Below are 144179 nucleotides of genomic sequence, written 5' to 3' on the forward strand. Positions count from 1 at the left end.
ATTTTAGGCTGGCCAGGAACCGTCAAACTCTTTCTCAGAGAGCCCACAGGCTTCCGATAGAAGGGAGATTTTAGAAAACATTCTATAAATGATTCTTTTTCCAATGTACTCTAATTACATTGAAAATTATAAACTAACATCGCTTAAGGTTTGAGACTCAAACAGGACTTAAATCCAAACAAGATGTCTTAGTTTCCTAACTTAAATGCCATTTTACAGAGCTTTGTAACAATGGTGAAGGAGAAATAGTGTGGAATGTACACAGGGTTCCTTGAACTGTTATTTAAAATAGTGAAAAAGCAGACACACCTAAGTATTCAGGAGCAATAATTGGTTAAGCAAGGTATATAGTAGATAGAAGTTTATGTAGTCATTAGAAAGAATCTTTTTAAAGGATATTTAATTAAATAAGTTTCTCAAGTTACATTATTGTAAAAGCAATATATAGAATTATACATCTAATGGATATACAAATACCTGGATATATAGTATATACATAGATTAAAAATGAGAAATTATGGAGTAACAATTACTAGGCAGTCAGATTACAAATGATTTTCTTTTCATATACTTTTGCTAATTTACATGTTTATTACAACAAATATGTACTACTTTATAGCCAGAAATATGAAAAATAGTATCTGAGAGAGTGCAAATACGGTTATAGTCCTTTGAGCCACTAAAATTTTTGTTATATTCACTTATTAATTATTAATATGTTTGTTAGACAAAAATTTATGTGTTTGGACTTCTGAGAAAGACCTAGAGAAAACATGTTTGGGTAACTCCTCTCCCAGAAACTCACAGAAGAGAATAAAAATGAATTAAAATTACAGAATGAAATTGTATGTATTATAAAACTAGGGAAATGACACACACCTATACAACAAACCCTAAAGAATATCTACAAACTATAATTAAATTTTCCTATTAGAGAAGTATATGAAGCATCTCCCTAAATAATTTCCCTTAAAGACTAATTGAGAGAATGATCTTTTGACATATCTGTAGCATTAGAAATAATAATTTAGATTGACACAAATTGACTTACAGGGATGTATTATTAAATAAGAAAAGAAGGGCACTGAAAACTATATTTTTATAGGTATAGCATAGGTAAAGATATACATGTACATTATAGATATAGAATAGGTAAAGACATACATGTACATATCTATTATTTGTAATTATATATTCCCATACATAAATATATATACACAAATAATTATATATTTTTTATTTTTATAAAACAATGCCTTGCAAACTCTTAATGATAGATAGTGTACAGGCATGAGAAAGAGAAAGAAAGAGATAGATTATAGGGGCATAGAAAAAACATGAAAGAATTGACACACACCAGTGCTAATCTTAACAGAAGTCAAATAAAATAATCAAAAGTTATGTTTTAAATCATATACATAAATCTCTCCTTCTTGCCATGACAGTAACTGGTAACTGAATTTGTTTTCCCAACAATTATAAAACTGGACAAAATGTATGAGTCAACTGTTTGTAGATGTTGAAAAACAGACAGCACAGGATGTAATTTTTTAGAGAAGGAAAACATGAGATGAGCCCAACAGTTTCTCCACAATTGCCCCGATTTTCTGCCTAATGGTATTTTTCTGCCACAGATCAGGAAGGGAAAGCCAAGCAGAGCAGCAGTCTTGCTGAGTTGAGAAGCCAGGTACTGGACTTCCAGACTGCTGAACCAGCTGGAATTTTTAGAGCAAAGCACATGAGAAAAGAGAGCTATACGGTAAAGGGACAATGAATCTCATCCACTAGAATGCTGGGCTGAGGAATGATTTGATCATGCAACAAGATGAGTGTCTACGAAATCAATCAGAGATTGCCTGCTGCAGGGATGATAGCTAAACAATAATATTTGAGGCTGTGCTGTGTTAGGAGACATTGGAGTTCTATCCCTACTGCATTCAAGGGACTACACTAACCACAGTGCACATTCAATGGATAATAATCATAGCTAGAGTAAAACACATGCCTTAGAATGTGGCCCAAAACTGAAATACACCATCCTTCACAAAAAATAAAGACAATATCTACAGGATCAAAATAGTTTGTCTGCAAAAACAGTAATTTAACATCTTTTATAGTAAGACAATATAACCCAAACTCCCCACAACATATCATCTAAAATGGCTGGCACATACTCAAAAATTAGTAGAAATGTGAAAAAAAAAAACAAGAAAATGTGATCCACAAGTAGGATAAAAATTAGTTAACAGTAACAGGACCAAAAATGACTTAGCTATTGGGAATAGCAGATAATATTTTTAAATAGCTATTATAAATATGTTTAAAATCTTAAAGAAAAATATGGTTGTAATGAATAAAAGAATGAGAAATTCAACAGAGGAATGTTATAAAAAAGAATCACATAGACATTTAATAAATGAAGTGAACAGTATCTGAAATAAAAACTTCACTAAATGGACTCCTTATCAGACTAGGAGCAGCAAAGGAAAGAATCAGTGAACTTCAAAACAGATCAATACAATTTTTCCAATGTTAATAACAGAGAAAGGATTAAAATAAAACGAACAGAATATCAATAACCTTTAAGAATATATTAAGAGAAGAAAGAGAGAAAATGGAACAGAGTAAATATCTGAAGAAGTAATAGCAGAGAATTGCCCAAGTTTAGTGAAAAACATCAATATATACCTCCAAAAAACTACCAAAATGTAAACAGAAAAAAATTCAAAGCGATTCAACCCTAGACACATCATAATCAAAGTGCTAAAAATCAAAGAACAAATTATAAAAGTAACCAGAGATTAACCACATATTATATACAAAAGAACTGTAGTATCAATAGTGGCTGATGTCTCATGAGAAATAATGAAATCCATTTAAAAAACTGAATAGCATCTTTACAATTATGAAGGAAAGCAAATGTCATTTCATAATACTATATTCAGAGAAAATATCTTCAAATAAAGGTAAAATAATGATATCTTCAGACAATAAAAACTGAGAGAATTTGTCATTAGCAAACCTTTACTGAGAAAATTCTAAAACAAGTTCTTCAGGCTGAAGGAAAAATTATACCATATACAATGAAAACCTACAGAAAGGAATAGAGAACACTGGAAATGTTAAATGTGAAAGTGTATGTAAAATACATTTTATTTTCCTCTTATTATCTTTAAAATAATTTAATCTTTTAAAGCAAAAACTGTAATAGTGATTAAAGGTTTAAAATGTCTAGAGACTTATAAAAACAAGATTATAAAGTTTCAGAAATAAATGGAACTATGCTGTTGCAAGGGTATACCTTCTGTAAAGGATAAAACATTTACTCTAAAAACAGTGATAAATTAAGGATGCATATTGTAATTTCTAGAAAAACAACTACAAATAAAATCTGTCTGAAAATCCAATAAAAGAATAAAAACTATTTGATTAACACAAAGAAGACTTATAATAATAGATGGGAACAAAAAACAGAAAAGACAAATAGGGAAAAAATAGCAAAATGGTAGACTTAAATCTATCCATGTCACTAATCATTTTATATGTTAATGGATAAAAGACTCCAAATAAAAAGCAACGGTTGTTGAGCTAGATAAGGGAGAAAATAAAGCTATTCTAAATTATGTGTTGTTAATAAAACATACTTTTTTGATAAAAAGAGACACATTGGTTGAAAGTTTTAAATGTAAAAGACATACCAACCAGCCTGGGCATGGTGGCTCACGCTTGTAATCCCAGCACTTTGGGAGGCCAAGGCAGGTGGATCACCTGAGGTCAGGAGTTTGAGACCAGTCTGACCAATATGCTGAAACCCTATTTCTACTAAAAAACATATAAATTAGCCGGGCGTAGCAGCGTGCGCATGTAGTCCCAGCTACTTGGGAGGCTGAGACAGGAAAATTGCTTGAACCTGGGAGGCAGAGGTTGCAACGAGCTGAGATCGCACCACTGCACTCCACCCTGGGCAACAGAGCAAGACTCCATCTCCAAACAAAACAAAACAAAACAAACAACAACACAAAAGAAAATACCAACCACACAATATGTAAAAGAAAACTGGAATGGGTATATTAATATCAGACATAGTGGACATCAAGACAAGGAAAATTGCTACAGATTTTTTTAAAGAATAGTTGTTAATAATATAAGGCTCAATTTTAAGGAATAAATAACAATGATGAGTGTGCATCACCCTAATAATGGAGCTTCAAGATACATGAAGAAAAACATGCAAGAACTAAAGGGAAAATGAACAAATTCACACTGACAGTTGTAGATTTTTAACACCATTTTTCTAAGAGAGAAGAACTAGGAAAAATTCAGTAGAGATGTAAAAGACATAGAATAATACTATAAACCAAATTGACTGAATCAATATGTCTAGAAAAATATATTCAACAATTGGAAAATACACATTCTTTTTAAGTGCATAGTGAACATACAGCAATGTCATAAGTTCTAACACATTTCAAAGATTGCAACATCATAAAATATACTCTCTGACCAAAATGGAATTGAATTTTAGGAATAAATGACTATATATTTACAAAGCCCCAATTATTTAAAAGTTAAACAATGTGCTTCTAAATAATTCAGGAGTCAAAAAACATTATGAGAGAAATTAGAAAATAGTTAAACTGAAATATAATGAAAATACATCATTTCAGCATTTGTGGGCTGTAACTAAGGCCATAATTAAAGAAAAATTACAACTTTGCATAGTTACACTTTAAAAGAAGAAAAGAAAAAATAGTTTCCTACTATAAGAAATGAGAAGAAAAATTAAAGCCAAAAAAATTAGAAGAAAGAAAATAATAAAAATAAGAGTATAAGTCAATGAAATAGAAGACAATAGAGGGATTTAACAAATCTAGAAATTGGTTCTTTGAACAAAAATTAATAAAGTTAATAAATTCCTATCAAAATGATCCAAAAAATAAGAGCAAAAATAATGAAATAGAAAGCAGATAATAGAAAAAATGAATTGTCAGAAGTTGGTTCTTTTGAAAAGATTAATAAGATAGATAACCCTAGCAAGACTGATGAAGAAAAAAAAGAGAAGATACAAATAATCAAAATTAGGATTAGAAATGGGGATATACCTCCATATCCTGTAGACATTTAAAAGCTAATAAGAAAATCTTGTGAACAACTTTATGTCAATAAATTTGACAACACAAATTAAATTTCTTGGCAAAACAACATACATAAATTAAAACAAGACAAAGTAGAAAATCTAATATAGGAATTTCAATTTGTTATAAAAATTTTCTCACAAAGGAAAGCCCAGGCCCAGTTTGTTTCAGCGGTGAATTAAAATATTAAGGAAGTAACAATGCCAACCTTAAACAAATCCCTTAAAAAGACACAGGAGGGAATGCATCTCAACTTATTTTATGAGGCCACAATAATCTGATTTTTTTTAAAACCTAGTGAAATTAAAAAATTAGAGAGATAGCAAGAAAAGTGAACTATATATCAATTATTCTCATGAATATGGACCCAAAGATCTCATAAAATATTAATTAGTTAATTCCACAACACATAAAAAGAATAATATACCATAACTAAGTGTGATTTTTCTCAGAAATGCAAGTTCATTTTCACATTCTAAATTCAATCAGAGAGCAAGATGGTAGAATAGAAGGCTCCTTGGTCCTTCCACCCACCGCCCTGATAAGGATGCCAGTTTAACAACTATCTACCCAAAAGCACCCTAACAAAACCAAAACTCAGGTGAGCACTCATAGTATCCGGTTGAAAGAGGCACTGAAGAGGTAGTAAAAACAGTCTTGGATCATCAGCACCACCTCTCCTCCAGCTGCCACCCCAACCCTGGCAGCAGTGATGTGGAATGCATTTCTGTGTGCTTGGGGAGGGAAAGTGCAGCAACTCTGAGGCATTGAACTCTGCGCTTTCCTGTTATAGCAGAAAGGAAAATTGAACCAAATTCAGGCGATGCCCACCCATGGAGGAAGCTTTTAAACTAACCCTAGCCAGAAGGGAATTGCTGATCCCATCGGTCTGAACTTGAGTTCCAGCAAGCCTCACCACCATGCGCTAAAGTGCTCTGGGGTTCTAAATAAATTTGAAGGGCAGTCTAAAACACAAAGGCTGCAACTTTTTTTTTTTTTTTTTTTTGAGACAGAGTCTCGCTCTGTCACCCAGGCTGGAGTACAGTGGCCCAATCTCAGCTCACTGCAAGCTCTGCCTCCCGGTTCATGCCATTCTCCTGCCTCAGCCTCCCAAGTAGCTGAGATTACAGGCGCCCGCCACCACGCCAGGCTAATTTTTTGTATTTTTAGTAGAGATGGGGTTTCACCATGTTAGCCAGGATGGTCTCCATCTCCGACCTCATGATCTGCCTGTCTCGGACTCCCAAAGTGCTGGGATTACAGGCGTGAGCCACCGCGCCCAGCCAAGACTGCAACTTTTATTGAGTCCTAGTGCTGAACTGGACCCAGAGTCACTAGACTGGGATTGGGGCACATGATCTACTGAGACACTAACCAGGGCAGCTAAGGGAGTGCTAGCATCACCTCTACCCTAACCCCCAGGCTGCACAGATCACAGCTCCAAAAGAGACCCCTTTCTTCTGCTGGAAGAGAGGAGAGAGAATGATGGGGTGGGGGGGCTTTGTTTTGCATCTTGGATACAGGCTCAGCCACAGTAGGATAGGGCACTGGTCAGAGTGATGAGACTCCCTTTCCAGGCCCTAGCTCCCAGAAGACATTTCTAGACACACCCTAAGTCAAAAGGGAACCTGCTGCCTTAAAGGAAAGGATCCAGTCCTGGCAGCATTCATCCCCTGCTACCTGAAGAGTCCTTGGGCTCTGAATGAACAGCAGCAATACCTAGGTACCACATCAAAAGCAGAGAGAGTGAGACACTGAGGCTTGCTGGCTTCAGGTGAGACTCATTGTATTCTCAGCTGTGGTGGCTATGGGGTGAAACTCCTTCTGCTTGAGAAAAGTAGAGGGAAAAGTAAAGGGGATTTTGTCTTGCACCTTAGGTACCACAAGAGGGTAGGACACCAAGTGGGCTCTTGGGCTCACAGATTCCAGGATTTGGCTCTTGGATGGCATTTCTGGACCTGTTTTGGGCCAGAGGGAGACCCACTGCCCTGAAGGATGAGTCCCAGGCCTGGCAGCATTCACCACAAGCTGAGTGAAGAGCCCACGGACCTAAAGGGAACATCGATGGTAGTCTGGCAGTACTCCCCGGGGCCTGTAGTGGGAGTGGCCATGGGGTGAGGCTCCTCTGTGTTTGGAAAAGGGAAGGAAGAGTGGAAAGGACTGTGAATTGCGGTTCGAGTGCCGGCTCAGCTGCAGTACAATAGAACACCAAATAGACTTCTAAGATTTTTGACTCTGTTCCCTGGCTCCCAGATGGCACCTCTGTACCCATCCAGGACCTGGAGGAATTCACCACCCAGAAGGCAAGGACACAGGTCTGGCTGACTTTTCCATCTGCTGATTGTAGAGCCCCAGGGCCTTGAGTCAACATATGCAGTAGCCAGGAGTGGTTACAGCAGGCCTTGAGCAAGGCCCAGTGCCATGCTGACTTCAAGTCAGACCAAGCACGGTTATAATGGTGGTGGCCATGGGGTACTTGTGTCACTCCACCCCCAGCTTCAGGTGGCTCAGAATAGAGAGAAACTCCACTTATTTGGGAGAATGTAAGGGAAGAGAACAAGAGTTCCTGCCTGGTAATCTAGAGCATTCTCCCAGATCTTGTCTAAGACCATCAAAGTAGTACCTCCATAAGTCTGCAAGAACCGTAGTGTTACTGGATGTGGGGTGCCCCCTAAAGCAGATACCCTTAGATCAAAACACCTAAGTCCTTTAGAATATCTGGAAAGCCTTCCCAAGGACAGATACAAATAAGGCCAGGCAGTGGAGACTCAATAAATATCTAATTCTTCAATACACAGACACCAAAGAATATCTACTAGTATCAACACCATCCAGGAAAACATGAACTCACCAAATGAACTAAATAAGGCACCAAGGACCAATCCCAGAGAGACAGAGATATGTGACCTATCAAACAGAGAATTCAAAATAGCTATATCGAAGAAACTCCGATAAATTCAAGATAACACAGAGAAGGAATTCAGAATTCAATCAGATAAATTTAACAAAAAGATGGAAATAATTTAAGAAGAATCAAGCAGAAATTTTGGAGTTGAAAAATGCAACTGACATACTGAATAATGTATTACCATCTCTTAACAGCAGAATTGATCAAGGAGAGGAAAGAATTACTAAGTTTGAAGATAGGCTATTTGAATACACAGTCAGAAAACACAAAAACAATTAAAGAATGAAGCATGCCTGCAGGATCCAGAAAATGGCCTCAAAGGGGCAAATATAAGAGTTATTAGCCTTAAAGAGGAAGTAGAGAAAGAGATAGGGGTAGAAAGTTTATTCAAAAGGACAATAACAGAGAACTTCCCAAAGCCTGGAGAAAGATATCAATATCCAAGTACAAGAAGGTTATATAACATGAAGCAGATTTAACCCAAAGACTACCTCAAGGCATTTAATAATCAAGCTCTGAAAGGTCAAGGATAAAGAAAGGATCCTAAAAGCAGCAAGAGCAAAGAAACAAATAACATAAAATGGAGTTCCAATATATCTGGCAACAGACTTTTTAGTGGAAACCTTACAGGCCAGGTGAGAGCATATTTAAAGTGCTGAAGGAAAAAACTATTACCCTATAATAGTATCTTCAGCAAAAATATCCTTCAAACATGAAGGAGAAATAAAGATTTTCCTAGACAAAAAAAAAAAAAAAAAGTTGAGTAATTTCATCAACACCAGAACTGTCCTAGAAAACAAATGTTAAAGGGAGGCTCCAATCTGAAAGAAAAGAATGTTATTGAACAATAAGTAATCACCTGAAGGTATAAAACTCACTGGAAATAGTAAGTATACAGAAACACAGACTATTATAACATTTTAACTGTGGTATTTATAATACTCTTATTCTAAATAGAAAGACTAAATGGTGAACCAATGAAAAGTGGTAACTACAACTTTTGAAGCCATAGACAGTTCAATAAGATATAAACAGAAACAACAGAAAGTTAAAAAGCAGGGGAATGAAGTTAAAGTGAAGAATTTTTATTAGCTTTCTTTCTGCTTGTTTGTTTATGCAAACACTGTTAATGGCTATAAGACAGTCTTTTCAAGCCTCATGGTAACCTCAAACCAAAAAACACACAAGCATCCAAAATTAAACAATGATAAATTAAATTATGTCACCAGAGAAAATCATATTCACTAACAGAAGGCAGGAAGGGAAGAAAAAAGGAAGAGCAACCACAAAACAACCAGAAAACAAATAACAAAATGGCATGAGTAACTCCTTATTTATTGATAATACTATTGAATGTAAATGGACTAAATTCTCCAATCAAAAGACAGAGTGGCTGAATGGATTTTTTTAAAAGCCACTGATCTGTTGCCTATAAGAAACACACTTCATGCATAAAAACATGCATAGACTGAAAATAAAGAAATGGAAAAAGATATTCCATGCCAATGGAAACCATAAAATAGCAGTAGCAGCTATACTTAGACAAAATACATTTTTAAGATAAAAACTATAAGACAAGACAAAGAAGGTCACTATATAATGATAAAGTGGTCAATATATTTAAACAATTTTAAATATATATGCACCCAATATTGGAGCACCCAAATAAAGCAAATATTATTAGAGCTAAAGAGACAGAGACAGGCCCCAATACAATAATAACTAGGGACTTCAACACCCCATTTCAGCATTCAACAGATCTTTCAGAGAGAAAATCAACAAAGAAACATAGGCTTTAATCTGCACTATAGACCAAATGGACTTAAGAGATATTTACAGAACATTTCATGCAATGGCTGTAGAATGCACATACTTTTCCTGAGCACATGGATCATTCTCAAGAGTAAACCATATTAGGTCACAAAACAAGTCTTAAAACATTCCAAAAAAAGTGAATAATATCAAGCATCTTTTCTGACTGTAATGGAATAAAACTGAAAATTCAATAATAAGATGAATTTTAGAAACTATACAAAAACATAGAAATTAAATAATATGCTCCTGAATGACAAATGGCTCAATAGGATCAATGAAGAAATTAAGAAGCAAATTTAAAATTTTCTTGAAACAAATGATGATAGAAACATAACATACCAAAACCTACAGGATACTGCAAAAGCAGTACTAAGAGGGAAGTTTATAGCTATAAGTACCTCCATCAAAAAAGAAGAAACATTTCTGCTAAACAATTTATGATCTATCTTAAAGAACTAGAAAAGCAAAAGCAAACCAAACCCAAACTTAGCAGAAGAAATAATAAAGATCAGAGGCAGAAACAAATAAAAGAGAAATGAAGAAAACAATACAAAAGATCAATGTAACAAAAAGTTATTTTTTTTGAAAAGTTAAACAAAATTGACAAATCTTTAGTCAGACTAACAAAAAAGGAGAGAAGGCACAAAATAAAATCAGAGATGGTGACACTATAACTGATACTTCAGAAATTCAAAGGATCAGTAGTGGCTACAATGGGCAACTATATGCCAATAAATTGGAATACCTAGAAGAAATGGATAAATTCCTAGACACATACAAGCTACCAGGATTGAATCATAAAAAATCCAAAACCTGAAAAGACCAATAATAAGTAAGAAGACTAAAGCAGTAATAAAAAGTTATCATGATATGATATGTCATATCAACAGAATGAAGGACAAAAAATGTATGATTATTTCATTGATGCCAAAAAAGCATTTGACAAAATTCAACGTCCTTCATGATAAAAATCCTCAAAACACTGAGGATAGAAGGAACATACCTCAACATAATAAAAGCCATATATGACAGACCCATGGCTAGTATTATGCTCAATGGGGAAAAACTGAAAACCTTTCCTGTAAGATCTGGAACATGACAAGGATGCCCACTTTCACCACTGTTATTCAACATAGTACTAGAAGTTCTATTTAGAGCAATCGGACAAGAGAATGATAAAAAGAGCATCCACACTGGAAAAGAAGAAGGCAAATTATCTTGTTTGAAGATGATATAATCTTAAAATTGGAAAAACCTAGACTTTGCGCGCACACACACACACAAACTTATTAGAACTGATAAACAATTAAGTAAAGTTGCAGGATAGAACATCAACATATAAAAATCAGTAGCATTTCCATATGCCAACAGTGAACAATCTGAAAAAGAAATATAAAAGTAATCCCATTTACAATAGCCATACTAGGAATTAACTTAACCAAACAAGTGAAACATCTCTATGATTAAAACTATAAAAAGTTGATGAAATACACTGAAGAGGAAACCAAAGAAGAAATATTCCATGTTCATGGATTGGAAGAATAAATCTTTTTAAAATATCCATACTACCTGAAGCAATCTACAGATTCAATGCCATCCCTATCTATATATCAATGATATTATTCACAGAAATAGAAAAAACAATCCTTAAATTTATATGAAACCACACACACACACACACACACACACACACACAAAAACAGAATAGACAAAGCTATCCTAAGCAAAAAGGACACTGGAGGAAGCACATTACCTGACTTCAAAATTTTCTACAGAGCCATAGTAACCAAAACAGCATGGTACTGGCATAAAAACAGATACAAAGACAAATGGAACAGAATAGAGAACCCAGAAACAAATACACACACCTACAGTAAACTCATTTTGACAAAGCTGCCAACGACATACACTGGGGAAAAGATAGTCTCTTCAATAAATGGTAGTGGGCAAACTAGATACCCATATGCCAAGAAATGAAACTAGACCACTATCCCTTGCCATATCCAAAAATCAAATCAAAATGGACTAAATACTTAAATATAAGACCTCAAACTATGAAACTACTACAAGAAAACATTTAGGAAAACCTCAAGGACATTGGTCTGGGCAAACATGTCTTCAGCAATACCTACAAGCACAGGTAACCAAAGCAGAAATGGACATATAGGATCACATCAAGTCAAAAAGCTTCTGCGCGACAAAGGAAACAATCAACAAAGTGAAGAGACAACCCACGGAATAGGTGGGAATATTTGCAAACTACCCATCTGACAAGGAATTAATAAACAGAATATACAAGGAGCTCAAAAACTCTATAGAAAAAAATTTAATAATCTGAACAAAAACATGGGCAAAAGATTTAAATGGGCATTTCTCAAAAGAAGACATGCAAATGGCAAACAGGCATACGAAAACGTGCTCAATTTCAGGGATCATCAAAGAACTGCAGGTCAAAACTACAATGAGATATCATCTCACTCCAGGTAAAATGGCTTACATCCAAAAGACAAGCAATAACAAACGCTGGTGAAAGGGAATCCTTGTATACTGTTGGAAGGAATGTAAGTTAGTACAGCCACCATGGAGAACAGTTTGAAGGTTCCTCAAGAAACTAAAAATAGAGCTACCATATGATCCAGTAATCCCATTGCTAGGTAAACACCCAAAAGAAAGAAAATTGAAGAAATATCTGCACTCCTAGTTTGCTGCAGCACTATTCACAATAGCCAAGATTTGGAAGCGATCTAAATATCCATCAACAACAGATGAATGGATAAAGAAAATGTGGTACATATACACAATGGAGTACTCTTCATCCATAAAAAAGAATGAGATCCTGTCACTTGCAACAACATGGATAGAACTGAAGGTCATTATGTTAAGTGAAATAAGCCAGGCACAGAAAGACAAATTTTGCATGTTCTCATTTATTTGTGGGTGCTAAAAATTAAAACAACTGAACTCATGGAGATAGGGAGTATAAAAATGGTTGCCAGAGGCTGGGAAGGATAGTGGGAGCTGGTGGGGAGGGGAAGTGGGGAAGGTTGATGGGTACAAAAAATAGAATGAATACCTAATATGCGGTAGCACAACAGGGTAACTATAGTAAATAATAATTCAAATATACATTTTTAAGTAACTGAAAGAATATAATTGGGTTGTTTGTGATACAAAGGATAAAGGCTTGAGGGGATGGATACCCCATTTACCCTAACGTGATTATTACACATCACATGCCTATATTAAACTATCTCATATACCCCATGTACTATGTACCCACGAAAATTTAAAAAGGTAAAACTTTTTTAAGTGGCCCTTGGGTGAAGACCTATGCAATATACCTCTCTGAGGTGTGATGGGAGCCGTGCTCATTCCTAAGGGAAGGCATGTTTTCCGGAGAGTGGTAATGTGTAATGTGGACTGAATTGCAAAGGAATTAGAAAAGAATTCAAATGAGATGAAGTAGGTGAAGATAATAAAAGACAGAATTTCCACTGGAATTAAAGGTGAAGATTTCAAAGCAGTACTTTCACTTTCCTTCCTTAACTGATCCTGACCATTGCCTGGTCAGGGCAGCAGGACGTACCTAGAACATTGCAGGACCAAGGCTTCCAGGTCCAGATCTTCTCACTTTACTGTTTGGATTTTGGATAATCCACATGTTTTAGTACTTTAGTACTCTAGAATTTTAAGCATATATAGTGTGTGTGTGTATGTATGTGTGTGTGTGTGTGTATATATATGTTTTATTTATTTATTTTTTTTTTTTTTTTTTTTTTTTTGAGACAGAGTCTCACTCTGTCGCCCAGGCTGGAGTGCAGGGGCGCAATCTCAGCTCACTGCAAGCTCCACCTCCCGTGTTCGCGCCATTCTCCTGCCTCAGCCTCCCAGGTAGCTGGAACTACAGGAGCCCTCCACCACACCTGGCTAATTTTTTTGTATTCTTTTTAGTAGAGACGGGTTTCACCGTGTTAGCCAGGATGGTCTCGATCTCCTGACCTCATGATCCACCTGCCTCGGCCTCCCAAAGTGCTGGGATTACAGGCTTGAGCCACCGCACCCAGTCAAGCCTATATTTTTTAAAGAATAAAGTATATTATATCTAATTACAATGTGCTCTTCCTTTATTTCCTGAAAGTAGAAATTTTTTAAAAATCTAAAAGTAACAAATAAGTCACTTATGATCACTGCTTAAAAGACAACCACTGACAAGTAGAATTCCTGGGCCACAGTATATGAATGGGAAACATATTTCTTAATTCTTTCACCCAAAGGATTATGCTAATAAATATTTCAATCAACCATGTACCTGCATTGAATTCAACCAATTAAAATGTGTTATCCTTCCCTTCAGTACCCAGTGAGCAAAGTGCCAGCCCTTATCCTCCACAACAATGCTTGGTCCCTATCTTTCACTGAGTTCATCTTCCCTGAAATTTCTGAGACTCCTGTGGATACCACATCCACAGATTCATCCAAGTATTTGGTGGTCCCTCCCATTACAGACTATGGCTCTGGCCTCTGCCCGTCATGGTTGCCATCTGGTCATTTCCTTTCCATAAAGCCAGGGTTCACCCAATCTATGCCATTCCAGGTGTTGATGCAGGTTAACCTTTAATTCCTGAAAGCACAGCTAAAATGAACATAGCATGTAACTAACTTTACTAAAACCTGGGGGTCAGAAAGAGGATAATAGAATATAGGTGAAAAAGTATTTTAACTGATTCACTAACTTGTTTCCTCCTCAAGTCTTTGGCCATGCCCCTTTTGGGGCTCCTTGCAGCCTTGTCTCTCCTTAGCCCCCTAAGGTTACCCCCTCTCACAGCGGACAGTTTACCTCCCCCAAATGGGAGGCGCCTCAGCCCTGCCCCTATGCCTTCAGTCCAGCCCCAACTGCTCCTTCCTGTGCTCAGCCAAAGAAAAATATGGTCACAAAAGTCTTTACAGAGATCCAATGTTTTCTGCAAATGAGACAAGTTTTATATTATGTGCATATAACTTAATATATCAATCTGAAACATCTTCATTCAGATTATGGTGCTATTCCTAAGAACTCTGGGTGCCCTACCTGTCTCAACACCTAAAACCAATCACTTCCAGATCTTCCAGAACACAGGGAGAGCCTGCTGGGACAACTTCAGCTGCCACACCACATGCAGAACCTCTTAAGACTTACCAAAGACCAATTATTTTCATTGCCAACAATCTTAAGATCCAGACTCCCACCCTGGCCACAGGAAACACTCCTCACAGTTTTCCAGCAGTTGCTTGTCCCATATAAAGAGATGAAGATCAGAGCTCATTTTTGTTTAAGTTCACACTCCTTTGATGACATTCAATTATTTGTTCAGATTTGTATTGTGCACCTACCCTCTGACTCTTATCTTTTTCATGTATGCCTACGTCTCCCAGATCTACACTCCACGTAGTTATTTCAGCTCCTTGCTACACACAATCAGACCATGAAACCAGAAAGCAGGAGCCACCAGACAAAGGGAGGGAAGACAGTCTGAAATTTAGAGAATGATTCCACTCATCTTCTAAGCAGGTTGTGTGAGGACCGGTGTATTCTGCTGAAGGTATTAGCATTGACCAGGTACCAGATACCATTTGTCTGATATCACAATGATCAGAGTCATGTGAACACCACAAGCAGGCTCAGCTCAGGAATCAGGGCCAACTTGGGCTGCATGGACCCTACCCTGGCCTTGTCTCAAGGTTTATCATCTAAGTTCTTGCTGCTTTCTCTGGAATCAAGCCATAACTTCTGAAATCCTAGAAACTATACCCCCCACACCAAATTTTACTTTCTTCCATTCATTAATTTAATAATATTTATTGGCATCAACCCCACCAGGAAACTGTGCTAAACACTAGGATCTTAGCAATGAACCTGACCAATATGTCCTTGCCTCCTACTAGTGAACGCAGACTTGAAACAAATAATTCTAAAGAGCTAACACAAGGTGCTGTGGGCATCCCATAATAATTCCTGCCTTGGTTTCCCACCCAATGCCTCACTTTCTCTGGAGCTGCAGTATTACCTTACTTCCCCAAAGACTCTTCTTGACCTCAAAGCTCTGCACCCAACTCCACACTTCTCCCATAGGACCCCTGCCTGCATAAATCTCCATTAGCAGATGTCATGATGTTAACACCTGCCAGAACATTCTCCGACCTGGACTCATCCTGAAACTCAGAGCTGCCTTGTTGCTGATGCTCACTTCTAATCATTTTCTTCCACCTGAATCTCTTCAGTCTCCAATCAGTAGTCAACCCAATTAGGAGAGAGAAAGTGATCAGATACAAGGAATCTAGGCATGAGAGTAACAGAAGCTAAAAAATATAGGAAAAAAATCATCCTATGAGGAGTAATCTATTAATAATATATCTGGGTTTCCAAAGAGTGATTACTTGTGTTATTTTGTTAATCGTCACTACTTCATTTGTAATTAAACTCATCTAAATAAATAGTTACATAACTTGGGAAGAAAATTAGTCAAGTTTTAATTGAACAACTGGTTTTTCTATCCCAACAGTTTGTCAAACAGAGAGCTTTGTTTTGCATATATGTGTGCAACATGTCAGGTGTCAGAGGCAGATGTGTTGGCATAAAGTTCTTTGGTATAAAATAGAGCATAAGATACCTGCATAGTTCATATGAACAATTTTTAATTAATGAGTCCACTTTCTGGAGAGCATCAGCTTGAGAGCGATGGAGGGTAGTACTTCTGATCTTATATTTTTGAAACAGCTTATAAAGGTCTGTGCCACTCATCAAAAGGCGAGACATACCAGCTTCCAGAGTATAGAAAGTATTGACTTCACTGATTTTTAAAACTTTGATTCATCCATAAGTACAATAAAGGGGAAATTAATTTGTGGTTGACAGAGCAAATTTGACAGAGCAAACTAAAGCCACAAATGATAACGCTGTTGGAGCAATAAAGCAGTGCAATATAAAATGGAGTGGTGGGCACAGAGGAGAGTCATGGGCACTCGTTTGCTAAGATCTGCTGCTTTTATCTCTTTATATACATAAGCAGCAGCAAACTATAATCAAATAAACATGCAGCAAGTCATTGGAATAATGTCATTGAAATTTTATCTGTTCATTGCTTCAGGAATATGTCTTTTCCTCGATTTGATCTGTATAGAGTATAATATATTATCTTACTCTCTGGGGAAACACTGATCAAAGTCTTACAAAAGAGGTATGTATCTTACTCAATAGAGAATTTTACTCTTCTCCATTCTGCTATTGTTAGCTACTCTATCACCAACGAGCAGCTTCTGCTTTCTTCTCATGCTTGCCTGAAAGCTCTCAGTCAGAAATTTGGTCTGCATAAAGGAAGAACAGCCTCAGAGTCTCATGAAAAGGACTCTGCCAGGTATTTTTAACAGCTGATATTTCAAGGACTAGACTTAAGAGCTGACATCTCTTAGATAATTGTCAGAGGGATTCAGGATTTCCAGGACGCTTTTGAATTCAGTAGTAGATAATTTCATGAAAGCTGTTTGATGACTCAAGATCCAATGGAACAAGAATAAATTAATACTGAATGAACTCAAGAGGAACATCCAATTGTGATTATTTTTTGTGAAATAAGGTTGGTAGAGTTTTTAGTGTTCCACTTTCTGATGACTATATAAGAGAGCCCTTTCTTTTTCTTGTTGATCTATTTTTTCTCTTTTTTTTTTTTTTTTTTTTTTTTGTTGTTGTTGTTGTTATTGTTGCTGTTTAAGATGGAGCCTTGCTCTGTCACCTAGGCTGGAGTGCCGCGGCACTATCTTGGCTCACTGCAACCTCCACCTCCCGACCTCAAGTGATTCTCTCACCTCAGCCTCCCAAGTAGCTGGGACTACAGGCATGCGCCACCATGTCCAGCTAATTTTTGTATTTTTTGTAGAGATTGGATTTCATTATTTTGGCCAGGCTGGTCTCAAATTCAGGTAATCCACCTGCCTTGGCCTTCCAAAGTGCTGGGATTATAAGCATGAGCCACTGTGCCCAGCCTCTTTCTGTTTTAATTGTGGTAAACTACATATAACATAAAATTTGCCATTTTAACCATTTTTAAATGAACTATTTTGCATCATTAATTATATTCACAATGCTATGCTAACATCATCAAATGTATTTCTAATTTTTTTCATGACTCCAAACAGACTATATCCATTAAGTTATAACTACCCATTCTCCCTGCCTCGCCTCCAGCCCCTGGTAAGCTCTCATCTGCTTTCTATCTCTATGAATTTGCCTATTCTAGATATTTCACATAAGTTGAATCATACAATATTTGATCATTTTTGTCTGGCTTATTTCACTTAGCATAATAACTCAAGGTTCATTCATGTCAGAATTTCCACTCCTTTGAAGGCTGAATAATCTTCCATTTATGTATATGCCACGTTTTGTTTATCCATTTATCTTTCTATGGACACATGGGTTGTTTCTACCCTTTAGCTATTGTGAATATTTCTGCAAAGAACATTTGCACACAAGTATCTTTTTTAGTCCATTTTGAATTCTTTGGGATATATACGTAGGATTAAAATTGTTAAATCATCTTCTTGATCTATGTCTAACCTTAGTTAATAACTGTGCTTCTCTATCTTGTTCTCTCTGACTCATCAAAATTCAGAAACAAATACTTTGAGTTTATCTGAATAGCAATATAGATATTTGCAATTGGTTCATAAAAAGTTAATCATATTTTCTGTTAGAATGTAATTGAACAGATTGAATGTGTAACCTAGACCATCTATGGAGTGTCATATTTGAGAACAAACCTCATTTAATCAGCTATGAGAAGCCCACCACTAAGGATCAAGGGCTGCAGTTTACAGCTGGAATCAATGTCTTCAGAATTTGCCCAGGAAATCACTTTCCTGTTTGTTCTATGGCTTATAGTGTCTCAGCTTTATAGGTAGTATTACACGTCACTTCCTGTCAGGCCAGGAAGTTTAGGAGATTTGGAGACACTGCAGAGAGGGGAATTCACACAAATTTGAAGGTGCTACAGGCAAAATCTGATGGAGATAAATTTCTTGGGTTTGGCATCTTAGCCTCATAATAGAATGAATACAGGCAATATTCTGTGTAATCTCTGGAGAATAGAGATTATTGAAAATTCAGGCCTAGGTGTCTTACAAAATTTTCAACAGATCTTTTTTCTGGACTTAATAGTTGCTTGACCCCATATGACTCTAGACTTGATGACCATACTAAAGCTTATGTATGTTCATTAATACTGAATGTTATACCCATGAAAGCAGCCAAAATAAAATGAAACCAGCCATTTTTGAACCAAAAATAATCCCTGAAGATAATTTATAAACACAAGGACGAAGTATTAAGAACACACTCCACGACCTGGATATGGACAAAAGGGTGACTCATGTCCTTCCAAAGTCACATCCAAAGCATTAACTAACAAGGCTACTCAAGAATTATCTGATTCTCTAGGACTATGTAACTTTAACAACGCATTCACTATTAATGAGGGAATTTTACAAATCTCTAAGGATAGACTTCAATCTGTGCAAAAGTAGTAACAATGCAAGTTATTTTTTGCTTTATGGCAATACAAATGAATTTTTCCCTGTGGATAAAGGTTTCTGTCAAATGGTTTCTATCTGGTAGAGAAGACTTTATCTCAAAGGTGAGAGTTGTATTGCCTGTAACTGTGACATTAACAAGTCTTCCGCAGTAACCAGTTTTGTATGTGATATAGCATTCTTTTTTTCAGTGAGTCTAAATACTTCTGCCTCTCCTACACTTCTTAGAGCTAACTCACCATCCCGTTGGTTTCCTTATTCATGAATTAAATCAATCTGTGGCATGCACTCACTTGAAAAAAAAAAAAAGAAAAAGAAAAAAGCTATAAGGGAATGGCAAATTAGACTAGCTGCATTCTTTCATAAAAAAAAAAAAATCAAGAAATTCCAGATTATGTTGGAATAATATCTTCAGAGTGCAGAGAAAATAGCTGTCAACTTAGCAGTTATACGTAGTTCATATATCATTTCTGACTGAGCTAAAATAAAGCTACTCTCAGACACACAAAGATAGAGAGTTAACTGCCTCTTTAAAACAACTATTAAAGGAATATTTCAATGAGAAGAAAAGTAAACTAAGTAAGAATACATGTTTCTTTTTCTAAAAGAAATGGTGAAACTAAAGATATAGGCAGCAATAACGAGAATTTGGGGGAATTAAAAGAGAGGGTAATACATATGAAAACCTTTTTTCTTTTGGAGAATGAAAAAAAAATGAATATGTTTAGATTTGTTTACAAAATCTGTAGTTACCTGTATTTTAAAATTTTAAAGTTATTAAAAATGTTAGAGATACAATATATGGCTTCCAAACCAGCATAGAGAAAAATAAAGAAATAAAGAAAACTCTACTAATTCAATAGAAAAGAGGAAGAAAGAGGAAAGAGGCAAAGAAAAATAATACTAATTCAGACAGGCTACATTAAATGTTGGAGATAAGTATAAATACATCAATAATCAGTAAAAATGTAAATAAATTAAGCTTGTCTATTAAGGAGGGATTATCAGATGGAATTTAATTCTGCTCCATGGTGGTTTCAAGAGATGCTTAAAAAAAAACTCACAGAGAGATTTAAAATAAAGTTACTGAAGAAATACTCTAGGCAAATATGAAAATCAATAAAAAGCCAGTATAGTAAATTATTACCAAACAAAATAGAATTGAAGGCAAAATGATAGAAATAAAGAGCTACACTGCATAAGAGCAAAGGGAAATTAGCAATAAAGTATGAAAATCATGAAATTGCATGCACCTCCGCACATAGCTTCAAAATGTGTAAAGGCAAAACTGACAGGATTATAATGCAAAATTGATACACTTCCATCAGACAGAAAGATCTAGTCAGGAAAATGTTATTGAGATTAAATATTTGAATGACAAAATAAACAAGCTTAAATCTGAAAGCAAACATGAAATATTTGTAAAAAATTGTGTTCTACCTACTAGATCACAAAGGATATTATGATAAATGTCAAAGAACCAATACTGTTGAAACTACTTTCTCTAATGACAATACAATTTAATTGGAAATCAAACAATAAAGAAATGACTAAAATTGCATATGTCTGGATCTATCTCAGTCTCTTTTCCCCCATGAATTATGGAATAATTCACAGTTAAAATATTCACAATAAAAATAACAACATATTTGGAACAAAGCCTCATTAAAACTACTATTATATCAAAACCAATGAAATGGAGCTAAGATGTGACCTAAGTAGAAAATATATGGCTTAGATATATTTTGAAGAGAAATATTAACAATAAATGAACTGAGATTAAGTTCTTGAATCTGAGGGAAAATCAGTAAATTCAAAGGTAAGAAGGAAGGAAATAATATGTAAGAGCCAAAATTAATAAGACGTTCAGACAATGTAAACACCATTTGTAAGACAAACACTTTTTAAAAACCAATTATGTAGCACAAAAGGTCTAGTAACACTGATGAAGGAATAAAAAGCAAATACCAAAACAATAGTTTTAGGAAAAAAGAAAGATATACATATAAATATATTTGAGATTTTTAAAGTCTAACAGAATATTGTCAATAATTTCATGCCAATAAATTTGAAAACTTGGTCAAAAGGTACAATTTTCTAGGAAAATGTAAATCACTAAAAGTTTTATATAATGGTTCATAAACCATTACATAGATTTACTTTTAGTATCTTCCCCCAAGCATAGCTATAAAACCCAGATCAGTTAACAAGTATTTAATGAATACATAATTTTATATAATAGGTAATAAAATTTCAAACAATAGAAAAAGGGAGACATTTTTCTAGATTTAAAGAAAATGACAAGAATAGTTCAAGAAAGGAAGATTATAGGCCAGTGCAGTGGTTCACACCTGTCATCTCAGTACTTTGGGAAGCTGAGGTCCACCATTGCTTGAGCCCAAGAGCTCGAGACCAGCCTGGGCAACATGGCAAAACCCTTTCTCTACCCAAAGGAATACAAAACTTAGCCAGGCATGGTGGCACATACCTGTAGCCCCAGCTACTCAGGAGGCTGAGGTGGGAGGATTGCTTGAGCCCAGGAGGTGGAGGTTGCAGTGAGCTGAGACTGTGTCACTGCACTTCAGCCTGGGTGACAGACCAAGAACATGTCTCCAAAAAAAAAAAAAGGAAGACTATAACTTCATATTATAGAAGTAGATGCAAAATCATAAATATTAGAAAACATAAATCCATTAATGAAACAATTATTTTAAGTCCATAAAATATAACAAAAAACCAGCATGACCAAGTACAATTTATCTTAGAAATGCAAGGATAATTTCATATTAGGAAAAAAATATAGATATATTAATAGAATCATATCATCTGCAAACAGGGATTATTTGACTTTCTCTCTTCCTACCTTAATGCCCTTTATTTTTTCCTCTTGCCTGATTGCTCTGGCCAGGACTTCCAATACTATGTTGAATAGGGGTGGTGAGAAAGGGCATTCTTGTCTTGTGCTGGTTTTCAAGGGGAATGCTTCCAGTTTTTGCCCATTCAGTATGATTTTGGCTGTGAGTTTGTTATATATGGCTCTTCTTATTTTGAGTTATGTTCCTTCAATAGTTTATTGAGAGCTTTTTAAATGAAAGAATATTGTATCTTATCGAAAGTCTTTTCTGCATCTATTGAAATAATCACGTAGTTTTTGTCTTCAGTTCTGTTTATGTGATGAATCATATTTGTTGATTTACATATATTGAACCAACCTTACATCCTGGGGATGAAACCTACTTGATCCTGGTGGATTAGCTTTTTCATGTGCTGCTGAATTTAGTTTGCCAGTACTTTGTTGAGAATTTTTGCTTCAATGTTCTTCAAGGATATTGGTTTTCTTTTTAAGTTTTCTCTTTTTGTTATGTCTCTGCCAGGTTTGGATATCAGTATGATGCTAGCCTCGTAGAATGAGTTGGGGAGGAGTCCCTCCTCGTCAAGTTTTTGGAATAATTTCAGTAGGAATGGTACCAGCTCTTCTTGGTATACCTGCTAGAATTTGGCTGTGAAGCCATCTGATCCTGGACTTAACACATGCACACAAATGTTCATTGCAGCACTGCTCACAATAACAAAAACATGGAATCAACCTGAATGCCCATCAATAGTATACTGATGAAGAAAATTTAGTACCTATACACTATGGAATACTGTGTAGTCATAAAGAAGAATGAAGTCATGTCCTTTGCAGGAACATGGATTGAGCTGGAGGCCATTATCCTTAGCAAACTAACACAGCAACAGAAAACTAAATACTGTATATTCTCACATATAAGTGGGAGCTAAATGATGAGAACACATGGACACAAGAGGGGAACAACAGACACTGGGGCCTACTTGAGGGTACAGAGTTGGGGGAGGGAGAGGAGCAGAAAAAATAACTAATGGGTACTAGGCTTAATACTTGGGTGATGAAACAATCTGTTCAACAAACACCCATGACATGACATGAGTTTACCTGTATAACAAACCTGCACCTGTACCCCTTAACTTAAAATGCAAGGTTTTGTAAAAGGAAGAAAGATAACTTATTACTAGGTTGAACAAGAAAAACTATCTGACCATCCCAATAAAGGAAAAATAAATTTTAACCAAATCCAATAGCTCGTTAATAATGACTACTCTTAATATACTAAAAATAGAAGGTAGCCTGTTTACATACTCCCCAAATTCATATGTTGAAGGCCTAATTCCCAGTACCTCAGAATATGACTGTATTTGGAGATAGAGTCTTTAAAGAAGGGATTCAATTAAAATGAGGCTGTTAGGCCGGATCCTAATGCAATAGAGGGTAGTCTAATTCAGCATCAAGAGGGAAATAAAGCTGAAATCTAAAAGACACATATGAAAAACCTACAGCAAATCTTACAGATAATGGTGACACTTTAAAAACATTCCCTGCTATCACTGTTTTTATTGTACGTGGTACTAGAAGCTTATTATTGCAAAACCAATAACAAACAAAAAATAAATACGTAAAAACTGAAAAGGAAAAACTACAGCTTTTATTACTTATAGATAATGCAATTGTCCACATCAACAACCCAAGAAAATTTGCAAACACATCATTAAAACCAATAGGAAAGTTCACGAAAATTTCTGGATTCAAGATCATCATGTAAAAGTTGTAGTTTTTCTCTGCAGTAGAATAAAATATTTTCTTAATGCAGTAAATAAAAACAGACACATAAAAATCTGCTCCATAACTAACTTATTATTTCTACCTGGAAGCCTACAGGCTTTTATTCTTTATTATCTATGTTTATGAATATTGCCAAGATGTGCTTGGATATCTTTTTTTCTCCTCAATTCTCTTTGGAACTGTGAGCCTTTTGAATCTTAAGATTAAGTCTTCCCTTAGCTTATGGATATTTTCTTTTAGTATTTGTTTACGAATATGGAATATCTAATATTCACACACTAAGTCCCCTCAATCTATGCCTGTCTCTTTTCCCTCGTGATTTCTGCCTCTTTATACCTTATTTTAAAGTCAGAATAATTAGGACAGCATGATACTAAATGTAGTGATAGAATTATAGATAATTGTAATAATAGAGAAGGGTAAGTAATAAACTCATCTATTTGGGACTTCAATATATGACAGCGGGATCAGTCCACCAGTGGATGAGATTAAACATTTTAAACTTCAATGTCAATTTTAGCTAAAACTGAAAGAGAAATTAATCTTGACCAATACTTAATATGCAAAGTGACACTGGCATCCTTACCAGGTCTTTATTTCAGTAGACAAGGTCATTTACAATGAAAGTATCACAACACAGAGGAATTGCCCTCACTACCACACACAGAACCCTAAAATATTAAGTTTACAGAGATGACCCCACATAGAAAGTACATTCACCATGTCATTTACAGGAAGATCATTGCAGCAAAGACACTGAGGCCAGATTTGCACAAAGTGCTACAGATTGTCCACAATGTGGTTAACGTTATTAAAACAGGACCTTTAAAAGACAGATGGAATTTTACAATATTTCATAACAAAATAGGTGAGAGACTAGGCAAATCTGTTGTTCTACAAAGAGATTCATTGTCTAGCTGTGGCAATTTACTTAAAATAATTGTCAAATTTACAGACGAGCTACAAATTTTCTTTTACTACATGACAAGTGTTTCCAGTTTGCTGACCTTTTCTACGATAAAAATCAGCTGTAAGTAGTTTGCTACCAAAATAAATGTTTCCAAAAGAAAAAAAAAAATCAAATTTAACATGCCCCTTAAGAAGCAAGATTACTTTTTGACAACGGTTGGAAACAAAGACTGCTTTTCAAAACTCAGGCTATGGATTAAACATTTTGCAAACACATATTTGGGTATGTTTCATCATTGTGCAATTTTATTGCAACAATGCAGGTATATAACTATAAAAGTTATCACATATTTATACTTAACACTGTAGAAACCTGATTTTCTAACTTAACAATTCTACAAATGAGACATTTTTATGGGTTTTATGATGGACAGAGTCCATACTATCAGAGTCTAGTGGGGAAGAGAGGTGAGTACTGCAAAATTTGGTAAGTGCCATGTGAGTAGGGAATTCAGTGTAATTCAGCATCAAGAGGGAAATAAAGCTGAAATCTAAAAGACACACGTGAAAAGGTGTAGTGGAGGAGGAAGAGTGAAGAAAGTGCAATGGGAAAATTTAAGGTTCACCCAAATGTACCAGGGCATAGCAGGTCTTCTGGTTTTAGAAGAAATTTTGCTCCTCCTATTTCTACATCATAGAACCCGGTGTTTTTTTCAACTGGAAACTGAGGTTGGCAATGTCACTGAGGGAGACATGGGAAAAGAAGGCAGCTGAGGTCAAAACCAGGTTCAGATGTAGGTCAGCCTCCTCTCCTCCATTTCCTTCCCATCATCTTACAACACTCTCTTTGCCTTTAATCTTCTATTCCTTAATACATTCCACACATGCATCAGGATCATCAACTTGACCCTAGAACAGCTGTATCTTCTCTTCACTCTATTTCTGTAGCACTTCCATACAAATGGTTGATAAGAAAAGTCATATCTTTTGGATTGACATTGGGACGGAGGAAGATACCTCTCTCCCCATGCTCCAGCCTAGAGTACCAGACAGCTCTCTTTGTGGGATTTGTTGCTGAATTCCTTTGTCATTGCTCCTTCTGTATACCGCCCCCAGAAACCTCTTGGGGATAAGGGGCCTTTGGGTCCCTGGCCCAGGAGTTTTCAAACCGTAGGGGGCGCACAGATCTATTTTGGGGCCTTGTTAAATACATATTCCAATTCAGTAGGTCCAAAGTGAGAAATCGATTGTGCCCTTCTTAACAACTTCCAAGTAACCTAGGCTCTCAGCGAATTTACAGCCTTCCAAACTCTCCCCAATTTCCTGAAATAAGAAAGTACCTGATCCCTTTGAATTAAATTATGACTTTAATCCAAGAAGACATTTACACCACCTGTTATGACTAAATTATATAATCCCCAAATTCATATGTTGAAGGCCTAACTCCCAGTACCTCCGAATATGACTGTATTTGGAGATAGGGTCTTTAAAGAGGGGATTCAATAAAATGAGGCTATTAGGCCAGATCCTAATACAATCTGATAATATTCTTATAAGAAGATTTGGACATACTAAGAGACACAGGGATATGCAAGCACAGAGGAAAAACCAAATAGGAACACAGCCAGAAGGCCAGGTGCGGTGGCTCATGCCTCTAATTCCAATCCTTTGGGGGGCCAAGGCAGGTGGATCACTTGAGGTCAAGAGTTCGAGACCAGCCTAGCCAACATGATGAAACCCCATCTCTACCAAAAATACAAAAATTGGCTGGGCATGGTGGCGGGCATGTGTAGTCCTAGCTACTCGACAGGCTGTGGCAGGAGAATCACTTGAACCCAGGAAGTGGAGGTTGTAGTGAGCCAAGATCACACTGCTTCAGCCTGGACAACAGAATGAGACTCTGTCTCAAAAGAAAAAAAAAAAAAAAAGAACTCAGCAAGAACACAGCCATCTGCAAGCCAAGGAGAGAGACCTCAGAAGAAACCAAAAATGCTAGCACCTTGATCTCAGACTTCTAGCTTCCAGAACTGTGGAAAATAAATTTCTGTTGTCTCTGCCACTCAGTCTGTGAAATTTTGTTACGGCAGCCTAAGGAAATTAATATAACCGTGGCATTAAAGAATTTGCATACCATGAGTCTTTGAGAAGGAATGAAAATAGTACAGGTACCTGCAAGTTGGAAATAGGCACTTTCAAAATAGTCCATTTGACTTTCAAAAATGGGAACAGCACGAATTCCAAAAATTACAGATGGGTACAGTTGAAATGAATTCCCTTGACAAAATTTTGGACAGGATTGTTAAACAGGTGGTTGGTGAGTTCTTAGACAACAGAGCCATAGTTACTAAAGAAAAGCTATGTTCACTCAGACTAAGTCAAGCTGAGCTAACTTCCCTTCTTGTATTGATAGGGTAGTAATGGAGACCCTGAGAAGGCCACAGCCATACTGAATCCAGATTGCAATAGGGTATTTGAGAGAAGGTTGGGATATGATCCTTCAGGGAAAGATAGAAAAATAGGGACCGAACATGATTTGGCATTGAGTGAATTTGTGGCTCACTGAAATCCACGACCCTGTGGTGTTAAGGAAGCATTGTAAATGAGAAGACCAGGACCCACAGTTAGCCCTTAACATAAAAGCTCTCACTAATTGCATGCATGCAAACACAGAAATCATGCGTGGCAAAGATTGCTCACTGTCTGCCAATAATGATTTTCCCTTCTTTCAGATAATAGAATTTTTAGCTGAGCAGATGAACATACAGGGAAAAAAAAAAAAAAAAAGACCACTTTTCTCAGCCTTCTTTGCAAGTTGGCCTAGCCATGTGACTAAGTTCTGTGCAAAGCTCTGTGGATAAGAACAAATGTGGTTGTTCTGGGGATCATGTCCTTAAAATGCAAGCCTACCACCTTTCACTTTTTGGCCCTTCTTATTCACTAGAACGTGAACATGTTGGTGAGCTGGGTTGGCCCTAGGGATGGCCGAGAATTAAGATAGAAGGCCCCTGGATTTCTGACCTCATGAAGCCTTCCTTCTAGTCTTACACTGTTAACACACAGGCAGTTAAGAAAGAGAAGTAAACTTCCATCTTGTTTAAGCCACTGTTAAGCCACTGTTACGCTGAGTCTTGGTCTGAGCACCTGAACCTACATCCTAAGTAATTGAGCATGTGTATCTGATTGGCAGAGGACATTAAGCTGGGAGGATAACCGATATGGTCTGCATCAATCAGAAAGCCAAGAAAATCTTAATAGGCTGGAATAAAGAGGCTAACCTCACATGGTGCATTTTAACAGCCTTGCATTTGTGTTAAAATAATCAATTGCATAATAAAGTGTAGGAAGAGCCACCATAAAAGAAGCTCATGTGTTTAAAAAAAGGGTGGTGGAGATTTTCACTGACTTCAAAGCTCAATATGGGTATAGCCTTAGACGGCAGTAAGCAAATGTGATGTCCCCATCAATGACATTAAGAGCCCTCGTTGTTCCATTCTGATCAGACCGCACAGGAAAGCAGCCAGAGGGTGAAGCAAAGCGAAATGAAAACTGCGTGATCCCTTTACTGAATGGGCTGATCTCCACGGGCACATACACAAAATCTATCTATCTTCTCCCACATAGACTTCAACACACTAGACTGAATCTCTGCCTTCACCACCACTTGACATCACAAACAAATTCCACAGTTTTAGCATGACTTTCACTTATAACCATAGTCTCATTTCGTTGTTCTTTTTCTTTTTGTTTTTGTTTTTTCGAGATGGACTCTTACTCTGTCACCCAGGCTGGAGTGCAGTGATGTGATCTCAGCTAACTGCAACCTCTGCCTCCCAGGTTCAAGCGATTCTCCCGCCTCAGCCTCCCGAGTAGCTGGGATTACAGGTACCCGCCACCATGACTGGCTAATATTTTAATTTGTATTTTTAGTAGAGACGGGGTTTCACCATGTTGGCGAGGCTGGTCTTGAACTACTGACCTCAGGTGATCTGCCCACCTTGGCCTCCCAGAGTGCGGGGATTACAGGCATGAGCCACCCCACCCAGCCCATAGCCTCATTTTGATCATTCAAAATAATTTTCAGGCTTGAAGAAGGACAGTTGTGAGGGAGATGTTTCACCATATATCTTTGATTTTTGAACCATATGAATGTATTATCTGGCAACAAAATTAACCAAATAAAATTTTACATTTCAATATAAATCAGAAATTCAATATCACATTCAATTCAAACCTGCTCCCCTCCCCCAGTTCAGTTCAGCTCATGGCTCGAGGCAGCAAGGAGGAGGGAATAATCTATTCTAGCACTGCTCTCCTGGCTCCTTCCATACTCTACTCCTACTCACTCTGCTTCTTCAGGCAGAGCAGGTCAGGACAGCCATGGAGAGAAAGAGAAATCAAAAGTTTTTTCGTTTAGCCGGAGCCGTGGGTGTTCTCTCTTGGTGAATGCCAGCTGGCTGTCCTGTCCTTTGTGGCAGGAGTACAAGTGCCCACCCACTCACAGAGCTGATGTGGGGCCTTCTTGGTGACCCTCAGAGGAATCTCTAAGCTGCACATCTCCATGGCCTGGTCACGGGCTCCCCCGAATGTTTGTTAGACTCCTCCGGTCTTAATACCTATGATACAGCCCACACACTATCACTGCCCACTTGAAAAAGAGCTATCAGGTTGGTGCACCCCATGCCCATCTGTGGTCCATGTCCAGGACACAGCTTTGGCCTTTCAGACATGAAGAGGACAGGCCACTGTCACTGCTGCCTCTCCTCCCACTCTTTGACCACAGGGAGACTCCACAGTCTCCGGGTCTCAGTCTCCTTCAGTCAGGAAGCAACCACCAGTCTCCATGTTCATACATCCTCCTGGGCTCCAGAGGACAAGTTCATGCTCCTTCAAGATCACCCTCACTGCCCCCTGCTTGGACGCTCCAGAGCAAGCCTAAGAGTTTCTGCCACTCCCTGTGCCAGGCTCACCTTCTTACAGACATCGCAATCTCTGTGAGCCAATCTTGGATTCCCTCAAAATTGTTTTGGGGACACCCTTTTGTTCCCTATGGAAAAGGAAGGAGAAAAGTCAAATATTTCACCTTAAGTCTGTGGACCCCTATGTGATTCCATTCAGTTGTCTCTTTGAACTCGCTGGAGGTGAAGACAGGGGATCCATGTCTTCACCCCTTATAAAGTCCTGCAAGCATATGTCTGGCAGCTCTTCCTTAGAATGTGAGGCGATTTGGGACTTGAAAGAGACTGCTAATTGTCCCTAAAATATGTTTCCCCTTCTTTCATGTAACAGACTTTTAGCACTTAGCTAAATGTACACAGTTGCTCAACAATTAACTTTTTTTCCCTCACTTCTTTGCAGTTAAGGTTCTGCAAATTTAGATCTAACAATGAGATGAGCTTGGAAGGTAGGAGGTAGGTACGGACATTCTTCTGGCTATTGCAGCTGGCTAGAAAATGATTTCTTGGCAGTTCCCCGGATTCATCTTTGCCTGGATGTCATTGCTTCATTTCAGCATTATTTCCCACCTGGAGAGGCAGGGAATTTTCAAAACCATCAAGTCTTCCTCCTTTAGGATTAACAGTCTTTCCTTTCACTTTTCTGTCTCCTCTTGCATTTTAGTGTGAGCAACAAAAAGAAGTCAGAAGGCACCTTCGAGGTCTGTTTGAAATCCTCTAAGCTATTGGCCACCCCCTTCATTAGGCACACTTTTTACAGTCTTGGTAACACAGGCGGCACCCTTGTTAAATGTCCTGCCACTACACAAGTGCAGTTTCCAGATGGGTCTACCTCACCTCCTTCAAGTCCTCACCACAGCCTCTAGGCCTTCATGGTTCTATGAACAACTTCTTCGAAGCTCTTCAAACTTTCACCAACTCTTTCCAGCCTCTGCCTACTGTCCAGTCTCAAACCCACATCCACATTTTAGGTGTTCGTTACAGAAGCAACCACTTCCAATCACCAAAATTTGACCTCAATATCTATCACTGTGTAATAAATTACCCCCAAATGGAGTGGCTTAAAACAACGAACACTTTATATGTCACAGATGCTATGGGTCAAGAGTTCAGGAGCCACTCAATGGAGTGGTTCTGGCTCAAAGCCTCTCATGACTTAGCAGTCAGGAGGTCAGCAGGAAAGGAAGCAGCCATCTCGGAGGCTGGCAGGCCTTCCCTCATAATTTCAAGATGGCTGCCCAGCATGGCTGCCTGGTAGGAGGCCTCAGATTTCACAAGTGGACTCCCCATGATTCTAAGGCGAGGGCAAGGAAAATACAGTGTGATCCTGGAATATGTTATAGTATCAGAAAGTAAGAAAGTACCCCCCAAGAATGTGTTTCTAAGATGAAGGCACGTCTAAGGGACCCAAGAATCAATCTTAAAAAGCTCCCAGTGGCCAGAGCTAATATAATTTGAGCATCGTAATAAATTTCACTTGTATCGAATTATCACCTAAAGAATAAAATAAATATCCATGAGCACATACTGATATAAATAAATAAATAAACAAAAGAAGAAAGACCAATCTTTCTTACATAATAAATCCAATTAATAAATGTAGAGGGAATCGGAGAAATAGAGAATTGCCATTGGAACACCACAGTTATCCTTGCTGTAGGCAAGACTCATTGATACTTCCTAAAATTAGTGGTTGAACTTTAAGAAGTAACAGAATGTTTGCATCATATTCGTATCCCTTTCTAAATTACTAATCACTATTATCGTTTTAAAACATGACTTTGATACTCTACCTCCCTCCAGGAGGTAGAGTTTAATGGCCCTTTCCTCAAATATAGGTTGGACTTACTGACCTGCTTTTATGAATAGATGACAGAAAGGGAAAAATTGTAACTTGACAGTGGGGAAGCCTAACAGACATCACATTAGCCAGGTGATCAAAGTTAGCATTACCTGCAGTCATGCTGATATTATACACCCACTGACATGATACAATGAGAAGGGCCTATCACCTCTGTGGTGTTCTTCTCCAAAATCCATAGCCTCACAATGTTTATGAGAAACCATCAGATTAACCCAAATTAAGGGCTTTCCACAAAACACCCGACCACTACTCTTCAAAACATCTAAAGTTACAAAAGACAAGAAAATACAGAGAAACTATCCCAGATTGGTGGAAACTAGGGAGACATGATGAATAAAGGTATCATGGTATCCCAAAAGGGGTCCTGGAACAGAAAAAGAACATTAATAGGAAAAGTTGTGAAGTCCAAATAAAATTGGTAGTTGGCTTACTAATATTGCACCACTGCCAATGTCTTGGTTTTAATAAACATACGATGTAAGATGTTAACATGAGGGGAAGTTGGGTGAAGGGTATATGGGAAGACTCTGTACTGTCTTAGAAACTCTTCACTGTAAAATTATTTCAAACTAAAAAGTTTTTTTTAGAATAGGTAGAGTTGCAAATAATTTGGAGAGAGGTGCAGAAGGAGATATCTCTTACCTGTGAGGTAATAAGCCAAGTAATTGCTGAGAAACATGTGGGTGGGAGAAAGTGGCTGCAGAGGGCCTTTGTTATGACTTGCCTGAAGGTCTATACTACGTTAGAAAAAAATTACCAAAAATGACCACACTGTGCTGTAATGGGGCCATGTCTCCACGTATCTGCCAACTCTGCATTCTCTGGGCTTGCTGTCGTGTTGGGAGGGACTCAAATCCTCCTATTCAGCAAAAGGAGAAGTTTCCTGATGGATGGTCTGAGACAGGAAGGATGTCCTTTCCACGGGCTGAACACGGATTCCAATACCCCACTATATGATGCCAACAAGCATCATCTCTGGCCACTGAAGCCCAGGATCTTAGGTTTAACCATAAAATGCTTCTGTCTCATGGGCTGCAAACCACCAACATAGAACTAAGATTGATAAGAAAAATTCACTGTTTACTCAAAACAAGTGTATACCAGCCTACATATTTATAATGTCCTATTATATGGTTGTACAGTTCGTATCCTCAGTAATTCAGTAGGTATCTCACTAACATCTATTTGAAATCCCCCCAAAAATAACATTTAGTGGTAGCTTCATGATCTCCCTAGAATGGTGTCTTTATTTTTCTTAAACATTTGATATGTTACACCACCCAGGCAGAAAATAGAACACAGAGTGTAGGATACACATGTACTCACCATAAAAACAACCATATTTTAACAGCAAAATATATTTATAAAATTGGTCAAGGAAATTGAATTTAACATATGCTGTTATCACACAAGCATTTTTAATGAAATAACATTTTGTATTTATATAGCACCTTTCTACTAAGGAGCAAAAATATGGCTCAGATATTATTACTCATTCTCACACCATCCTTGACAGGTGGATAAGTAGCAACATTTAAACCAAGTTTTAATCACTGGGAAACAAAGACATGCATAAAGACAGCAAATAAACCACAAATGGTAACCCAGAAAGTTGGCGTTTTCCACCCCCCAGTGCCCACTGTGGTCCACTCACTCTTTTTTTCTGAAATCTTAAAAGCTAGTTTGAATAGTGGTGAAAAAAAAAAAAATACAGGAACAGTAGAGAGATAAAACAGGTATATACCAGCCTACTCAGGAACCTGATGGTGGAACTTAGACTGGAAACTGTTCAAAGTTAAAACAATTCCCAAACCTTGAGCACCTACTTAGACAAATGTAATGTGTACCAGGGACAAATGAAAGTATCCTTCCAAACTATGTCCCAAATTATTGTCAAGCCTTTCTGTAATAAAGGCCCATTCCTCAAGCAGCTGTCACATAGTGCGCAGGTGATCAACAGCAAATCCATTAGCAACATAGGATAAATAAATTTGAGTGGCCCAGAAACTCTTGCATAAAACATAACTTCAACAAGATAGGAAATTCTGGATGATGCACTCCTGAGGAGCACTTTAAAAATTCATTCAAGGAAATAAAAAAATGTCTCTTTAAAGATAAATGCAAATTATACACATAGTTGAAACCTAAAAGTATGTCTTGAATAAGAAAATTACCAGAGGATGAATTTCCTAAAAGTATGACTGTCTTTTAAGAGTTTCTGATATATTTAATCTCCAGTAAACTCTAGGATATCCAAAGGTGTAGTACCTTTTTTCCCCCCCAGAATATGCAGTGTCTGAGAAACTTCCACCACATCTATCCATGTAGTCAACTAATGTCAGCAAAACCAGATGGGAAATCTTGTATAAAGGGAAGGATGAAAATATTTTATTGTAAACTTCTGAGTCACAGGGATAAGGAAAGGAAGTTACATTATATTCTAATAACAAATTTCAATAACACGAAAAAAGAAAAGTAACAGCCAACACTTATTAAGCACTTCTATGCACTAGTATGGGTAACAGCACCAGGCACAATACATGCCTTATCTCATTTCCTCTTCGCAAGCCTCCTTTGAGATATACCCATTTTATAGACTTAGATTAAGACATTGTCAGAAGTCAGGATACAAGCAGCTGTCTGACCCCAAACACCTTATAGATGCTGCCTGGCTTTTTCTCTAGCCCTTCACTTCTTAATTAGTACAGAGAACCAAGTCTTGCCTTTCATTTCTTCCCCTGCACTGAAGAAAAATCTAAAAGCCATCCTTTTGTAACGTTGAAAACTTGGAATCAAAAATCCATTAAAATATTATCTATAGAAACACTCCCAAAGCCTCATAGCAAGAAATTCAGATAAAAGCACATATTTTCACTACTTTGATGTGCATAAGTTTAAACTCCATGACTCTTATTTTGATCTTCATCATTCCCTATTTGACTGATTTTTAACCTATCCTCTTACATCATGGAGTGGCAAATACGATCAAGGAATCAAAAAAAAGCAACTCCTTCAACAATCTAATTTATATGAAATATAGTAAATTACAATGGTGCCTCTTTAATTAATCTAATTAATTGATTAATTGATTAATTTAATTAATTAGTTAATTAACTAATGTCCCTGGTGGGCAAAGCTTTCTTAACCAGAGAGCTTCCTGGCCCACAGAGGAAAGAAAAAAGTAATGATCCTTCAGCTGTTTCTGAACTTCAGGACAGTCGCAGGCCCAGCTTCAGGGATCATGTCTTCAGTGAGGTCACAAGGGAAATTACACCTTCAAGAATGCACTGTGCAAGCCATATCCTTGACTCCAGTGAATCAATTAGGAAAGGGTTATTGCTATAAATAAGCAAATAAGACAGGTCATCAAGAAATTGGTCCTCAAGGTTTGACTTTTCTTCTCCACCACTGAACAGAGTTTTTTTTTTTTTTTTTTTTTTTTTTTGAGACAGAGTCTCCCTCTGTTGCCCAGGCTGGGGTTCAATGGTGCTATCTCAGCTCACTGCAACCCCTGTTTCCTGGGTTTTTAAGCAATTCTCCTGCCTCAGCCTCCTGAGTAGCTGGAATTACAGGCACCCACCACCAGCCTAGCTAATTTTTGTATTTTTAGTACAGAGGGGGGTTTCACCATGTTGGCCTGGCTGGTCTCAAACTCCTGACCTCAAGTGATCCACCCGCCTTAACCTCCCAAAGTGCTGGGATTACAGGCATGAGCCACCGTGCCCAGCCGAGATTTACTTTTAATCTCATGAGATGCTGAGGACTAAGATCTCCTCCTTCCCAGGGCCCAAAGCAAGAAAATGAGGTGGAGGAGAGACACATCTCCAAAGATCTTACCCTTGGAATAAGGGTCTTTTTCCCACACCTTCTTTACATCTATTCCCCCTGGGCTGTTTTTATTTTCCTACCCCACGCTCCATCAGCTTTAAAGCACCAAAATCTTTTTGACCACCTCAGGACAAAAATTGGTTACAAAAGCCACCTCCCACATGGAATTAGCTCAGCCTAACTAAGTAAATCAGGCTTTGGACAGGCTCTGCTTCCTGTTGGTTGTTCATACATTTGTGTTGCTCAAGTCTTCATCTTAGAACTCAACCCCGCCTTGCTGGATTCATGATGGAATTTCTCTTTGCACCTGAACAACTCTCAGGAACCTTCTCCTTTTAATTTTGAAGAATGTGATACCTTTCTGTCAGAAAAGGTATCCAGGTCTTAGATTCACACTCAAGCCCTGAATAATACTCTTCTGAACATACATAAACACACAATTTTCGGGAATTCTCCTTCTCCTTGCACAGAGATCTTCCCTTCTTCCTCCTTCCTTCCCTTTCCCTAGCTTTCTTTCTAATTCTCACCTTTCCTGGCATTTGTTTACTTGCTCAACCTTCTAACAAATGTTTATTTAACAAACGTCTGCTATGATCCAGGCACTGAACTAAGTGACACAAAGGTGAGTAAGACACAGTCCTTGCCATAAGACATTCACGCTCCTACGAAGCAGACCAATTATCAGACCATGAGAGCTCATAGCAGAAGGGCAGAGATAGAGTTAAGCCTCAAAAAGAGCCAAGTCACCCCGCTGAAGACCCAGTCTCTTTCTCCTCACTCTTCAGGTTCTATGTGTTTTCAGGGGTTTGTTTCCTTAAAGTGTTTAAATAGTTTCCTTTCTAGCAACCTCCCCCACAGAGAACGAGGTAGACCTTCGCAACTCCCAATCTGAATCATCCTATTACTTCCCGGCCAGCGACTCATATACTCCCAGACTCATCAACTTCTCATTATCCATTCTACCACAAACATCAGAATATCTAAAACCCCTAGAGTCCAACCCACTCCCGTCCATGTTTGAGTTTTCCAAATTCACATATTATTTGAGGAAGGTGAATTTTCCATGAGTGTGTTTTGAAATCAACAGACATATACTTAATTCTTTTGCCTCAATTTCTGATCGTCATAAAGACGGGAAAAACCAAAATCCTCAGTTCATTTTAATTCTCTTAGTCCCTAATGTGATATTCCGTGTGCACCCTCAATGACTGGCCTCTCTTTTACCTATCTGGTTTTGAATTACGTTGGCTAGCTTCAGAAAAATCATCTTGACTAAATTGTCTCTGAAAGAAAGTAATTGAGGCAGAAGATATATGCAGTCCCTCAACAATTGTTTTAGCTGCACTATCAGGTTTGAAATAAACAGCCTAATAAGAGGTCAGATACATGGGTTTTAAAAGCCTATTTATCATACAGTATTCAAAACCTTTAATCATTTTATAAGCCTCGCATTAAATGTCAATTGTCATTCTTTTTCTTATCATGATTTTTTTTTTTTTGAGACGGAGTCTCGCTCTGTTGCCCAGGCTGGAGTGCAGTGGCACGATCTTGGCTCACTGCAAGCTCCGCCTCCTGGGTTCACCCCATTCTCCTGCCTCAGCCTCCTGAGTAGCTGGGACTACAGGCGCCCGCCACCAAGCCCGGCTAACTTTTTGTATTTTTAGTAGAGATGAGGTTTCACCGTGTTAGCCAGGATAGTCTCGATCTCCTGACCTTGTGATCCGCCCACCTCGGCCTCCCAAAGTGCTGGGATTACAGGCGTGAGCCACCGCGCCCGGCCCTCATCATGATTATTTAACAAACCAAAATGCCATTATGTTGTTCGTTTTCTAGAAAAAAAAAATTGCTTGAATGTGAAAAAAATAAAGCTACAGAGAGACAGGGCTGGCACAGGGGATCTGGACCTAGAGAACCAGCTTCAAATTCTGCTCCACCACCTATTTATTGTGTGATTTGAAGCCAATTATTTAAGTTCTTTGAGCTTCAGTTCCTTGATCTATTCAAGGAAGATAATAATCTCTGCCTCACAAGTGTTTTTAAGGATGAGCCCACACCCATCCTTGAGTGAATCATCACCTTGGTGGGCTCCATGGCACCCCCCTCCCCCACCCCACCCCCTGCCCTCCTTTCTGAAGCAGCCTCTCCCACCCTGAGCTGCCCCACCCTCCAAGTTTCCTTCTGCTCTGGGCTCTCCTAAGTCTCTGCACTATGGCCCACACACACTGGACTTCTGGTAGCCCAGTCCTAGTCTTCATTCTCATTTCGTAGCCTCTCTCTAAGACAGCTCATCCATACTGGCAGCTTCTGTTTTCAGAGGCTTCCAATCCCTCATTTGAATATCAGACCTTTATAGGCAACTATTTACACCATACCTCCTTTTGGGGTTTTCTCCCACTCAATAGGTCTAAATGAAGTTCGAGTCCTCTCCTAAATCTAGCAGGCTTCCCATGTCCTCCTTCTCAGCTAGTGGAACCGCCACTCATCCAGCTGTGTAAGCCAGACACCAAAGAGCCATCCCAGACCCTTCACCTGCCACCCCAACCCCAGCCATCACAAGCCCTGTCCATTCTCCCTCCTAAAGAGCTCAGAAATATGCCTTCAGAGCTACATCCAATTGGACCACCCCAGTCCGAGGTACATTCATCGATTTCCTAAGCCATCCCATTGTACTCACTGCCATGCCACAGCGGAGGGCCCTTCTCAATGCACAGGTGTTGTGATGTCATTTCCTGCTTCTGTCCTCTCACAGCTCTGCATTGATCTTAGGGTCAAAATTAAAATCTTTTTTTTATTTATCTAAATGTATGGGGCTCAAGAACACTTTAGTTACATGCATAGATTGTATAATGGTTAAGTCAGGGCTTTTACATATTCATCATCCAAATATTGTACATCACACCCATTAAGTAATTTCTCATTCTCCACCCCCTCCTGCTCCCTCATCCTTCCAAATCTCCATTGTCTATCATTCTAATCTCTATGGCCATTTGTACACATTTTTTCACTTCCACTTATGAGTGGCAATATGCGACATCTGTCTTTCTGTATCTGGGTTGATTTGCTCAAGATAATGGCCTTCAGTTCCATCCATGTTGCTGCAAAAGACATGATTTCATACTTTTTTATGGCTGAATAGTATTTCATTGTGTTTGTATGCCACATTGTCTTCATCCAATTTAGGATATTTAGGTTGGATTCCATATCTTTGCTATTGTGAATAGCGCTGCAATAAACACAAAAGTACAGGTACCTTTTTAATATATTGATTTCTTTTCCTATGGGTAGATGCCCAGTAGTAGAGTTGCTGAATCAAATGGTATTTCTATTTTTGGTTCTTTAAGAAATCTCCGTACTGTTTTGCACAGAGGTTGTACTAATTTACATGCCCAGCAGCAGTGTTTAAGAGTTCACTTTCTCCATATCCTCACCAACATCTGTTACTTTTTGTCTTTTTAATAATATCCATTCTAGCGTTTGTTTTCTTAGTATTGAGTTGTTTGATTTCCTTACGTATTTTGGATATTAGCCCCTTATCATATGTATGGTTTGCAAATACTTTCTCCCTTTCTGCAGGTTGTCTCTTCACTCTATTAATTATTTCCTTTGCTGTGTAGAAGCTTTTTAGTTTAATTAAGTCCCACTCATCTGTTTTTTTTTGGGGGGGGGCGGTGGGGATGGAGTTTTGCTCTTGTTGCCCAGGCTGGAGTGCAATGGCACGATAGCTCACTGCAACCTCTGCCTCCTGGGTTCAAGAGATTCTCCTGCCTCAGCATCTCAAGTAGGGATTACAGGCACGTACCACCATGCCCAGCTAACTTTTTTGTATTTTTAGTAGAGACAAGGTTTCACCATGTTGGTCAGGCTGATCTCGAACTCCTGACCTCAGATGATCCGCCTGCCTCAGCCTCCCAAAGTGTTGGGATTACAGGCGTGAGCCTGTTTCTGTTTTTAAATCCTTAGGAAGACATACATGACCCCACAGGATCTTACCCTGGTTCCCGGTCAGCCTTACCTCCCATGGCTTTCCTGTCCCTGTACTACGTTGCTTTCTTCCCCTTCAGCCTCAGTTCAAGTTCACATCTTCAGGATGGTAGTCTATCATCCCTGATCCCAGTTGAGACCATCTTCTGGGCATTCCCACCTCACCGCTTGATTTTCTTTCAGGGCATTTAGCGCATTTGCTGTTGTATGACAATGTGGGCCTTTTCATCAATGGCAGTCTCCCATGCAAGAATGTATAATCCAGTACGGCAGGACATAGCTATATATTGCTTATCCATGAATTCCCAGTAGCAAGCCCCAGTAGAATTTCAATATGTACATAGTGAGTTATTAAAAAGTGATTTATTAAGTTATTAATTACTTTTTAAATTAATTAATATTGAGGTGAGCCAGAAACATGGTTAAGAGCCCTCATTCCCCAGTCAAACTACTCAGATCCATTTGTGGCTCTACCACATACTGGTTTTGTAACTTTGGGAAAGTTATCATATCATTATCTCTGACACCTCCTCTCCAAAATTGAGTAGCTTGCATAGGAAACTCAAGAAGACAAAAGTTAGCCTCCCAGCAACTAGCTAAACAAACCCACTCTTTAGCCAAAACCAAGAATACCTATTTAATAAAAAATAAAGAGCAAACCATGCTCCTAGCACACATTAATTTGTCAGAAGATAATAAAGAAGAAGAAGTGGAGTCACAGCCAATCGTGCTCTGCTAACAAATAACAATCTTGACAAGACCTTAGGAGGACAACATCAGCCAGCACCCATTTTGGATACAGGTGACTTGGTGGACCTTTGTTTCCCATCAAGTCCCTTGCCTCTAGTACCCAAGCGCCCCTGCAGTCCTCCCCTGACACAGCCTGGCAGCAGGTGTTTCCCCTCCAAGGGAACCAGCCAGGCCCTGTGCCCCACAGGCAATGAACAAGGCTGGGCTGTGCCCCTTTCCGGCAAGCAATCAACACAGGCCCTCAAGCATGAGATTTAATTGCTTGTTCATTATTTTAGCTTGCAGGGGCTACAAGAAAGTATGGCATTTCTGAGCACACCATCCGAAGGAACCCTGGGAGCTGTCAAATTAAAAAATAACAACAGAAATGAGAAAGGAGCCTGTCTTTAGCCAAACGGCTTCAGGTGCCTGTGACTCAATGAGAGGGCCCCCATCAAAACCCATGGAAGCCCCTCACTGTTTGTTCTGCCCTTTTCAATTCTGTCTGAGCGGGGAGGAGAGTGCCACAAAGGGACGAGAATTTGAACTCGCAGCCCCCAAGTGCACCAATGTCCTTTTTCTGCCTGATTGTATACTTAAAGTGACTGTAAAGTCAATAACTTCCCATGGTTTCACAGCAAAGCCAAAAGATTAAAAAAGAGACATTGTCCTTTTGAAGATGTGGAAAGTAATAAGTGAGCAGGCTGAATCCTCTTTGGGTTTAAAAGCCTGTGCAGTTCTGCTTTAAGGTGTCAAAATTGCCTTAAATCTTTAGCTTTGTTATACCCTGCTGCTACACAGATATAATAGGACCAGGCTGACTCTCTCAAACAATTTGGAGATCATTTTTTCTCTCTAAAAACTTTGTTGAAATATATATGTTAGCACAGACTTTTTCTCAACATTTTCTATTTAAAATATAGTATTTTTTTCAGATGCGTCTTAAGAGAGCCGAATAGTCAAACAGTAGCTCTCTTTTAGAAAAAAAAAAAATGTATACCATCTTCAAGTTTTAAGCACAAAGGTTACAGTTAGTTCTCCTCCCCCATTTTATTTCCACTGTTGGAGCAGATCTGACCTCGTCTCTCTAAAGGCAGAAAACTTCAACAAAGGCAGGAGGACTATTTAAAGTGATGAAAAAGATTCTGAATGAAGGATTATGCCTTTGATGAAGCCTGAAAGAAAAGCAGTGCTTAGGAAGTGGATAAAAGTCAATAGCAACAATTCTTGGCTTTGGACGAAACCTTGAAGGTGCACTTTTCCCCAGTGATATGAAAAATAAAAAAATAAAAACAACCAACCAGAGACGCGTAACTCTTCTGGGTCTGTGGCATCTGTACATTCGCATGATAGAAACTTACTAAATCCCAAAGCGTCCCTGGCAAAGCCCAGGCTCCATGATGGGCTGGGAGCCCTGTCACTGCACCAGGAGAAAAGGAGTCACTAGGCTCTGGATGGGGAAGAGAAAAGCCTCTTTCCTCCCTCCCATTCCAATAGAGAAGAAAAAACCTGGACAGCTAGATAAAAGCAGCCTTGAAAAATCACTCTAGAGGAGAAAAGACCAGAAGAATGTCATCCAGAAAGAAGACCAGGAGACAATGCTACAAAGGGTGCTTTTTCTCCCTCCTCTCTTTCCACCTCTCCCATAGTCGCCTCTCCCTCTAAACCACCCCCACTCATCTCTCTCCAGATTCTACTCTCCCGCTGGAGCCTGACCAGCACATTTCCCAAAAGCAGATTAAAAAAAAAAAAAAAAAGCAAGGGTCTCAGGCTCTGTCATATCCAACTCATTCTTATATGCCAGGGAGACAGTGACATTTTGTGTATCTGTTGGATTGTGAATTACCACGTAAGCATAGAGACTGTTCCCAACAGTGAGATTCCCTTCATGTAGACACCCTCATGCTTCAGCTAGGTGCTTACAGGTGAATAGTTACTCAAAAATCGTCATGTAGGAAATTTGAATTAGATTGAATTGAATTTTCTGAACCTTGAATTAGAGAGACTCAGGCATACACCAAGGAAATGTCTAGCTATGCTCTTCTCCAGCCTCCCACCGGGCTGCGGGTCTTAGCTATTCTGTTGGTATCACTGGGGTGTGCTGGGCTTTTGTTTGAATGGTCCGATCTGGCTGCAATCATTTTATGAGCAGACCCGATCGCTCTGCCGGTGTCTGCATTGTCTGCTTCAAAAGTCAGGCTCACCAGAGAGAGCAATTTCTTAATGGAAAGAATTTGTTATCAGTTTAGGCCACAAGCCTGAATCTTTGAAACAGCATGACTCAGATAGCTCATCACTCAGATAATTAAGGTTTTGCGTCCCTCAGTTCTAAGTGAAGTTTTCTTCCTCTTTTGAAGGTAGCAGAATTAAATTACCAGAGCCATCTCATTGGTCATTTATTTAGTATTGACCACACCTACTATGTGCAAGAGGTAGTGGGAAGTAGAAAGATTAGAAAGAAAAGCTCCTGGCCAGGTGTGGTGGCTCACGCCTGTAATCCCAGCACTTTAGGAGGCCAAGGCGGCTGGCTCATCTGAGGTCAGGAGTTGAGATCAGCCTGGCCAACATGGTGAAAACCCATCTCTACTAAAAATACAAAAATGAGGCAGGCATGGTGGGGGATGCCTATAATCCCAGCTACTTGGGAGGCTGAGGCAGGAGAATTGCTTGAACCTGGGAGGTGGAGGTTACAGTGAGCCAAGATCACACCATTGCACTCTAGCCTGGTCAACAAGAACGAACTCCATCTCAAAAAAATAAAAAGAAAGAAAGAAAGAAAGAAAGCCTCCTCCATCAAAGAGGTTAGTAGCTTACAGATCTTAGAATCATACAACTTAGAAAAATATGTTGAAGCTTATATATAGAATCTAAGTGCTTTATTTTACAGATGAAGAAGACAGACCCTGAACTATTCCGTATCTCCGGTGGTAAACTACAGAGGTAATTCTCAAACCCAGGTTTTCTGACTCAAAGAAGGACCGTGCCTTTCCATTCTGTTTCTAACAGCTAAGAGCCTCCAGCATCCCCAGATCCTAGAGGCGTGTGTGGTCTAGAAAGCTGGTGCGTGGTCATCAGTCAAAAGCACACACACCCCTCACTGCATACATACACCACGACCAGCACACAACTGGAGGTTTGAACTCACGCATTCACACACGTACGTAATCCTTACAATAAGTGTTTGAGGCAAGGATTGGTACTCAGGATGTAAGCTTGAGAAGCTAAGCAGAGTGTTAACTAACCCATTCAAGGTTAAAGGGTCCCTGTGGTGAATTGAGGACTCAAAACTCAGTCTGTTCTCTGCCCCTACACACCAGTAGCCTCGATTTCCAACTCGTTTGTTTGTTCTCTGTTATAGACTGAATGCTGGTGTCTCTCTCCCAAAATTCACATGTTAAAATCCTAATCCCCAATGTGAGAGTATCAGGAGGTGAGGCCTTTGGAGATGACTGGGTCATTAGGGTGAAGCCCTCATGGTGGGATTAGAGTCTTTGTTAGAAGAGACACAACAGAGATCATTGTTTCTCTTCAGCCATGTGAGGACAGGACGAGACATCCATCTACATACCAGAAAGGGGGCCCTCACCAGACACCAAATCCACTGGAGCCTCGATCTTGGACTTCCTAGCCTCCAGAACTATAAGAAAAAAATGTTGGTGGCTGGACGCGGTGGCTCATGCCTGTAATATCAGCACTTTGGGAAGCCAAGGCAGGTGGATTACTTGAGGTCGGGAGTTTGAGACTAGCCTGGCCAACACAGTGAAACCCTGTCTCTACTGAAGATACAAAAATTAGTGGGGCATAGTGGCACATGCCTATAACCCCAGCTACTCAGGAGGCTGAGGCAGGAGAATCGCTTGAACCAGGAGGCGGAGGTTGCAATGAGCCAAGATTGTGCCATAGCACTCCAGCCTGGTCGACGGAGCGAGATTCTGTCTCAAAAAAAAAAAAAAAAAAAAAAAAGGAAAAGAAAAGAAAAAGAAAAAAAAAAGCAATATTTGTTGTTTAAGCCAGCCAGTCCATGATATTCTGCTATAGCAGGCCAAACTGACTCATACACTCCCTTTGTTTCATCTTCATGTATTTCTGGCATCCTAGTTTGTACCAAAAAATGGAATCTTAGAATTTTTAAAATGGAAATGTTCTTAGAGACGATGCGGTCCAGATCTCTCATTTTACAGGCGAGGTAACTAGTCCAGTGACTCATCTGTGCTCAGGTCATGAGAGCCATGCAAGCTCTAGAGAGCACACACGGAGTGAGAGAGACAAGCCAAGATCCTGTCCCCACAGGCGCTAGCCTCTCCACGGTTTCGTACAAGACGGGTGTCACCCTGGTTGTCCCAAGCTTCAGCAGCCAGTGGATGTTAATACAGTCACATTATTAATAAAAACAAGAATGAATAAAGTACTAACTTGATGTAGGAGCCATACATATGCATCTGTCTACTACAGCACCTCCCACCCCTCTCCAAGTCCTCACCTGGGTTTTCTGGAGTCCTGTTGTCTGTCTCACAACCACCCTTATTTTTACTCAACACCCCAGACGTCATTCAGGTGTTTTCCTCAGTCATGATGGTAGCTGCTCAGATCTTCTTTGTCAATGTCTGCTTCCCCTGAAAAGACTTCTCTCTCTTGCTTCTCTGTGTGTGTCCACAGTGTCTGAATTGAAGGTCCTTGGTCTTCAAGGAACCAAGACTACACTGAGATCCATTCTTGGGAAGTGCCCCTCCTTCAACCTCCGGTACCACTCATCCATAAACACCAACACTGTTCGCCTCTTTGTGTATCATAAAGTCCCTCATTGAAACAGCCCTTAAACTCCAGTCTGGAAAACAAACCCACTAGGCTACAATAAGGACCAATTTTAGACACAGACATCCTCCCGCTTCCTCTTGACCCCAGGTATTCTCTGCCAAACTACAACTCCTCCTGGAAATCAGCTTCTAGCAGCACCCCCACCAACCCATGGAGGTTTGTTTTGTTTTGTTTTGTTTTGTTGAGGCAGGTCTCCTCTGTCACCCAGGCTGGAGTGCAGTGGTGCAATCATGGCTCACTGCAGCCTGGGCCTCCCCTGGCTCAAGTGATCATCCATGGAGCAGGTTTGAAGAGATCTGAAGCCCCAGGTAGGCTCAGGCTGGAATTCCCACTATATACAGATCACTAGATTCAATTTAAATGTGTCTTAAATTTTACAAATTATGCAACAGGATAAAAGATGTAATTGAACAAAACTTGTCCAAGAAGGTCCTTGGTTTTTTTCTCTCTTCTGGAAATCATCGATGAAAAAGCATGTTCCATGAGCTGGCAGAACTCAATCTTTTAAGGAAAAAAAAAGGTCATTTAATTGCACAATAAGAAGCATACTGTGGGTAGAAAACAGCTCCCTGTTTATTGCATGTATCAAATTATTTAGGTATCTAAGAGAGAAAGGTGGATGTACCAAAAACCTAGTCTATGTGTAATCATTGAAATTGAGTATCAAATTGAGTTCCACATTTCCTGGAAGCCAAGATAAAAAGTAAAATAGATAAGTTATATAGTTCTCCACTATTATTCATCTCATAGAGTAACACAGCATCTGGTCTAACAGCCAAAAGCCTATCATCACATACATAAATGATTAATTGTCTGGATCCCTAAATAAAAGGAATAAATCACCCTAGACAACAAGGTCTTGGAGGGCCTCGTCTGGGTGGTCCCTACCACATGCCCCAAAGCAGTTTTCCATAATAGTCAGAAACCGATTTCGTTTGACTTCTTATGCAAAGTACAAGAAGAAGTCACATTGCTTTCTTTCCTGATCATTTTGAGGAGGTGTTTTTACAAAGACCTCCTTCTCTGAACACTGCTAGTTCTGCCTCTGATGGGCCCAGCTTCCTAGATGGACCACACATGGTACCAAGCACGGCTTATGAGACCCTTGAGCCTGGCTTGTGATGACTCTTGGTGGTGATTTTCCTCATCTTCAGCCTGGGCCAGCTTGTCTATCTCTCTTGGACACAGGAAGGTGTTAACCTCTTTTTACCCTCTGCCATAACCAGTGCACAAAAAGATGCTTGGATCCTGGGTCTGGACTGAAGGAAATGTGCATCTTCTTGAGTTTAGGTCCATGAAGGGACATCATGGTCCAACAAAGCCAACCCCAGATCTCCACGGCAGCCTCAATAGGAAAATAATGTATGCCTAAAAGCAGGTTTTTCATCACATAATTCTGACTGTGGGGATGTGGGGAAAATAGAGGAGGGTGTTCCCAGCCTTGAGAAGCCCAGTTGTAGAGGCAGGACCATGGAACAACAACCAGAAGGTAGGATTGTGTGGGAGGCTGAAGACTAGAGGGTTAAGAGTACAAGCTGTGGAGTCGGGAAGACCCAGGTGTACACCCCAACTCTGTTCCTTACGAGCTGCTTGGCTTTGGGCAAACTAGTTAAATTCTCTGTGTCTCAGTTTCTTCATCCGAAAAACAGTGAGAACTTGTTGGAATTGTTGTGAGAGCCAGTGGAGATCAGGGATGGGAAGAAGGGAGCAGTGTTAGCCACATGTTAAGTCACTCGCAGCACATTCTAGCTGTTGCCATCACCACTACTCCTTAAGTGTCAGGAAACTTCAGAGAAAGAGAGATGATTGGATGCTGGAAACAGAGAATCCTGCACAACCTCACATGGGTTCTAGGGTCAGAGAAGCCTGTATTTGAATCTCTATTTGATTACCTCAATGAATTTACACAAGAACCTCGATACCTCTGAACATCAGTTTCTTTGCCTCTAAAGTGGGAACAGTAGTGCCTATCACGCATGTTTATTACGTTTGTCTCTAAGAAAAAAGAATGTCATTTGATTTCACAATAAGAAACATACTTCATCTGTGGGCAGAAAACAACTCCCTGTTTATGGCCTGCATCAGTTTCTTTATGCACCTACCAGAGAAAGACAGATGTATCAAAAATATAGATGTAACATATAAATCACCCTTATTACAGCCCTGAGCCTTAATGGACCCTCAGTAAACAAGAGCTTCTGTGAGTAATATGAGGCAACTAGATTCAAGCACTACTTCAAAAAGTAAACAGAATTAGTCTGGTAAATGGAGTACATGGAGGAGGAGATATTTCTTTTTTTTTTTTTTTTTTTTTTTTTTTTGTACAACCACCTCTTTTTTTTTTTTTTAATTTATTTATTATTATTATACTTTAAGTTGTAGGGTACATGTGCATAACGTGCAGGTTTGTTACATATGTATACTTGTGCCATGTTGCTGTGCTGCACCCATCAACTCGTCATTTACATCAGGTATAACTCCCAATGCAATCCCTCCCCCCTCCCCCCTCCCCATGATAGGCCCCGGTGTGTGATGTTCCCCTTCCTGAGTCCGAGTGATCTCATTGTTCAGTTCCCACCTATAAGTGAGAACATGCGGTGTTTGGTTTTCTGTTCTTGTGATAGTTTGCTAAGAATGATGGATTCCAGCTGCATCCAAGTCCCTACAAAGGACTCAAACTCATCCTTTTTTATGGCTGCATAGTATTCCATGGTGTATATGTGCCACATTTTCTTAATCCAATCTGTCACTGATGGACATTTGGGTTGATTCCAAGTCTTTGCTATTGTGAATAGTGCTGCAATAAACATACGTGTGCATGTGTCTTTATAGCAGCATAATTTATAATCCTTTGGGTATATACCCAGTAATGGGATGGCTGGGTCATATGGTACATCTAGTTCTAGATCCTTGAGGAATCGCCATACTGTTTTCCATAATGGTTGAACTAGTTTACAATCCCACCAACAGTGTAAAAGTGTTCCTATTTCTCCACATCCTCTCCAGCACCTGTTGTTTCCTGACTTTTTAATGATCGCCATTCTAACTGGTGTGAGATGGTATCTCATTGTGGTTTTGATTTGCATTTCTCTGATGGCCAGTGATGATGAGCATTTTTTCATGTGTCTGTTGGCTGTATGAATGTCTTCTTTTGAGAAATGTCTGTTCATGTCCTTTGCCCACTTTTTGATGGGGTTGTTTGTTTTTTTCTTGTAAATTTGTTTGAGTTCTTTGTAGGTTCTGGATATTAGCCCTTTGTCAGATGAGTAGATTGCAAAAATTTTCTCCCATTCTGTAGGTTGCCTGTTCACTCTGATGGTAGTGTCTTTTGCTGTGCAGAAGCTCTTTAGTTTAATGAGATCCCATTTGTCAATTTTGGCTTTTGCTGCCGTTGCTTTTGGTGTTTTAGACATGAAATCTTTGCCCATGCCTATGTCCTGAATGGTACTACCTAGGTTTTCCTCTAGGATTTTTATGGTATTAGGTCTAACATTTAAGTCTCTAATCCATCTTGAATTAATTTTCGTATAAGGAGTAAGGAAAGGATCCAGTTTCAGCTTTCTACTTATGGCTAGCCAATTTTCCCAGCACCATTTATTAAATAGGGAATCCTTTCCCCATTTCTTGTTTCTCTCAGGTTTGTCAAAGATCAAATGGCTGTAGATGTGTGGTATTATTTCTGAGGACTCTGTTCTGTTCCATTGGTCTATATCTCTGTTTTGGTACCAGTACCATGCTGTTTTGGTTACTGTAGCCTTGTAGTATAGTTTGAAGTCAGGTAGCGTGATGCCTCCAGCTTTGTTCTTTTGACTTAGGATTGTCTTGGAGATGCGGGCTCTTTTTTGGTTCCATATGAACTTTAAAGCAGTTTTTTCCAATTCTGTGAAGAAACTCATTGGTAGCTTGATGGGGATGGCATTGAATCTATAAATTACCTTGGGCAGTATGGCCATTTTCACAATATTGATTCTTCCTATCCATGAGCATGGTATGTTCTTCCATTTGTTTGTGTCCTCTTTGATTTCACTGAGCAGTGGTTTGTAGTTCTCCTTGAAGAGGTCCTTTACATCCCTTGTAAGTTGGATTCCTAGGTATTTTATTCTCTTTGAAGCAATTGTGAATGGAAGTTCATTCCTGATTTGGCTCTCTGTTTGTCTGTTACTGGTGTATAAGAATGCTTGTGATTTTTGCACATTAATTTTGTATCCTGAGACTTTGCTGAAGTTGCTTATCAGCTTAAGGAGATTTTGGGCTGAGACAATGGGGTTTTCTAAATATACAATCATGTCATCTGCAAACAGGGACAGTTTGACTTCTTCTTTTCCTAACTGAATACCCTTGATTTCTTTCTCTTGCCTGATTGCCCTAGCCAGAACTTCCAACACTATGTTGAATAGGAGTGGTGAGAGAGGGCATCCCTGTCTTGTGCCAGTTTTCAAAGGGAATTTTTCCAGTTTTTGCCCATTCACTATGATATTGGCTGTGGGTTTGTCATAAATACCTCTTATTATTTTGAGGTACGTTCCATCAATACCGAATTTATTGAGCGTTTTTAGCATGAAGGGCTGTTGAATTTTGTCAAAAGCCTTTTCTGCATCAATTGAGATGATCATGTGGTTCTTGTCTTTGGTTCTGTTTATATGCTGGATTATGTTTATTGATTTGCGAATGTTGAACCAGCCTTGCATCCCAGGGATGAAGCCCACTTGATCATGGTGGATAAGCTTTTTGATGTGTTGCTGAATCCGGTTTGCCAGTATTTTATTGAGGATTTTTGCATCGATGTTCATCAGGGATATTGGTCTAAAATTCTCTTTTTTTGTTGTGTCTCTGCCAGGCTTTGGTATCAGGATGATGTTGGCCTCATAAAATGAGTTAGGGAGGATTCCCTCTTTTTCTATTGATTGGAATAGTTTCAGAAGGAATGGTACCAACTCCTCTTTGTACCTCTGGTAGAATTCAGCTGTGAATCCATCTGGTCCTGGACTTTTTTTGGTTGGTAGGCTATTAATTGTTGCCTCAATTTCAGAGCCTGCTATTGGTCTATTCAGGGATTCAACTTCTTCCTGGTTTAGTCTTGGAAGAGTGTAAGTGTCCAGGAAATTATCCATTTCTTCTAGATTTTCCAGTTTATTTGCGTAGAGGTGTTTATAGTATTCTCTGATGGTAGTTTGTATTTCTGTGGGGTCAGTGGTGATATCCCCTTGATCATTTTTAATTGCGTCGATTTGATTCTTCTCTCTTTTCTTCTTTATTAGTCTGGCTAGTGGTCTGTCAATTTTGTTGATCTTTTCAAAAAACCAACTCCTGGATTCATTGATTTTTTGGAGGGTTTTTTGTGTCTCTATCTCCTTCAGTTCTGCTCTGATCTTAGTTATTTCTTGCCTTCTGCTAGCTTTCGAATGTGTTTGCTCTTGCTTCTCTAGTTCTTTTAATTGTGATGTTAGAGTGTCAATTTTACATCTTTCCTGCTTTCTCTTGTGGGCATTTAGTGCTATAAATTTCCCTCTACACACTGCTTTAAATGTGTCCCAGAGATTCTGGTATGTTGTATCTTTGTTCTCATTGGTTTCAAAGAACATCTTTATTTCTGCCTTCATTTCGTTATGTACCCAGTAGTCATTCAGGAGCAGGTTGTTCAGTTTCCATGTAGTTGAGCGGTTTTGAGTGAGTTTCTTAGTCCTGAGTTCTAGTTTGATTGCACTGTGGTCTGAGAGACAGTTTGTTATAATTTCTGTTCTTGTACATTTGCTGAGGAGTGCTTTACTTCCAATTACGTGGTCAATTTTGGAGTAAGTATGATGTGGTGCTGAGAAGAATGTATATTCTGTTGATTTGGGGTGGAGAGTTCTATAGATGTCTATTAGGTCTGCTTGCTGCAGAGATGAGTTCAATTCCTGGATATCCTTGTTAACTTTCTGTCTCGTTGATCTGTCTAATGTTGACAGTGGAGTGTTGAAGTCTCCCATTATTATTGTATGGGAGTCTAAGTCTCTTTGTAAGTCTCTAAGGACTTGCTTTATGAATCTGGGTGCTCCTGTATTGGGTGCATATATATTTAGGATAGTTAGCTCTTCCTGTTGAATTGATCCCTTTACCATTATGTAATGGCCTTCTTTGTCTCTTTTGATCTTTGATGGTTTAAAGTCTGTTTTATCAGAGACTAGTATTGCAACCCCTGCTTTTTTTTGTTCTCCATTTGCTTGGTAAATCTTCCTCCATCCCTTTATTTTGAGCCTATGTATGTCTCTGCGTGTGAGATGGGTCTCCTGAATACAGCAGACTGATGGGTCTTGACTCTTTATCCAGTTTGCCAGTCTGTGTCTTTTAATTGGAGCATTTAGTCCATTTACATTTAAGGTTAATATTGTTATGTGTGAACTTGATCCTGCCATTATGATATTAACTGGTTATTTTGCTCATTAGTTGATGCAGTTTCTTCCTAGCCTCAATGGTCTTTACATTTTGGCATGTTTTTGCAATGGCTGGTACCGGTTGTTTCTTTCCATGTTTAGTGCTTCCTTCAGGATCTCTTGTAAGGCAGGCCTAGTGGTGACAAAATCTCTAAGCATTTGCTTATCTGTAAAGGATTTTATTTCTCCTTCACTTATGAAACTTAGTTTGGCTGGATATGAAATTCTGGGTTTAAAATTCTTTTCTTTAAGAATGTTGAATATTGGCCCCCACTCTCTTCTGGCTTGGAGAGTTTCTGCTGAAAGATCTGCTGTTAGTCTGATGGGCTTCCCTTTGTGGGTAACCCGACCTTTCTCTCTGGCTGCCCTTAAGATTTTTTCCTTCATTTCAACTTTGGTGAATCTGGCAATTATGTGTCTTGGAGTTGCTCTTCTCGAGGAGTATCTTTGTGGCGTTCTCTGTATTTCCTGGATTTGAATGTTGGCCTGCCCTACTAGGTTGGGGAAGTTCTCCTGGATGATATCCTGAAGAGTGTTTTCCAACTTGGTTCCATTTTCCCCCTCACTTTCAGGCACCCCAATCAGACGTAGATTTGGTCTTTTTACATAATCCCATACTTCTTGCAGGCTTTGTTCGTTTCTTTTTCTTCTTTTTTCTTTTGGTTTCTCTTCTCGCTTCATTTCATTCATTTGATCCTCAATCGCTGATACTCTTTCTTCCAGTTGATCGAGTCGGTTACTGAAGCTTGTGCAGGAGGAGATATTTCAGAACCAGGGGAGAGGATGAGAGTCAGCATAGAAGAGAGAATAAGCTCATTAGATATGAGATGAATTCAGGAGAACAGTCTGAATTTGGGGAGCGATTCATTGGGAACAATGGCAGGTAAGACCACATAAAGGAACAGACCCAAACACTAGGACATGGGCTGAAGAGTGAACAGAAGGTTACCATTGTGAGTGCCAAAGCAGAGAGTAGCCAGATGGGATCCAAGTCATAAAAGATCAGCCTGGACGACTGGGCACAGTGGCTCACGCCTATAATCCCAGCACTTTGGGAGGCTGAGGTGGGTGGATCACAAGGTCAGGAGATCGAGACCATCCTGACTGACACAGTGAAACCCCGTCTCTACTGAAAATATAAAAAATTAGCCGGGCAAGGTGGCGGGCACCTGTAGTCCCAGCTGCTCAGGAGGCTAAGGCAGGAGAATGGCGTGAACTCGGGAGGTGGAGCTTGCAGTGAGCTGAGATCGCACCACTGCACTCCAGCCTGGGCGACAGAGTGAAACTCCATCTCAAAAAAAAAAAAAAAAAGATCAGCCTGGCCATGATAAGCAGAGTGGATGGAGTAAAGAGGAACTTGAGGGGTGTAGTCTTCGATACCTAGGGATAGTAGTTTAGTACAATTCTGAACACTTCCAGCACGTACAGCTCAACTCTCCATTTCCAACCTAATTAAATTTCATGTGGATATTCACTTTCTCTATTACTGCCATTGCTATTCTGCACAGTAAAGATTTCTTTTCCAAGACCCAAGGGATGTGTAGATATGGATTCCATAAGGATTCTAGTCACTCACCTTCTACTGATTTTTAGCTTAAAACACAGTAGAAAATTATTGACATTATTTCCTTGAAAACCCTTCCCTGCCTGTGCATGTCTGTGTCAATAATTGTCATGTAGCAATTGGAAACGGGCCTTTGGCAGCTCGCCTAGGAATGTCAAATAGTCTCCATTAGGTTTGAAAGCTCTGAGTTTCAGTAATGGGTTGATACTCTACCTGATATGATTGTACAAAATTACATAATTGATTTCTGGGACACTGTGCCACACAAATTTTATAGGTTTCTTTTATTTTGTGCCTCAAAAGGCAAGTGTGCTTCCCTTCATTTTCCTCAGTAAGAGGATTTCAAGTCTTGCTCCTGGCTGGTCCAGATTAAGCTCGGGTATTTTATAAGGCTCTACACCCCTTTTCTTAGTTATTTTACACATCAAAGACTGTGATTTTTCCATTGGCTTCTAGAAGTTGGTAACTAACTAAAAAGTGGGCCTGAGAATGTCGTCTTACCAACTCTACGCTGCACAAAGGATATTCTTCCCAGGCTGAAATTAGGAAGGAACATTGCTTAATCGTTTCAGTATGTTTGCAGTCTTTCTTTTTTCATTCAGCTTTATGATGATTGCAAATGTAGCATTTGTTACATATCTTTAGAGTATATTTGGTTAATGCAGGCATTCTCTTTAAAAGAACCAGTTATTTCTAATCTCGAGAAAGCCTATGGTCAGGGAACAACGACAAGAAAAGAAAGAACTAGTTTCTGTGCAATCTATTCTCTCTGTGTCAATGGCTCCAAGGACTAATGGGCTGCCATTCAGCATCACTGTTCCGTCTAGGCCAAAGCAGAGAGCAAAAGCTAGATAGGCCACCTTCGGTGTCACTGGGCAATTGTCCCTAATATTTAACAATGGCCATGACAAACCCAATGCTTGAGGGAAGGAGAAAGAAGTCATTAGTCTGACTAGGTGCTGGGGGAACAGTAGGCGCATTTCGAAAGCAACATCTTGTATTAAGAGAGAGGAATATAATGAAATGCAAAAAGGCATATTATAAGAATAGTAATATTCTTTAAAAATACTGAAAGGCAAGAAGAACTGAAATCAAAACAAAACCTGCTGAAATGAAAATTATTTCATTATTTCTGGCTGGTCACAGTGGCTTATGCCTGTAATCCCAGCACTTTGGGAGGCCAAGGCTGGTAGATTGCTTGAGGTCAGGAGGCCGAGACCAGCCTGGCCAACATGGTGAAACCCTGTCTCTACTAAAAATATTAAAAAATTGGTTGGGCATGGTGGTGCATGCCTGTAGTCCTAGCTACTCAGGACGCTGAGGCAAGAGAGTTGCTTGAACCCGGGAGGCAGAGGTGGTAGTGAGTTGAGATCGCGCCACTGCACTCAAGCCTGGGCTACAGAGTGAGACTCCGTCTCAAACAAAAAATAAAATAAAATAAAAAAGAAAAAGAAAATTATTTTATTTGTTTAATTTGGCTCACAAACTGAATGCTAAACTGAGTTACAATTAACTCATATTCAAGTAACCTGATTTTCAGACATGATTTTCAAACTGAAGGACTTAAGAAAACTTCTCATTCCTTCTCTTTGAGAACTGCACTTCTTTTAGATAGAACTTTCTAAATAATTAATAAAAATAGATTGCCACCAATGGACAATTCCAAAAATATTTCCAAGTAAGAAAAGTGACAACCAAGAAAATACTATATACTATGTGATCAAGACCTAATATTATACCTTGTGTGGTGATATGCCTACATACAGGCAAGAGTCTAATTGACAACACTCTTGCCAAAGATGTAATACAATTTTTATTCTAGTGTTCAAGAGAATCCTAAGGGTAGAATCATCTCAAGAATGCCATACAGGTATAGTTTTACTGTTAGAAATTGTGACATTACCAGAAGTGTCATGTTATTTTTTAAACGAAAATCATTTGAAATTAATTTTGTTTTGAAATGGTTACAACTTCCTCAGAAATACTTGGGAGATATGCCAAGGTTTTATAAAACCGGTGCTTGGCTGGACATGGTGGCTCACACCTGTAATCCCAGCACTTTGGGAGGCTGAGGCAGGTGGATCATGGAGTCAGGAGTTCGAGACCAGCCTGACCAACATGGTAGAATGCCGTCTCTACTAAAAATACAAAAATTATCCAGGCATGGTGGCTCATGCCTGTAAATTCAGCTACTCCAGAGGCCAAGGCAGGAGAATCACTTGAACCTAGGAGGCAGTGGTTGCAGTGAGCTGAGATCACACCATTGCACTCCAGCCTGGTTGACAGAGTGAGACTTTGTCTTGAAAAAAAAAGGAACAACAACAAAAAAAAACAGTGCCCAGTCATTATTCCATGCTTATTCCAGTCAATATGAATAGATGGACTATTTAAACATGAGGCACAGTTCAGTCAGCAGTCAGGATGTGAGAATTACAAATTGAGAACAGTTCCCACCCACAGGGAGCAGAAATACAATCAAACACCCAAAAACCCAAGTCCACCCATTTGTTCTTAAACGCAAGAATTATCTACTCAAATTTTAGACAGATAAAATAGATAAATAAACAAGCCGTCATAAGTAATTTCTCCTTTTACCCAATTTCATGAACTTTAGAAAAGAAATTCCTCTTCCGAGGCTAAAGTTTGAGCAATTTTTCATTGTAGCTTTGGAATGGGAGGCCTTTCTGTGACATATTTTCTTACGAAGACCATGATTTTTCTTTCTACTCAGATATTAATACATTCTTAGGCAGGTGTTTGAAAATCAAACTTGTTTTGACCTTTGAATCTCTGTGGAAGCCAGTTCTCCTCAGCTATAGCCAGTTCTCTCACTCTGGGTACCAAAAAAAACAAAAACAAAACAAAAAAACCTAGCTTCCTGACCCACCAATGTGTTGGGACACACACGCCCTCCAAGCCAGTCTTTACTTGCCCATACTAGACATGCCCAGCATTCTCTTTTCAAAGTGATGCCATCTTCCTGTCAGTGACTGATCTTTCAGTCTGGATCCTGGAGAAAGAACCGCAGGGAACAGAGCTCTCTACCAACCTTGAGGGCCATGTGACAAGAGCAAGAAATCGCCCTTGTAATTAGCCACTGAGTTTCAGGGATTGCTTGTTACTGCAGCATAACTTAGTCCATCCTGATAGATGACTTCTTTTAGTTTCACTGCTGAAATGCTCTCAGGGTTTTCTATCAGAGGAGGATTGAGCAAAAGAAAAGAAAAGAAAGGCCCTCAGGATGCCATCAGTGGGTCTGGGGGTCTTTAAAGGCATGAGCTTTTTTATGTTTCATAAGAAGAAAGATGACTTGTGAGAACCAGGGCATGTGGAACTATGCCCATTATCCTGTAGGAAAAAAAAAGGAAGGCTTCCCTCCTCTTTCTTAGAATGGTTAATTCTCTCCAACTATGTACCTCTCTCCTAGGCAAATGGCTTTAGGCTAGATGGAGTTGGATCAGGAGGTAGGGCTGATAAGAGGACTAAAAAGAAGCTCTTAGGAAGATCTGAGAAACCAATAGCAGGAGTGCCCAGGTCACCCTATGCATCTATCACACATTAATCACTCAGATTGAGAGTTTCCTAACATTCTGAATGACTTCTAGTGCTGGACACTGGACCCCCTCTCTGCTATGAAATTCTCCAGTCTTCTGACCTCTGACTCACCTTGAAGACTTACATGAAGTAGTCTCTTTCACAAATATCCTTCAAGCCTTGGGAATCCCAAGACTTGAAGGGATTAGCCACCTTGTATGAGGTGCAGTCCAGTGGTTTCTACCTGTGGCTGGGCAGCAGCTCAGCTTGCATGGTTTTGTTAACACGCAGATGGAGGGAAGTTGGGATTCATCACATCTGGAGTGTTCACCTCTCTTCCCTCCTGCCCCCATGTGTACTTCAAAAACATCTCACCAGTGACTCTGCTGGGTAGTCAGGCACCATTGAAAGCCACTGCTATATAAATGCTTTTCCTTTCAGATCACCAGTGTATTATTCTGTTCTCATGCTGTTGATAAAGACATACATGAGACTGGGCAATTTACAAGAGAAAGAGGTTTAATGGACTTACAGTTCCACGTGGCAGAGACCTCACAATTGTGGCAGAAGGCAAGGAGGAGCAAGTCACATCTTACATGGATGGCAGCAGGCAAAGAGAGAGCTTGCACAGAGAAACTCCCGTTTCTAAAACCATCAGATCTCATGAGACCCATTCACTATCGCGAGAACAGCACGGGGAAGACCCGTCCCCATGATTCAGTCCTCTTCCACTGGGTCCCTCCCACAACACGTGGGAATTATGGGAGTGACAACATGAGATTTGGGTGGGGACACAGAGTCAAACCATATCAACCAGGGAAATAAACAACTTCTAATAATAATAACAATGATAATTGTTAACATATATTGAGCACACACATGCAACTTCTGAGCATTGGCTCATTTAATTCTCATACCAATCCTATGAACTAAATATTGATATTATTCTCATTTTATAAACTTATCCAACATCACATAGGAATAAGTGGTAGAATAAGAGTGAGAGCTCAAATCCACAAAGCTCTAAAGGCCTTCTTCCCCAAAGCAGAATCCAAACTTTTTTTGTTTGTTTGTTTGCTTGTTTGTTTGTTTGTTTTTGAGACAGAGTCTCGCTCTGTCGCCCAGGCTGGAATGCAGTGGCGTGATCTCGGCTCACTGCAAGCTCCGCCTCCCGGGTTCACTCCATTCTCCTGCCTCAGCCACCCGAGTAGCTGGGACTACAGGCGCCCACCACGTCGCCGGGCTAGTTTTTGTATTTTTTTAGTAGAGATAGGGTTTCACCGTGTTAGCCAGGATGGTCTTGATCTCCTGACCTCGTGATCCGCCGGTCTAGGCCTCCCAAAGTGCTGGGATTACAGGCTTGAGCCACCGCACCTGGCCCCAAACTCTTTACTTTAAACTGAATTTCTTTGTTTCCAATTAAAACACAGCCACAGCCACTGGAGGTATTACACTATGGAACTTGCCTGTTCTCCTCAGGAGGAACTGACTGCATGCTACCAATCTTACTGGTTCTGAGTGAGTGCCCAAGAAGAACATGCTTCCCAGCCTCCCTGGAAGATAGGCTGGGTCTCCAGGACTGAGTTCCAGCCAGTGGAACATGGGTCCCTTCCAGGCCTTGCAGAAGACATCTCACAGACTGTCCATACAAGCGTGGCTCCCTCTGCATCCAGGAAGGCTGTGTGCTTAAGGTGGCAGCAAGACAGGTTAGAAGGGACCTGGATTTCTGAGCCTTCTTTTAGGGGAGAGCTTCCCAGAAAAGCTACCCAGCCTACAGCAAACTATTACAGGAGGGTGGAATAACTCTTGATTGTGAAAAGTCACTAAGATTTGGAGGTTGATCTTTTAGCAGCTAGGGTTCCGTATTCTGACAAATATACTCTCCCATAGTAATAACATGGAAATACTCATGAATGGCTTACAGTTCCATTTTTCAAATTCCACAAAAATATTCCAAATCTCATCATCACCAAGAAGTCTGAATTCAGCAACCACTGAGCCAAGACTCTCTTAGTTAACTAACCAAAACAAACATCGATACAACAACTCACCTGCAACACATCCAAGGACCTTCACCCCCCCCCCCCACAAGAAACTCTTTTTTTTTCTGGAGTACTTCTAAGACAATCACTTTATTCATGTCATCCCATCTTACCCGACTATTTGGTGCTGTATCTTAGAAAATCATTTTAGAAAATCTTCCTTTTAAAAGCCTTCTGAAACCACAGCATGTGTGAGTGGGTGAAGCGTGCCAGTTTATTCCAACTGCTCACAGGATACAGAGGTTGAAGATGCCATTCCAGTTCATCAATTACAACCCATATGAGGCTGTTTTAATCAGTGCTTCAAGATGCACCTGGAAACAATTAACTCTCGTAGGTAACAATAGCAAGAACAGAGAAAGTATTCCTGTGCTGTTGCAAATGGCACCTTCATTTTACAGTATCTGAGATTCTCAGGTGTCTCGCAAGAGTAAGGCCCTATAGCATATTCCAAAAGGAAATGATGATTACTTTGGTCTTTGCATGTGAGTGATCATTGTACAAAACGGATTACCACTGCATGGTGGTCAGAGGGACTTAAGTTCATACTGGATGATGGCTTAGGATATTATGTAAACACAGTCTAAATTTGTCATAGAGATGTTCATCCACTTAACATATTTTTAAAGAAAGTTTGGCAAAATGCAGGGCTGGGATGTGACAGTTCTGTGACAGATCTCTCAAATAGAAAAGATAACAGTGGGGACTCTACATCACTGATGGTACAAAAATTAGTAACGGGCTGAGCAATCTGAAGACGCAATTCTGGGTTTAACGTTCTCATCTTTTTAAGTTATTAAGTGAATACTGAGATTTATATATTTTTGTCTTATAATAGGGTACACAGAGACAGAAGGAGAAAACTTTTTTGATAAGAATGTTTGAAAACTAAGAATGGCATTTCAACCTGGATATATTGTAGATGCAGGGGTATGTGGGGAAAGAGAGGGAGTATACATTTGCATACAATGCTCTGCCCCAGTGATGCATTGCTCAAGAGCTTTGAAAACTAGGGTGTAGATTTGCTATATATACAGACTTCCCTTATTGAAAAGATGCTCCTTTCATTAAAGCAATGTTTCCCAAAAAGGCGGTCCAAAGATACCCTGAAAGAGAGTAACCTGGGATATTATACACAAATCAGATTCCTCAGCCTAATCTTCAGTCAAATGAATCAGAATGTCTGGGGCCTTCGCATCCAGGATCTGAACAATCAGCATGTGACTCAGAATCACCATCAGTGAGAGATCAAGTGGGAGAAATAGAAGGCATCAAAGGCAGAAGGAGTTTTTCTGCACGCGAACCCAGAGAAGTCAACCCCCCCATGGCAGTGATATTTTTTCAAAATTAAGATTTTAAAGATCAGAATAAATAAGAATTAAATGTGTCTATATAAAAGAGATCAGATGAAAGGGTAGTGTGAGAAAATCATTCTGTATCCAATAGAGATACATTTGAGGTCTAACTTTTTATTCTACTAAATAGAAATAAAGATCATAAGATGTGTAAGGTAATAAGGAGATAGACAGGTATTACAATGCCCACTGTGCTTAGCAACTAGCTTAAGAAAATGCCTTTTGTTCTTCATTTTCTATTCCTCTCTACTTTTAGCTTTCTTCTGTTTTTAAAAACGAAGACTCCATAGCAGTCAAAGGGGAAATGTTTTGAAGCAGCTATTAGAAAGACAACTTTTCTCCCTCAAACAGCCAGCACAATCCATCCTTCGTGTATCAGAACTTCTCTGTGGGAGGTTAAATTCTGAAAGTGGTTTGGTGAGGATTTCCTGCTACACCTTTCAATGTATCATCTGTTTCCCAATGCACTGCATCCACGGTGCTGCATCCAGTTCCTCCGCCATTGCTAGAGCCTCTGCAAGTACGACTGGAAATAGATAAAGCTTGAGCAACCAAAACCACATTTTCAAAAGAAACAGATGAGATGGCCATACTTTTTAGACAACAGGGAAGTTTCAGTACATGTGAATACCAATGAAGGTATGAGAGCAAGACAGAAACTCACAAATGAAAATACTGCATGAACCTTGGTTATCTGTTTGTGAAACAGATTTCAGCTGCTCAACACAATCCATGATGACAAATGTTGCAATGCCTAATTGTCGCCATGGCATTCTAAGGCATAGTTTGAGAGAAACATACAAAAAAACTTAGTACAGAAATCAGAATATAGTGCCCTTACAAAGAAAGTGATCCCACCATCCAGCTGTGAGCCCATGAGGGCAGGCACATTCCTGAAATTCTCATGAAATTCTCCAGTGCCTCACGCACTCCCTAACTCTTGTAGGTATGCATCAACACCTAAATAAATTAATTCATTTTGAAAAGATCAAAAATTAAAAATCACTATAAATAAGATGGGCTTTCCCAAAACTATCAGAAGAAATTCCAAGGTACAGCCTATCCTTGCACTGAGTCTTACCAAGTTACTTCCTAAGTATCTTTTAAAACCTTCTACCTTGCCCCACCTCTGCCACCCTCACCTTAATCTCAACCACCATCAGCTCTTTCCTAGACAACTATAAGGTCCTTTCAAAGCATCTCCACTCATTGACAAGCTCGCCTTCAATCTTCTGTTCATATTTCAACCACACTCATCTTTTTCAACTGCAAATCAGATCTTGTCACATCCACACTCACACAGCGCCCTCCACACATGCACACAAGCCAGGTTAAACCATTTCAATGATTCTCCTTGCCCTTAGAATAAAGACAAAAACTCTTAGTATGGCTACCAAGATCTGCATGGTCTGGCTGCTATCTGCTCCTACATGGTCACCTTGCAGCAGGCTCCAGCCACGTCGATCTGCTCTCCAGCCCCCTAAGACCCCCAAACAACCTCTGCCACGGGGCTTTGCTACTGGTCGTGCCCTCCACTGGAATCCTTCTGCCCCTCCCCACTTCCTGTGCCTTTCTTTCTTTTTGCAATTACAAATCTTTCAGATCTCAGTTCACGTGCGCCTTCTTTAAGGAGCCTCTGTCAGCATCTGTGTCTAGACAACTTTCCCTACTGTTTACTCTTAAGTCACCTTAAACCTCTCCCTGGCAGCTCTCAGGAAATTCTTTATTTCCTGTTCATTTGTGTGATTATTTGACTAAAATCTATCTTCTTTGCTACATTGAACACTCTCTGAGGGCAAGGATTGTGTCTTTAATTTTTACTCACAACTATATCCATCATCTAGTACAGTGCTTGGCGTTATAGTTGGTTCTTAAGAAATATTTCTTAGATCCATGAATCAATTCGGGGACTGATGATTTAAAGCTATCCCATGTATCTGTTGGTTCCATATGCCTAGCCCAAGGTTTTTTGGTGGCATTATTGTTTTCTTTTTAACATCATGGAAGCTTCCTTTTTTGTCAAATGATGCACATTTAAATGATTTAACCAAGTTGCTAATGACATACAGAAAGTCAGATTCAGACTTTTGTTGGAACCAGAAGTCCAAAGTATTCCCAAGCAAAGGGACCTGAGTAAGGAATTTCTAATAACGACATCCCCACAACGTTTTGGGGTCCTTAGAAAGCTTCTTGGGTATTGAAGCTAAAGCAACTGGCTCCATAATGGTTACAATAGAATCTGATTTCATAACGTTCAGGAAACAAGGTATTAAATTGCAGGTCAATAACAGGATAATATCAGTGGAGATACTTGGTATCTTCATGGGACTTAAATAAGAAAATTCAATACTGAGACCCAGCTCACAGGCAGAATGCTCACTGATTGAGTCTAACCCCTACAATGAGCTATACCAAGCGTAGGCAGAAAATTTTGAAAGGGCTGGGCATGATGGCTCATGCCTGTGATCTCAGCATTTGGGGAGGCCAAGGCAAAAGGATCACCTGAAGCCAGGACCAGTTTGAGCAACAAAGTGAGACCCACATCTCTATAAAAAATAAATAAAATAAATAAAACTTAAAAAAACAAGTTTCCAAAGACTTTTTTCTCTTTATTATTATTTTTTTAAATAAAATGATCTTTCTTAGTCTCATGAACCCAGGTACATGATATTCAGCAGAATATTTGGATCCATTAAAGAGTAGCTCAGCAGGTTTTTTTAACTTCTAAAAATCTACCAAAATATTATTATTTAATAAATATTTAACAAATAACAAAAATTAACATATGTAGATTGAGAGACAAAGAGAACTGGGGAGTTTATACAAAAACATTGTAAGACTGACAAATTTGTGTTACTGTGTTCACAATTATGCACATGAAAACTCTAAGGCTCAGTCACACAGCTGCTAAGTGGCCCCAAAAAATTCAAATCTATCTCAAAAATCCCATGACACCACCATCCCCACAGCCCCATTAAAAAGAGAAAATTGTGCTGATCAGTTTTTGCAACATGGTATATTAAATATTTTAGTTGCAATCTAAAATATACTAAAGTGATCAATTTCTACCACCCATGTGTTTTCACTTAAGATATTTTCCATAAATTTTTTCTAAAAGAAAGTCTTAAGCAGATTTTAGAATTTTATTTCACATTGAGACAAAGGATAAAATATCTTCTGAGTTCCAGGCACGTTCCTTGCGATTTCACTCACACAGAGGTCTGCTCTTAATTTTTTTTTCTCTTTCATTCAAAAAGCAATTCCACTACCAACCTGAGGTTAGCTACATTAATCTAATGTCAACTCCATTATTGTTAATTATTTTATGGTGGCTATATTTTAAGAGAAGGGGTACAAAGATCCCTCATGTCATTTGATAGCCCACCAAGAATTATATTGAAATAACTACATTGATTTCCAGATCTCAGCAAGCAACTAGGACATAATTAAACTTTTATCTCTGCAAATTTTGCTGTCTTTTTTTTTTTTCTAAAACCTGGTTACCTATTGTTCAGCAGACTAATCTTATTTTGCTTCTCAGGTGGGCCTAAAATTTCATTCAATGCTCAAGAAATAAATTAAAATATAAGACATATAATATCTGGACATTTCTCAAATAAGAATTTCCATTGGCATATTTTCTGTGGGTTCATTTTTTTTCCTATTTCTTATTTGACTTTAATAAAGCTATACTCTATTGAAGTTAAATAAAAGCATTCCTCTGAGCACTTGGAGTTAAATTAAAATAGCTATAAGTCTGAAGAAGCAGCCATTTAAAGACTCTACTTGACCTACCTTAGAAGAGATAACCTGTAGCTATAGAGAAAGCAGGCTCTACTGGGACCCGTGCCGTGCAACTCGCTTCAAGCTCCTGGGCTCTTCCCTCCCGTGCACATCTGTCACCTCACCTTGCTCCCACCTCACCCCTCGCTATAGGCCTTAACCTTGATGAGAAGGAAACTTTCTCCAGACTTCTGGAAATTTTTCCTTCCATCTTCTTTTTAAAAAAAAACTAGCAAGTGAAGGAGCAGTATGATGACGTAGGAAGCGGGAAAGAAAGGCTGAAAATAAACTTGAATTCATGTTCTCATTAATTACCTATGTCATGCCGGGCAAACCCTTTTGTGCTCTCCATGCCTTAATTTCCTCATCTAAAGATGTAAGGAGCTAGATTAGATCCAGGGCTGGGACTAGGGTGGAGTGAGTAAGGGCTTCACCTATGGTGTCAAATTTACAAGGGTACCCAAAATCAAAATTTATGTTAAAAAAAAAAAAATCTATGATGGACAAAATATCAAAATTTTAAATAGGGACAGTCTCAGGATAACTGATTTTCCTTTGGTCTTAGCACAACTCTGTTATGAACTCCGATTCAGATTCATCTCCCTCTAATACCCTGTGACACAGGCTCTAGTCTCAGCTAATAGCACCTTGGAGGTAGCACTACCCCATGTCTCCCTAAACCCTGCAAAGTGAGGTCCAGCCCAGCACAGCCCTATAGGGATACTTTCATGGCATCCTGTAAGAATGACTGATGCGCTCCTTCCTTTTAACTCTCTTGCTGTCTTCCCAGGGAGACAATGACTTCATACTGCTGCATATCAGAGATTCTGTGGACAATCAAGATTAAAATCACAATCTCATTTCTGTAAGAGCTCTGGGAGGGCACACATTTCCAGCAAGCTGCCCCATGCCATTCTGGACCCTTACTTGCATTGACTTGATTAAACTGAAGCAGCAGACTGAAGCCTGCGCAGGGCTTCATTCAAAGATTTTCTGAGGCTGTCTTCTCCCTGTGCCAGGATATTCCTATCCCTTTCCTCCTTTCACTCCCATCAGGTCATCTGGGGAATGCCCTGCTTACTGCTTTTGGGAAGGGGTAGCACAGCATAGAAGGAGGATGACCACAAAGGTAAATGTTGATTTTCAAAGCCAAAGATCAAAGTTCCTCCTTTTATTCCTGAGAACTCAGGAGAAATAAAATACCAGAGTAGGGACAACTGCGAGGTGACTCAAAGCAAGTAAGGGACCTCATAGAGATCCTCTGAGCCCCAAGGTGGTGCAAAAAAGTGGTAGAGGACCTTAGAATGTCCTGAGGCTAGCAAGGGAGGGTGGCATGTTTTCCACGCTACTCTAGGTATAAGAGATCTCAGAATTGGACAAGTTGAATTATTTGAAAAGATAGAGAGAGCCACATCTCTCATACAGCCAAGTTAGCGGCCCCCTGTGATGGTTAATACTGAGTGTCAACTTGATCAGATTGAAGGATGCAAAGTATTGATTTTGGATGTGTCTGCGAGGGTGTTGCCAAAGGAGATTAACATTTAAATCAGTGGGCTGGGAAAGGCAGACCCACCCTTAGTTTGGGTGGGCACCATCTAATCAGCTGCCAGCACAGCCAGAATATAAAGTAGGCAGAAAAATGTGAAAAGGCTAGACTGGCCTAGCCTCCCAGCCTACATCTTTCTCCCATGCTGGATGCTTCCTGCCCTCAAACATCAGACTTCAAGTTCTTCAGCTTTGGGACTCGGACAGGCTTCCTTTCTCCTCAGCTTGTAGATGACCTATTGTGGGATCTTATTATCTGGGATCCCAGATCAATGTAAGGGAGTTTAATACTCCTTAATAAACTCATGTTTAGATAGATAGATAGATAGATACATAGATAGATACATAGATATAGATAGATAGATATATCTATAGATATACATATGTCTATATAGATATATCTATAGATATACATATATCTATATAGATATACAGATATATAGATATCTATGTAGATATACAGATATATAGATATAGATATCTAATTAGTTCTGCCCATCTAGAGAACCCTGACTAATATACCCACACTCTGTTTCTTCCTCGGGTGCTCTCCCTTAAGAACCTTGTCTACATAGCACAGTGCGACACAGGAGTCCAGGATTATCTGGTCAAAGTGTATGAGGCAGTCTGGATGTGGACAAAGCCCTACAAGGCCCATCGGGAGTGCTGAGGCCCTATCAAGCCTTGTCTCACATCTAGGCCAATGCGCCTTCACTATTCTCCTACAGAGGCAACATTCATAAATCTGAAGATGTAACCTTTTTTCAGAAACTATAGTTACTTAGATAATCTGATCTCCTCCCTCTATTGCTCCAGTATAGCTCATGCCCTGTGATTTATAAGGACTTCAATGTTCTTCTTTCATATTTAAAAACCCTTATGCAAATCATGCCAGCAGCATAGCCAATGAAAGTTTTTTGCATTAATGCTTCATATTATTCACATACAAAAATTCCATTTAAATCTCATTAAGCTTGGGACATAAATCCAAACAAACTAGAAAATGCCCTGTTAAGGTAGAAAAGTGACATATGTCTTCCAATCCCCTGACAGAACAATGAGGAATGAAAAAAATGATAAGGTACTACCCATTTGGGACAGTGTACCAATGGACACATATGTTACTTTTCTGCCTTTAACTATTCACAGCCTTCCTGCTTTTATCTCAATAGCATTTAAATGAAGTATTTGTCAGCAACTATTTCTGGTAATGTGACGTATGTGATTCAGGGAGGCTGTGAGCTGAGTTTCTGGAAACATAGCAGTATCCTGGGAAAATCATAAAAGGTCTGTCTGCTAACGGCATTTTTTTGATTTCCCTCTAGGCATTTCTTGAGGTACGTGATATAATTTATCTGTCATGTACTATTAACAATATACTTTTCAGGGACTTAAAGATTAGTGGGGCCCCTGGGCTGCACTGAACGTCCTTCACATTGGCATGCCTCATCTCTAATCCAGCTTTTCCTTAGAACAATTATAATATCAGAGGGTTACACGAGCTTTACAACAGCACCCTACACTCCTTATGACCATTGCTAATTGCCAATGAGTCGAAATTTTAATTCTATAATGTGTTTAGGTTAGCAATTTGGTGAGCTGGGGAGAAGGAGCTTTGGCCTTTGGCAACTGCAAATCTGAGTTTATCTCCCCTCTCAATGTGAACACGCACAAGTTCAGGCGGTACTCTGAGTGACAGCATTACAATATCATAATCATTTACGGAGCGTCTGCAAAGAAAGAAATGAATTTTGGGAAAGCATTCAGTAGCTGCAGGACTCCCTCAGAAGGCTTAATAAAAGTATCTTAAAAAGTATGAAAGCCCTTGCTGTTTCAAAGTAAAATGAAGTAGCTAGCCTATGTGGACAGCCCTCCAGCCACTCTCATTGAGCCTTCAGGGACTCCACCAGAAAAGGAGACATGTTTTTCTCCAGGCTCCAGAGGCTCAGGTCTGTTGTCTGTGGCTGTCAGGAGTAAAATGCATGCACGGGACCCCATCTCCATTCATTCTAGAGAGAGACAATGAAAGAGACACAGGGAGAGAAAGGGAGAGAATGACTAGAAAGGCTGTTTGGTCAAAGACACAAGTCCCACACACCCATTGCCTGAAAGGCATTTACCCTCTCTTACCTAATCTCAACTCAAGCAAGGCTTCCCCGGGCACCCTTCCGTACTCTCCCCGCCACAACTGAGGTGGAGCCCTCCTGGGGCACATCGCTGGAGCAGTGTGCAATGTCGCTTCACCGCACTTCTCAGTTTGTCATTATGAAGGAGGAGCAGTGAGGTGGGTAGGAACATGACGTCTGCAGCCACCCTGCTAGGGTTTGGATCTCTACTCTGCCATGTGCTGCCTGATCCTTACCCTTTGGCACCACACTTCCTGCATCAGTAAAATGTGAGTTATGCATAGAAGATACATTGTTACAAATGCCTAGCCCATAGGATTCAGTAAGTGTTACATGTTATCATTATGATTTTATATATACAATTATCCCTCTTTCCCAGTAGACTAAGAGCCAGTGAAGTTAGGGACTCTGTTTTGCTCACCTAGAACCTAGCACAGGGCTTGGCCGAATCGATATTGATGGATATATAGATACCGGTGATCTGAAAGCATTCTTGTAATTATTAAGCAAGCATAATTTCAGAGGTATCCACATGATGTTTTTTTCATTTAAAAAATGTTATTGAGATATAATTGATATAAAAACTGCACATATTTAAAACGTACAATTTGATAAACTTTGATATATGTATACATCCACAAAATCATCACTACACTAAGAGAGTGAACCCTTTATAATCCCTTCTTCTAGCACCCCCACCCCACCCCAGGCAACCACTGATTAGCTTCCTATCACAATGGATTAGTTCCTATTATCTAGAATTTTATATAAGTGGACTCGTGCAGTACATAATCATTTTTGTCTGGCTTCTTTCATTCAGGCTATTTATTTTGAGCTTCATTCATTCTATGAGGTGCAGCAATATTTTCTTTCTTTCTACCTCGAGTGGCATTATGTTGTATGGATATACTATAGTTTGTTTATTTGTTTATCTGTTGATAGACGTTTGTGCTGTTTCTAGGATTTGGCTATTATTTAACAAGACTGCTAAGAACATTCATGGACGTGCCTTTGTATGGATATAAGTTTTCTTTTCTCTTGGGTAAATACTTAGTAGTGGAATGATTGGACCATATAACAGATCCAAGTTTAATTTTTAAAAAAACTACCACACTGCTTTCCAAAGTGATTGTAACATCTTACATTCCACCTAGCAGTATAGGAGATCTCCAGTTCCTCCACATCTTTGGTAATACTAGATGTAGTCAGTCCATTTAATTTTTCATTCTAACAGGTATGAAGCAGTATCTTACTGTGGCTTTTCTTTGCATTTCTCTAGTGACTAATTGATGTTGAACATCTTTTCCATGTGCTTGTCATCTATATATCTTGTTTGAAAAATTGTTCCTATCTTCAGCCAATTGTTTAAATGAGTTGTTTATTTTCTTACTGTCAAGTTTTGAGAATTCTTTATGTAGTCTGCTTAGAGGTTCTTTATCAGGTATGTGTTTTGCAAATATTTGCTCCCAGTCTGTGGATTTTCTTTTCATACTCTTACATAAGAGACAATTTTTTTTTATTTTGATGAAGTTTAGTTTATGAATCAATTTTTAATGGATCAAGCTTTTAGTGATATATCAAAGAAATCTTTGACTAACTCAAGATCACAAAGATTTCCACCTGTTTTCCTCCAGAAGTGTTATAGTTTTGGGTTCTACATATATATATATATAATTTTGAAGAGTTTCCATTGGTAGAATATGTCTTAAAGTTCACTAATCTTGGTGATATGGTTCATTTGTGTCCCCACCCAAATCTCATCTTGAATTGTAGCTCCCACAATTCCCACATGTTGTGGGAGGGATCTGGTGGGAGGTGATTGAATTATGGGGGCGGATCTTTCCTGTGGTGTTCTCAGGATAGTGAATGAGTCTCCTGAGATCTGATGGTTTTTAAAACGGGAGTTTCCCTGCACAAGCTTTCTCTTTGCCTGCTGCCATCCATGTAAGATGTGACTTGCTCCTCCTTGCCTTCCACCATGATTGTGAGGCCTCCCCAGTCATGTGAAACTGTAAGGCCACTAAACCTCTTTTTCTTCCCAGTCTCAGGTATGTCTTTATCAGAAGCATGAAAATGGACTAATACACTTGGTTTCCCATTTTCTCTACCATGTTGAACTATGTTTGTATAATGTGAGGGTAAATTAACATGAGTTTCAGGAATAAAAGGGATGAAAAATTTGACTTCCCTTGGGTTTGTGTTTAAGATCCTATCACAGAATATGGAATCTTAGAAAGTGAGCCAACACAGGAAAAGTAATGGAAAGTTCTAGAGTAAGCCTTATTCAAAAGACTTAGCCAACAAACAGATCAGAATAGATGGAAAGAGAAAGAAGAGTTAAGAGGCTTTCAGGAGAAAGGAGAGTGAAAAGGGGGAGGGAGAGTACAAACAGATACTTAGATGTGTTTGATTATTTCAAAGATTTTACAAAGCATTTAACAAGTGTTGATTTCAAAAAAGTTTAAAGACATACATAAAAATAAGCAAATAAAAATTGTACAATTATTAACTTTAGGAAAAACAAAACGCTGTACAAGAAAGGAAATCTAATAATACATGACATGGATTGACAATAAAAATAATTTACCTACTCATGATAACACAAAAACTGTCAGATAATTAACTGAAAATATAATATAATTCAATTGAATGAATGAATTAGTCAAGGGAAGAGTTCTAGACAAGCTAAATCCTCAACTACCATTAAAGAAATGTAAGAGATATTGACCCAAACTAGATACTCAACACTATAAGCACATTTTTTAGAAATATGGAGGTCACTATCTGAAGTTAACAGCTAGAAAAATTTAAAGTGATGGCTTCTGGGCATAGAAGGGTAGGGAGCGGGTGTCCAGTGGGAGGACTAAACCCAGGGGCTCCACGTAGAGTGGAGAAATGAATAGATGGAAAGTGGTGTTGTTGTTGTTCTTGAATTATGAACATATATTACTTTGTTTTCAAAAATTGATTTTTAAAAATGCAAGAAGTTACTCTTTAAAGTCTTATTAATGAGTCTCATAAATAGAGCCTTTGACTAAAGAAAATCATCAGGACAATATGGCTACCCTAGGAGAGGGCACTTAAGTAGTGTCTGCTGTCTTCTCTGTGTTATGAGAACATCTCTCACATTCCATTTCCTCTCTTAGCCCCTTTTCACTTCTCTTCCCATCTTTGCAATCTTCTCCACCCTAAGAGTCCCTGAAAGGTCGCTCTACTCTAAAATTGGAATAAATCATTGCTTTCAAAGGGAAAGAATTAAATGCAAAAGGAAAGGGAGTGGCGGTTCCAGATTCTACTCAAAATCCAACCACAGTTTATCCTAAATGGTGTCAGCCAGCAATAGGCTTTGTGCTGCTGCCGACAAATGCGGTTCTCTTAGGACTACTGGATGATAGTGACAGTGATGTTGCTGTGGTCTTCTCTGGCCATTCTGTCAGAGGAAGGGGTGTTGTTGGTAAAAACAGCCCAGCTCAGACAATGCAGCAGCTGCCTCGACTAAGAATAGAATCCGTGTTTGATTTGAATTAGCCATTTGAAACAAGAGCAAAACAGCTCTGAAAGTAGTACCATCTGTTTTCCTTTAAGGCTGGGTCATAAATAACAAGATGAAAATATATTTCCTGTTCTGCATTTGTGACCTGAACTGCCTTCCACTGTGTTGTCACTGACCACTTCTGCTGTAAACGCACATGACATTAACTAGGCAGCTGTTGGCTGTGAGGTGTGTAGACTTTGTTGTTGCTTTATTTTGTTTCCTAATCTCTATACTTATCAGGAGCTCCTTTATTTCACCTCTCACATGTTAAGCAAAAAAAAAAGAAAAAAAAAAATAAAGAAGTTATTCTTTGTATATTTTTTAAAAAACAACTCACACTCCAAATAGCAAAGTGATCAAACAGTGTAAAACTCTGGCTGACAATTTCTTCGTGGTAGAAGGATATCTTCCAAGTCAAGGTCAAAATGAATTAAGAGGTAAGGGAGAAGACAGGGAGATTATCCAGCATCTATTATTCACCAGGCTAGACTTGCTAATCCCCATAATATAAGAATGGAGAGAAGAGAGAAGCATCAAGAACAGAGAGAAGATTCCATAAAAGCACAATTGTTTCTCCCATGGAGATCAGCACTCTGTCCTTGAGTCCTTCCAAGCTGGGCTCTCCAGCAACTGTAAACTGTGATTGACCAGCACTTCCCTTAGTTATCTTTTTAACTGTCATTCACACGGAAACAACTCTGGTTTTGTTTCCTCGATAACTCAAAAAGGAAAGGCTATGAAGCCTGGTAGGCCATCCCCCTTTTATGCTCAGCTTGGCCAGTTGCCAATATAGTCTATGAGGCATTTCAGATGACAGACATTGCAAACATGAAACGCACCATAAAGGGCTGTGGTCTGTGTGGGTTTTAGATCAGCCAACCATGAAGAAAGCTGCACTTAACAGTGAATATCTCCAGGTCATAATAACATGTTCTTTAAAGAAACAGTGTGGAGGGTAAGGGGAGGGAGAGCATTAGGACAAATATCTAATGTATGCGGGGCTTAAAACCTAGATGATGGGTTGACAGGTGCAGCAAACCACCATGGCACATATATAGTTATGTAACAAACCTGAACACTCTGCACATGTATCCCAGAATGCAAAGTAAAGTTTAAAAAATAAATAAAATAAAATAAAAAGAAATGATGTGGAGCCAAAGACAGACTTAGAGAAACAGAAGTGTTATAAGGCATATCCAGGTGTTAAGAAAGACGTTGCCTTGGAGACCTGGTACAAATTCCAGGTCCCCAGGATGATGCTGGACACTTGACAACATGGAGCCCAAGCACAGCAAGGACCACACCGTCATCGGCTGAGAGATCATAATAGAGAAACAAGGTTGGGGAGGACCTGGTAACACCACACTTGGACAAACACAAAAGACTCCTGATGAGTTTTCCTGCCTGCAGGCTCTGCCTATCCAGACCACTCTGGACCATGTTGACAGATTAATCTGTCTTTTAAAAAATGCTATCAAGACAACAACTACGAAAACACCCAACCACCTCCACTCATTTCCTGTTTCTTCAAAATCATCCTTTCCTCCCAGTTTGTCGCCAGACCACCCCTTTAGCTGGTCTCCCATGGCTCACTACACTTCTGCCTTTGCTCCTTCCAAAGCCTCTGCTTATAATATACAGCTCTTGCCCCATTTCCATTGACTACATGAGGCCTCCCACTCATCCTTCAAGGCAGGATCTTACCTTTTCCCAAAGTTTGCTCCACCACTCCAGCCATGGGAGCTCCATGGAAGAGCAAAAAGATCAAATATGCTTCCAAATCACCACATATGGAGTCTTCCTTTTGGAGAGTTATTATGTAATTGTCATAGAAGGCTCTGAGAAGTCACACAGTGAAGAAACCTTTTGAATCTTTCCAGCCTGTGGTAGCTAAACATATTTGACCCCAGGACCATGTTAATCATAACAAGCTAGGGGCTTTTTTTTTTTTTTTTTTTTAGAAACCACTCAGGAAAGCACTGACTGAAACCCACCTCTTTCAGGAAATCACTCCTGAACAGTCCATCCCATCACTCTAGTCCTGCTGAACTCAAGACACAGTGACTGTTTGCACTTCTGTTTCAGTACATGAAATGTCTGGCCATCTTCTTATATATGTATGTCAAGTGATACTAATAGGAATCATAATAAATACCATTTAATAAGAGCTAGTTACTTTCCAGGAATGAAACCTAGAAGTTATTCTTTACTACAAGGTCATAGTAATTTCTCTATGCTGAATTTTCCTTTGTGTTGAGTAAGGGAGTAGGATAGTAAGAGCCACATGTCCTTCCTATTCACCTTTTGTCTGGTTTGGTTTCATTTCAATGTAAAAACTAAATCTTATATCATTGGTAAAAGAAAAAGTACAAAGTTATATGCAATGGTTACTTTTTAAGATAAAAGAAAAATGAGAATTAAGTAAAGCACTTCAAAGTTAATTTACCAAAATCCAACTACATCCTTGACATGTGCTGACCCCAATAAGGCATTAATTACAAAAGGATTAACACTTTTCTCCATTGTAACAATGTAGTCCTCTGTCAATGGAAGGTGATAACAATATTTGCATTCATCCATTAGCATAGGATTCATAGATTATGAGAAAGGTCTTAACACTCTTCCTAAATGAAGTTAAGCATCCAGTGAAGGGACAGATCTACTTTCATAGTCTAAGAAAATGAAACATTTTCAAACACTCAGCAACATCTTGCTCCCTGCTCTGCCCAAAGCTGCTAGGGGTGCTGGGAATGTGCTGACTGGCAGTATTTATCCTGTTTGCATGTAACTGGCTACACTGCATCAGCAACTCATTCTGATGATACTGTACAAGACACTATTTTCTGCATTATACACTCAGCCTTCCCTTTTTCTGCTGCCCACTCAGATGACTGTCAAATTTCAGATTGGATGCAATGGCTCAGTGAGAGATAGAAATAAATACTATTTCTTCCCTGAATGATTCAACATGTTGCAAGCATGTTGGACTGGAGAATACCATTAGCATGGTAAATTTTAGTTATAAACATTTAGAGTTATTTTTTTCTTAACTAAATTCCAACACCAACTCTACTACTGTCTATGCCTTGAAATAGGATTTTGTACTTTTTGTGGAATGACATGACTCTTTAAAAAATGTAGTAAATATAAGGATACTTGGGCCAGGGAAAGAAAAAAGGATTTATGAATAGTATACACACCCTCAGGGGAATTTTTCTCTTTCAAGTTTGTCCTCTCCTCTAGGTCAAGTCAGTAACACTGTCAATGTCTTTAGAGGCATAAGAAAGCCTTTCACATGCTTATAACCTTGAAAGATGAATAGAAGAATATCTAAGAACTTCCCTTAAAGGTTCATTTTTTTCCTCCATGAAAAGGATATTTGGTTGAAAATAAAAGAGTTGATAAAAGTGCCAAATTCTACCACATTTCTGCCACTGTTTAAACTAGTTACTTTATCCTACACACACGTCCTGAGGTTTGAGCTCCTAGGTAACATGAAGGGACATGGTGGCATCATTTGATAGGCTTGGTGTGGTAGGCAGAGGACTCAGCTGACTCCCATAATCTTTGTCTCTTTGCGTCCCTTTTGCCCATGATTATGTTCTATTGCATGGCAAAAGAGATTGTGTAAATGTAATTAAGGTCACTAATCAGTTGGCCTTGAATTAATCAAAAGAAAGAGTATCTGAGAGAGCCTCAGCTAAACATATGAGACCTTTACAAGCAGAGAGTTTTCACCAGCTGGTGGCAGAAGAGGAAGGCAGAGATTCAGAGTTACATGGGATTCAACATGAATGAACTCCTCTGTTGCAGAGATGGGAGAACCATGTAGTAAGGACTTGAGTGTGTGCACTAGGAGCTGAGAGTGTCCCTTGGCCAACAGCAAGCAATAAAATAAAGACTTTAATCCTACAACCAAAAGGATCTAAATTCTGACAACAATCTGGATAAACTTAGAAGGGAATTTTTTCCAGAATCTCCAGGTTAATCCCAAACCCCTTGATTTTGATCCTGTGAGACCCTAAACAGGGGACCCAGTTGTGTCTACCCAGATTTTTGATCTACAGAACTATGAGATGATAAATGGGTATTGTTCTCAGCTATTAAATTCGTGATATTTTGTTCCACAGCAATAGAAAATGAATCCACTTGATATTAATTGAGAACTGGTCTCCAAACTTTTTCCACTATTCTCCTGCTCAAAGTCTCCTTTTCAACCAAATCATATTTATTGGCTCCTAAATATACCTTTTGCTTTCTCTTATTCAGTATTTACGCACATTATTTCACCATCCTGGAAGGCCCATTTTCTGTTTAATCAACACCTTTGAGACCAACTCAGATGTCATGAATGAAAGGATCCTAATACAGCCTGCAGCACTCTCTCCAAAATCGAGTACTCTTCACCTGTATAAGCTGTTGTCAATTAATCAAGTCCCACTTTATGGTACCTTTTCTATGTGGTCTGTATCCTTATTTTACTACTACCTAGTTTTTGTTAATTAGATAGTGAGGATCTTGAAAGCAAGGGCTCCTAATTTTTATGCCTCACTCTACCCTTTATATACCTTGCACATCACAGGCACCAAATAAATATTTGTTCATTTGTTTTGTTCTAAAGTATCTCTCTTCAATGTTAATGAGATTAAATGACACAAAAAGTCCAAAGAAAACCTTATTAGCCAAGCAGTAGGAATCTCAGCAGTGACCTGCCCCACATTCTGTGTGGCCTTTAACTATCGTGAACCCTAAACACACTTAAACTGTCAAAATTAAAAATGTAACTGCAAAAACAAGATAATCACAGAAAATAATTTTTGCCAATTGATTTGTGCGACTTTCAATGACATTGTAAGCACCCAACTATTCTCTGAGCTGCCAATTTGCATAGAAAGGGATGTTCTCCACAGACTATATTTACAAGGAATATACCATTCGCATGAATGTGCAGGAAAGGAAAACCACCAGAGAAAATACAAACAGTTTTGAATGAAATGCTGCTGACAATTAAGAATAATCAACAGAACAGGCTTGAAGAAGCAAGGGCTGGAAGTTACTTGCAGTGCTGCAAACCAGGTAGATTTGGTATAATCCCTTGAAATACAAATGGGGCTTAAAATCCCAGCGTAGACATTTACTGAACTAAATGAACCTATTTTAAAGTTTCGGGGAAAAGCAACAAGAATATAATTTGGAAAAATGATGAAAGTCAACTTCGTCACAGCCCAGTGACTCCCTCTGATGTTACCATCCAACCCCATAGCAACATGTTCCACAACCGTCTGAAAATTAAACCTGAGCCTTAAAAATGTCACTATTTTTCCTTGTTTCTCAAAGGAAAAATGTAAAATAAAAATCAATTTTACATGCATTTTATGTGCTCTCTAATATATAGAGAATCATAGAACCTGAGTGCTGGCTGAGACTCTGGCAAGGTATTTTGTTTATTCTTCTACATTAGGCAGGCCCACACTTAATCCTTCCTTGATAGGAAAATCTCTATCATTTTTAAAGACTTTCAGAGAAGGAGATTTCTTAGACTCTCTCGAACCTACTAAGGTAGTTAATAACTTTTCTTATTATCTAGCCTAAATCCTTCACACTATGCTTAAGACTCATTTCGTCTTCTCTGCGTTCACTAGAGGTAGGAGAAAAATTTATCACTCTCTTTCATATAAGAAATACTCGTATACTGATAATAATTATGGCATCGGCTCTGCAATCTCCTAATGAAATATTCCACAGCTATTGTGGTTTTCTGCTAAACTTTCTGCAATTTCTCCTGCCCTCCTTTATCTATAAACCTCAAAATGGTTGCCAACCTCTGTTAAGGATTTAATTACCTGATACTGAAGTCTTTGATAGTTCTTGTATGTTACACCTTGGGCATCCATCCAGGGCCATATCTCAGGAATATAGGAGGAAATAAATCCTCCAAGGCTTTCCTCACTGCTGCAAATAATTTTATGAAGATAATTTAGTTGAAATGAGTATTGAGGGCAGCTATGAAATGTGAAAATAAGTCACAGAAAGGTTGCCTATATAGAAAAAAACCCTGAAAGTAAATATATCACAATGTTGATAGCAGACATCCCTGGATGATGGTGGAGCTATGGGCATGTGTGGTTTTCCCTTCTTTATACTTTTCTATATTTTCCAAACTTCTTGTTATGTGTATGTATTAATTTTCAATGAGAAGAGAGCATGTGTGTGTGGCAGGGATGGGGTGTATTGAATGAAAGGGGTAAGGAGGAACTGCCTGAGAGAGTTATAAGGAAGGGAAGAGGTAGATGATCAACTGAAAATTGCCCCAGTTTTAGCACTAAAAGTCTTGCATCTCAGGAAAGCGCTCAGACCAAAGCCAATCTGGATGGTAGATCACCCCAGAAGTAAACAGGCTAAGGGACATCATAGATGCTGCCCATGGCAAACTAGGAATGGGAGTAGCGCCCAAGTTATTACTTTTCCCACCAGCATGCAATTTGGAAAGATAATGGAAGTCAGCGTCATCACTCACCTTTTCCCCATGTGAAGTTGACTTTCATTATCTTTCCACCTCCCTCCCGTATAGGCAGCGCCTCTTTATTCCTCACAATCCACTCCCTCCCTGCCACACACACATACTGTCTACTCATTAAAAATGAACACCTACACATAACCAGAGGCTTAGAAGTTGTAGAAAAATACAAAGGAGGAAAGACCGCACCACGCACACAGTTGCACCATCATTCATGGGCTGCTAAGGACCCTCAAGTTTTGGTGACCTGAATGCATGAAAAGCTAGAAAAGACTGTGTGTTCCAATCATTTTCTCTTTTTCATCAACAGAACCACTTGCAGGTTCAGTCAAAGTAATAAGAAATAAGATCATTGTCTACTGGATCAGAACAGAAGATTCTAGGCTTGCTTTGCTTTTTATTTATGTCGCTTTTTCCTATTCAGGTCACAAGAACTCAGAAACACCAGGACCACAGTTTGAGAGCCAACTTCAAGGCACCACTTGGGGTCGGCGTGTTGACTCTAGTAGCTGACATCGGTTTCTACCCATGGAGCCAGCTCTGTGAAAAACTGCAGCAGGGACACAGTGCTGACTCGTCACCGGCCTCCACTCAGAACCAGCCTTCCCTCTACCAGGAACCTGGTGACTATCCTTGTTGTGGAGAGGAAATTGGTTTCTAAAAGTGTTCTGTGGTAACAGTGGATCCTTAGGAGACATTATAATAACATTTGAGAGCAAGGTTTCAGGTGAGGCACACAAAGCTTAGGCAAATCTACTAGCAAATTCACTCGCTCACCTCTCAGCCTCCATTTACCTCTCTGAAACAGCAGTAATAACCATACCTACCTCACAGGTGACACAGTTTCCTCTAATATCCCTGGAACAGGCAGAATACATAGAACACATAATAAGCATGTGTGTGTACACGTGTATAAAATATGCATATACACACACACACCAGCAAGAAAACAGCCATAGTAGCAGTCTTCTAGAATACTTCATCATTTCTTAAACGCTTATCAAATGCTCGCTGGAGGGCAGACTGGGCCAAATATAAATATAAGGGCCAATATATAACAAGTATATTCCCTGGACTGGACTGAACAGATGTATTCCAGGTCATTTCAGCACCATGCAGTCGGCTCTCCCAGAGCTCTCTAAACAATGAAGCACATGGGTAGCCAGTGCTCTGAAGACTAACATGAGGGACACTTTACACAGCGGAGATGACCTTGGAACTCAATCTTGTAGATAACAATAGTTAAGGCTGGGCACATGGCTCATGCCTGTAATCCCAGCACTTTAGGCGACCAAGGTGGGTGGATCACCTAAGGCCAGGAGTTTGAGACTAGCCTGGCCAACATGGTGAAACCCCGTCGCTACTAAAAACACAAAAATTACCCTGGCATGGTGGCATGTGCCTGTAATCCCAGCTACTTGGGAGACTGAGGCAGAAGAATCACTTGAACGTGAGAGGCAGAGGTTGCAGTGAGTCCAGATTGCACCCCTGCACTCCATCCTGGGTGACAGAGCAAGACTCCATCAAATAAATAAATAAATAAATAACAATTTTTAATTTTTTCAATTTTAAAGGCATACATCTTCACTATCAAAAAATTCAGAACACCTAAGCACAAATAAATAAGTACATTATAATCATTTGTAGCCCCATTGCCACAAGATAAACAACTTTTAGCATTTTTATATCCTTCCAGAATGTTTTACATAAATACATGTATAAAATGCATATATGGGGCTGGGTGCGGTGGCCCACGCTTGTAATCCCAGCACTTTGGGAGGCTGAGGCTGGCGGATCACGAGGTCAGGAGATCGAGACCATCCTGGCGAACATGGCGAAATCCTGTCTCTACTAAAAATACAAAAAATTAGCCGGGCGTGGTGGCAGGCGCCTGTAGTCCCAGCTACTCAGGAGGCTGAGGCAGGAGAATGGCCTGAACCTGGGAGGTGGAGCTTGCAGCAAGCCAAGATCGTACCACTGCACTCCAGCCTGGGCTACAGAGCGAGACTACATCTAAAAAAAAAAAAAAAAAAAAAAAAAAAAAGGCATATATATATCCTTAGTGAGGATTCTATAAATAGGTGGTACTTTGCAATCTGATTTTTTTCACTTAAAAATATGGCATGAACAGTTAAATATTTTTTAAAATTAAGTGCAACTTTTTAAATAGCTACATTGTATTCTACCGTAATGCATGTATGCATACGCTTTCTAACCCACTCTTCTGACTGTTTCCAGCTAAGTTGCACTGAACATTCCTATTCCATAGGAACTAGAAGATTTATTTAACAGAAGCAGTGGCTTGATGTGATGCTGAGGAATCAATCCAAGTGTCATAGAAGATGGATTTAGCGAAAAAAAATTTCAAAGGATACCAATATTCTGGTTGGAGAAAATGAGGGTCCAAATTTGGCCGTAGCACAGCCGATGGTGGGGAGGAGTGAATTTGAATTTACGGAAGTTGGAGATTAACTTTAGGGAGAAAATCCATGTATGTCTTGATTTGGGACTTTATCTCCTGGATGCTCATTTACCAAGAATGCGGTGTTTGGAGGGATGTGGGCATTCTGAGGTCATTTCAGGACATATTGAGGTTGAAGCCCAACGTGACACATTAACGTGGTGAAGATTAGTTGTCGAATCGACACACTTGTCCACAGCTTCACATCACATCCCAGGTGGAGAAGCAGCTTTGGAAGTCTCCAGCATGACTGGAAGGGTAAAGTCCTGGGAAGAGAGAAGATGATCCAGGGAGGGGTGAAAGTATATAGATCAACAGGTGAGGGCAAAAAGAGCACTACCATTTAAGGAAGTGGAACCAGCCAGCCACTGAGTCTGAAATGCAGACATGAACACCCCTGGTAGGGTCATAAAGATAAATTGTCACTGGAAAAGAGCCTTGGAATAGGTCTGCCTTGGTGACAGCCTCGGGCCACCTGAGGACTGGGAAAATGCTGTTAGCTCTTCTGTGGATATGCTCTTCCTCTGAGGATAACTCAGTCTCCAATGTGAGCACCCTATCGAAGGTCAGCAGTGGTGGTGCAGGCTTGGTTGTTAGGACTGAGCACCGAAATAGCCTAGAGGACACTCTAACTCTGCCCTCATAAAAAACCGGGAGGGAAAAGACTTTGATAGTCAAATAAGCTTAGGAACACAGAAGTAAGCGTTCAAACAGGATTCTTTAGTGCAGGACTTTTTCAGAGGCTAATACCCACATTGATATTATGTCTCTCCTCCAAGAGAGAAATGTGATGTCTATTCAGGGCTGCTCTAAAAAAGAAAAGAAAAAATTAAAATAAGAGAAATGCAGTCTAAAGTCTCTTTCAAACTTCTGCAACCACAGCTCTGTCTGCACAGGACACCTGTTGACAGCTTGGAGATCACCAGCGTTCTGACTGTGACCTAGAGAAACGCCAGGCAGGCACTCCACAGAACTCCAATCTTGATTCCTTACAATGACAATACAAAGCAGCTAATTGACCTTGTCTGCAACAGAACAGGTCAAATACCAAAGGCAGAAGAGCAATAAAGGAAATAAAGTCTTTCCGTGCCATCTTTCATCACACATTTCTTTTTACATTCTTACATCTCTGAAGCACGAAACCAGGACGTGTCTCAGAGTCAGTGCCATCTGACAAGCTTCTGTCTGCCTATGGCAATTGTAAGAGAGTTCTCACCGTCCGAGCATGACTGAACATCAGCAGTGTGGGAAAAAAATCCTGAAAACAGAGAGGCACACTCTTGAGTTCTTGTAAGAACTCAGAATCAGTTGGCCGTGGAACACAGGTTGGGAGGGAGTGCCAAGAAGTGAATAGCCTCAGTCCTGAACCACAGCACACTAGCTCTCCACTGAATTCCAAAGCCAAATAAAAAGCTCTGCACCAATGGCCTTTTGCTACTTTACAGGTTCTTTTAAGAAATGATGAGTCACCAGTGTCTTCAATGGAATAGGTATCTACAAAATCATGGACATCCATGATGCTCAATGACGAGTGAAGCAGAAGAACTGAACTCTTGATGTAAAGAAGCTTAGGAATACCTTACCCAACCACCCTTGAAATTCTCCCAGTCCTCAGGCAGCATGAGGCTGTCACAGAGGCAAACCTTTCCAACCAGCTTGGTCCCGTTTACTTTCCTTATCCTTGTAGGCGTAAGAGTGACCAATGATAAAAACTTGTGTATAAGTTCAAACAGTGCTTTCAATAAGCATAAAATAAAATCAAAGTGATAAGAAAACTTTAGATCACAGCTTAGTGGGCAGTGATTTTTCCTCCTTCATGGTACATAAAATGGTGGGGCATTTAAAATCAATTTTGACTTGGAATTAATAAAATGGGTAACTGGCTTTTAAAAAGAGTATTTTACCCAATTCTCTCTAAAACATTTTGGATTTTATTCTTGAATAGCTAAAATTTCCAAGGAAATTCAATTCACTTCCTTTAGAGTAAACTTTTGAGAACTGCCCTTGGTTACCTTATTCTTTAATGTCTCGGAATTGTCACTCTGCTCTTGCCGAAAGTGGCAAGCCAGCCACCTCCTAAAGCAAATCTCCATAATAGGCTTTCCTCAAGAACAAGGCTTTGCCTTAGACCAAGTCTCCAGAGAAAACCTGGCCTCTTCTAAGTTTGTGTTTTCCTCTGCAATTCTCTTTTTATAGTTTAAGCTAGTGGTAAGGTCAGCCAGCCTCAGCTGGTCTCAGTTACACCCCTCTGTCTGAAGCAGAGGCTGGGGGACACCCAGCACTGTCTCTCGCTCCTTCATTTCCCCTCTACGAAATGACAGAATTCAACAAGATGTTTTCCAGATCCTTACAGCATTAATATTCTATGTTTTATGTTGACTTCAAAAAGACCAAAAGCATTGCTATTTCCTTCGTATTGTATACAAAACAAGCATATTATACGAAATTAACTATTTTGCCTTAATAAGCAGATATAGATTTTTTTTTTTTTTTTTTTTTTTTTTTTTTTTTTTTTTGGAGATGGAGTCTCGCTCTGTTGCCCAGGCTGGAGTGCAGTGGCACGATCTTGGCTCACTGCAAGCTCCACCTACTGGGTTCACACCATTCTCCTGCCTCAGCCTCCCAAGTAGCTGGGACTACAGGCGCCGCCACCACGCCCAGCTAATTTTTTTGTATTTTTAGTAGAGATGGGATTTCACCATGTTAGCCAGGATGGTCTCAATCTCCTGACCTCGTGATCCACCCTCCTCAGCCTCCCAAAGTGCTGGGATTACAGGTGTGAGCCACCACGCCCAGCCCAATAAGCAGATATAGAGCTTTAAAACTCTCACAGCACACTGCTGATCACTGAAACATATCAAAAATTAACATTTTTCAAAAAGTCACACAACATATACCAGCAACACTCTGAATTGTTTGCCTTCTGTTTTTTTGTTTTTTGTTTTTTTGAGACAGAGTCTTGCTCTGTCACCAGGCTGGAGGGTAGTGGCGTGATATCAGCTCACTGCAACCTCCACCTCCTGGGTTCAAGCAATCCTCCTGCCTCAGCCTCCTGAATAGCTGGGATTACAGGTGCATGCCACTACACCCAGCTAATATTTGCATTTTTAGTAGAGATGGGGTTTCACCATGTTGGTCAGGCTGATCTCGAACTCCTGACCTCAGGTGATCTGCCTGCCTCGGCCTCTTAAAGTGCTGGGATTACAGGCATGAGCCACTGCACTCGGCCTCTGTTTTTTTAAATTATTTATCTTTTCATCCTGAAAGTAACCAGATGTGCTAGGTCTTAGCAAGATTCCTAAATTGAGATGGGCAGTGATGATGAAGTTAACTGTTAATGTTATCTACAGCTCCTAGACTACAAGGTGGTGAGGTCAAGTTCATATTCTCTTTGTTTGCTGTGATATCCTGAGCACAGACCAGGGTGCATAGTACATACGTGTAAACACCTATTTACTGAATGAAGAAATTAATGACTCAATAGCATTGAGAAACAGGAAATGAGGGAAAAATTAATTTTTACATGCCTGTTACATATGTACATTTTATACCACTGCAAATAAGTACAGATCATTTAATTAAACTAGCTTTCTTCTAAAGTTTCTCTCCTCCAGGACACAGTTCTGAAATACAGAGACAAAACTTGCATTTTTATTGATCATAGAGCAATAGGGGACTGATATAGAAATCTGAGGATTCTTTGTAATATACATGCACATGTCTCTTTTCAATCACTAATTATCAACCAGACAGCTTCAGCCATAGCAAAAGGGGAGTCCCAATCCAGATATTTGAAATCTTTTTTTTATGTTTAAGTTTTGAAGACTCAGCCACTTGAGAGAAACTTTAAAGAAAACATTGAATGGAGAGATAGGCCTTTAAATACCAGGATTATCGCTCCCTGAAAAGGCTATGTTGCAGACTCCCCAAACAATGATGGGAGATGCTCTTAGGTGGCAGAAAATTTACTTTTATTTTTTATTTTTTTTTAAGAGACAGGGTCTCTCTTTGTCACCCAGGCTGGAGTGCAGTGGTGCAATCATAGCTCACTGTAACCTTGAACTTCTGGGCTCAAGCAATCCTCCCACCTCAGCCTCCCAAGTAGCTGTGACTACAGGCATGCACCACCATGCCCGGCTAATTTTTTTCTGTTTTATAGAGATGAGGCCTCACTATTTTGCCTGGGTTTGTCTCAAACTCCTGGGCTCAAGTGTTTCTCCCAACTTGGCCTCCCACAGTGGTGGAATTACAGGTGTGAGCCACCACACCCAGCTGAAAAATTACTCTTAAGGAAGACAAAGCTAAAATTATTGAGAGTCTTATGAAAAAGGAGAAATGAGCTTTTAGGTGTGGCACAGGGAAATGGAATCATATAGCCTCTAACAGTCCCCCAGAGGTATCTCAGAGGAAACGGGAAGACTATTCCTAGATGCCTGCACCCTTGTCAGCAGACAAAGGAAGGAACACAGCAAAAGCATCAGTTGCCCAGAGCCCGTGGGGATGATAAGAAAAACAGGACAGTGTGGGGTTGCCAGGGGACCTAGCAAGAAAGGAGGAAATGGCAGGGTTTGAATGCCTATGCCTTTACTGGTTTGGGGCTCTGAGACAAAAAACCCACTGGCATTTGAATTTGGGGTCTTGTTTATCCCCGGTTTTAGTATGCCTTAGAAAGGGAAGAATAATAACACTGAAGTTACTTAATATTTGAGATGTACATCCAAATTCTTACTATCTTCCCTAACTGGTTTGCTAAAATTCCAGAACTCTAATAAAAGTTAGTATTCTCACCAGAATTCATGAAATTCATCCACCAAACTAAATCTGGAAATTGTCAGGACAAGCTTCTTCTCATCTGTCAGTATTTCTGGATCTTTCTATGTTCAAAGGAAATATTGATGTGCAGAAAAAAAAGAGAAAGGAATGGAGAGGTGGTGAGCAAGGGAGAATGTAATTCTGATATTTTTCAAATCATAAAAAATGTGTGAATCAGGCTGGGCACAGAGGCTCATGCCTATAATCCCAGCACTTTGGGAGGCTGAGGCAGGTGGATCACTTGAGGTTAGGAGTTCGAGACCAGCCTGGCCAACATGGTGAAACCCTGTCTCTACTAGAAATACAAAAAATTAGCTGGGCGTGGTGGCAGGTGCCTGTAATCCCAGCTACTAGGGAGGCTAAGGAATGAGAATTGCTTGAACCTGGGAGGCAGAGGTTGCAGTGAGCTGAGATCACACCACTGCACTCCAGCCTGGGCAACAGAGAAAGACTCTCGTCTCAAAAAATAATAATAAAATAAATTTTAAAAATTTTGAATCAGGAAATGCTGTTATCTATCACAACAACAGAAATGTACACCTTAGGTCTATACTTTTATGATTCTATGCATTATACCAATGTATTAGCTATTAATAAGCACCACACTATACATTTTTATCAGATTGGATAATTTAATTGGTCATATGTGACTAAATATTATAGAGTCAAGTGATAAATTGCAACCTGATACAATCACTTAAATCATCTTTATACATCACAGAGTTATATATTCAATACATGAATATTCAAGATCATATAACCAATGGCACAGTTTTTAACAGTATGAAGTTATTTGGTGGGGTCAAGGAGAAATAGGAATAAAGACTTATTTCATCCAACAATTCTACTACTTATTTGTTCTGAAGAAAAAGAAATGCAACTGCTATATTATTTGGCAGGAGTTTAGAATGTCTATTTTTACCATTCTTTCATTGAAGGAAAGTTGGGTAGGGGAAGAGATGTTAGCTAAGAGCATGGCGTATAGTCCATTCTCACACTGCTATAGAAAACTACCTAAGCCTGGGTCATTTATAAAGAAAAGAGGTTTAATTGACTCACAGTTCTGCAGGTTGTACAGGAAGTATGGTTGGGGAGGCCTCAGAAAACTTACAATCATGGTAGGAGGGTGAAGAGAAAACAATCAACTTCTTCACATGGCAGAGCAGGAGGAAGAGAGTGAAGGGGAAAGTGCTACACACTTTTGAACAACCAGATCTCATGAGAGCTCACTCACTATCACCAGAACAGCAAGGGAAAAATCTGCCCCCATGATCCAGTCACCGCCCACCAGCTCCCTCCCCTCCCGCAACATTGGGGGATTACAATTCAATATGAGATTTGGGTGGGGACACAGAGCGAGACCATATCACGTAGTTAAAGTCTTCTCCCGACATGGGTCCTCTTTCCACCCTCCCTTCCTCTCTTCTGTATGTGTGACCCAGTCAAGTTGCTTCTGGCTCTGTGCAAAGACCTGCAGGAAGAAGGTTTAACTGAAGGCCTCTGACCAGGGCTACCATCCTTTGTTAACTTATTTCTGCACCTTCCTACATAGGCCTGCTCAGAGACAGGGAGACATGGGGTGTGGCACTGAGGGAGAGCCTGCGTCAGAGCACAAGCTGAGCGGAAACGAGAGATGCTCATCGTGTTGACCCTCGCCTGCCTAGCAAAAGATGAGGTGGACTTCCAAATTTCTCTCTGAGGAGAATATGACAAGTACCAGCCACTCTGAACAAGGATCAGTCAAACACGAAAACCTTGCTGATTCTGAAAGGCCCAAGGCTTCCTAGACAATCCATCAAGAAGAAACAAGTACCTGTCTCCATGGTGCTTCACATAAATGCGTAATGGATCAGTGGATAATTGTGAGGCCAATGTCATTTCATCACATTGGAAGTAGGAAAGTTGAGAAACAAGTCAGAGGGAAAGTTGAGGAAATCCAGAGATTAACAAAATCCCAATGCAACGGGATGTATTTCTCTACTTCCAAAGAATCACAGCTCTATCCAAGTAGCACATATTTTATATAACATTTTTAACAATGTATTTCATTTGATTAAAGCTCTCCAAGCATACAGGTAAATGATATCATCAAAATGAACCCCATCTAGGTGTTCCTACCATGAAAAGATGCCTAACCACTGATAAAGAATCACTCTCTTCATAGTCTTTTCCAAACAGCATTCCATGAGTCAGCAATAGCCATGCTGTGGGCAAAAACAAACAAACAAAAAAAGGATAAACAAAAATCCACACTGGAAATATTTTTTCATATATGTGTAAATTCAGATCCCCCTCCCATGGAACCATATTTTTTTCATATATAGGACAAAATACATATGGCTCCACAGGAGGAAGATCTAATCTAATCTACACCTGCTATAATAATCCAACATGACTTCTGATATTAGGTGACCTCATCATCAAAAAAACAATACAAAGACAGCATACTGTTGTCATTGTTTTAAGAACAATATTTTTGTATGCCATCATATTAGAGTAGAAAAAATAAAATGAGTGATGTTTTACGTATATATGTGTGTGTATATATATGTGTGCCGGGGGTGTTGGGAAGAGGACCCATGTCGGGAGAAGACTTTCACCATGTGATATGGTCTGGCTCTGTGCTCCCACCCAAATCTCATATTGAATTGTAATCCCCCAATGTTGGGGGAGGGAGCTGGTGGGCGGCGACTGGATCATGGGGGCAGATCTTCCTCTTGCTGTTCTGTTGGTATGCGTATATACACACACACATGATATATATATATCTCACCTAAAATTCAGGCCATGCTGCAGAACAGCACAAGAAATCACATGACATATGGATTTCACCCACTTACCTCTGGCCTGTACTACTACGCAGTTCTATACTTCCAATTTAGAATTGGAATGTTGCAGTTTATTTCATATTAAATATTACATTTCATTGTTTCCATGACTGAAGGACATTTTACATGAAAATGTTTTAAAAAGTCATATCTTGTTTTTGAATGATCTGAGCAAAACAAGCAAAATGTTAGAATACTTCAAGGAAGAGAAATTGTAGCTCTCAGTTCTAAAAAATCAGTAGGGAAGCTGTACAAGATGAAACAGTAATTTTTGGAACAACCTAATTCAAAAGAACTCAACTGCTGTAACATATGCAGTGATGTTTCTCTTCCATTTATTAAAGAAAAAGTCCTGTGGAATGACAGACTTCTGAGCTATGAATGAAAAAAGGGGGGAGCTCCATGGGAGGAAGATCTGAGTCTATGCCCGGTATATGAATCCAACATGACTCCTGATATTAGGTGGCTATGTGATGCTAAAAATGATACAAATATGGTATACTGTTTCACTGTTTTAATGGAGATTTTTTGTATGCCACATTTTAGTGTAGAAAAAATAAAATAAGTGATGTTTGACTATTTCTGAATATACTTGGCTCTTAATAAAATATAAATGATTACATTTATCTAATTTGTTTTTTGTTCTGTTTTGATAAATTAAATTTGATCATTTCTTGTAGCAATTAATTTATCCAAGAAATCTTTTCCTGCTATTTTAATCCAAGCTCATGTTATATCTAATGAACCCTTACTGAAGTTTCAGCAACAGATTATAATTTTTAAATTCCATTATCTGAAAAATAAAGTGAGTTTAACTTTGCATTAAACACACAGCCAGAGTAAGCTGGTAAGTGAAAAGTCCACAGGACTTCCAGTTTCTAGCCTAGGATATTAGGTGTTCAGAATGCGTCACTTCATCCTAAAAAGTAAAAAGCTGAACAAACTGAAACACCAGCAACTCTTCTTAGATCTGTGAAAGAAGTGAGATCACAGTACAAACTGCCACCCCCAAAGTTGGAGAAATAGAGAGGCAGATACAGAGAATCACAATCCACCAGAGCAGAATCCCCCTAGCAGAAACCCTGTGGGGACCAGGTAGGAGAACTTGAACTGTAATTGGCAAATTGCTAGAAGTACAGCGTAGATCATCTGAGAGACAAAAACTCCAATGGGGCCACGTTACATCAGGAACTCCACACTTTTAAGAGTTTTACCTACAGTCCTCACAGTGAAAAACAGGTAAACAAAAATAAACAAAAAACAACCAAACAATAAACCTTCATGCTTCCAAAAGGGAGAGGGAGAAAATGAACCATTTGGAAATATGCCAAAGCATCCAATTCTTGTTAATAAGGCCTGTCCTCCAGAGAAGCTATTTAAAAGCCTAAACTGTTGGGGTTTCATCAGTGTAAGTGGGGGAAGGAAAATATCTAACTCCAGTCTGCTCTAGCCTTCCACGTGGGAAAAGAGAAATAGCTAACTTCAGCCCTGTCTTCACTCTTCTGCCCTGTGAAACACAGAGTTTGTTCCTTTTTGCCCTTCCACCTTTTGCCATGTGAGGACACAAAAAGGCCCTCACTAGAAACCAGATGCTACCACCTTGATTTTGGACTTCATAGCCTCCAGAACTATGAGAGAATAAATTTCTCATGTTTTAATATAATTATCGAGACTGAGGCATTCTGTTATAGCAGCACAAAACTGACTAATACATATGCTAAGGGTTCTAATGGATAAAGTAGACAGCATGCAAAAACAGATGGGAAACTTAAGCAGAGAGATCATGATTCTAAGAAAGAATAAGAAAGAAATGCTACAGATCAAAACACGGGGACAGAAAGGAAGAATTCTCCAATGGGCTTCTCAGTAGACTGGATTGGACGCAGCTAAGTATAGAAGTTCTAACCTTGAGGATATGTCAATAGAAACTTCCAAAACAGTAAATCAAAGAGAAAAAGATTGAGAAATAAACCAAACAGAATATCCAAGTGTGGGACAATTACAAAAGATGTAGCATATGTGTAATGGGAATACCAAATGGAAAAGAAAGAAAGAACAGGCAAAATGTTTAAAACAATAATGACTGATGACTTTCAAAAATTAATGTCAAACACCAAACCAAAGACACGGGAAGCTCAGAGAACACCAGAAGGATACATTTTTAAAGAAAAGTACACATGGGCATATCATATTCAAACTGCAGAAAATAAAAACTAAAGACAAAATCTTGAAAGAAGATAGAAAAAATAAACTTACCTACAGAGAAGCAAAAATAAAAATTACATCCAATTTATCCTCAGAAACCATGCAAGCAAGAAAAGAGTGGAGTTAAATATATAAAGTGTTAAGAGAAAAAACAAACCCACCAACCTAGAATTTTGTACCCTAAGAAATTATCCTTTAAAAGCAAAGGAGAAATCAAGACTTTTTCTGACAAACAAAAGCTGAGGGAATTTGCTGCCAGTAAATCTGGCTTCTAAGAAATGTTAAAAGACGTTCTTGTGCCAGGCGCAGTGGCTCACGCCTGTAATCCCAGCACTTCGAGGTCAGGAGTTCAAGATTAGCCTGGCCAACATGGTGAAACCCCATCTCTACTAAAAATACAAAAATTAGCCAGGCATGGTGGTAGGTGCCTGTAATCCCAGCTACTCAGGAGGCTGAGGCAGAAGAATCACTTGAAACTGGAAGGCAGAGGTTGCAATGAGCCAAGATTATGCCACTACACTCCAGCCTGGGGGAAAGAGCAAAACTCCATCACAAAAAATAAAAAAATAAAAAAATTAAAAAAAAGCTCTTCAGAGAGAAGGAAAGCAAAATGGGTCAGAAATAAGTGAAGGGAGATCATTAGAAAATAAATGAGTGAGGGTAAAAATAAGAACATATATTTTACTTATTCAAAATTGACTAACAGCAGTTTGTTCAAAATAATAATAGCAACAATGTATTTGAATACATACACACACATCGTACACACACTTTGCACACTTCTGGATAACTGAATGAATGAAAGCAATGATACAATGGACAGGAAGGAGGAATTAGGATTATTTTATTATTGTCAGGTACTTGTACTATCCATGAATTGGTATTGTGTTATTTGAAAGTAGACTTGGATTAGTTGTAAATACATACTGCAAACCCTCAGGCAACCACCAAAAAAAAAAAAGAAAGAAAGAAAAAAGAAAAACTGTTATACTATAAAAGAAGAGAAAAAATGATGTAAAGTACAGAATTAAAACCACAAAAGGCATAAAAAGAGTGGAAGACAAAAATAGAAACAAAGAACAATGGCAACAAACAGAAAACAGTAATGAATATGGTAGATATCAATGCAACTATATCAATAACCATTTTAAATGTCAATGGCCTAACTATACCAATTAAAAAACAGATTGTCAGAAACAAGACCCAACTATATGCTGTCTACATGAAATCCACTTTAAATATAAATACACATATAGATTACAAATGAAGGCATGGAGAAAAGATAAATATGAAATCCACTTTAAATATAAATACACATATAGATTACAGGTGAAGGCATGAAGAAAAGGCATACCTGAAATCCACTTTAAATATAACTACACATACAGATTACAGATGAAGGTATGGAGAAAGGTAAACCATGCTAACATTTGTCAAAAGAAAGCAAGAGTTATTGTATTAATTTCAGACAAGGTAGACTTTAGAGCAAGGAAAGACATCAGGAATACAGGGGAGCATTACATAATCACAAAAGGATCAATACTCCAAGAAGATGTAACAGTCTTTAATGTGTATGTACCTAAACAACAGAGCATCAACATAAGTAAGGCAAAAACTGAGAACCATAAGGAGAAACAGATCAATCCACTATTATAGTGAAAGAATTCAACACCCCTCTATATAAAATGGACAGATCTAGCAGGCAGATAATCAGTAAGGATATAGTTGAACTCAACAGCAACATTGATCAAATGATACAATTTGCATCTCTTCACCCAACGACAGCAAAATACACATTATTCTCAAGTTTATATGGGACATTCATCAAAGTAGATCACATTCTGGGTCATAAAACAGAACTTAATCAATTCAAAGTATATAAATCATACACTATCTGCTCTTAGACTACAAAGAAATTAAACTAAATAAACAGAAAGATAGTTGGAAGATTCCCCAAATACCTGAGGATAAACAACACATTTATAAATAACACAAGTATCAAAAATGACATCTAGAGAGAAATGTTAGAATATTTTGAACTAAACAAAAACAAAAATACAACTTATTAAAATGTATGGAATGCAGCTAACATAGTGCTTAGAGAGAAATGTGTAGAATTGAATGCATGTATTAGGAAAGAAGAAAGATTTAAATCAATAATCTAAGTTTCCAACTTAAGAAACTGTAAAAAGAAACACAAATTAAAGCCAATGTAAGAAGAAAAACTAAATAATAAAAATTAGAAAAGAAATCAATGAAATTGAAAATAGGAAATCAATAGAGAAAATCAACAAAACAAACAACTGTTTCTTTGAAAGACCAATAAAATGGATAAGCCCCTAGCCAGGTAAAGAAAAAAAGAGAGAAATCACAAATTACTAATATTAGAAATGAAAGAGGAGGCATCACAATAGATCCCACGGATATTAAAAGGATAAAAAAGGAGTATTATGAACAACACTATGCCCACAAACTTGATAACCTAAATGAAATAGACCAATTTCTTTAAAGATAAAATCTTCTAAAACTCACACAAGAAGAAAAAGATAATTTGAATAGGCCTAGATACATGTTAAAGAAATTGAATCAGTAATTAATAACCTTCCAAACAGAAAGCCTCAAGCCCAGATGGGCTCGCTAGTGAAATCAACTGAACATATAAGAAGGAAATTATACCAATCCTCAACAGCCTCTTCCAGAAGATAGAAGCAGAAGCGAGTATTTTCTAACTCATATGTGAGGATAGCATTACTCAAATACCAAAACCAGGTAAAGACATTTCGAAAAAAGAAAACTGCAAACCAATATCTGTCATAAACATGATGTAAAACTCTCAACAAAATATTAGGAAATTGAATCCAACAATGTACAAAAGAAAATTTACATCAGGACAAAGTAAGATTTATTACAAGTATGCAAGTTTGGTTCCCCATTCAAATTAATGTAATCCATCTCATCAACAGGTAAAGAATTAAATCACACAGTCATATCAATAGATGCAGAAAAAGCATTTGAATAATCTAACACTCATTCATGATTAAAATTCTCAGAAAAATAGGAATAGAAGGGAACTTCCTCTACTTGATAAAGAACATCTACAAAAAACCTACAGCTAACATTGCACTTAATGGTGAGAAACTAAAAGCTTTCCTGCTAATATCAGGCACCAGAGAAGGGTATCCCTTCTCACCACTCCTTTTAACATCATACTGGAAGTCCTAGCTAATGGAATAAGATAAGAAAAGGAAATAAAAGACATACAGATTTGGAAGGAAGAAATAAAACTGTCTTTGTTCCAGATGACATGATCATCTATGCAGAAAATCTAAAAGAAACCACAAAAATTCTTCAGGAACTTACAAGAAATTATAGCAAGGTTGAAGGACATAAGGTTAATATACAAAAGTCTGTTATTTTCCTACAAACCTGCAGTGAATAAATGAGATATGAAATTAAAAACACTAGTGGGCACGGTGGCTCACGCCTCTAATCCCAGCACTTTGGGAGGCCAAAGTGGGCAGATCGCTTGAGCCCAGGAGTTTGAGACCAGCCTGAGCAACATGGCAAAATTTCATCTCTACAAAAAATATATAAATTAGGCCAGGCGCAGTGACTCACACCTGTAATCTCAGCTACTTGGGAGGCTGAGACCAGAGAATTGCTTGAACCTGGGAGGCAGAGGTTGCAGTGAACTGAGATCACACCATTGTACTTCACCCTGGGCAACAAGAGCAAAACTCCATCTCAAAATAAAAAATGGGAATATATATATATAAATTAGCTGGGCATGGTGCCACATGCCTGTAGTTCCAGCTACTTGGGTGGCTGAATTAGAAGGATCCCTTGAGCTCGACAGGCAGAGATTGTAGTTGCAGTGAGCTGAGATCACGCCACTGCACTCCAGCCTGGGCAACAGAGTGAGATCCTGTCTCAAAGAAAAGAAAGAAAGAAAAGAAAGAAAATTAAAAACACCATACTATTAAAATGAAACAATTAGATATAAGTCTAACAAAATATATTCAGGATCTTTATGAGTAAAACTACAAACCTTTGATGAAATAAATCAGAGAACTAAATAAATGCAGAGATAGTTCATGTTTATTAACGGGGAGACTCAATATTATTGAGATGCTAGTTCTTTGATTTGGTCAATGCCAATAGAAAGCCCAGCAAGTTATTTTATGGATATTGACAAATTGATTCTAACATTTATATGGAGAAACAAAAGACCTAGAATAGACACATTACACTGAAGGAGAACAAAGTTGGTGGACTGACAGTAGCCAATGTCAGGAGTTACTACAAAGCTGCAATAATCAAGACAGTGTATTTCTTGGTGAAAGAACGAACAAGTAGATCAATGGAACCAGTAATAGAAAGCCCAGAAATAGATCCACTTAAATAGAGTCAACAGATCTTTGACAAGGAAACAAAGGCAATACAATAAAACAAAGACAGTCTTTTCAACAAATGGTACTGGAACAAGTGGACATTCACATGCAAAAAAACCCAGAATCTAGACACAGGCTTTATACCTTTCAGAAAAATTAACTCAAAATGAATTATAGACCTAAATGTAAATACAAAACTATAAAACTCCTAGAAGATAACATGGGAAAATCTAGATGATTTGGGATTTGGTGATGACTTTTTAGATACAACATCAAAGACAGAATCCATGAAAGAAACAATTGATAAGTTGGACTTCATTAAAATTAAAAACTTCCATTCTACAAAGTACATTGTCAAAAGACTAAGACAAGCCACAGACTGGGAGCAGATACTTGCAAAAGGTATATCTGAAAAATAATTATTGTTCAAATATAAAAACTCTTAAAACTCAACAATGAGAAAACAACCTGATTAAAAAATGAGGCAAATACTTAAACCTCGCTAAAGAAGATATAAAGTGGAAAATAAGCATATGAAAGGATGTTCAGCATCATACGTCATTAGACAATTTCATATTAAAACAACAATGAGATACCTCTACACACTGATTAAAATAGCCAAAATCCAGAATATTGACAACGACAAATGATGGCAAGGGTATGGAGCACTGGGAAGTCTCATTCATCGCTAGAAGGAATGCAAAAGAGTACAGTCACTTGGGAGGACAGTTTGGCAATTTCCTACAAAACTAAACACACTCTAATCATATGACCCAAGAATCATGGTTTTTAGTATTTACCCAAATTAGTTAAAAACACATGGCTACCCAGAAACCTGCTCATGAATGTTTTCAGTAGCTCTGTTCACATTTGCTAAAACTTAGAAGCAACCAAGATGTCCTTCAGTTAGTGAATAAATAAAGACACTGTGGTCTATCCCAATAATGGAATAGTATTCAGCACTAAAAATAAGCTACCAAGCCATGAAAAGACATGAAGGAATCTTAGATGCATATAACTGTGTCAATGTGAAAAGGCTGCATAGCATATGATTTCAATGATATATTCTAGAAAAGGCAAAACTATGGAGATCCTAAGAAGATCACTGATTGCCAGGAGTTAGGCAGGAGAGTACGATGAATAGGCAGAGCACAGACGGGTTTAGGGCAATGAAAATAATCTGTATGGTACTATAATGGTGGATACCTGTCATTATATATTTGTCAAAACCCACAGAACACACAACACTAGGAGTGAACTCTAATGTTAAATGCAGACTTTGGGTGACAATGTTGGGTCAATATATACAACAAGTCATCACTCTAGTGAGGGATGTTAATAGTCGGGGAGGCTGTGTGCATAGGGGCAGAAATCTCAGAACCTTTCACTCAGTTTTGCTGTGAACCTAAAACTGCTCAACATATTAATGTCTATTTTTAAAATTCTTGTTTTAAAAAACATACGGGGTTTTTTTAAGTCCACGGTAATCTCTGTGCCACTTTCTTTTTCACTGCGATTCAATAGCACTTTATTAAGCATGTTATATCTGTTTGCTAGGGCTGCTAGAGAGAGTATCACAAACTGGATGGCTTAAACAACAGAAATTTATTATTGCACAGCTCTGGAGAAATTCAAGATCAAGGAATCATTAGGGATGATTCCTTCTAAGGGTTGTGAGAACTTGTTCCATGCCTCTCTCTAGCTTCTGATGGTTTAATGGCAATCTTGGACAGTACCAATATCTGCTTTCAGCAGATATTGTCATGCCTGTATGTGTGTTGTCTTTCCTCCTTTTTTTTTTTTTGAGACAGAGTCTCACTCTGTTGCCCAGGTTGGAGTGCCATGGCACAGTCTTGGCTCACTGCAACTTCCGCCTCCCAGGTTCAAGTGATTCTCCTGTCTCAGCCTCCTGAGTAACTGGGATTACAAGTGCCTGCAACCACGCCTGGCTAATTTTTTGTATTTTTAGTAGAGGTGGGGTTTCACCATGTTGGCTAGGCTGGTCTTGAACTCCTGACCTTGTGATCCACTCACCTCCACCTCCCAGCGTGCTGAGATTACAGGTGTGAGTCACTGCACCCGGCCAAGTTTCCACTTTTTATAAGAACAGCATTCATGTTAGATGGGGCCTACCCTACTTAACTACTCTTAACTAATTACATCTCCAACAACCTATTATCAGATTCTAAGGTGATATTCCAAGGTACTCATTGTTAGGACTTCAACGTATGAATTTGAGGGGGACATAATTAGGCCCATAATACATATCTATATACATAACACTGTGATAGCTTCTGTTAGCAATCCAAAATATTATGAGGCTTGCTCTTGAGAACATAACAAAAGTTATCCACAGCCCTAGCAATAGCACAACTGGTATCACAGGACAGTATAGGAATAAAGGTAAAATGAGAAGTACGGGTTGAGATAGACCATTTATGGGTTGAGATAGACCACTTATGGGTTGAGATAGACCACTTCTGGGTTGGAAGCCTGCACAGAAGTTTTATAGAAGCTGTAAGGATTAAGTGGGGATATATCTGATGTCACTAAGCGGAGCAAGGTAAGAAAGCTTCCACTACTGCACTGGGTTGCAATTTCCCTTCCAGGGTCTGTGAGTAGACAGGGCCACAAGCGGGGGATGATCTAGGTGAGTAGTGAGTGGGTGATAAGGTTGGAAAAGTCAGTGGTGGGGCCAAATTACAACAAATCCCAAATAATCAATATGGGTTCCATGTGAGGCAAAGCTGCTTGAGGTAGACTTCATTGGAAAAGAAATTCATTCATTCAACAAGCATTTATGGAGCCCCAACCTCTCTGCCCAACAGAAGCCAATATACAAGTATTCTTTCTAAAGTAAGAGATCATCTGCCACTAAAGTACCCATTTACAAAAAGATTAAGTCTGGGACCTACCTGAGACAGAAATAATCTCAGGAAACTGGGTAACTGGCCTGCTTTTATCTGTTTTTATTTTTTTCTTGAGTGCCATGTGCTAGAGCTTTACTTAGGAATCCTTGAAACTTGATTCCATCTTCACTCTTCAGCAAACTGCGTGTTCTCACACTCAGTGGACCACAAAGACTATGCTAATAGATCCTAAATTGGACTTCAAAGAAGGACTGGGGTCCAAAACCCAGCTCTGTAAGAATCATAACCCTCCCTCTGTCATCATAGATGCAAGCACTTGAGGAGGGAAAACAAACATAAGTAAAATTGTATTGTTCAGATTTCCAGCTACATAAATCAATATTTTCCTTGATGCTGTACTGTATATTGTATATCATATGATTTATAGGTTTTTGGATTGATTGAGCCAACTACCCTCTGTGTGACATCAGCAGGTTCTGTCTCTCCTGGTGTCAGCACAAAGAAAAAAGACAGTTACTTGTACATTCAAGATGAAATCACATTGTATTTTCAAAGCACATGTCATCTCAAAAAATTATGCTTAGGCAGGAGTTTTCATATAAATAATTCTGCACTGGGCAATCCATCAGAGGCTGCTTTTTTCTTTCTCCTTTTTTTTTAAGTTGGCTAAGTGTGTGTTTTTTAATAAATAAGTAAAAGGATAAACCTTAAAAGCTCATCTCTAACAGCAGGCTTAGTAAGAAAGAACAGAGAAATTATTTTCTGGAAAATAATATTCTTAAATGATTATAGCTCGTATTTTTGATTTAATAGATAGAAAAGTTTTAACCCTTATCATTCATTAACATGCATTACTTTTGACATGCTATATTTGCAGGTATCTACACCTGTAAATAATCTAATAGCTTAGTCATCCATTTATTTCTTCTTGACATTTTTACTTTTTTATTTTCATGAAATCATAGATTTTAAAATTTGGATTATTAGAGATCTTCTTGACCAACTACCGTTGGTACAGAGCTTAACTAGTTAAAACAATAAAACTCATTACTTTTCTCTTGTTTTAGCGTAATTATCAAAGCAATATAAAAACATTACAGAAACATTGTTATAGAGACCATCTTATTGATTTCTACCTTCTAACACAGCTAATATGATTTTTAGAATATTTATTTCTAGTATTTCCCCATATGCAAATGTTTTATCATAATTATAGTAATTATAAAACTTGGCATCCCACTTTTTTAAGTTATAGGATGTTTCTGGTAGCAATAATTCTTTCTAACACAGGCCTATAGCTGCCCAAGTCAAGCCTATAGAACTGAAGCCTTTGCCTTTAAGAGGTAAACCCGGCTAGCTTTGGTACGAGTCACCACCTCCTTGGAGAGAACTCTGCCTGCCCAGACCAAGAGGAGCACAATGTGGAGGTTCCCAAAAATAACCCCGGAGAAGCAGCATAGAACCGGATTGAGGCCTGGGGGGAGTTCGAAGGCCAGATGGGAAGTGTAGCCTTGTTTCAGTGAAGCACACGAAGGCATCATTTTTGGCCAGAAGTGCAAGCTTTGGAAAGGTATAGCAGCCGCTGAATAAGGGACCGCAGTGAGGGGAGAGAAAACGCCTGGAATGATGCCAGGCGAGGGGGGACGGGGGTAAGTTCTTGGCTTAAGGTTAATGACATGGAAGTGATGAAGACAGCAGGACTCTGAGACATTTCAAGTTATGAAATGATAAAACTGGCCAGAAGACTTTATTTAGAGGCTAAAAAAAAAAAAAAGTTGACCCAAAGGTCAAGCTTGCTCTCACTCCCCATCTCAAGAAGCTTCCTCCTACCCACACTTTCCTCCGAACTCCCAAGAAAGGAGAAGCGTCTGCTCATGAGACTGCTGAGTCATGCGTGGGGGCTGTTGATGGGGCCATGTGCGTTAGTGGGTGGAGTCACTGCACCACTGAGGGCAAAACCCAGGATCCATTCTCTCATGGATTTCCTCTTTCTCCTCAATTCACAGAACTGGTAAACTCCACCACCGCTGGCCCTTCCCATGTGACTCAGTGTAAAAGCGGACTCAGACGCTCCCGGACCTTTCCCTCTCTGTCTCGCTGCAGGCACACGGGAGGTTCTTGTCCTAAGCGCTAGGTGTGGGAGAAGTGGGGACCAGGGAAGAGCAGAAAAGGGCAGGGAAGGGGAGAGCAAAGGAGGAGATCCCATTTAGCCTCTAGCCTGAGGACTCAGGTGCACTGAAATATCAGGAGCCTGTCCCGCCACTCACTGTTGGAGTCCACTTCCCATTCAGATACCATCCTGAAGAGACAAATTGGGATTTAAACGCAGTCCTACTGAGCCCCAAGCCCAAGCTCTTCCCAGTATCACACTGCTCGAGGCTTTAATATGCAAATCAGAACCACAGGTAGAAAAGGATCATGACAATTATTTTTGTTTGTTGTTTCAAAGTGATGTATTTTGTTGGACAAAAATTAAGATGTGAGCCAAAACTTGCATATTATGGAACATAACTGGGCTGGCAAAGTTAGTTACCAAGCTAGTTTCTTACCGGAACCACCGGGCAAATAGCAAGTAGGAGGCCGCCAATGCCCATTTCCAGTGGAATATTAGGATCCAAGGGCTGGGCTAGCCCAGGCATCTTCAAACTGTTTCTTGGAATCCTAAGAGATCAGTGGAGGAGCATTAGCATCACTCACCCCTTTTCAGCCAGAACAGTTCCATTATCAGGTTTATTTGTTTACACTTCCTAGTACGTTTAACTAAAAAAAAAAAAAAAAAAAAAAAAAAAAAAGGAGTTTTTTTTTTGACAGTTACCATATGTTCAAAAACTACTGAGCTAGTCCAATCTTCTCATTTTGTAAAAGAAAAAGAACATGACATTGTAGAGATCTGAATTGACTTTCCTCAAATCATACACAGCTATTAGAGACAGAGTTAGCCCTAAGACTCCAGGAGAGCATTGCTGTGTTTCACACAGAGTCGAGGTTTTTCAGTGGGGACCAGGGGAAGCGTGCAGTGCTGGTGGCATTGGGGGTCTGCCTTGCACTGCGTCTTGCAGTTTCACTGGTTAAATGCTTTTCTCCCTAACGTTATGCTAGACTGTGCATATGGAGGCTCTGGGAAGTTCAAAGATATTGCTCATTTTTTCCTAGGAATATCAAGGTTTCTTTGATGTGCTCAACTGCTTTTACTTTGACTTATCTCTGAGTTTGAGGTAATGCTCATTCTTTTCCAAATATAACACTAGCCTTCATTGTCCATAAAAACTGAGGAAACTTACATGGGGAGGGAGCCTCCTTAACATTAAAACAGTATGTTGTGAACAATTAGGCAGTAGAAAGTGATCTGGAATTTAACCAGCTAGGAACCTATACATACATATGAAAAGGAAACAAAACAGTTAATATAAATTAAAGGAGAGGGAAATTAAAGAAACACTTGGAAAACTATCAAATGGGAGTGTAATTGCACTGAGATACTTAATGCTCAAGTGTGATTATTATCTATCGTCATGATGAGGGCTACACAAACTGTAATGGTAATTTTGACCAAAGTCAAACCTGTAATTTAGTAATTCTGGACATGCCTATAGTTGTCTTTTTGAGTTTGGGACAACAGCAACTTTTTTCACAGCTTTGAAATTGGTTCAGAGCCACAATATCATAAGGTTTAATGACTTCCACTCTGGTGACCCAGGGCCCAAGATGCTCATGATACTACCAGAGATGTATTCCAATGCTATTACTCCTAGCATATTTAATGAAATTAAATTTCTTATACTGCTGCAGCATTTTATTAAAACACTTTCCGCCTCTTGTCTGGTGGCCTATCAGCTAAGAGACCACGCAACAAAAACCAAATTTCGTTACATAAAGAAAGCACGTGGTTCAGGGTCTACCCACAATTAGCTGCTAATTCTCAGTCATAATGCTTACAAATACCAAAATTCCTGTCTCAACTACCAGTCACTTCAGCTGAATATCTGCTCCCCTGCCCTGATGAAGCAGTGGTTGAACTAATTTGGTCAAATCCATCATTCAATGTGGCTTCACATAATGTCAGCTTTAGTGCCTAAAAGTAACTCAAAAGCTGAAATTAAAATTCTATCCTTAGTAAACCTAGGTGTGGGGCCCCCATTGCCTATTACCTCAGTGTCTGCATCTATAAAGTGAGAATGTTAATTACACCCACATTCTAGGAATGATGCTAGAAATTTCAATAAATGATGCACTTCCCGTCACCGGGGCCTGGCAGGAAAGGGGACTCTCTCTGCCCCATGTGTTCTCCCCTTTGCGTGTTGATGAGCCCAATGAGCCTGCACCCTCCCCTCTTTAACCACCAAGCCCTGACTCAGGCTCTGCGCATGACTGAGGAGCACAGAGCAGAAGCTGGAGGGTCCCTAATGAATGTTAGTCACTGAACCCTGAGCTTTGGGCAAATGATTCTAAGGACCTTGGGGGATGGAGGAAATGGAAGGAGACAGAAACAGCTAAGAAGCAGGTGAAGGTCATTTTCAGGACCATCCCAATCACATCTCTGAGTCTCTCTAGTCTTTCTGGTACCTTTTCAACATCTCCCCACAGCCCCGGGATGAGCATCCTACTGGACTGTGGACACTGTGTGGTCCTCCAGACCTTTCATCCCTCTCATTCCTTCTCACTGTCCCTTGGTCCCAGCAATGCTCCTCTGACAATGGGGAATAACGAGAATCACTGTCCTCTTTCTGCTTTGCATCATGTTACATGCATGCTTTAGCTTCCCTCCTGGACTATAAGCCACTTGAGGAGAGAAACTCTCACATCCACAATTTCTCAAGCATATTTGTTGAATAAATGAAGGAGTGAATTATCTCATCTTCTACCTCCAGGCAAGAAGAAAAATAATATCTGCTGGGTAGCTACTGAGTATCAGGCACTGTGAATACTTTATCATCTAACACCCTTTAATAATCCAACAACACGACTTGGTTAGTACTGTTTTACAGATGAAGGAATTGAGACTCACACCTTTGCACTCTCTGTTCCCTCTGCCAGGAACATCATCTGTAGGTTGCGTCCTTCCCACCAGGTTTCAACACAAAGGTAACCTCCTCAGAGATGTCTTTCCTGACCCCACAATCTAAAAGAGCCTTCTAGTACCTATCCCATCACCCTGATGTATTTCTCACTTTCATCCCATAAGAGGCATTTACCTTATCTGAAATTACTTTATTCATTTATTTGTCCCCTCACTAGCTAAGCCCTATGGAGCAGGTACCTTATGGATCTTGCTAATTACTGCATTCCCATGGCCAAAAGCTATATGTAAATATGTAAACGTAGTAGGTGTTCAATCAAGATTTATTAAATAAATGAATTAGAGTGGGCGAATGAATGAGCAGGGCAGGAGGGAAGAGGAGAATAAGGTGACTCCACCAGTAAGACCCAGGACAGAACTGAAACTGACGCTGTCTGATTCCAAGCCTGTGCTCTTCCCACCTCTGCAGTGGCTCCGCTACCTGCTAACTACAATAATTACTTGGGATATTGACTTAAATGTAGATTCCCAGACAGCTCCCCTAGAAAGTCTAATTCCATAGGACCCACGCTCTGTATTCTATGAATATGAGTGATTCTTGTGTTCAGCTAAGTTTAGAGAACACTGTACTATATTCCACTGTGTTTCATTGTGTCAGCATGGCAAGGGGAGTTGGAAGCAGGGACCATTCTTCAAATTATGCCCTTAATGCAGCCACCCATAAGACTAGCCCTGAGAGATTCAGTCCTCTTTCCCTACTCATCTGTTGAGTATTTACTGAACTTCTACTATTAGCCAGGCATTGGTCTAGGAGCTAGAAACATATCAGTGCACAAAGAAGACAAACTGTCTGTCAACAAATAGGAGATAAATGCTAGATGAATCTATGAGCTGTTTGTAAAGGAAGAGCTGGACAGTACTTAGATAACGTGGTCAGGGAAGGCATCACAGCCAGGGGGACATTTTGGTCTGGGGACTGGAAAAAGAAAACAAGCCAGCCAGGCAAAGCGCCAGAGGGAAGGCAAGCCAGGCAAAGAGAACAGCAAGTGCATATTCCTGAGTGAGAAAGAAGCAGCCATGCTTATGGCAGAGAAGGTGGCCACATGGCAGAGTGCAAGACTGCATGAAATAGATGAGCTCACCAAAAGATCGTCAAGGACCAGAACAGCATGTGTCTGGCAAGCCACATCAAGTTGTGGAGCTTGGCCTTCACTCTACATGCAATGCAGGGACACTGAAGGCTGTTATCTAGTGAGGTTAACATGATGGAATTGATGTTTTAAAAGATCTTTTGGGCTACAGTATGAAGGAGAAACCAGAAGAGGGAGAAGGAGAATTGGAAAGTGGGAGATAGTGAAGAGGGCATTGTAGTAACCCACACCTGGAATGATGGTGGTGTATCAATTAGTGCTTGCTTCTTGACAAACTGCTTCCAAAACGTACAGGCTTAAAGTATAATCGTATTTTAGCTCATAATTCTTGGAGTCAGCAACGTGGGCTGGGTGCAGCTGGGTGTGTCTTCCACTGGTGTCAGTGGGGCTCACTCATCTATCTATAGTCAACTGCCAGTCACCAAGCTGAGGAAGTGATGAGGGACACTGAGCCTCATGTCTCCTATCATCTAAGTCGGTACATATTGTGGTGATCGCTGGCCTCCCAAAGCAGTTAAATAGAGCAAGTCCCCAAAGCTAGTGATTGTCAAGTCTCTCCTTGTCATGCTAGCTATCAGCCCATTGAGCAAAGCAAGTCACATAGCCAAGCTCAGAGTCATCATAGGACAAAACTACTCTAGGGCTTGGAGACAGGGAGGCATGAAAAAATTGGAGGCTACTTCGGCAACCTTCCTTATGTGACCTAGACCATGATGGTAGAAGTAGAAACGGGGGTGGTGAGAAGTGGATGCACTTTTAAAATTATATTTAGAAAGTGGAGCCAACAGAACTGGGTAATTTATGGTGAGGAATGAGGAGAAAGGACAGTGGATGATTTCTAGGCTTTGGGCTTGAGCAACTAGGTAAAGTTGATGACACTTGTTCACAAGTGGAAGATAGAGAAAGCAATCACATTTATCCTTTCCCAACTCGATCTCCACATCTGTGTACAATGGTTCTCAAAATTTGTGGTTTCAGGACGCTTTCAGACTCTTAAAAAATTACTGAGGACCTCAAAGAACTTTTGTTCATGTGGATTATTTCCGTTGACTTTTCACATATTAGAAATTTAAGTGAATAAATTTTAAAATATTTTTACTTCATTTTTTAAAAACAATAGTCTATTGCAGATTGCCATAAATAACATAATCTTATAAAATAGCTATTTGCTAGAATAGAAAATAGTGATAAGAATTTCCCTGTGTAACAATTTTTCAGATCTCTTTAATATCTACTTAGTAGAATGCAGCCGAATTCTCATTTCTGTTTCTGCATTTGATCTGTTGAGATATCTATTTTCATGGATGCACATGAATAAAATACAATTTGACACGGATATGTAATTGGGAAAGGGCAGAATATTTTAGCCTTTTCAGATAATTGTGAATGTTCTTCAATACTATGCCAAAAGTCAACAAGTGGTAGTTTTATAAGGTTAGCTGTGATATGGAATCTCAAGCTATGTTGATGAATTTTTTCCTACTTTAAGTCCATTTATCTATTCTTCACTTTGAATGGATCTTTTACTCATGCATATTTTGAAAATATCTCTTCATTAATTTATACAAATCTTTTCATTGTTGACATACGTTACATATGTATGTAATTGTTGACATATATACATAATTGTGGACATTACACAATATCAAAAAACAAAACCAATGTGCATTAATATCACCAACAACCTCATCAAAAAAGCCTTTAAGTATTGAGAACCTGTCAAGCTTGTAGTGGCAGATACAAGTTTTCCAAAATTCTAATTTTTGCTTGAAAGCTCAGATTTTATCATTGGCAACAAATACTGTCAGTTGTTTTCCTAGAAGTGACAGGCTCCCTTCATTCATTTTTAAAAGAAAATGTCTGCCAATACCCAAGTCTGAATAACCAGTTTGTCTGTCAGACATTTTCAAGTAAAAAATAGTGTTTCATGAAAAAAGCAACTAGTTCAGCTCACAACTCAATCACACAGCGCTTTGCATCCAGGCCGCCACTGTACCGCACGGTGTGGCAGAAATGTTTTATGTGAGCTTCCCACTTTTTCACACAGAATATTAAAAAGATGTGTACTCAAGGTCTGAGGTTTAATAAAATTAATTATATCACTGCTTTATCAGGGACGTCCTTAAGTGAAGCTGGCATTGTCTTTTTTAAAGTTTTTTTACTGTGGGTGCTCGCTGGTATGAATACCGTGAATACTCCCACAGCTTGAGGCTACCTCCGAATTCAGACAAAGGCTCCTGCGGTTCTGTCCCATCATTGCTTTTGCACCAGCAGTAGAAATGTCAAAAAAATGAAAAGGGCAAATGACATCTAATGTTATTATGAAAATAGTTTTGCCTCCAGACCCCTCCCCCTTAAGTGGTCTTGGAGACCTCCAAGGGCCTGTGGATCACACTTGGAGGACCAACCCACCCAGTGCACATCTAGATGGATGAGATATATATATGAAATATATGAATTTTATAGACAGGTTTTGCTTTCCCCCAACCTTCCCACCATGAATGTATAAGAGGAAGTATCAGCGTCAAGAGTGTTTATTTGACAAGTATTGGACACATATCAATCTAAGCAGTGTGTGTGTGTATAAAAACAGTCAAAGGCATAGTAGAGGTGATAAGATAAGACATGGCAATAAAACAACCAGGGGACAGCTACGGAGCAATGCAGGCTGGGGTACAAGGCTGGAGAGAGCAGAGGGATACGGAATGTAAGAAGGATCAGAATGGGATGTTGTTAGATAAGAAAGCCTCTTGGAAGCCAAATTTTGAAGGGCAAAGGGGACAAAGATTAAACAAAGAAGAGAAAGATCTTTCATATAAAAATTACCGTGTCAGTAAAGGTGGAGCCTGACATAGAAGAGAGGAGAATGGTTGGTGGTTAAGAAACACCAGCTCTGGAGAGCCAGCGACCTAAATTTGAATTCAGATTCTGCCACCTTTTGACGTGTAGTCTTATGACTTTGGGTGAGTAATATTACCACTCTATGCCTCAGTTTCCCTGGATGTAAAATAAGCAACGTGATAGTACTGATTCCATGGGATGACCATGAGGACTAACATGATCATGAATGTAAAATACCTTGCAGGCCATCTCACCACATGGCAGGCTTTCCATAGATGTTTGCTGGCAGCAGAAGTTACAATAGGGAATGGAAGAGAAGGAAGGAAATTAAAGCAGGGTCTGGCAAGACATGGGAGGGACAGTGAAGTGAAACAGGTGAGCTGGAGTGGAAAGGGCCCAGAGTATTGAGAGATGATGCTGGAGATGGGGAAGTGTAGGAGAAGTTTAATGAGCACTTGGAGTGCCTGGCTGAGAGGCTGGGTTAAGAATATTAAACAGAAAAACGTCACTCAGAGATTGGGCCAGGAGAGTAAAGGGATTTTTCAAAAAACACAGTATTTGAGGAAAATTTACACTGACCCAGTGTACCCTAGAGGGGAACAAGCAGGACTCAGAGACAAGACGCCCTGTGTGGAGGCTTTGGATGAAGGCACGTCAAAGGTGGAGGCTTTGAGATGGAAGTTTCAAACAAAACAGATTTCACAAGAAGGAAAATGAGATTAAGAGCACAAATGCAATGACCCTAATTGTATGGTGTGGCTTGGTCTATATTTGGTCAGGATCACCCGCCTTCTTCTGTTAACCCTTTCCCTCTAAATGGATCAATAAACTTCAATATCAAATCGAAGTGAAACACAAGTGGAACTGTTTCCTCATTTGGGTTTGAAGGTGAAAATGCACACACGCAAAACACCAGTTGTTTCAGCTACTTAAAATTCTTCAAAGCTTTCTATTACTGTTAAGATCAATTCAGTCCTCTCAGCAAGACACACAACACTTTCTGTAGCCTCAGACCTCTTGCTGGCCTCATGGCTTGAGATTACCCAAATATACCCACTTTTCAGGAGCCTGGAAATCAATTCCAACTAGCTCAAGAAAATAAGTGTATGTATGTGGGCAGGCTGGGTGGGGGAGATAGACAGAGGAAGGGAGTGAATATATTGGTGTGTTGAACTGATAACCCAGGAAGTTGCCCTCCAGCCATCTCAAGATAACTGCAGTTTTCCAAACACAGGGCTGTCTTTCACCCCTAGGACTGAGGCTGGAAGGTGTGGACACATACTCCTTCCCAAGAGAATCCCAACGAGTCTTGTTCCTGTTCACCACCCACCCCTCTGCTCTTCTTCTAAGCATGCTAGGGCTATGGAAGCTTAAGCATGACTCCAGACCTCCTAACTTGGAATTTGCACTTTAAGGAGATCACATGAGATACAGTATATTAGAGACTTGAGGCAATTCATATACGACAATCACTTATTTACACACCAGTCTCCTTGAGGACAGGCATTTTTTACTTGTAGCTAAATTTCTTGAAGATGGCCTGCAACACACTAGGTGCTCAATAATTGCTTGCTGGATAGGTGACAGAATAATGAATGAACATGCTGAATTTGATTTGTTCTTACATATTTAGGAATTATTTTATTTTATTTTATTTTATTTATTTATTGAGATAAAGTCTCACTCTGTCACCAGCCTGGACAGCCTGGAGTACAGTAGCGCCATCTTGGCTCACTGCAACCTCCGCCTCCTGGGTTCAAGCGATTCTCCTGCCTCAGCCTCCCAAGTAGCTGGGACTACAGGCATGCACCACCACGCCCAGCTAATTTTGTATTTTTCAGTAGAGACGAGGTTTCACCGTGTTGGCCAGGATGGGCTCGATCTCTTGACCTCGTGATCTACCCGCCTCACCTCCCAAAGTGCTGGGATTGCAGGCGTGAGCCACTGTGCCCGGCCATATTTAGGAATGATTTCTAAACAAGAATTCAAATAGTTATTCAGTAGAGGATTCATTCCATTTCATCAGTAATAGAAACACTAAAACATATAGATGATACATTCATTTTAATGTGCTTATTTCTAAATGCCTACTTATGTATATAAGCCACAGCTCCTCCTTTCCTGAGAACTCCTGTTTGGTTTTACAGATAAATCAAAATATCCCAATAGTCAGAAAACACATGTATATACTCTAAGAATAAAACCATCTCTCTAGATAGATAGATAGATAGATAGATAGATAGATAGATAGATAGATAGATAGATAGACAGACAGATAGATAGATAATCTCTCTCTCTCTCCATATACACATAAAAAATTAGGCCTTAAATGTTGACCAATGAATCTTTAGGACAATTATTGACTTTGTAAAGCTCCTCCTAGATTAATGTACAATCAAATCTGTTCTTCTAAATTTTTTTCAATGTTTTTATTTGGTTCTCACTCCCCCCATTTTATCTTTTCAACAAACAAAGGTAGTGGTAAGAGCAGTTTGCCATTTTTAAGGCGTGAGGATTAAGCTCTGACTAATTAGAAGATTTGCCCATTATTTAAATGAAACTTGTTTGCAGTTTCATCATCCATGTGGATCCAGAAAGGCAGCGGACTGGCCCATCAATTTGGTTAGAAAAGAATAAATGATAAGGCAACTGACAGTGTTCTCTCGTGGGAGACTCTCTGTGGCTGTACTCTTTCTCCAGTATTAATTATCCACGTAAACATACTTCACTAGGCTGCACAATCATCTGGCCTGCTCTGAGCTCCCCAGTCAGCAGCCTCCTGGCCTTCCTTTTCCTACATTTGCATCTTCGATGTCAGGAAGTGCTGTGCGCTGATGTGTTCAATGTCAACAACATACTGAGAAATCTCGCTCTGGGCAGCCAAGAGTTATCTTGGCTTCAGGCTGCCTCTGAAAGTGAGGTTAGCCCTCAGCCACATGTAGGAAAGATTCATTTGCAGTCCTGGCACCCCTTCCCAGTTAGGATTTTGAAAGACACTGCCAGCACACTTTGTGCATGAACTTTGAGAGATGTGCAAGGAAGTGTTATTGGCGGGGCACTCAGGAACTCAAACTACTGGTGTCACAGAACTGATGGGAAGAGAGAGGCAGGGAGGAGGAAGAGGAGGAGAGAGGGAGAGAGTCGACTGGGCAACCCCCACCTCATTCGGTGAAGGGATTTTAAATCATAGGCATTAAAGATTCCACCTCTCCTTCTACGAGCTGTTCAAATGGTGAAGGAAGAGTGGATTCCCGTGACAGGAAATGCAGGGCTGGCTTTGGACACAGAGAACAGAAGGAAGCAAAGAACACGCAGTGAAGTCAGGGTACATGGGACCTGGAAGAGTTCAGATGAGGCTCAAAGCTGGAAGGTTTCTGTACTATGGATGTTAAGGGGCTTTTTCTTTCTTCTCCTTCAGACAGATTCATGCATTCTCAATTACAACTTGAGCTCTATGTTAGACCCAATTCAAAAACCCTGGTAGGAGTTTCTCTACCATTAGATAATATACTAGAACCACTTTTATTTAAAAAAAAAAAAAAAAAAAAAACATAAACCAAAGTCATTCTGTGGACATTTTGCATCATCACCCTCTAGATAGATAGAGCATGGAGCTCTACCCTTCTGAGAGGCAGCCCAGGCCTCTTCCTGCCCTATACCTTACTGCTTACAACAGGCTGCACCCTGGTTCTCCCCCTCCACTGGCATCCCACTCATGCCACAGGACTCAGCATGGATAGTGCCTCCTTCCCCAGGAAACTGTGCCCCTGCAGTCCCCTTTCTGAGGCTTTCCCAGCATGCTGAGGCCTCTTCCATTCAGGCAGTTACTCCTGGACCCTGTGGTGCCCCTCTGAAAGGCTGCTCCTCACCACTGCATCCCAGCACAAAGCACAGTGCAGTAATCATTGTCACCTCCCAAAAGTCACCTATGATGACTAATTAGTCCGCTCTCACACTGCTGAGACTGGGTAATTTATAAAGGAAAGAGGTTTAATTGACTCACAGTTCCACATGGCTGGGGAAGCCTCAGGAAACTTACAATCATGGCAGAAGGCTAAGGAGAAACAAGGACTTTCTTCACAAGGCAGCAGGAGGGAGAAGAGGGAGCAAGAAAGGAACTACCAGACACTTATAAAACCACCAGATCTCATGATCACTCACTCACTATCATGAGAACAGCATGGGGGAACCACCCCCATGATCCAATCACCTCCCACCAGGTCCCTCCCTCAACATCTAAGGATTACAATTCCAGATGAGATTTGGGTGGGGACACAAGGCATAACCATATCAAACACACATGAAAGAACAGAGGTAGTGGAGTCAGAGACGTGGTCTCTCTCTCTCTCTCTCTCTCTCTCTTTTCCAGGTTTTCTTATTTAGTGGAAAGGAGAGTTGAGTTGGGACAAGCAGCAGTTCCTATCTTGGTGACCCTCCTTTGCCCTCTTCCTTTCCCCTGACAGCCCAGCTGAGGGGAGGAGGAGTTCTTTTGCCAAAGGAAAATTCTGCAGCCCTGTCTCCCATCCCCAACCCGGTCAGGATGTCCCCTTCCCTGGTTCTGCCTTCCTTCATGCCACACCTGCTTGTCCCTGTGGCACGGGAGAGGCCCCAACCTCAGAGGGAAGGCCTCTGGAGCATCAGAGAATGCTTCCAAAAACTCTCCCTGCTTTCAGCATCTAGGCTACTAAGGCATCACAGCCAAAGGTCTGCACCTCTGCGCTCTGTTCAATGTGTTTCAACTTCTGTATTTGCCAGCTTTTCCCTTTTAATCTCTAGAGGAGTGTGCTTTCTTGCCCAATCTCCAATTTTCAGAATATTCACCCCAAAATAAGGTATCACTGCCTGGTACCGTTCAAGTTTGTAGGTTTCTTGTACTTCTTTTTGGTGCTTCACCATTACACAGTCAGAGTCTTCTCCAACATGATCTACCGTGTAGCCCTAAAAAACCTTATGGTTTTACATATACTTCACACTACTCTATTGTACACTTAAAAATGGTTAAGACAGTATATTTTATATTTTGTGGGTTTTACCACAATACTTCTTTAAATGAAACATTTTAAAAATCTAAATTTTTAAATGAAACATTTTAAAAATTTAAAGACTTTATTTTTTAGACCAGTTTTAAGTTCACACAATATTGAGCAGAAGGTACAGAAATCCATATATATTCCCTGTCCCCATATATACCCAGTCTCCCCTATTACCAAACATCTCCTGCTAGAATGATACATTTGGTACAACGAATGAATCTACATTAATGCATTATTATTATCCAAAGCCTATAGTTTACATTAGGGCTCATTTTTGGTGGTATACATTTTATGAGTTTTAGTGAACATACAGTGACATGTACCCAACATTGCAGTATCATACAGGATGGTTTCACTGCCCTAAAAAACATCTGTGCTCTGCCTGTTCATCCTTCCCTCTGCACTAACCCCTGTAAACCACTTATCTTTTTCCTGTCTTCATTCTTTTGCCTTTCCTAGATTGCCACATAGTTAGAATCACACAATGTGTAGTCTTTTCAGATTAGCATCTTTTCACTTAGTAACATGCTTTTAAGTTTCCTACATGTCTTTTCATGACTTGATAGCACATTTCCTCTTAGCATTAGATAATATTCCATCGTCTGCATATACCACAGTTTATCCATTCACCTACTGAAGGACATCTTGGGTTGTTTTCAAGTTTTGGCAGTTACAAAAAGAGCTACTATAGCCATCTGTGTGTAGGTTTTTGGGTGGCTATAACTTTTCAACTAATTTGGGTAAATACCAAGAAGCACACTTGCTAGATCATATGGTAAGACCATGTTTAGTTTTGTAGAAAACCACCAAAGTGTCCTCCCAAGTGGCTGTACCATTTTGCATTCCCACCAGCAATGAATGAGGCTTCGCTTTGTTCCACACCCTTGCCAGTATTTGGTGTTGTCCGTGTTCTGGATTTTGGCCATTTTAATCAGTGTGCAGTGGTATCTCGTTTTAATTCGAAATTCTCTAATGACATATGATGTCGAGCATCTTTTCATATGCTTATTTTCCATCTGTATATCTTCTTTGGTGAGGTGTCTGTTCAAGTATTTGACTCATTTTTCAGTCAGGTTGTTTGTTTTCCTATTGCTGAGCTTTAGAGTTCTTTGTATGTTTTGGATAACACTCCTTTATCAGACATGTCTTTTGCAAATATTTTCTCGCAGTCTGTGGTTTATCTGAGCTTTTGGACAGTAAATTTTACAGAGCAAAAGTTTTTAATGAAGTCAAACCTATCAATGATTTCTCTCAGAGATCCTGCCTTTGGTGTTGCATCTAAAAAGTCATTGCCATATGCAAGGTCACCTCGATTTTCTCCCATGTTACTTTATAGGAGTTTCACAGTTTTGCATTTCATGTTTACGTCTATGATCCACTTGGGTTAATTTTGGTGAAGGGAGCAAGGTCTATGTTTGTGTCTAGATTCTTTCCCTTTTTTTTTTTTTTTTTTTTTTGCATATGGATGTCTAATTGTTGCAGCACCTTTAGTTTAAAAGATTATCTTGCTCCGTTCAGTTGCCTTCGTTTCTTTGTCAAAGATCAATTGACAACATTTACGTATATTTCTAGGCTTCCCAGTCTGTTTCATTAATCCATCTGTCTATTCTTTTACCAATACTACATTGTCTTTTCAAAAATGTTTTCATTGATACATAATAGATGTACATATTTTCAAGGTATATGTAATAACTTAATAAATTCATAATTTGTAAAGATTCAATAAATGTAATTAGAATATCCACCACCTTAAATATTTACCTTTTCTTTAAGCTAGAAACATTCAAATCACTGTTTCCTAGCTGTTCTCAAACATACAGTAGATTATTGTAAACCAGAGTCACCTGACTGATTTATCTAACACTAGGCCTTATTTCTTCTATCAAACTGTACATTTGTAATCATTTGTCAACCGCTCTTCATACTCCCCACCTCCCTACCCTTCCGAGCCTCTGGTAACCACCAAATTACTCTGTCTTTATGAAGTCTACTTCTTAGCTCCCGCATATGAGTGAGAACATGTGATACTTGTCTTGCTGTGCTTGGCTTATTTCATTTAACATAATAACCTACAGTTCCATCCGTGTTGCTACAAATAGTAAGATTTCATTCTTTTTTGTGGATGAATAACATTCCATTGTGTATCTATGTCACATATTATTTATCTATTCATCCATTGATGGGCACTTAGGTTGATTCCATACCTTAGCTATTGTGAATCGTGCTGTAATGAACATGGGAGTACAGATATCTCTTCAATATATTGATTTCTTTTGAGTATATAAGTCAGTAGTGGAATTACTGGATTATATGGTAGTTCTCTTTTTAGTTTTTTGGGGAAACTCTATACGGTTTTACATAGTGGCTATCCTCACTTAATTCTCATCAACATTGTACAAGGGTTCCCCTTTGTCCACATCTTCACCAGAATTCATTATTCCCTGTCACTTTCATAAAAGTCATTTTAACTAGGGTGAGGTGATATCTCATTGTGGTTTTGTTTTGCATTTCTCTGATGATTAGTGATGTTGAGCACTTCTTTTATATTCCTGTTGGCCATTCATATATCTTCTTTTGAGAAATTTTCTTCAGATCTTTTGCCCATTTTTTAACTGGTTTATTTGGGTTTTTTGCTAGTGAATGGTTTGCGCTCCTTATATATTCTGGTTATTAATCGCTTGTCAGATGGATAGTTTGCCGATATTTTTCCCCCATTCTTTGGGTTGCTTTTCTCACTTCTGTGCTGTGCAGAAGCTTTTTATCTTGATGTAATCCCATTTGTCTATTTTTGCTTTGATTGCCAGTGCTTCTGAGGTCTTACACAAAAAAAATCTTTGCCCAGGCCAATCTCCTGGAGTGTTTCCTCAAGATTTTCTTTCAGTAGTTTCATAGTGTCAGGTCTTAAATTTTTTCCTAATTTTTATCTAATTTTTATATACTGTGAAAGATAGGGGTCTCATTTCATTCTTCTGTACATGGTTATTCAATTTTCCCAGAACCATTTATTGAAGAGACTGTCCTTTCCTCATTATATGTTCTTAGCAGCTTTGTCAAAAATTAATTGGCTAAAAATGCATAAGTTTATATCTGAGTTTTCTATTCTGTTCCATCAGTTTAGCCTATGGGTCTATTTTTATGCCAGTACTGTGTTGATTTTGTTACCATAAGCTTTATAGTATATTTTGAAGTCAGGTAATGTGATGCCACCAGCTTTGTTCTTTTTTCTGGAGATTGCTTTGGCTATTTAGGATCCTTTGTGGTTCATACAAATTTTAGGATTCTTTTTTCTGTTTCTGTCAAAACTGTCATTGGTATTTTGATAGAGATTGCATTGAATCTGTAAATCGACTTGAGTAGTATTATCATCTAAACAACATTAATTCTTTCAATCCCATGAGCATGGAATACCTTTTTTTGTATCGTCTTCAATTTCTTTCATCAGTGTTTTAGACTTTTCTTTATATAAATTTTTCACTTCTTTGTTTAAATTGATTCCTTGGTACTTTATATTCTTTGTAGCTACTGTAAATGGAATTGCTTTCTTGATTTTTTTCAGATTGTTCACTGTTGGCATAGATAAATGATACCAATTTTTGTATGTTGGCTTTGTATCCTGCAAATTTACTGAATTTGTTTATCAGTTCCAATCGCTTTTGGTGAAGTCTTCAGTTTTTTCTAAGTATAAGACAATGTTGCCTGCGAACAAGACTAATTTAACTTCTTCATTTCCAATTTAGATTTTCTTTCTTTCTCTTGCTAGTACTTCCAGAATTATGTTGAATAAAAGTAATGAAAGCAGGCATCTTTATCTTGTTTCAGATCTTCGCAAAAAAGTTTTCAATTTTGTCCTGTTCAGTACAATGTTAGCTGTGGGTTTGTCATATATGGCCTTTATTATTTTGAGATATGTTCCTTCCATATCCAGTTTGTTGAAGGTTTTTGTCATAAAAGAATGTTGAGTTTTAGGGAGTGTTTTGGGAATCTGTTGAAATAATACTATGGTTTTTGTTCTTGGTTCTGTTAATGTGATGTATCACATTTATTAATTTGTGAATGTTGAACTATCCTTGCATCCCTGGAATGAATCACATTTGATCATGGTGAATGATCTTTTTAACGTGTTGTTAAATTTGGTTTGCTGGTATTTTGTCGAGGATTTTTGCATCTATGTTCATCAGTGATATTGGCTTGTGGTTTGCTTTTTTGTTGTTGTTGTTTCCTCATTTAATTTTGGTATCAGAGAAATGCTGCCCTTATAAAATGAGTTTGGAAGTGTTTCCTCCTCTTCATTTTTTTTTTTTTAAGACTTCAAATAGAATTGGTATCAGTGCTTTAAATGTTTGGTAAAATTCAAAAGTGAAGCCATCAGGTCCTGGGCTTTTCATTGATGGGAGATTATTTTATTATGGCTTAGATCTCATTGCTCATTATTGGTTTGTTGAGATTTTCTATTTCATCATGGTTCAATCGGCTGTACGTGTCTAGGAATTTATCTAATTTTTCCAGGACTTTCAATTTGTCAGCATATAGTTTTTTGTAATAGTCTCTAATTTTTATTTCTGTGGTCTCAATTGCTATGTCTCATTCCTCATTTCCGATTTTATTTATTTGAGTCTTCCGTCTTTTATTCTTAGTCTAACAAAGACTTTGTTAATTTTATCTTTTCAAAAACCAACTTTTAATTTCATTGATGTTCTGTAGTGTTTTCTGGTCTAAATTTCATTTGTTTCTACTCTCATCTTTATTACCTCTTTTCTTCCACTAATTTTGGGTTTGCTTTATTCTTGCTTTTTTAGTTCCTTGAGGTGAATTGTTAGCTTGTTTATTTGAAGTCTTTCTACTTTTTTGATATGTTTCTATTGCTATAAACTTCCCTTGTAGTAGTGCTTTTGCTGTATCTTACAGATTTTGGTACGTTGTATTTCCATTTTCATTTGTTTCATGAAATTTTTAAGTTCCTTTTTAATTTCTTCAATGATTCATTGGTTATTTAGAAGCCTGTTGTTTAGTTTTCATGTGTTTTATATTTTCTGAGGTTCCTCTAGCTATTGATTTCTAGTTTTATATTATTGTGGTCAGAAAAGCTACTTGATATGATTTCTTCTGTTTTGAATTTGTTGAGATTTGTTTTGTGGCCTAAGATATGGTCTATTCTGAAAATGTTGCATGTGTTGATGAAAAAAATGTGTATTCTGCAGCAGTTGGGTGATATGTTCTCCAAGTATCAGTTAGGCCTATTTATAGTTTAATTCCAATGTTTCATTATTGATTTTCTCTCTAGGTGATCTTTCCATTACTGAGAGTAGGGTGTTGAAGTCCCCTACTATTATTGTATTGCAGTCTATCTTCCCCTTTAGATCTATTAATGTTTCCTCTACACACTTGGGAGTTCTGGTGTTGAGTACATATATACTTATAATAGTTATATCCTCTTGCTAAATTCACCACTTTGTCATTACATAGTGACCTCCTTTGTCTCTTCATTACATGTCTGATTTGCAGTCTACTTTATCTGATGTAAATATAGCTACTCCTGCCCTTTTTTTGGTTTCTTCTTCTATGGAATATCTCTTTTAACCCCATCACTTTCAGTCTATGTGTCTTTACAGGTGAAGTGGGTTTCTTGTAGATAGCATATAGTTGGGTCTTATTTTTTATTTATTCAACCACTCTATGCCTTTTTACTGGAGAATTGAGTCTGTTTCCATTCAGTGTTATTATTGATAAGGAAGGACTTACTGTTGCCTTTTTGTTGCTTGTTTTCTGGTTGTTTTGTGACTCTTATCTCCCTTTCTTGTTGTCTTTTCTGTGCTTAAGTGATTTACTCTAGTAGAATGCTTTAACTTGTTGCTTTTTATTTTTACTAAATTTATTATAGGTTTTTGCATCGCGCTTATCATAAAGCTCACAAAAATATCCTATAGATATAACAAGTTATTTTAAAGAGATGACAACTTATCTTAGACCATAAATAAAAGAATAGAAACAAAGAAAAGTAAAAAAGACCCCTCTACACTTTAACTCCCTCTCTCAACATTTTGACTTTATGCTGCCTCAATTTGTATATTTTATACTGCCTATTTCTTAACACATTGCTGTAGCTATTTTTTGACAGACTTGCCTTTGGGGCTTCATAATATAGTTATGAGTGGATTGCATGCTACAATTACAGTATTAGAGTATTCTGAGTTTTTCCATGTACTTAATTTTACCAGTGGGTTTTATACTTTCAAATGTTTTCTTGTTGCACATTAGTGGGGTTTTTTCATATTGAGGAACTCCTTTTAGCATTTCTTGTAAGGTGAGTCTGATTCTCTGAGCTACTATTTGTCTAGGAAAGACTTTCTCCTTCATATTTGAAGGATATCTTTGCTATATACAATATTCCTGGGTGACAGTTTTTTCTTTTCACATTTTAAAAATGTCATCCCACTCCCTCCTGGCCTGTATAATTTCCATTGAGAAGTCTGTCACCAGATGAACTGGAGCTTCTTTATATGTGATTCTTTTTTCTTGTTGCTTTTAGGATCTTTTCTTTGTCCCTAAGCTTTGAGAACTGGGTTACTATATGCCTTGGGGTAGTCTTATTCATGTTGAATCTGTTTGGTGTTCTCTGACCTTCCTGTACCTAGATATTTCTCTTTCTCAAGTTTTGGAAATTTTTTGTTCTTATATTTTTTAATAAGCTTTGTAATTCTTTCTTTTACTCATCCCGTCTCAAACACCAACAATTCTTAGATTTGGTCTTTTGAGGTCATTTTATGTATCTTTTAGGCAATTCTCATTCTTTTTCATTCTTTTTCTTTTTTCCTCTAATGTCTATTTCAAGTAATCTGTCTTTGAACTCACTAATTCTTTCTTCTGCTTGATCCATTCTACTATTGAGTGTATCAAAAGCCTCTAATGAATTTTTCAATTTAGTAAAATGTATTTATCAGTTCTAAGATTTCTGTTTTTATTATTTCAACCTCTTCATTAAACTTCTCTGATAAAATGTTTAATTGATTTTCTGTATTGTCTTGGAAATTACTGAGTTTCCTTAAAACTGCTATTTTGAATCCTTGATCGGAGAGTTCACATATTGCTATCTCATTAGGGTCAGTCACTGGTTCCTTGCTTTGTCCCTTTGGGGAGGTCATGGTTCCCTGTGTGCTGTTATTTCTTCTGAATGTATGTCTATATCTTTGCATTGAATGATTGGCTATTTATTCCAATTTTCTCTATCTGGACCATTTTGGGTTTAATCTGATGTGTTTGCTTAGGGATTCTTTGTAATTTACCTGTTGATTTTCCCTTTTGTTGGTTTTCCCCCCACTAGATTGTTGCCTCCTTTTCAGCACTAGATGCCACCTTAAGCTCAAGTTTGCCTTGGTTCTAGTAAACAGAGTGCTGCCTGCTCTGAATGGGGAGGTCTCAAAGAGGATATCCTGGTAATGTGGAAAGGCTGGCTAGAGTTTTGTGCCTAGGGGACATGTGGGACAAACCTCCTCCAGCATGGTTCCCATGCTTGGGGAGGTTTGTCCCACAAGTCCCCTGGCATCTGATTTGGCATCTCTGTTGGCCACTTTACAGGGCTAAGGATAGCAGTACCATCCCCTGCTTTTTTCTCTGACTGTCCTCAGGGATATTTCTACCTTCAGTCACTCCTGATGCTTCCCATGGTTTGAAGCAGGGATAGATCTACTGCAAGGGAACCCAAGTTGGTGGAGAAGCTTGTTGTCCACCTTGATCTCACTTTTTCCAGTGTAGGAACAATGTGTAATTGGAAAACGTTTCATGTGCTTTGTGCCAGGCATAGTAGGGGAGGGGTATTTTGTCTATGAACATCCAATTTTCTTACTGTCTGCTCAGAATTTCTTCACTTCTCTGTGGCCCTGGGGACAGTTCTCTCTTCATATTTCAGTTCTGAGATGTTGCTAGTGATAATCTCAGTGCATATATTTGTTTTAGGTTTTCTGTGGTGGGGACTACAGCTAATATGCTTCTATGCTACCATTTTAAAACAGGAAGTCTACACTGTTTTGACCACAAATTTAGAGTAGGTCTTGAAGTCAGGTAGTGACAGTCCCTCAACTTTGTTCTTCTATTTTAGTATTGAGTTGGCTATTCTGGGCCTTTTGCTCTCCATATAAGAATTAGTTTGTCATCAGAATTAGTTCGTCAATATCTGTAAAATATCTTACTGGGATTTTGATTGAGATTGTCTTGAATCTATATATCAAGTTGGGAAGAACTGACATCTTGATAGTATTGAGTCTTCCTACCCTTGAACATGTAATATCTCCTCTGTTAATTTAGTTCTTCTTTGTTTTTTGTTTTTTTTTTAAATCAGAGTTTTGTAGTTTTCCTCATTTAGATCATGTACACATTTTGTTAAATATATATGTGTTTCCTTTTCTGGGGTGGTAATGTAAATGGTATTGTGTTTTAAATTTCGAATTCCATTTTTTTTTTTACCAGTATATAGGAAGGTGATTGACTTTTATATATTAGCCTTGTATGACTTTCTTATAATCACCTATTAGTTCCAGGAGAGTTTTTGTGAAATATTTTGGATTTTTTTTCCACAGATGATTATGTTATCTGTGAACAAAGACAGTTTGATTTCTCCTTCCCAATTTGTATGCCTTTTATTTCCTTTTACTGTCTTATTGCATTAGCTAGAACTTACATTTGAAAATGAATCATGATGCAGGACATTCTTGCCCTGTTCCTGATTTTCTTTGGAAAACATTTCGTTTCTTACCAAAACAAATAAATAAGGTTCTAAAAAAATTCCTTTGCCCAGAAACTTCCATGGCTACCTCGCTGGCAACAGAGGGTAATTTTCGATGGGCAGCTCTATGAATTATTTCTATGTGTTGTGAGTTGAACTGTGTCTTCCAAAAATATATTTTCTAGTTATAACCTCTAGAAGCTTGGGATCTGATATTATTTGGAAATAGGGTTATTGAAAATGCAACTAGTTAAGATGAGGTCACACTACAGTAGGGTGGGCCTGTAATCCAATATTACTGCTGTCCTTATAAGAAATGAGAAGCACAGAGACAGACACAGGAAAAAAGGTCATGTGAAGATGGAGGCATAGATTAGAGTGATGCAACTGTAAGCCAAGGAACACCAAAGATTGCCAGCAGCCACCAGAAGTTGCAAAGAGGTGAGGAAGGAGTCTACCCAAGTGCCTTCGGAGAGACTGTGGCCCTACCAACACCTTGATTCCGACTTCTAGCCTCCAGAACAATGAGAGAATAAGTTGCTATTGTTTCAAGTCACCCAGTTTGTAGCACCTTAAGTTGTGGCAGCCCTAGGAAACTAATATACTAGGTATACAAATCCATAGAATATTTGAAAATTTCCTTGAAGTTGCATAAAACTTAGTTCCTGCCGCTGCAACGTCCCTTCTCTCATAAGCACAAACATAGTAGCAATTCTTTCTGTTCTCCAAAGGGTTGCCTGTGCCTCAACAACATCACCTTATGTTCTCTTTTTTAGTCAACACAAGCCTAGATCCTTGGCTTTTCCATATCACCAAGTTTCCTGAGTCCCTGAATCATTTTCATTGCTTTCACTTTACTTTCCCCATTGCTACAATATCCTTTTTATACCAAAAAGATAAGAATTGAAAATGATATTCTAAATGAGACTCTGCTAGTTCTTTTATATAATGGTAGAATAATTCTCTTTGACTCAAATTCAATACACTCTATTCACACCTCTCAAAGCTGTTGGTACATTTTTGTATAGCTTTATCATTGTGGATTCAAGTGCTAGCTATTGTCACACAGGATCCACAGACTGCTGGAGGTTTAGAGGTTACAACCCATTTGCTTTTTGCCTCTCACTTCCTCATGTCACTGTTGTCTGAAATTGCACACTAATAACATGTATTTAATATGCACTTCATTCAATATTACAAATTTCCATATTAATTAGGTCCAGTACATGAAGTAGAAGCTCTCCCACTCCCAGGTTAGGGCAGGAACAAAAACTGACATTTATTGAACACCAACTATGCCAGACACATTACATACACGATCGCCATAACTCTATGAGGTAGTTATTACTGTTATTACTATTAATATTTTTATTATTTCCATTTCATAGACATAGACTCAAAAAAGGAAAATAATTTCACCCAAAGCCACTGTTATAGGTATCAGACCAAGAACTGAAATCCAGGTCAGTCTGACACCAACATCCACACTCTTCCTCTGGACCATAATGCCAGCAAGCAGAGGACAGGCAGCATTTTTCTCTCCTGCCGGAAAGAAACTGAGACTTCAAAGAACATGAATAATAAGCCAAAGAGGTGGTGCATTCTGGGAGAAAGAGCACTGCATTAAGAATAAGAAACCCTGAGCTCTAGAATCATGTCTTCTCTTAAGCTTCCATAAGCCATACACACCTAGAGATCATAAACTGAGTTTTATTTACTCATGGCAGTGGGATCTTGAGCAAGTCACTAAAACTTTCTGGGTTTCAGACTTGTTATCTGTAAAATAAGATGCTTGGAGGAGGCGATCTCTTAGCTCCCTGTGAGCTTTCATCTTGATTAGTTCCAAACCAAGAACTGGAGAATGTTCTTCCCTTTGTGCCTTTAGTTTTATGCACAATATGTGCTCCAAGTTCATCAAACTCAGCACAGAACACTTTCAATTTCATATTAATTTCTTTTCATTTTTCTTAGATTTCTTGGTTTTCCCCAGAGTGAAGGGCATACAGCAATACAAGAAGCAACAAGCTCACTTCTACCTCTCACTCAAATTCTCATGAGGATGGGGCCAAGCCACACTTGTACTGCTGCGTCAGCGACAGGAGGGCACTGGGGAGAGACCATTGGTCCAGTTCCTGCAGCTCAGCCAGTCACCTCTGACCAAGCATAGCAGTTACCACGGCAACCATTGCACTGTGCTCCGTGGAGGCCACGGGTTGCAACCGCAGATGCCACCACCAGCAGACACACGCTCTTCTCCACTCCCAGCCCACTCTGACTCAGCAGCACCGTTCACACACCCCAGGAACAGGCTACCAAAAGCAATCAGTTAGAGTGAGATCAAAAGTAGATCCCACTGGGGAGCTTCTATCCCCATATGTCTATCATATCCATGACGAGCATTGCACACACAGCACAGACTTCTTTCAGATGATGGAAGAGAACCCACTGATGCTTCTCAGCCCACCCTATGGCAAACATATCAGCCCAAAAGAGAAAATTATTAAAATATCAGTATTTCCTCCTTGAGCTGTGAATTAAAAAGTATCCCCTTTGCAGTTTGAGGATGTGGGTCTAAGCTTTGAAGATTCTGCCTGCGTCTTTATGGTGTATACAAATTACCTGGAGATCTTGTTAAAATGCAGATTCTGGTTCAGAAATCTGGGGTAGGGCCCAAGAGTCTGATTTCTTACATCAGGGGATGCTGATGACCTGGTCCAGGCTACTGAAGGCTTTGAGTAGCAAAGCCTTAGATCACACTAGCTCCTACTGCACATAAAACTGACCTTGCCCAATCTCTGCCATTTATCATTTCAAAAAGGAATCAGAGTAAATATTAGCTGGTTCAAAGCACACATTTCTACAGGGCAGAGACTACATCTGCTTGGAAAAAACATAATAGCTACAATTTATTGAGGGCTTGCTCTTTGTCAGCACGTGTGTGCACATGCGTATATGCCTCATGCAAGAGCCTTTGAAACACAGCTGCTACTTAATCAAAATTTAAAGATGAGGGAACTGAGGCTCAGATCTATGCCACGACTTACCCAAAGTCACACTCTCAGTGAGTGCTCAAGTCGGGATTCAAACCTGCCTTTCTCCAAACCCATGTGCCCTTCTCTCCCCACGAGCTTCTCTGTGTATCGACATAGCACACAGCAGCAGACACAAGGGGTCTCACTGCACACTGCCTCCCAAGAGCAGTGGTCTCGTCGTGAGTTTCTGTGTCCCCCATTGCCACAGATTCAGGGAAGGACACTGAAAAAAAAAACTAATAGGAAAATCCCCATGTTCACCTTTGGTCAGCCCCACAGCTATTACCTCAACAATTAGGGTTTTCATTAATTGGAGAAGCATTTGTTGTTTCCCATGCACAAATCATGTGGGGATTAGAAGCAAAGGACATAGGCTCTTCCTTCCTCATTCTAGCTCCTGTCGCTGATTTTTGATCTCTTCTTATCTCAGTCTCAAGGAGGCTCACAATTTCTTCCCTGTGGAGGCCAGACTCTGCCATCACCAGGCTGCTGTCACCTCTTGTTGCAGGCTGAGAAGGCTGGCTACTGGGGCTGAACTTCAAAGGTGTCCCCAGTGGAAATAGGCACCCTGGGGCTAAAGTGATGGAATAATGAGGGTTTGTGGCAGACCAATCTGACCTGGGAGAGAAAGTCCAGGCTCGGGAGTCAGACATGTGGCTCAAATGTTAATTCCAGTACTTACTAGAAGTGTGGCCATAGAAAAATTATTTAACCTCTCTCAGCATGAAAGGTTTTTTGTTCTATTTTTTATCTTAATGTTGGGGTTACTAACACCCACTTCAAAGGTTTTATTGTACTACTCTGCCAGTTTTGCAATCCCAAGCACATGATGGGCACTCGGTGAGGACTAGTTTCCTTCCTTCTGCTAGTGCACCAGGCATGATGTGAAAGTGAGAAGTTCACGGTGGATCAAGGAGTAATAGAAAAGACAGAGCTGAAGCAGAAGGGATATCTGGTGCTTTTCTTTCTTTTCTTTTCTTTTTTTTTTTTTCTTTTTTTTTTTTTCGAGACTCAGTGTCACTCTGTCACCCAGGCTGGAGTGCAGTGGTGCAATCTCGGCTCACTGCAAACTCTGCTCCCGGGTTCAAGTGATTCACCTGCCTCAGCTTCCTGAGTAGCTGGGACAACAGGCATGCACTACCACACCCTGCTAATTTTTGTATTTTTAGTAGGGATGGGGTTTCACCTTGTTGTCCAGGCTGGTCTTGAAAACTCCTGACCTCAGGTGATCCATCCTCCACGGCCTCCCAAAGTGCTGTGATTACAGGCGTGAGCCACTACGCCCTGCCCCAGCTGGTGCTTCTTATGAGAGCAAGCAGACTAGACTGGGAAGGATCAGAGGAAGGGATGGACAGACAAGTAGACAGCAATCACATGACCAAAACCACACTTGACAACCAGGAAGCAAAACAAAGCAGCAAGACTGAGCCAGCCAGATCCAACAATAGGATTCTTCCTGGAAGTGAGTTGTTCCAACAAGGTTATTGGAACTGTCTTTTCCCTCTTCCTTCCTCCCTCCCTTCCTAGCTCCCTCCATCCTTTCCTTCTTTCCTTCCTTCCTTCCTCTTGCCATTTACATACTCAATCTCCTTGAAAAGTCCCAACCTGGTATGGTGTCTGTTATGGCCACTGTTATGACTTACTCTTACTGAAACAGCAACCTAAGCTCTTGACTAGTGTTCACCATAGACTGGTGCCATTTCCTGCCGTCTGTAGTCCTGTTCAGCTGCAAACACTGGGGTTCTTGAGTCTTCATGAAAGTTCAGCCCGGCAGCCCCATGCCAGCTATTTCAAACTAATAAAGGGCCTTTCTACCCAGGTTTATTGTTCAAACACCGAGAAGTGACTCACTCACAGCCAGGGTTATTCCTCGTCTCCCTCTCCCAACCAGTCCCATATTTCTCTGCATCCTCATCCGTCTGCCGCTTGTATCCTAACACAGATTTCCATATGACAACAACCAAGTGGGGCATCCCAACAAGTATCTGCCTATTAATTGGGACTATGGAAAATGGGAAGCTTTACAATGCATTTTCACTTGGTTTTTGAACAATCTAGTATTCAAGACAAATCTACCACTCTTGCTCTGTCACAGCCTTCTGATCCCACATCAGTGTTTTCCAGTATTACTCAAATGCAGGAAATCTCAGACTTTAATGTGTACACAAATTTCATGTAAGGCTTTTTAATATGAACATTTTGACTCCATAGACCTAGTGTACACCCAAGATTCTCCACATCTAACAAGCTCCCTGGAAATGTTCATCTAAAGGCTGTATTGTAAGTGTCAGGACTCGAAAGGGGGAAAAGTATGAATAAAATGGGACGTATTCTATTCCTGAATCACCTGTGTCCTCAGCTAAAGGGAATTCCATCAGATTCTGTATTATTGTCTTGTTGCGAGTGCATTTCCACACAGGAAACATCTCCTTCTGTCATCTTCTACCGACGTATCAGAGTGGTGCCAAATCCTGCCACACCCAAGCGGAAGGACCCGGGAAGTTTCCTCTCCTGTCTGTTATGACGGTCATAAAAGCTTAGCGATGAGAAAGAGGAAGGTCACCTTCCAGAATCATGGAGACAGCATCTGCATTTCTTTATCAGGAGCCTCAGAGCCAATTCTGACATTTATAACCTTCAAATCATGGTGGTGGGAAGGACCTTGGAGACCATCTTAGAAATCTAGTCTTACAGTTTTTGAATATTATTTTAGTTGTAGAATCCTTTCTTCCAATGCAAGCATATGTGAAGTTAAAAATAAAAGGAAATAAGGAGGAGGAGGTCTCAGGCTGAAGAAAGACGAACCTTTCAGACGCAGAGCCCTCTTAACAGAAGTTGAAGGACTAGCGCGTATCTCGTATCTTGATAGTGGCATCAGCAGGATAAGAACACAAATACTTCTGCTACTTTCACCTTGATTTCCACAATTCCCATTCACTTAGGGGCATGGAGTGGTGTAATGGAAGAGAACATGAGCTTTATGGCCAGACAGATACGGATTTAAATCATATCTTTACTGCTTATGGTCTATATGACCTTGGAAAAGTTACTTATTCTCTTTGTACTTCTGTTTTCTCACAAGTTAACTAGAAATAATTCCTAGATTATTGGGTTGTTGAGATGAGATGTGAACTTAAAATTCTTGTGTTATAAAGTCAAGCAACCATCAAGGAACCCAAAATTGGTGGTTCCGATTGATGGTCCACATATAAATATACCCCACCATAAAAATTATTTCCATTTTGGAGAAGTTTCAGTCACCTCAACCCCACACATGCTAAGGAAAACCCAACCCTCAGATACAGTATAGGGTGTTGTACATTATCTCACCACTTTCTGACTTTACTCATTTTCTCAAGCCCATGGATCAGGATCATGAAGAAAGCCACATTCTGCCCCCATAAGACATGTTTGACATCCATAGTGGACCCTTTAAGCATGGATGGAAGGATGCTAAGAGCACACACCAAAGATGACCCCAGGCCACACTCTCACCTGAAACACCTTTGAGTGCTACAGATAAGGGGTCAGTGATATCCCTAATAAAAGTCAGGTCCAGGAACAGCTGGAGGGGGGTTTCTGAAACAGAAAAGGGGGTGGCTTCTGCAAGGCATCTGCCAACTATGGCCAGGAGCATCATATTGAAGAGAAATTACTTATTGCTGTGCTCTTTGTGTTTTATAAAAATTTTATTGAAATTTTTGTACAGTTTGTCCAAGCACAGTTTTGAGGAGAGGCTCCAATATAGAGGAATTAGGGAGTTGATGTCAACTACCAACTACACCCTTATGTCATGCATGCATGGCTTACATGTATGGCAACTGCAAGTGTCATAGAAATACAAAATAGAGAAGGGTGAAACCCTGATTCCTGATATAGCTAGATATTGAAGATGGGAGGTGAATGCGGTGTCAGGGAAGAACAGACCATCTGCTGGGTAATCAGTCATTTTCCACTAATGGCTAACAACCCACAGGTGATGTGACTCTGTTTCCCCACATGCCTGAGGTCAGAACCAAGACCTCAGGGGCTGCTGGGGGTGTCTGCTGGAAGATGTAGATTCCAGCATGCATGCCCCTGCAGAACTACTGAGTCAGGACCTGAGACAGGTAGCCAGGAAACCGCAATTCAAACAAACTTGCAAGAAATTACTATGTCAACACAGAGGCATCTGAAATCTACTTTGCTGAGGGGGTAATGACCACTTACTCTTTAATGAATATTAATTTGCCATTAATTAATGGCTTTTATTTTAATTTGGGTTTTATTGTCTTGTTGCGAGTCCATTTCCACACAAGAAACATCTCCTTCTGTCATCTTGTACCAACGTATCAGAGTGGTGCCAAATCCTGCCAAAACCAAGCGGTGCTTTAATTTGGGTACCTGGGTGTTTCTGGGGAAAACTGGCCGGGGCAAGTTGGGACAAGGATCACCCTGGACTTTGGGTAGCCAGAGAACCTCTGGAGGTTGGGAGAAAGTGAAGAGGTGAGAGTGGAAGGGAGGCCAAGGCCCACCATGAGAAACCTCCAGATTCAGAGCCTCCATCATTTCTCCCTCAGTCTGATGTTGTCCTGCCAAGGAAATCATGCCTTCTGCTTCCCTCTCCTGATGCTCCCCACCCCATCCCTCCCTCTTTCTCCCCGTGGATATCAGGTGCCCACTTAACTTTGTAAAACTCCCAACTCCTTAACCTGCAGACTAGGGGAGTCAATTCAATTCTTCTTTAGGTGCTGGGATTTTTCCTCTGTGACAGTGCCCCTCCTCCTGAAGCCCACACAGAGAGCACATCTCTTCTTCACTAGGTATTTCACACGCCTGGACTGTCCTCCTGCCTGGACCCCCACATCATTCTACATCAGTGGAGTTTAACGTTGACTGCACATCTGAATCCTCTACAGAGTTTTTAAAACTAATGATTCCTGGATCCGAACTCCAGAGGTTCTGATTTAATTGGCCATTGGTGTGCCCTGGATACTGGCATTTTTCAAAACTCCACCGGTGATTCTAATATGCAGCCAAAGCGTCACTCCTCTAGACCCAATAACTGCTACACTGCAAAGAAATTTATAGGACCAATGCTTCTCAACACTGACTACACATTAGAATCACCAGGGAAGCTTTAAAAATTACAAGCCCTGGGCTCCACCCCAGACCAAATAAAGTGGAATCAGCAGAGGTACCGACCATGTGTCAGTAGCTTTCAAAGCCTCGCAGGTGATTCTAACATGCAGCCAGGATTGAAAACCACTGCTACAGACCAGAGGTGTGGCCAGAAGCCATCACAGACGGAAGAATTACTGAGTGTCGCCCTGCAGGTGAAAGCAAAGGAATAAGGAAAATATTCTCCACTTACACGGCGGCAACAATGAGAGTGTTTTGTTTTGTTTCTTTTCAGGCTCTGATTCAACTTCGTCTATTTGCCTACCTTTTCCAACTGTTAGTTGGTCACCTGGCTGCCAATATTTGTGCGTAGGCTCTGGGAGTTTACAGTCAGTAAAGTATCCCACCTGCAGACTTAAACAGGGCTATTATCTGGCACGAAGTTGGCGTGATTGCTTCTGTATTGCAAAATGATTTTATCTGCTGATCTTTCCCTTTATCAGTCTGAGAGAGAAAGAAGAACCCAGAAAACGAGCAACTTAACAAGCCTGGCTGCGGGAATTTGAGGTTTCCGAACATCCACTGCCTATTGTTAGACTTTGCCTAACATTTGAGATTATTACTAACAATGTTTCTCCAGATACATATTTTTTAATAGTATTTAGGATTGTATTTTTGAAATATCTTATACTACTTTATTACCTATTTATCATATGAACCAAGAGGAGATGTTTAGTAATGTGTTCTATTTTTAAAGGGGAAACATTTGGCACTAAAACCCAATTGAGTAATGTTATCACTCAAGATTATATAACGAGGCTAAAGAAAAGTCAGAGTCATTCAAATGGTCTATAATTTTTCAATTTCTAAATTCACTGGTTATCTCTATTGTTCTCATATTTATTTTTGTGCACATTTCCTGGTGAAAACACAAGACAGCTCAGTGTTCATTCATTAAAACACTAGGATTTAGTTTACAGATTTTGTAATCTCCCTTAATTTCCCTTTATCTGCACTCTTTATATTGCCTGATGTTCACTTTACCACATAATCAGTCCTTTTCCATAGGTTAGGAGATAAGGGAGGGAAAAGGGAGTTTCTGGAACTGTCAGTCCCTTTTCTATGGAGTGACCATTCTGATGAAGTCTCAGTGTTGGAAGAGTAGAAAATATTGATTAAGGCCAGGTGTGGTGGCTCACACCTGCAATCCCAGCACTTTGGGAGGCCAAGGCGGGTGGATCACGTGAGCTCAGGAGTTTGAGACCACCCTGGGCAACATGGTGAAACCCCGTCTCTACTAAAACATAAAAAATTAGCTGTGCATGGTGGCGTGCGCCTGTAGTCCCAGCTACTTGGAAGGCTGAGGCACAAGAATTGCTTGAGCCCCGGAGGCAGGGGTTGCAGTGAGCCTAGATCACATCATTGCACTCCAGCCTGGGCTACAGAGTGAGACCCTGTGTAAAAAAAAAAAAAACAAAAAAACAAAAACAAAAACAAAAACAAAATAACAAAAAAAAAGAAGAAGAAAAGAAAAAAAAAAGGAAATATTGATTAAGTTAGTTTGGAGGATTACCTTAGAATTTAATATGGTTAGTTCCAAGTTACGTTAGTATGATATTATAGACATTTGTTAGTGTCCTTCTCAAATCCATCCCTCTTGTTCACTAGCAGCCATTAATTTCCCATTGGGCAATATACCCTTCCAGTTTTCTTCAGTCAGGTGCAGAATAGCTGAGTCTAAACGAAGAGTGACACAAGCAAGCCATACTTGCAGGAAGCAACTTGCAGGAAGCAGTCTGCCATTGAGATATGGTGAAGGAGAAAGACAGATTGTAAACATACCTGCGCTTGCCAAAGTATGTTAAGTAAGAAGTAAGGAGTAAAAGAACTGTCTTTTACACAATACCCTATGGAATAAGAATAATTTCTGACAGCCATTATTCTGGCCTCTCCACGTTAGCAACGTCTTACAAATGGCTGTGAACAATAGTAAAAATGAATCAACATAGAAACTATACAAAACTATTACAATAGCAAAGAAGGAGAAAATCAGAAAAATAGAAAATATAAGGGAAAAATTGCTCAAGACCAAAGTTTTTTAAATTTTCAAAGTTTTTGATTTAATTTTTCTAAGTATGAAATTTCATAAAACTATTTTTTAATATTTCAAAACTGACTGACAGTAAATGCAAAGTTTTTAAGACATCTATTCTAAGAAACTCTTCCACCCAGTAGAACAGTTTTATCTGCTCCAGCAGTACACTAAATTCTTGGTGCAACCTCAGAGGAAGAAGAAAGTCATCATATATACATTTCAGAATACCATCAATGGAAATATCTGATTAAAAATGCTTCTTTCTTCCTGTAGAGGGATTGGTAGCTTATATTTTCCATAATAGAAAAAAAATATTGTGAATTTTCATACTGATTGCTCTTCCTTTTTCTCAAAGAAGAAAGGGAGTTATAAGAGAATTGAAAACAAGTAGAGAATGTCATCTGTTAGTAATCTGTGTACAATGCAGTTCAACACACAATTCCTTAAATTGTTCACGTCCATCTGATCTGCAATGCTGCAAATATGACCAGACCTCAAATGCAGCTAACTCCAAAGTGGGCATGAGGTTGGCATAAGAGGAACCAGACTAGGGTAACACTACTCCTAGATTAAGCAGTGACTACTCACATTTACAAATCAAGGAGAAATAAGGGAATTGATCCCTAAATGCTGTTTTCATTAAAATCTTGCTTTTATGTATTATTATTAAACCCAATCCTTAGAAATATCGCTGCCTCATAGAACTTTATTTCTGCAAATAAGGTCTGGAAAATTCATGGGTATGAGAATGGTGAGCTTGAATAGATAGCTGAGACAGGAATCTCAGCATCCCTAATTACAGGTTCTATTATTTAGCCAGTGAATAAACCAATTCAAATCATTTCAACAAACATTTATTGAGATTATGCAATATGAAGAGATCTGATTTTACAAAGCTAAATATACTAATAATGGTGAATATTATTCTCTATTAAGAATAATAGACATATATTTCTCTTAATTTCTCTATTATTAATAGAGAATAAAACAATATTAGAGAACATAAAAATATTCTCTATTCATAAATTATTATAATAATACAAATAATTTTTCTCTATTAATAATTCTCTAATAATATTCTATATTATAAGTAGAGAATATAATATTAACAAACATAATAGTATCATTATTCTTTATTAATAGAGAAATTATTATAACATTTTCTCTATTAATAATTTTCTATTATAATATTATTCTCGATTAATAATAACAGATATATAATTTCTCCTTCCCTTCCTCTCTCTCCCTCTCCTTTAAAAATGTTTTCTGGGTTCATTAGAGTATCTTTACCCCTTCTATATGGACTCATATCCCAATGACTCATTAGAGTCTCTTGAATCCAGAAAACATTTTTAAAGGAGAGGGAGAGAGAGGAAGGGAGAGATAAATATTTTAGTTTTTGCTAAATAATATAACTGTACTTAGCTTAGTCAGCTCTGCTATAATGCAACATATGGATTCCTAAATATCACTGCACTATGCAAAATCATGTAACAAAAACCGCAGGGCTTATAGAGAAAATGAAGCTAGGGATGTAACACTCAAAAACTTTGTCAGTGACATGTTTCACAAAGTTAAGAAATATGAATCTAAAACAAAACAGTAGGGCATATGTTAAATAGTTAAGAAATCATATATACTACAGTAAACATGGCATTTTACCTTGAGAAGATCTGAAGTTTGCTTGCGGAAATGGGCATCACGGGGTTGCTGCTTGAGAGTTGCGATGTGACAGAAGAAAGGTTATTTGCATAGGAGGAAAGTCAGGACACCACTCACCACGTGCATGAGTGTGCATGGCTGTGGCCTCACACGCTTGGTGAACTTGGGGAGATGGCAGATACTTAAAGTGTGTGCACTCTGTGTTGCCTACAAGGCTTGGTTGAGCTGGGTGCAGTTTTCTGGATTCACCTAGTGTTTCTCACTGACAAAACTGCGCAGAAGCCAACACAAAATTCACATTGTGTTCAAATCGTTCCCTAACATATCAGTCGTGCTGGAACAAATTCAGTTTCCAAATAAGCATTATAGCAGAACTGACTTAAAATATATAGATTCATATTCTAGTCTTTTGCAAAACAGTGTTCTTCCTCATCCACAAAGTATATTTGATTATTATTTTTGCCTAGGCAATTCAAAAAAATATAATACTCCAAAAATTTGTATTTTAAAATAAGAACAGTAATCACAACTGCTTGCTAAAATTGGTGATAGTCCCAACCCCAGCTGCAGGTTCAGCATTCCACCTGCCTCGCCAAGCTCCACAGCAATGTGACTGAAGCTGACCTGTGGATCTAGGAGCTTGGGCCCTCAGCCTCCACCCAAGAGAGGTTTCTTTTTGTCTCTGGCAAAGAGTGCTGTTGATACCCAACTACCCTGTAGACCACTTCCGGCTTCAATAGCATCACATATCGGGGGTGGGTGCTGAACAAAGACAGCATCCTGCAATTCATCTTTCATTCATCCTCTTGTCACGTTCCTTGCACAGCCTTAGGACGAAAATCATCCTTTGCCTTTATGTATCAGTTTAATATGGGCCATCTCATATCTGATATGTGGTGGGCATTTTGGCACAACACGCAGTTAAAGCAGTTCCTTTAATATTTATGTAAAAACCTAAGTTTCCTCTACTCCCTTAATTATTTACCCGAGTAAGTGCACATTAAGGCTCAGACTAATGGGCGGTATGTTTTTTTATATGGACTCATATCCCAGTGAAGCATTATGACTGTCTGGTTGTGGTGATTCCTCAGGGCACTGTGGATAAATTTATTCTCTATAGAAGCGAAGCTTTTCTGGGTTATACCAGAAAGAAAAACAAATGGGAGTACCCAGAGCACCGTGGGTATAGAATTTTCTGCACACATTTCTTTCCCAAAGGACACATGCCACCCAATGGATGGTATACAGAACAAACACCATGTTGACATTGAAACCAATGGCGTCTGCCTTGAGAAAACTCCACCAATTTCTCTTTAAATATTTTGACTTAATTTCGCTTGGGTGTACATAAATTATTCTATGGAGTTTAATTCCTACAAAAGAGAATATAATCCAACCTTCTGCTATAAATGCAGCTAGAATTGCATTCTGGTGCCAAGTAGCAGGGAGAGAAATCAAATAGTTGGCCCCTAGTGAATTAATCTATATGCCCCAGTTTCCTAACACTGAGCATGCCTCAGACAATAGGCTGGGTTTTAACTCTTTCTCATCAAGCCTTCATCATAAGCAGCCAGATTGCATATTCTTCTTCTCACTTCTCACCCCATTACTCACAAAGAATATCTTTTCCCGTGAAACCTGAGCTAACACACTTGGCAACCAATGCTACAGTTTGTAGTAAGAAGTCAAGTCTCACCGTCAGAAGCACATTAGCATACAAAATATTTCTATAGGAAGAAAAAAATCTGTGGATTGCAGAAGCTGCACACTCCATTGTCTTGAATGTTGCTGTTCTCGGTCAGAACGTTCACCCACCTCTACTTTGAGATAATGCATGTTCAGATCGTGGTAACCTTTTATAGCAATTGTAGGCCCTGTGTAGGAAGGAAATGTTAAAACTACATCCAATTAGATTCAACAGAAGTTGGGGGAGGTCTTTCAGACAGAAATAAAGACACAGAGGTCAAAATAATTACTGTACACTTTGCAAGGACTGTTCGTTTCTGTGAACCTCACTTAGTAAAGCATAAAGGCCAACACTAGCCCATACTATGATGTTATGAAGAAAACTAGGTAAAGGAATCCAAATGAAAGGAAGCAGGAGTCATTTCACAATATCCTGAATTTATCGCATCCCGCCCAGCGGTCAGTTAGGCAGGCAAATGAACAGTTAAAAGGCTCCACTGAGCCATAATCCCCAATCGTTATACTTAAATGGTTCCTCTCAATATAAAGGAGACTCTTCAATAACCATAGATCTAATTTCTGTTAATTTCATGTAACTCTAACAGAGTCATTAACATTCGTGGAGCCCACTCCACACGCAGCCCCTCCCTCCCCTCCTCCCCTCATTTCTCCTATGAGCATATCTCTTGAAAATTTAATTATTACCAGTAGAATTCCTGCACTAACTAAAGGCTTTTGCAATCAAATCAATAGTTGATGAAAGAGTGGTCCGAAAAAGCCATGTTAAATGCATTATCTTCCTTCCATTTCCACATCATCCGTGTGGCTCCTTTCATGATGTTACAATTGGAGACCCTCAAAATAACATCACTTTCAGGGAGTTAAAATGTCTAAGTGTTATCCAGAGATCGCTATTATATATTTATAAGGACTCCCCTAACTATGCCTCTTCTGGATTTATTAAGTGCTCTAAGGATCTGTTTGGCTTATACCAACTACCACACACTGATCTGAGAAATCAAGGAGGAAATACTCAAGTGCATAACTGGACAGAAAGGGAAATGTGTGTGGGTCTCATGACTGCTACAAGGAGCAAGGCCAATTTTATGTGTTACTTAGAAATGAAAATAAGTCATCTCCCTGCCCTCACCCTACTCTTACACCCCCCAGTGTCTGCTCTAATGGAAGAGCCCAAATGCTGTGCTGTCTCTCTTTGTGCTTTTCCACCTATGAAGAGTCTCCAGCACAAAATAACATGCCTTTGGGGAGAAACAGATGCTTCGGTGTTGTGTCCTTTGCTGCTATCAGTGGAATGGACTTTGGTACTTTAATTAGGCAACTGTTGTTGCATCAGAGATGGTTCTGTGAAGCAAACATCTTATCTAAGCCATGTGCAGTGTACCTCATGGCATTTTGCAATACTCCCGGTATATGAGCATTTTTTTAAGCATCTGACACACACATATTTATAAATGGTTACCTGGTCTCCAGCAGGGTGAGCAGGGAGATTTGCAGACTGTGCAACGCATGATCGTACTGTGTACATTACTAGACTACTACAGACTAGGTTGGAGAGGTGCATTTAGATAAATTCTCTGGATAAACAACCAGAGTCCTCTCTTAAAGGGCTGACAGGCTGAATAAATAAGTGGGAATCCTAATATATAGGACCAGGTGTGCAAACACAGTTCAGATCCTCTCATCTAACCAACATGGGATGCAGCATCACATTATCTGGAAAATTCAGCCTGCCACTATTTTCCTGCTAAATTGTGCAGATAATTACTTCACTCTTCCATTTCACTTTGACTTAGAAATCTAGTCACAGGATAATAACAGGTCATACAGGGCAGAAGCTTATTTGCTTATTTAAAATGCTTGTCTATGAACAACCAATTCCCATGTGCCTTGTACTGCCCTCAGGACGTTTTATTCTAAAGGAAGTAATAACTCGGACTCTTTAAAAAAAATCAGTTGACACGAACAATGATCCTTTAAGAACAGGATTCAATGAGAAAGAATACATTTCTTTCTGTGCTGTGGGGACAGAGAAGCCAGAGCCCCCAGGAAGGCTTAATGGCACACAGAAGCTTGCCATGGCCTCTGGCAGGCCCCTGACTTTCATATCATCCATGGAGAATGAAACGGACATACAGAATGAAATGGATATACATCGCAGAGTAAATGCTTGAGGCTGCTGCCAGCCAGTGGTAACCAGAGCCACCAGACTCCCATAACAGACCTGGTGACCCCAAGGGTGAAGGGAATCTGTATCTCATGACCCCTGGGAACCCACTCAAAGTCCTCCAGGTGAGACACTCTGCTTTCAAACAGGCGTAGTTGAGATTTAATTAAGCAGAGAGAAGGATATGAGAAAACAGAAGAAACTGTGGTATAAACTAATGCGTCATTCTTTGAAAAGCAGCTATAGCTTTTGCTAAGATAAATGTAACCAAGAAGCAAAGCCTCAAAAAGTAGTGTGGTTCAATGATTAGGTGCCCAGGTTTTAGAATTAGAAAGTTCTGGGTTTTAGACTCTGCCCTGCTACCAAATAGATGCATGCCCTTAGGCAAATTAACTTCTCCAACAAAAGGAGGGGTTTCCTAGTCCCTACCTATTACTGTAATTATTCCCACAGACCTATGTTGTGATGAATTAATGAGATCATGTGAATAAAGCACTTTGCACAGAGCCTGGCACATGGAATGTTCCACAAATGCCCGCAATGATTTTAGTAATATAAGTATTGCTAGTAAGGTTTCTAAGTGTTGTCTGAAGCTAAAAGTCAGCAGCTTGGGAGAGAGGATACCATGACTTTTAAAAACTAGGAATATGCAAAGATTTTATGTATTTGCTGGTGCAGAAAAAAAAAGAAAAGGAAAAAAGAAACAATTATTTCAGAGGCAGAAGTTCTGATCAAATCGGAGAAACAAGGAATGTTTTTGACAGCTGTCTAGGACCAATTAGGACTTCTGTTTCAGATGACACATTCAAATGCTTATCTGTGCAGTAGCTCTATTTTCTATTCTACCCCACTCCCCGCTTCTGTACGTTCATTTTTGCAGATGCATGGATAAACAGATACAACATTTAGTGCAACTGCCAAAGGGGCTGCCCATCACTGTCGCGCCAGCTGCACGGTCTTCACTGAGGGAGCTTCCAAGTGCCATTTTATTAATGTGGAGAGAAGAATAACAGACCATAAATATTTGAGGTCTATCCAGCCGGAGTACAGGGGATTATCTATTATCCTGTGTGAGTTAAACCTAAGTAAAAGTTAGTTATGGAATTTGAGATAAAGTTGAATTTCCCTGAAACCTAAGAGAACATAATTTGTAGCCTCGTCAGTTGTGACATATAAATACACATGATCTCCAAAGGAGAACATAAATGATAAATTATCAGTACCTACAGGGCACCATGTACTAAATAAGCGATCAATTTAGACTGGCAATATAGAGTACCTTCCTGTTTGCAGTATATATTCATAAAAAATTTCTCAGAAAGAGAAAAAGGTTTGCAATTGCAAGATGTCATCAGTTGTACATTTTGTCTTATTATTTAGAAATAGACATTTCGATGCCTACAGTGAAATGTCCACATAAAACACCTTTATAAAGTACTTCATTTACCAGTTATTTCACATCTATTCATCGCTCTCAACTTCCCCATCACCCAGTGAAAACTGCAAGAGCAACTTTAACTCCATTCTATAGATGAAGAAATTAAACCTAAAGAAATTAAGTAATTAACCGTAGACCCTGTGATTTGAAAAGCTGAGAGCCAGCACTCAAAGATCCTAGCCCTAGACCTAGGATAAAGATCTTTCAACTATTGTCCACTCCTCATTATCCATTCGCCTCATCATATATTGTCCTGTTATGGAAGCATTGTTTCAGGGACAGGAGCCGTCAAGGCTGAGGGTGAATGAGACAACTGTCCCCACACGGCAGCCAGAAATGTCAATACAAGTCAAGAAAACACACAAGGCAGAAGCTTCAGGAGTGCACAGACACAACAACAGCCTGTCGGGTGGACTGGCTGTAACTATTGGTTTTGAAGAGGAGGGTGGAATATGAGCCCTGAGGAGCCAAAAATGACAGGCACAGGAGTCTGGGATTTATCCCAGAAGCAATTGAGAGCCATCAAAGAGTTTTCAGCTGAGGAATGATATAATTCAATATGTGTTCCAAAAAGATAACGTTGGCAAGGGTTGGAGCCTGGACTTCAGGCACTGGAAGCCCTGCAGAGGAGCTGGGGGCTGAAAGAGGAATGGAACATCTCCTTGGGAATGGTGTCTGTTACAACTCAAGGTTAGCTCTTTGACTTGGGTGGTTCTAGAACATGGACAACTAACTCCTACTAAACTGTGAATTCTTTGCAGGAGCTCGTGTTTTATTCATCTTCTTGTTCCTGTGAATTATATAGTGCAAAAACTGCTTAGAAGGCTTCCCCTTCTAGACAGCCCCACAGCCCCTAAACCTCAGCCGGAATGAAGCTGAATGCGTTACTGTGCACCCAAATACAGCTTCTCTTCCTGCTTTCTCTCTCCCGGTAAATGTGGCACTGCCATTCCAAATCTGGCATGCATCCTAAGACCCTTTCTCTCCCTTATCCCCATCTCCCATTCAACTGGTTTCTATATAATATTCCCTCTCCTAATATCCCTCACACCTGTCTCCTGTTCACTTTCTGTGGGGTTTGACCAGAAAGAAGCTCCTAATCAAAGTCTTCTCTGCAAACCTACCCCTTTTTAGTCTACCTTCAACACTCCTATCAGAGGCATCATTATAAAACAAAAACATTGTCATGTCACTGACCTGCTTAAAACCTTTCTTTAGACCACTATTGCCTAGAGTTTGCTTGAGTTCAAGCTCTGCATCATCCTAAACCTGCAAAGCCCCACCATGAACTGGCCTCTCATCTCCAGCCAATCATCTCCAAGCACGGAAGTTGTAGTCAAATGACCTGCCAAGCATGCTGCACTGAGTCTAGGAGACTTCCCCTTTACCCTGCACTTTGGTCCCGCCCACACTCATTACCTTCCTGGAGATCTCCAAATCATCCCACCTCTACCATCCCCTCTCTGAGAAAGCTTCTCTCACACAGTCACCATCCTTTGCCAGGGCCCCAAAGCAGAAATCATCTGTCCCTCTTTTTATGGAACTATTCTATCTTTGTTTACCACCATAAGAGTTCCTGACCGGGTGCACTGGCTCACGCCTGTAATCCCAGCACTTTGAGAGGCCAAGGCAGGCAGATCACTTGAGGTCAGAAGTTCAAGACCAGCCTGGCCAACATGGCAAAACCCTATCTCTACTAAAGGTACAAAAATTAGCTGGGTGTGGTGGTGGGGACCTGTAATTCCAGCTACTCAGCAGGAGTATCGCGTGAACCCAGAAGGCAGAGGTTGCAGTGAGCCAAGGTCACGCCACTGCACTCCAGCCTGGGCGACAAGATCGAGACTCCATCTCAAAAAAGAAAAGAAAAGAAAAAGAGTTCGTATCCCATTGTATTAAGGGCAATTATTTGTATACTACTTAAGGGCAGGGTTGTTGCCTAATTCAATTCTCTCTTCAGCACCCAAGACTTTATACATAATAGGCACTCTTTAAACATTTACGTAAATTATACATATTTTAAACACAAAGTGATTGAATTTTAAAATGTGTTTCCAACTTAAGGGCAGGGATGTTGCCTAATTCAATTCTCTCTTCAGCACCCAAGACTTTATACATAATAGGCACTCTTTAAACATTTACATAAATTAGAGTATACATATTTTAAACACAAAATGATTGAATTTTAAAATGCATGTCCAGCCTGGACAACAAAGTGAGACTCCATCTCTACAAGAAAAAAAAAAATTTTTAATTAGCCAGGTGCAGTGGCATGTGTCTGTAGTTCCTACTTGAGAGTCTGAGGCAGGAGGATCACCTGAGCCCAACCTGGGTGACAGAGTGAGATTCCATCTTAAAATACATATATACTTTTTAAATGTGTCAATGTTGGAAGATTTTTGCTTCTCTATTCTCAACTGCATGAGTACAGTAACTCTACTTATAAAATCTGACAACTGGCATTTGAAAGATATATAAATAAATATATACCAATACATAGGGGCACGTGTATGTGTCCTGGAAACGTACAATCAATTTCGTTATGGCATGGTTACACTTTACACACAAAAAGTAGGTTGGCACTTGACAGGTGTATGTGGATATACGTGATTTAAAGAGCCCAAGATGAAGATATAAATCTCCACATTCCCTTAAATGAGATTAAAATAACTTTTCCTTACTTTAGTTTTATTTCTCTTTTCTATATCAAAACTTTAGCCTATAGAAATTTCTTGAAATCACAAGTTTAAAGATTTCTTTGGTCAATGATTGGTGAATGGGTTAAAGTACTATACTGCGTTTGGTTAACCAACCCGGATGCCCAGCTTACCAACATTGATTCTATTTGTTGAAGCTGTTGGACAACTAATGGCTATTAAGTCTATCACAAAGACCTTCAAAGTCTTTTAGTTTTTTCCCCTTAAAGCTTCAAACTGGGAAATTTTTGTGAGCTGCTTTAAGATGTTCTAAATAAAATACAATTACAATTGTATAGCTTGACTTGAAAAATACAATGCCTGGCACGGCAGAGATACTTGACAAATATTTGTTATTGTTGAATACCTCCTCCTTGCTTGATTCAACAATCCCTGAGTGCAGTAAGCAAGTCTTATTAATAGTACAGCCCCCATAGAGTCAACCACTTTGCTCAATGTTTGTTTAAGAAGTGGGTGCTCATGGGTATTCGAACTTGGGCAAGACAGACACATTCTTCAAATGCTATTTGTGTTGGTTTCATTACCTTAAAAATTGAGTTCATTGGTCTCCACAGGTACCAGTCATTATTAAATTGAGCACCCTATTTGACTATTACAGGTACAAATCAAGTACACAGGCATGAATGCTAGTTTCCATCTGGCGCTACAGACCCAAATGTGAAATCTGAGGAATTTTCTAAGGAGAAGTCAGTCTCAAAATCAGGGAACAGAAACAGTGATCCATAAATGTTGTTTCTCCATCTGCAACAGTGATAAGTCACAAACAAGTAAAGTGAGGCATATTATCATTGTTAACTGTTTCAGATCACCATCTGCAAAAAGAACACAACAGAATGGAAATTGCTTTTATAAAGTATTCGATACGATTTAAACATCTCATGATATGCAGTGGGGCTCTCCAAGATGTGCCAGATGCTATTAAATACAGCTTGCTCTATGAGAAAAAAATGCAAAATACATTTGCCAATTGAATTATATTGCAGGGCATAAAGGGCCGAGTACATAAACAAATCCCCATTACCTTGGTCTGTGGGCATTTTTCCTTGTAACTTTTGGAGATAGAACAAGAGAAATACGAATCACTATAATGCTTTTATCTTTTAGCTAACAATATGCTTTCAAAGCATCCACCGTTATAGCGCAAAACACATCATAGCATGTACCCATTTCTCACTTAATAAGAACAAGATTTACTATTCACATTTCTATCATTTTGCTCAACACTGTAGCTAGGGAATTGTTTACTGAAGGAGCCACCATGAGAAAGATGCATAGTCACAAAAATAATTACAGGTACCCATTCATTTGTTTAAACTTTTTTTAAAATAACAAATGTTTCATAAATGAAGGAAATTATTCTTTTTTTTTCTTTTTTTTTTTTTTTTTTTTTTTTTTTTTTGAGACAGAGTCTCGCTCTGTGGCCCAGGCTGAAGTACAGTGGCGCAATCTCAGCTCACTACAAGCTCCGCCTCCCGGGTTCACGCCATTCTCCTGCTTCAGCCTCCCGAGAAGCTGGGACTACAGTCGCCCGCCACCATGCCCGGCTAATTTTTTGTATTTTTAGTAGAGACGGGGTTTCACCATGTTAGCTAGGATGGTCTCGATCTCCTGACCTTGTGATCCGTCCGCCTCCGCCTCCCAAAGTGCTGGGATTACAGGCGTGAGCCACCGCACCCGGCCAGAAATTTTTCTGAATCTTAATGTAGCAACGAACATTTGTAAACCTTTTTATATTTTGCAGAGAATTTTCACTTTTCCATATTATCTTCTGAATTAGGATTTTGCCCATGATAAGTAAGGCAAGTATTACTTAGTAGATAAATTATAAACATGAGAAACTAAGGTTTCCAAGGATAGCGTGGATTTACCCAAGGATGCCAAGGAACAAGACTTCACACAGAAAAGCTCCAGGTCAAACGTCCCCTCCACATCCTGTGTCCATTCACTCCCCTAGGACCGCCTCAGGGGCTGCCTGGAAGAGGAAGCTTGGGCTAGACAGGACCCCGTAGGTCCCCAAGCTCTGAGGATACAACTCTTTTATGTATCACTTACACCCTGAAGCATGTTTAGGGTTAAGAATACAGAGTGAGAAATCCACGTGCTGAAGTGGTAAGTACTGCGGGGAAGGTAAAGTCCAGGGTGGAGCATCCTGAGCTACGACCAAGTGTAGGAACAAGAGCATGAACCAGTTCACCAACATCAGGGTTCACCTATCCTCAGGGCTCAGTTCCATGCTTCCCTCTCAGTGGTGGTCTAGTCTTCCAGCTGCTATACAACTGACCATCAGCACCACCTCAGGCAAAAAGGTCTTGCTCAATCCCCTGTGGATCAAATAAAAATGGTTTGCTTCGAGTAGAGTTGGAAACTAACTCACAAGGCTACTGGCATTTTTTTTTTTTGTAATGGTAGATGGATGGAAGGTTATTGTTCAAAGTTGTAGACATTTATGCATAAGAACTAGCCTGGCTAAGACTCTTGATCACAGACAGAGAGTGGAACGGAAAGAGTCTTCCAAAGGGAGCAGGCCTTTGGTGACATACCAAACACTGAGGAACTGACCAGAGCCCAGCCCGGGAGAAAGATTTATTGTATTCATACATCGTAAGTCGTCTTTTTCTTGTGGATGGGAAACTGGCACAGAAGCCAGTTAGAAGGAGAAAAAATACTGAGTGTGCAGCAGAGTGACAGCAGCAAAGATGCCATGTTGAGGAGATGGGATATCCAGGGCAATGAGATGTAGAAACATCAACGATAAGATCACGTGTAGAACCAGGGGGCGCCATTAGCAAAGGTGGGGGTGTCAGATTGGTGAGATTGGGGGTTCAGGGGTGGGGAAGGGAGTGGACTACTCCCTTCCTGAGGGGACCCATCATGGGCATGTTAATGGGCATCAAGGCTGCACTGCTGAGATGGTAGTGTGAGATGACCAGGAAGAAAGTGTGCTGGTGCTAGTGATACTCAGAGTGAGTTTCAAAGCCTGGGGATAGCGGAGACAGGCTGGAAAACCCTGAGAGGAGTAGAAAAGATGATCGAGGCCAGGCACGGTGGCTCACGCCTGTAATCTCAGTACTTTGGGAAGCCAAGGTGTGTGCATCAGCTGAGGTCAGGAGTTTGAGACTAGCCTGACCAAACATGGTGAAATTCTGTCTCTACTAAAAATACAAAATGAGCCGGGTGTGATGGCACATGCTTATAATCCCAGCTACTTAGGAGGTTGAGGCAGGGGTGTCACTTGAACCCGAGAGGCCGAGGGTGCAGTGAGCCGAGATCGCACCATTGCACTCCAGCCTGGGTGACAGAGCGAGATTCCATCTCAAAAAAAAAAGAAAGAAAAAAGAAAAGATGATCAAGATGGGTAAGCATCTGACTCCAAGGTCAGAATGCCTAGGTTTGAATCCTAGCTCTGACATTTGGTAGCCCTATAAACTTAGTGAATCATTTAACCTCTCTTTCCTTCAATAGCCTCATTGGCAACATGGAACTGATAGCAGCCTCTGCTACACAGAGTGTGGCCATCACTGACTATGTTCATATATGGAAAGCATGGAGAACAGTGTCTGGTGGATATTGAGCGCTACAGAAAGAAGTATTAGTGAAAATAACAGTGGCAATGACAATAATATAAATGGATGTTTACATTTGGGGAAGAAGAAGAAAGGAAAAGGGTAAAAGAAGCAGCAAAAGGAAACCGAAACAGAGAGAACTTATCAAATAAGTTCTCATGGAAATAAAGAGTTAAGAGAGTTTTAGGCTGGAGAGGTTAATTAACAATATTAAATGCTGGAGAAAGGGCCAGGGAAATCATACCTGAGAAAATGTCCCTAGCTTTGGGAGGTTTGAGGCCATTGATGACCTTAAGGAAAGCAGTTACAATAGACAATGGCAAGCAGCAGCCAGTGTTTAAGTGAGGGGAACAGGGTAAGAAACAAGAAGTACAGGCTATTCATTCAAGAATTTTAAAGGGGAAAAAGGAGGGGGAATAAGAGAGTTACCAATAGGATTGCAGCACATAAAGTAGATTTGTTTTAAGGTTGGTAAATCTTAATATATCAAAAGACAGAGAAGAGGCCCACAGAAAGAAAGAGAATGAGGCAACAAGTTAAAAGTAGAAAAAACTGATGAGGTTGGATGTGTGAGGAGGCAGTGGGAATTCAACCATGGCACAGGGAGGGGAGTGCGGAAGAGGGAAGGGCCATGCCTGTCCTCAGAAAAGAGAAGGAAGGGACAGGAGAACATGCAGATAAATATTGAGGTGGAGAGAGGGGACAGTGAGGGGGCTGAATTTAAAGGGAAACGTTCTTCCCATTAAAGTGAGGTCCATTTTCCAGGGATGCTTGAGAGTTATTGAGTTGAGAGTTTGAGAAAAAAAAAATTTTTAAAGAAAAAAAAAAT

This window comes from Macaca fascicularis, chromosome 4, assembly GCF_037993035.2.
Source record: "Macaca fascicularis isolate 582-1 chromosome 4, T2T-MFA8v1.1".
Taxonomy (NCBI): Eukaryota; Metazoa; Chordata; class Mammalia; order Primates; family Cercopithecidae; genus Macaca; species Macaca fascicularis.